The 126,481-nt window shown below is 40.8% G+C and overlaps 5 protein-coding genes across 6 annotated transcripts; 2 read left to right on the top strand and 3 right to left on the bottom strand.

Moving 5' to 3' along the window:
* Positions 1-31,385: 31,385 nt before the first annotated feature.
* Positions 31,386-34,178, bottom strand: TIMM8A (translocase of inner mitochondrial membrane 8A). The gene is made up of 2 exons (XM_081042274.1): positions 33,955-34,178; positions 31,386-32,400 (listed from the first exon to the last, which is right to left on the bottom strand). The coding sequence occupies exons 1-2, from the start codon at positions 34,084-34,086 to the stop codon at positions 32,239-32,241; spliced, it is 294 nt and encodes a 97-aa protein (XP_080898400.1). The 5' UTR covers positions 34,087-34,178; the 3' UTR covers positions 31,386-32,238.
* Positions 34,179-35,139: 961 nt separating this feature from the next.
* BTK (Bruton tyrosine kinase) lies at positions 35,140-68,514 on the bottom strand. The gene is made up of 19 exons (XM_081043164.1): positions 68,392-68,514; positions 57,027-57,197; positions 56,413-56,511; positions 53,647-53,715; positions 52,055-52,136; positions 45,395-45,523; positions 45,018-45,085; positions 43,915-44,099; positions 43,571-43,633; positions 42,921-42,975; positions 42,558-42,637; positions 42,258-42,385; positions 41,303-41,377; positions 40,641-40,812; positions 39,886-40,099; positions 38,786-38,850; positions 38,054-38,172; positions 37,371-37,528; positions 35,140-35,630 (listed from the first exon to the last, which is right to left on the bottom strand). The coding sequence occupies exons 2-19, from the start codon at positions 57,165-57,167 to the stop codon at positions 35,559-35,561; spliced, it is 1,974 nt and encodes a 657-aa protein (XP_080899290.1). The 5' UTR covers positions 57,168-57,197; positions 68,392-68,514; the 3' UTR covers positions 35,140-35,558.
* Positions 68,515-73,256: 4,742 nt separating this feature from the next.
* Positions 73,257-75,936, top strand: RPL36A (ribosomal protein L36a). The gene is made up of 5 exons (XM_081041818.1): positions 73,257-73,337; positions 73,736-73,841; positions 74,035-74,102; positions 75,396-75,518; positions 75,815-75,936. The coding sequence occupies exons 1-5, from the start codon at positions 73,335-73,337 to the stop codon at positions 75,833-75,835; spliced, it is 321 nt and encodes a 106-aa protein (XP_080897944.1). The 5' UTR covers positions 73,257-73,334; the 3' UTR covers positions 75,836-75,936.
* Positions 75,937-76,817: 881 nt separating this feature from the next.
* GLA (galactosidase alpha) lies at positions 76,818-85,206 on the bottom strand. Its single transcript, XM_081042204.1, has 7 exons — positions 84,973-85,206; positions 81,734-81,908; positions 80,529-80,706; positions 79,858-79,949; positions 77,997-78,158; positions 77,589-77,786; positions 76,818-77,229 (listed from the first exon to the last, which is right to left on the bottom strand). The coding sequence occupies exons 1-7, from the start codon at positions 85,179-85,181 to the stop codon at positions 76,960-76,962; spliced, it is 1,284 nt and encodes a 427-aa protein (XP_080898330.1). The 5' UTR covers positions 85,182-85,206; the 3' UTR covers positions 76,818-76,959.
* Positions 85,207-85,419: 213 nt separating this feature from the next.
* On the top strand, positions 85,420-91,200 carry HNRNPH2 (heterogeneous nuclear ribonucleoprotein H2). Of its 2 annotated transcripts, none has more exons than XM_081041815.1 (2): positions 85,420-85,580; positions 88,978-91,200. In XM_081041815.1, exon 2 carries the CDS (start codon positions 89,031-89,033, stop codon positions 90,378-90,380), a length of 1,350 nt encoding a protein of 449 aa, XP_080897941.1. In that variant the 5' UTR covers positions 85,420-85,580; positions 88,978-89,030; the 3' UTR covers positions 90,381-91,200. The 2 variants fall into 2 exon arrangements, with proteins under 2 accessions (XP_080897941.1, XP_080897942.1); XM_081041816.1 differs by having other exon boundaries at positions 85,475-85,568.
* The last annotated feature ends 35,281 nt before the right edge of the window (positions 91,201-126,481 follow it).

Here is a 126,481-nt window from a genome sequence, read left to right as displayed (position 1 = left end):
GGCTTTAAATATGAACAAAATTATTTTTAAAAAAGCAAAAGAATAAGGTTATATACAAACAAGACCTGGAATCTATAAGCTGATTCCAAAAATAAAATGAGTAGAAAATCTGGGGTAAAACCAGAACATTCCACCCCTGCTTTGGAGAAGGGCTATTATGCAACATTCAGTCAGCTGAAGATGGAATGGTAGAGAGGTGTCCATACATAAATTTCAACTCATTTTTGCTTGTGCAAAGTCATGGGATCCTCCCAAGACCGAATAGACAGTCCTGTGGCTTTCTTCCTTTTCCATATTCCCAACAAGGCGACATGATGTTCAACTCTGGATAATCCGCTTACAACAGCATTTCCCTATGAGCCAACGTGACAGGTGGGTCAGATTTCCCTGTAAGAAACAACTGGCCACCTCCAGCAAAATATAAAAACAGACAGTCCTTCTTACCTCTTCCTTTCGATTATGTACAATGTCTCCTTTCAAGACTATTATTTCCAACATACTAGATCCTTCAGTCTAAACCTTGAGGCAATATTAAGGAGACCAAAATCAAGAAAATAAAATTGAATTCAGAAATGAAGAAAACTGGAAGGGATACAATACACCCCCAGGAGTTATTTTTATCTTGTGTGATAAGTAACACTGAAAGCTGCTTCAAAACATTTTTTAAAGAGAATCAGAAATAAATATTAGATAAATAAAAATACTACTCTTACAGAAGTATCGCAGGGAGCATACTTACGAGTGCAGGAGGGGAGCATAATGAGAAACTGCTCACTTATAAATTTAGTCATCCGACAAATGTTAATTGAGAATTTAATGTGCCAGGCTTGATTTGAAATATTTATTAAATGATTAAAATATGGTAAGAGTTTCATGCAAGGAAGCAAAATTAACATGAAGGCATACACATGTGTAATTTTTCCTTTGTTGCCAGATTTCCAGCCCCTTCTTAAGGAAGAAGGGAATGAAAAATGAAAAAAAGGAAAGGGCACAAATTATGATTTATCTTGGTAGGGGAAAGCTGAACTCAGAAGTAGCATTGACATACAAATAAAAACTTGTCATATACATACTATCATGTTGTCAAATGCATACAGAACATATTTCTGTGTTCTGTTCTCTCATGTTACAGTCCTTCCAAGAAGTACTTCTGGACCCATGTCCTCCAAAGCCCTCCTCCCCCACCTCAACTAAGGCTTTAATCCATTTAATCATTATAGCAAATATGCAGTTGCATGTATTCCTTCAACAGAAATTTATTGAGTTATGTGCCAGGACCTGTACTATGGGTAATAATAGTTAAAATTTATTGAGAGCTTCTTAGGTGCTAAGCTCTTTGCTAAGTGCTTTATATGCGTTATCTCACTTACCCCTGACAATTGCACTGAGTTTGGTGTGACTATGATTCTGTTTTGTTTTTCCTCAGATGAGTAAACTGAGATTTTAAAAAGTTAATTCATTTGACCCATGTCACAAATCTAGTAAACAGCAGAACCAATACTTAATTTAAGCCCAGGTCCATTTGACTCTAACTGTGTCTATGTCTACATGCTCAGACTTCCTCTACACAATTAGATGTGCAGTTATTCCCCATTTCCCATGTCCGCCCAGTCCTTGGTAACTTCTACTCTACTTTCTGTCTCTATGAATTTGCCTATTCTAAGTACCTCATGTAAGTGAAATTATACAACATCTGTCCTTCTGTATCTGGCTTCTTTCACTTAGTTTAATGTTTTCAAAGTTAGTCCATATTGTAGTATACATCAGAATTTCATTCCTTTCAAATGCTGAATAATATTACATCATACGTATATACCACATTTGTTTATCAATCCATCTGTCGGGGGACATTTGGGACATTTCCACCTTTTACATAAACTTCATGGTAACCACACACACACACACACACACACACACACACACACACACCAAGAAAATCGAGAACTGAAATATATACTATAAACAAAGAAGAAACATAGGGGAAAATCATAGAATACCACCACACTGAAGTAATAGTCAGCAACAAAAAGGCAAAGAAACAATGGAGACACCATCCTATCAGAAAACCAAAGAGAATAATACGAAATCTTCATATATCCATAATCACCTTAAATGTAAATGGACTGAAATCTACAATAAAAAGGCACAGAGTAGCAGATTGGATTAAAAAAAACTAAATCCAACCATATATTGCCTCCAAAAGACACATTACAGCTACAAGAACAAACATGATTCAAAGTGAAAGGGTGGAAATTGACACTTGAAGCAAGTAGTATTCAAAGAAGATCAGGCATAGCTATACTGATACCAGATGACACAGATTTCAGGATAAAAAACGTAACAAGAGACAAAGATGGACATTTCATAATGATAAAGGGGACTATACAACAAGAAGACATAACAGTCATCAATATTTATGGCCCCACTCAGGGAGCACCGAAATATACAAAGCAACTACTAACAGAACTAAAGGGAGAAATTGACCAAAACACAATTATAGTGGGGGACCGAAACACATCATTGACAGCTATGGATAGATCACCCAAACAGAAAATAAGCAAAGAAATATCAGCCGTGAATGACACATTAGATGAAATGGACATAATTGACATATATAGAGCACTTCATCCTAAAACATCAGACTTTACATTTTTTTCTAGTGTACATGGAACATTCTCAAGGATAGACCATATGTTGGGACATAAAATCAGCCTCAGCAAATTTAAGAAGATTGATATCATACCAAGCACATTCTCTGATCACAAGGCTTTGAAATTGGATATCAACTGCAAAAAGAAAGCAGGAAAAAAACACAAATACATGGAGATTAAACAACATACTTTTAAAGAACGACTGGGTCAAAGGAAAAATAGAGGAGAGATCAAAATACATAGATACAAACAAAGATGAAAATGCATCCTACCAAATTTTGGGGATGCCACAAAAGCAGTTTTAAGAGGGAAATTTATGTCATTATAGGCCTATCAGAAGAAAGAAGAAAATCCCCAGGTAAATAACCTCACGTTACACCTTAAAGAACTAGAAAAAGAAGAACAAATGAAACTCAAAGTCAGCAGAAGGAAGGAAATAATAAAAATCAGAGCAGAGCTAAATGAAATAGAGAACAAGAAAACTATAGAAATAATAAATGTAACAAAGAGCTGGTTCTTTGAAAAGATTTAAAAAATTGACAAACCCTTGGCTAGGCTTACTAAGATAAAAAGAGAAAAGACACAAATAAACAAAATCAGAAACGAAAGAGGGGAAGTTACCATGGAGGTCACAGAGATACAAAGGATCATCCAAGAATACTATGAAGGACTATATGCTACCAAATTCAATAACCTAGAAGAAACGGACATGCTCTTAGAAACATATAGCCTTCCTAGGCTGAATCACTCAGAATTGGAAAGTCTAAATAGACCAATCAACCATGAGGAAATTGAATCAGTCATCCAAAATCTTCCCAAAAGCAAATGTCGGGGACCAAATGGCTTCAATAGTGAATTCTACCAAACCTTCAAAGAGGATCTAATACCTGTCTTACTCAAACTCTTCCAAAAAATTGAAGAAGAGACAATACTCCCTAACTCATTTTATGAGGCCAATATTACCCTGATACCAAAAACTTGTAAGGATAACACAAAAAAAGAAAATTACAGACCAATTTCTGTGATGAATAGATTCAAAAACCCTAAACAAATTTCTAGCAAATCGAATGCAACAATCCATTAAAAAGATTATACATCTTTTTTTTTTTTTTAGATTTAACCAATTGTGTTTATTGTTTTTACCCACATTTAATTAAAATAAAAAATTAAACTTGGTTTATTTCACCCCCCCCCCTTTTTTTGACATCTTTAATTCTTTCTTTCTTTTTTTTTTAAATTTATTTATTTATTTATTAGAAGATTATACATCTTGATCAAGTGGGGTTCATCCCAGAGACACAAGGATGAGTCAACATATGAAAATTGATCAATGTGATACACCACATAAACAAAATAAAGGACAAAAATCATATGATTACATTAGTAGATGCAGAAAAAGTGTTTGACAAGATACAACATCCATTTATGATTAAAACACTTGATAAAATGGGTATAGAAGGAAAGCACCTTAACATAATACAGGCCATATATGATAAAACCTCAGCTAATACCACAATTAATGGTGCAAAACTGAAGACCTTTATTGTACATTCAGGAACACGACAGGGCTGTCCTCTATCACCTCTGCTTTTCAACATAGTGTTGGAAGTCCTAGCCAGAGCAATCAGGCAAGTGAAAAAAATAAAAGGCATCCAAACTGAAAATGAAGAAGTTAAATTGTCACTTTTTGCAGATGACATGCTGCTATATATAGAAAACTCTAAAGACTCCACCGAACAGCTATTAGAAACAATGAAAGAAAACAGTAAAGTTGCCAGCTACAAAGTCAACATACGAAAGTCCATGGCATTCCTATATGCCAACAACGAAATCTCAGAAAAAGAAATTAAAGCAAACAAAAAAAATTCCTTTTGCAATTGCAACAGAAAGAATAAAATTCCTAAGAATAACCTTAACCAAGGATGTGAAAGACCTATATACAGAAAACCATATGGAATTTTTAAAGAAATTGAAGAAGTCACAAAAAAATTGAGAGACATCCTGTGTTCAGGGATTGGAAGAAACATAGTCAAACTGGCCATATTATCCAAAACAATGTACAGATTTAATGCTATCCCCATCAAAATCCCAATGGCATTTTTTAAAGAAATAGAACAAAACATCATCAGGTTTGTATGGAACCACAAAAGACCCCAAACAACCCAAGCAATCCTAAGAAAAAAGAACAATGCTGGAAGTATCACACTCCCTGACTTCAGTTGTACTACAGGGCAACAATAATCAAAACAGCATGGTATTGGCAGAAAATCAGACACACAGAACAATGGAATAGAATTGAGAACCCAGAAATAAACCCACATAAATATGGACAGATGATTTTCAAAAAAGAAGCCAAAAACATACAATGGAGAAAAGACAGCCTCTTCAATAAACGGTGGTGGCAGAATTGGAAAGCCACGTGCAAAAGAGTGAAACTAGACTGCTATCTGTCACCAGGTACCAAAATTAACTCAAAATGGACTGAAGACCTAAACATAAGACCTGAAACAATAAACTGCATAGAAGAAAACATAGGTACTAAAGTTATGGACCTTGGGTTCAATGAGGATTTTATGAATTTGAATTTAAAGGCCAGGGAAGTAAAAGCTAAAATTAATTGGACTATATCAAACTAAAAAGCTTCTGCACAGGAAAAGAAACCATCAACTAAATAAAGAGGCAACCAACTGAATGGGAGAAGATTTTTGCAAACAGTGCCTCCGATAAGGGGCTAATATCCTAAATATACAAGGAACCCATAGAACTCAGCAACAAAAAAACAGACAACCCAATTAAAGAATGGTCAGAGGACCTGAAGAGACTTTTCTCCGAAAAGGATGTAGAGTTGGCCGATAGACATATGAAAAAATGTTCAACATCATTAATCATCAGAGAAATGCAAATCAAAACCACAATGAGATATCACCTCACCCCAGTTAGAATGGCTATCATCAACAAGACAAATAGTAACAAGTGTTGGAGAGCCTGTGGAGCAAAAGGAACCATCATACACTGTTGGTGGGAATACAGATTGGCATAGCCACTATGGAAGGCAGTGTGGAGGTTCCTCAAAACATTAAGAATAGAATGACCAAATGACCTAGCATTCCCTCTCCTGGTGTCTATACAAAAAATCTGAAAACATTTATACATAAAGATATATGTGGCCAAAACATGGAAACAATCAAAATGTCCTTTGATAGATGATTGGATAAAGAATGTGTGGTATATATACAGAATGGAATACTATTCTGCCATAAGAAAAGATGAAACAGTGCCATTTGCGACAACATGGATGGATTTTGAGATTATAATGCTAAGTGAAATAAGTCAGACAGAAAACGTCATGAACCATATGGTTTCACTGATACGTGTTATATAAAACTGAAAACAACAAAAGAACAGGACAAACAAACGAAGAAACAGAAACTCATACACACAGACAACAGTTTAGTGGTTACCAGAGTGTAAGGGAGGAGAGGGGTGGCAGATGAGGGTAAAGGGGATCAAATACATGTAATGATGGAAAGAGAACTGACTCTGGGTGGTGAACACACAATGTGATATGTAGACAATGTATTACAGAATTGTACACCTGAAATCTATGTAACTTTACTACCAATTGTCACCTCAATAAACTTTAATTAAAAAAAAAATGAGGATAGTTTAAGAGACCTCCGGGACAACATCAAGCATAACAACATTTGCCTCAGGAGGTACCAGAAAGAGAAGAGAGAAAGCATGGAATTGAGAACCTATTTGAAGAAATAATCACTAAATCTTTCCTAACCTGGTGAAGGAAATAGACATAAAAGCCCAGGAAGTGCAGAGAGTCCCAAATAAGAAGAATCCAAACAGGCCCACTCCAAGAGACATTATAATTAAATAGCAAAGGTTAAAGACAAAGAGAGAATCTTTTTAAAAAAAATAATAAAATTTTTGTTCTTGCTTATGTTGTAGTTTTTTCAGTTTCCATTATTCTTTTTTCATTAATGTTTACTGGAGTGACAATTGTTAGTAAAGTTACATAGGTTTCAGGTGTACAATTGTATAATACATCATCTATATATCATGTGTGTTCACCACCCAGAGTCAGTTCTCCTTCCATCACCATATATTTGATCCCTATTACCCTCATCTACCACCCCTCTCACCTCTTACCCTCTGGTAACCACTAAACTGTTGTTTGTGTCTATGAGTTTTTGTTTCTTCATGTGTTTGTCTTGTTCCTTTGTTGTTTTCAATTTTATATCCCACATATTAGTGAAATCTTATGGTTCTCGGCTTTTTCTGTCTGACTTATTTCGCTTAGCATAATAATCTCAAGATCCATTTATGTGGTCACAAATGGCACTATTTCATCTTTTCTTACGGCAGAATACTATTCCGTTGTGTATGCATATACCACATCGTCTTTATGCAATCATCTATTGAAGGACAGTTTGGTTGTTTCTATGTCTTGGCCACCGTAAATAAATGTCCAATAAACATAGGAGAAAATCTTAAAAGCAGTAAGAGAAAGGCAACTAGTAACTTATAAGGGAGCTACCATATGACTGTCAGTTGATTTCTCAACCGAAACTTTTCAGTCCAGAAGGGATTGGCAGGAAATATTCAAAGTGATAAAAATTGAAGTTCAGATAAAGAGCTTCCCAGACAAGAAAAAATTAAAGGAGTTCATCACCACCAAACCAGTATTACAAGGAATGTTAGAGGGACTTCTTTTAGACAAAAAAAAAAAAAAAAAGATCAAAAATAGGAATAAAAAAAGGCAATAAGTGCATACCTATCAATAATTACTTTCAATGTAAATGGATTATATACTCCAATCAAAAACATAGGTGGCTGAACAGATACATAAGAAAACAGAACCCTTACATATGCTGCCTACAAGGGACTCACTTTGATTGAAAGAAAGTGAGTCACAGACTCAAAGTAGAGGGATGAAGAAAAGTTATTTCATGAAAATAGAAATGGAAAATAAAAGCTGGGGTAGCAGTACTTATTCCAGACACAATATACTTTGAAACAACACACAATGGGATTTATAGATGATGTAATACAGAATTGTACACCTGAAATCTATGTAATTTTACTAACAATTGTCACCCCAATAAATAAAAAAAATAAAATTAAAAAAAAAACTAAAAAAACCCACAAGAGACAAAGAAGGACCCAGTAATCCCACTTGTGGATATTTTTGCAAAGAAACCCAAAATGCCACTTCAATGTGCATGTTCATTGCAGCATTATTTACAATAGCTGAGATGTGGGGCAGCCTGGGTATCCATCGATGGATGAATGGATAAAGAGGATGTGGTACATATATACAATGGAATACAGCTCAGCTACAGAAGGGAATAGTTTCTTGTCATCCATGGTGGCAAGAACCCATTGTGTTGTGTGGGTATTGTGCTGTGTGGAGTATGCCAGACAGAGAAAAATATATGCAATGTGATCTCACTTATATGTGGAGTCCAAAGAACAAAGCAAATAAACAAACAAAACAGAAACACACTCATAAATAGAGAGAACATTTTGATGGTTTCCAGATGGGAGGGGAGCTGGGGTTGGGTGAAAAGGAGGAAGGGATTAAGAAGCACAGATTGGTTGTTACAAAGTACTCGTGGAGATGTAGGGTATAGCACAAGGAATATAATCAATAATATTGTAATAACTATTATGGTGTCAGTTGGGTACCAGATTTATCAGAGTGATAGATGGGAGGGAGTTTGGGGGAAAGGAGGAAAAAGGTGAAAGGATTAAGAAGTACAAATTTGTACTTATAAAATTTTCATGGGGATGTAAAGTAAAGCATAGGGTATATAGTCAATGATATAGTATTAGCATGAATACTGTCAGGTGAGTACTGGACTAGTCAGGGGGATCACTTCTTAAATTATACAAATGTCTAATTATGCTGTACACCTGAAATTAATACAAAATAATATTTAATGTCAACTGCAATTGTAAGATTAAAAAGGAGGGGGGAAGGTGAAGGGAAATAAGAAGTTCAAATTTCCAGGTATAAAACGGATATGTCATGGGGATGTAATATACAGCATTGGGAATATCATCAATAATATTGTGATAGCGTAGTATGTTGTAGGGTGATTATTTTTTAGCTATATAAATGTTGAACAACTATGGTGTACATTTAAACTGATGTAATGTATGTTTGCTATATTTTAAAATAAAAATCTTTAAAAATAAATGGAAATAAAAATATTTAAAAAAAAGGTTTCCCCTATGTTTTCTTCTAAGAGTTTTACAGTTTTAGGTCTTACATTTTTAGGTCTTTGATCCAGTTTGAATTAATTTTTATATATGGTGTAAGGTAAGGGTCCAACTCTATTCTTTTGCATGTGGATATTCTATCCAGTTTTCCCAAAGCCACTTGTTGAAGAAATTTTGCCTTCCCTTACTGAATGGTCTTGTCATCTTTGTGAAAAATCTACTGACCATGTATGCAAAGGTTTATTTCTGGCTTCTTTATTCCATTGGTCTACATGTCTGTCCTTATGCTAATACCACACTGTTTTGATTACTGTAGCTTTGCGATAAGTTTTGAAATCCAAAAGTGTGAATCCTCCAACTTTTTTCTCCTTTTTCTAGATTCTTTTGATTATTTAGGGATCCCTTGAGGTTCCATATGAATTTTAGGAGGGCTTTTTCTATTTCTCCAAAATTGCCATTGGGATTTTGATAGAGATTGCATTAAATCTGTAGACCATTTTGAGTAGTACCTTCATCTTTTTTTAACCTTTATAAAATTTATTGGGGGTGACATTGGTTAGTAAAATTATATCGGTTTCAAGAGTACATTTCTATAATACATCATCTGTATATTGCATTGTGTGCTCACCATCCAGAGTCAGTTCTCCTTTCATCACCATATATTTGACTCCCTTTTCCCTCTTCTACCACCCTCCACCTCCTTATCCTCTGGTAATCACTGAACTGTTGTCTGTGTCTATGAGTTTTGGTTTGTTTGTTTGTATGTTTCTCTTGTTCATCTGTTAAGTTCAGTACCTCCATTTTAACAATATTAAGTCCTCCAATCCAGTAACACAGGATGTCTTTTTATTTATTTCTGTCTTCTTTAATTTCTCTCACCAATGTTTGCACTTTTTAGTGTACAAGCCTTTTGCCTCCTTAGTTACATTTATTCATAAGTATTTTATTCTTTTTGATGGTATTGTAAATGGAAGTGTCTTCTAAATTTTCTTTTCATGTTGTTCATTGTTAGTGTATAGAAATGCCACTGGTTTTTCATGTTTCTTTCATGTCCCACAACATTGCTGAAATTGTTTATTAGCTCTAAGAGTTTTGTGTGTTTTTGTGTGGAATCTTTAGGGTCTTCTACGTCTAAGATCATGTCATCTGTGAACAGAGATAAGTTTATGCCTTCCTTTCCAATCTGGATGACTTTTTTCCCGTTACTTCACTGCTCTGGCTAGAACTTCTAATACCATGTTGAATAGAAGTGGTAAAAGTGAGGATAAGGGGGATCAAATACATGGTGAAGGAAGGAGAACTGACTCTGAGTGGTGAACACACAGTGGGATTTATAGATGATGTAATACAGAATTGTACATCTGAAATCTGTGTAATTTTACTAACAATTACTAACAATTTACTAACAATTACTAACAATTTACTAACAATTGTCACCCCAATAAATTTTTAAAAATGAAAATAAATAAATAAATAATAATAAAAATAAATAAATAAACAAATACAATTTAAAAAAAGAAGTGGTAAAAGAGGACATCCTTGTCTTATTCATGAACTTAGGGGAAAGTTTTCAGTCTTTTGACATTGAGTATGATGATAGGCATGGGGTTTTCATATGTGGACTTAGTCATGTTGAAGTTTCCTTCTATTCCTAGTTTGTAGAATGCTTTTTTTTTAGGAAAAGGTGTAGAATTTTGTCAAATGCTTTTTCTGCATTGCTTAAAATGATCATGTATTTTCCCCCTTCATTTTATTAACATGATGTATTGCACTGATTGATTTTTATATGTTGAAAAATTCTTGCATTCCAGGAATAAATCCCTCTTGGTCATAGTATATAATCCTTTTAATAGTTTGCTGAATTCTGTTTGCTAGTAATTTTTGAGGGTTTTTATATCAATGTTCATAATGGATATTGGTCTATAATTTTCCATTCTTATAGTGTCTTGTCTGTTTTTTGGTATCAGGGTAATTTTGGTCTCTTAAAATGAGTTAGGAAGTGTCTTGCCTTACAAAATTTGGAAGAGTTTGAGAAACATTGGAATTAATTCTTCTTTAAATGTTTGGTAGAATTTATCAGTGAGGCGATGCTTAAGAGCTTTTCTTTGTTGGGATGTTTTTGATATTGATTTATTCTCCTTATCAGTTATAAATCTGTTGAGATTTTCTGTTTCTTCATCATATAATTTTGGTAGTTCTGCGTTTGTAGGAACTTTTCCACTTCATCTAGGTTGTCCAATTTGCTCATGCACAGTTGTTAATAGTATTCTCTTATAATCCTTTTTATTTCTGTAAAATTGACAGTAATGTCACTGTTCTTTTTTCTGATTTTATTAATTTCTCTTCCTCTTTTTGTCTTAGTCTCACTAAAGGCTTCTCAATTTTGTTGATATTTTCAAAGAACTAACTTTTTATTTCAATAATTTTTTTCTGTTGTTTTTGTATTCTCTTTTAGTTATCTCCACTCTAATCTTTTCATAATTTATTTTTAATTATAGTTGACATACAATATTATTTTCAGGTGTACAGCATGGTGATTATACATTTATCTACCTTACAAAGGGATCACCACAATAAGTCTAGTAACGACCTACCATCATACACAATAATTACAATTTTATTGATTATGTTTCCTATGTTGCATTTTACATCTCCATGATGTAATAATTATTATTTCCCTCTTCTGTTAGCCTTGTGTATAATTTGTTCTTCTTTTTCTAGTTCCTTCAGGTGTAAAGTAAGACTGTTGATTGGAGATGTTTCTTTTTATTAAATTAAATGTATTGGGGTGACAATTGTTAGTAAATTTACATAGATTTCAGGTGTACAATTCTGTATTACATCATCTATAAATCCCATTGTGTGTTCACCAACGAGTCAGTTCTCCTTCCATCACCATATATTTGATCCTCCTTACCCTCATCTCCCACTCCCCCACCCCCCTTACCCTCTGGTAACCACTTAACTATTGTCTCTGTCTATGAGTTTTTGTTTCTCATTTGTTTGTCTTGTACTTTTGTTGTTTTTGGTTTATATACCACATATCAGTGAAATCATAGGGTTCTCTGCTTTTTCTGTCTGACTTATTTCACTTAGCATTATACTCTCAAGGTCCATCCATGTTGTCACAAATGTTCCTATATCATCTTTTCTTACTGCTGAATAGTATTCCATTGTGTCTATATACCACAACTTCTTTATCCATTCATCTATTGAAGTATATTTTGGTTGTTTCCATGTCTTGGCCACCGTAAACAAAGCTGCAATGAAAATTGGAGTACACGTGTCTTTATCTGTAAATGTTTTCGGATTTTTGGGGTAGATACCCAGGAGAGGGATTGCTGGGTCATATGGTAATTCTATTCGTAATTTTTTGAGGAACCTCCACACTGCCTTCCATAACGGCTGCACCAGTCAGCATTCCCACCAACAGTGTATGAGGGTTCCTTTTTCTCCACAGCCTCTCCAACACTTGTTACTATTTGTATTGTTGATGAAAGCCATTCTGACTGGGGTGAGGTGATATCTCATTGTGGTTTTCATTTGCATTTCTCTGATGATTAGTGATGTTGAGCATTTTTTCATATGTCTATTTGCCATTTGTATGTCATCTTTGGAGAAATGTCTCTTCAGGTCCTCTGCCCATTTTTCAATTGGTTTGTTTGTTTTTTTGTTGATGAGTTTCATGAGTTCCTTGTATATTTTGGATGTTAGCCCCTTATCGGAGGCACTGTTTGCAAAAATGTTCTCCCATTCAGTCGGTTGCCTCTTTCTTTTGTCGATGGTTTCTTTTGCTGTGCAGAAGCTTTTCAGTTTCATATCGTCCCATTTGTTTATTTTAGCTTTTACTTCCATTGCCTTTGGAGTCAAATTCATAAAATGCTCTTTGAACCCAAGGTCCATAAGTTTAGTACCTATGTTTTCTTCAATGCAGTTTATTGTGTCAGGTCTTATGCTTAAGTCTTTGATCTATTTTGAATTAATTTCGGTACATGGTGACAGATAACAGTACAGTTTCATTCTTTTGCACGTGGCTATCCAATTCTCCCAGCACCATTTATTGAAGAGGCTGTTTTTCCTCCATTGCATGTTTTTAGCTTCTTTGTCAAAAATTATCTGTCCATATTTATGTGGTTTTATTTCTGGGTTTTCAATTCTATTCCATTGGTCTATGTGCCTGTTTTTTTCCCAATACCATGCTGTTTTGATTATTGTAGCCCTGTAGTACAAGCTAAAGTCAGGCAGTGTGATACCTCCAGCATTGTTCTTTTTTCTTAAGATTGCTTTGGGATTCGAGGTCTTTTGTGGTTCCAAACAAATCTGATGATTTTTTGTTCTAGTTCTTTAAAAAATGCCATTGGGATTTTGATGGGGATTGCATTGAATCTGTATATTGCTTTGGGTAATATGGCCATTTTAACTATGTTGATTCTTCCAATCCATGAGCACAGAATGTCTTTCCATTTCTTTGTGTCTTCTTCAATTTCTTTCAAAAATGTCTTATAGTTTTCAGCATATAAATCTTTCACATCCTTGGTTAAGTTTATTCCTAGGTATTTTATTCCTTTTGCGGCAATTGCAAAGGGAATTGTTTTTTGTATTTCTTTTTCTGAGAATTCATTGTTAGTATATAGGAATGCAATGGACTTTTGTACGTTGATTTTGTAGCCAGCAACTTTACTGTATTCGTTGATTGTTTCTAACAGCTTTTTGGTGGAGTCTTTAGGGTTTTCTATATATAGCATCATGTCATCTGCAAAGAGTGATATTTTAACTTCTTCATTCCCAGTTTGGATGCCTTTCATTTCTCTCTCTTGGCTCTGGCAAGGACTTCCAAACTATGTTGAAAGCAGAGGTGATAGGGGACAGCCCTGTCGTGTTCCTGAACATAGAGCAAAGGGCTTCAGTTTTTCACCATTAATTATGACATTACCTGAGGGCTTGTCATAGATGGCCGTTATTATGTTAAGGTATTTTCCTTCCATACCTATTTTTATTAAGTGCATTAATCATAAATGGATGTTGCATCTTGTCAAATGCTTTTTCTGCATCAATTGATATAATCATATGATTTTTGTCCTTTATTTTGTTTATGTGATGTATCACATTGATGGATTAGCGGATGTTGAACCATTTTTGTGCCCCAGGGATGAACCCCACTTGGTCATGATGAATAATCTTTTCAATGCATTGTTGTATTCGATTTGCTAAAATTTTGTTTAGGATTTTTGCATCAGTATTCATCAGAGATATAGGTCTGTAGTTTTCTTTTTTAGTGTTGTCCTTACCAGGTTTTGGTATCAGGGTAATGTTGGCCTCATAAAACGAGTTATGGAGTACTGACTCTTCTCAATTATTTGGAAGAGTTTGAGCAGGATTGGTATTAGATCCTGTTTGAAGGTTTGGGAGAATTCACTAGTGAAGATATCTGGTCCCGGACTTTTGCTTTTGGGAAGTTTTAGATGACTGATTCAATTTCTTTACTGGTGATCGGCCTGTTTAGATTTTCTAGTTCTTCATGGTTCAGCCTTGGAAGGCTATAGGTTTCTAAGAACTTGTCCATTTCTTCTAGGTTATTGAATTTGGTGGCATATAGTCCTTCATAGTATTCTTGCATGATCCTCTGTATTTCTGTGGTGTCCGTGATAACTTCCCCTTTTTCATTTTTGATTTTGTTAATTAGTGTCTTCTCTCTTTTTATCTTAGTGAGTCTAGCCAAGGGTTTGTCGATTTTATTAATTTTTTCAAAGAACCATCTCTTTGTCACATTAATTTTTTCTATTGTCTTTTTGTTCTCTATTTCATTGAGCTCTGCTCTGATTTTTGTTATTTCCTTTCTTCTGCTGACCTTGGGTTTCACTTGTTCTTCTTTTTCTAGTTTTTTAAGGTGTAACATGAGGTTATTTATTTGGGATTTTTCTTGTTTCTTGAGATACGCCTGTAATGATATAAGTTTCCCTCTTAAAACTGCTTTCACTGCATCCCAAAAATTTTGGTAGGATGCATTTTCATTGTCATTTGTTTCTATGTATCTTTTGATCTCTCCTCTAATTTCTTCTTTGACCTGGTCTTTCTTTAAAAATATGTTGTTTAATCTCCATGTATTTCTGTTTTTTTCCTGCTTTCTTTTTGCAGTTGATATCCAGTTTCAAAGCCTTGTGATCAGAGAATATGCTTGGTATGATGTCAATCTTCTTAAATTTGCTGAGGTTGTTTTTATGTCCCAATATATGGTCTATCTTGAGAATGTTCCATGTACACAGGAAAAAAAATGTATAGTCTGATGTTTTAGGATGAAGTGCTCTATATATGTCAATTACATCCATTTCATCTAATGTGTCATTTAGGGCTGCTTTTTTGTTATTTATTTTCTGTTTGGATGATCTATCCATAGCTGTCAATGAGGTATTTAAGTCCCCAAGTATAATTGTGTTTTGGTCAATTTCTCCCTTTAGTTCTGTTAGTAGTTGCTTGGTATATTTCGGTGCTCCCTGATTGGGGGCATAAATATTGATGACTGCTATGTCTTCTTGTTGTATAATCCCCTTTACCATTGTGAAATGCCCGTCTTTGTCTCTTGTTACCTTTTTTACACTGAAGTCTGTTTCATCTGATATCATTATGGCTACAGCTGATTTTCTCTGGATACCATTTGTTTGGAGTGTGAATTTCCACCCTTTCATTTCGATTCTATGCTTGTCCTTGTAGCTGAGATGTGTCTCTTGGAGACAGCATATGGTTGGGTTTAGTTTTTTGATCCAATTTGCTACTCTGTGCCTTTTTATTGGTAAGTTCAGTCCATTTACATTTAGGGTGATTATTGATATGTGAGGATTTCCTATCATTCTATCTTTAGTTTTCTCGTAAGACTGTGTCTCCATTGTTTCTTTGCCTTTTTACTGTTTTCTATTATTTCTGTGTGGTGGTATTCTATGATGTTTCCCTTTGTTTCTTCTTTTATTACAGTATGCATTTTAGTTCTGGATTTTTTTTTTTGAGTGGTTACCCTTAGGTTTATGTAAAAGCAAGTTTCATATTTAGAGTACTCCATTTCCTTCAGCACGCTTACTTTCTCCATTCCCATATTCCGGTTCAGGCCTTACTCTCCCTCTTTTTATGTTTTGGTTACCATAAACTGTCCCTGTTGATGGTGGTCGAATAGCGTCCTTTAGTATTTCTTGTAGGGCAGGTCGTGTATTAGAAAATTTTCTAAGCTTTTGTATGTCTGGAAAGGTCTTTATTCCTCCTTCATATCTAAAGGATATCTTTGCTGGATATATTATTCTTGGCTCATAGTTTCTCTCTTTCAATAGTTTGAATATTTGGTTCTACTCCCTCCTGGCTTATAGAGTTTCTGCTGAAAAATCTGATGATAATCTAATGGGCTTTCCTTTGTAGGTTACCGTCTTCTTTTCCCTGGCTGCCTTGAAGATTCTTTATTTGTCGTTGATTTTAGGTAGCTTCAATACAATGTGGCTTGGATAAAGCCTGTTGGCGTTGAGGTAATTAGGTGTTCTATTTTTGTGGGGACAGAACCAGGAGTGCAGTTTCCAGGCTGTCGCCCTCACGTGGAAAGGTGCTCACTCAGGTAATAAATGGCCATCAATTGTGATTGGATGGCCATCAGCTGTGGCTAGTTGGCCGTCAGCTGTAACCAGTGAGCCATTGGCCACTAATATAACTGCTGTGGCTACACTAGCAGCAAATGGAGGCTAGCAAGAAGATGGTGGATGAGCCTGCAAGTGGAGCAGTGAGGATTGTGCCTGTGTCTCCAACCCAGCCACCAGCGAGAATATAGTGGTATGACTCCCCTACCTATGGCCTCGTGGGTGTTCCTTTTTGGCCTCACCATATCCTGTGTTCTGGTGCGGGGAACGGGACCAGAGACCCCACAGAACATCCTGCATGACAATTTGCTTCTTGGATTCGAGGATCCAGTTCTTTCCACAAGTTTGGAAAGTTCTCATCGACTGTTTGTTTGAATATACTCTCTGTTCCTTTCTCTCCTTCTTCTCCTACTGGTATGCCCATTATTCTTATATTGCTCTTTCTGATGGAGTCAGAAAGTTCTTGTAGAGTTCTTTCATTTCTTTTAAGTCTCAAGTCTCCTTCTTCTTCCATCCATGTCATTTCCAGGTTTCTATCTTCGATGTCACTGATTCTTTTCTCTATCTGGTCAACTCTACTTCCTAAGCTGTCTATTTCATTCTTAATTTCTTCTATTGAGTTCTTAATCTTCAGAAATTCTATTTGGTTGTTTTTAAAATTTTCAATCTCTTTGGTAAAATGCTCATGTTTTTCTTTGATTGTGTTTCTATGTTCATTAAACTGCCTTTCTGTATTTTCTTTCATCTCGTTGAGTTTTTTGAGAACTGCAATCTTGAATTCTGTCTTTTAAGTCACATATTTCCATATCTTTAACTTCATTTTCTGGAGACTTTTTACTTTCTTTCTGAGCTGTCTTGTTGCCTTGGTTATTCATGGCAATTACTGATTTATTATTTCTCTTCCTAGACATCTACTGGAGTGGCTTCTGCAACAGGTTGATAGGAAGAGGTCTTTCTTTTGTTTTCCAGTACTTGTTGGTAGAATGTTTTATTTTCTCTTCGACTGCAGCCTTTTTTCTACCCCATACTGTAGTGTTATGTTTTCTCTGCACTATTCCTGCTTCTCACGCAATGGGGCAATTCCCTGGAAGGCAGGCTTCTCCTCTGTTAACAGTTCTCCTCGGTCGTAGGGCACCGCATCGCTGTGGTTATGCGTAGAGCATTTGAAGTTCCAAAGCTCTTCCTGCACCAAATTCAGAGCCGATGAGTTTTAACATTTCTGTTTACTCCTGCAGGGATCCGCCCAGATATGTGGGGACGGGCAATTATCTTTTGAGTAAAGTGTTTAGAACAATCCTGGCACATAGAAAATGTTAAGTATTATCATTATGATAATTTGTTTTGATGTTCTGAAGATTCACCAAAATGTCTAAATGTGAATTTAGTTGTATTTATTCTCTCAGGCCTCATACTGTCTGATTCTAAGAAAATTCTTAGAATCATCTTTAATTCATCAGTTCTAGAACACTCTCAACCATTATTTCTTTGAATATTACCTTTTTTCCGTTTGTTCTCTAGTCTCTTTACCTTTTTTCATTTTTTTTTTATTTCTTTACCTCTCTGTGATATATTCTGTATAGCTGTATTCTAGTTTACCACTCTTTAGCTGTGCTCAATCTGTGGTTTAATCTGTCCATTGAGTTTTCGATCTTAAAACTTTTTTTCATTACTAGAATGTTCTTTCAGAAGTATTTGGTCTTTTTTTTTTAGTGATATCTTTTTCTTTTCTCATGTTTTCAATTATGTCTTTGATCATTTTTAAACAGTTATTTTATAGTGTATTAGATGATTCTACTACCTGAAGATTTGGAGTCTAATCCTGCTGTTGTGTCTTCAGATATTGATTTATGGTGTGGCATTTCTTCATATGTGTTGTAATTTTTAACTGTAAATCCTGTTCAGTGCAGCTATACTTTTGGGAATCTTGTAGAGAATTTTTTCCTCTAGAGATGTTTTATGTTGGATACCAACAACTAGAAGCCACTTCATGCGTATTTTTTTTTACCTGGAGGATTCCTGAATCTTGCAGGATGTATACATTTTGAATACCAACCCCATGTGAAAGCAAGGTTAAAGTTACAAATCCTCATAGGTAGATCCTTTATCTGCATTCCCAGATCCCAAGTTGTCTCCCTATTCTAGTGAATGGATTTTTGTCTAGTTCACCCTTATTAAAGGTGTAATCCTTTGAAAGTACCAACTTTCAACAAGTGCATCAGTTCCAACCCCCTGCCTTACTTAGGCCCAAGGCTCTGTCTCCTACCTCTACATGGCCACCAAAACCTACGCACCTTACTTAGTGGTAACCAAGCCACCCGCACCTCACCATCAGTGTGGGTAAAACTTACAACTTCCACTAAATGCTCTGGTTTTCCGTTTTTCACTTTCTGTTTGGACCCTTGGGAGTTTTCTTTACTTACTTGCTAACTCAGCTGTACATTTAAAGGATGTTATATTTTATTTCGGATTTGTAATTGTTTTGTAGTATGGGAGAACTTTCAGGTTATTTTAGCCACCATGTTACTGGAAATGAGCATCAAAGTTTATTTTTTTTTAAAGGTTATTTTTTAAAGGAATATAATCTTAGGATGACAGGCAGCATTGGCTTAGATATTAATTCTTTATTTAAAAGGCCATCCTCCTTTCTTTCACAGAAGAATGTGAATGGTTTTTTTTCCTGCCTGTTTCGTCATCTTAAATATTTTTGCCTGCCTAAGAAAGAAAATAAAACTGTCAACCTACCAGTTGTGTGTGTGTGTTTGTGTGTGTGTGTGTAATGGATAGATCATTTATGGTGAGCTCTGCTACAAAAACAAAAGGTGATTGGCACACTTCTTAGAAAGGAGGGAGAGTGATTTATTTCCTTTCACATATTTCAGGAACAAACATGTAATATAATCCAACACAAACAGACTAAATGGGTGAATCTTGGATGGCTGGTCATCCTCACACTTTCCCTCTTACTCCTCTTATTTAGTCATCAAAACCTAGCCTATCTACCTTGCAAGTATATTTCAACCTTAAAAATCTATCAGATCTCTAGTTCCTGTCTTGTCCTTTTTCAGTCCTTGACACTGGTGTGATTGTAGTCTTCCTAAACCACGTGCTTAAAATACTTTAGAGGTTACCCATCACTTTCAAAATAAAATTCAAACTCAAAGGACATGGCATAACTAAATAGTTCCATGTCTACCTTATGAGTCTCAACTACAGAGACTCTCCAATATCTCCTTTGCATTTAAGTTGCACCAGATTATTAGTACTTCCCTCAAATTCTACATATTCTCATTAGGTCTAAGAAAATATTTGATGAAAATATTATTGATTTTAATGAAGGTATTATTGAGGAGTTTGCTTCCATTAAAACCAGGATAGAAAAATTAATACATTCTGCTTTTGGAGTAGATAAAATATTTAAATTTAATGCTGTGAGTTTTAATCTATCTACTTTTCAATTTTTCAACATTTTTTTCAACTGCTTTAATTTTCTGGAAAAAATTAACCATTCAAGAATACATAAAAACATGTATTGGGGCTCCACATTGTTCTTTTTTGCCTCAGGCTCCAGTATGGATGAGTATGGCATTGTTCTCATTTAAAATTTTGATATTTTGTTTATCATGGATTTATGCATTAATTTTTATTTTAAAATATTGCATTAAAATAGAATTTATCTGGATTACTGAGTTTTTTGGCATCCTTAAATTTTGCACATGAGGTCAGTTCCTTACTCACCCCACCCTTATCCTAGTCTTGCTTAAGGTCCATAGGTACAAATGATCTATTTGAGACTAGTGAGTATCTGAAAGTGTTGTAGTTGAAATATAGGGCTTTTATTCCTGAAAGTGGTTTCCATCACAGCTCTCCACTTTTTAGTATGGAATGGAGTTCAGAGTTCTGAAGAAGCTATAAATTTTATTTTTAAAATAATATTTGTTTTTTGAATAGGTAATACATTCACATGATTCAAAAGGCATAGAGAAAAGATATATAATAAAAAGTCTCCCTTTTTCCCCTGAGAACCACATAGTTCCTCTCCCCAGAGGCAACCGATGCTAACAATATTCTTTAACAGATAATGTATACTTATTCAAGCAAATGTGTACATTTATTTTAATCCCCCCATATTATGTCTTGAATCTTGCTGTTTTAATTTAACAACATGTATTGGAGCTCATTACATATCAGTATATTAAAAGGTACCTCATTCTTTTTATTTATTTATTTATTTATTTATTTATTTATTTATTTTTAGCTTTATGGTATGTATCTCGTTGTAGGAACATTATTCAACCAATATCTGTCTTATTGAGAGACACTTAGGTTGTTTCCAGTTGTTGTTGTTGTTGTTGTTGTTTTACTACAAATGATGTTGCAATTAATAACCTTGTTTATATACCATTTTGCACATGTGAGTACATCTGTAGGATGAATTCCTAGAAGCCAGATTTTTGGAATAGAAGCTTTCTACATCTATAATTTGGTAGATATTGCTAAACTGCTGTCCCAGAGGTGGTACCAATTTATACTCCCACCAATAATGTAAGAATGCCTGTTTCCTTACACCCAGTGGTATGTTATCATAGTTTTGCTTTGCCAATCTAATATGTGAGAGATATCTCAGTGTAGGATTTTTTAAATTTCTATTAAATATAAACATCTTTTCACATGTTCAAGAGCCATTTGTATTCCCATTTCTGTGAACTGTCTCTCTATATCCTTTGCTCATTTTTTTATTAAACGGTCTTTTATTATTGATGTTTAGGGACCCTTTGTAATGAGGAAATTAGTCCTTGTAGAAAAGTTTCAGGAGTTCTGGTCAAGATGGTGGAGTAGGTAAATGTTGGAGTAGGTAAATGTTCTCTCTTGGCCAATTTTGAAATCAAAATTACAACTAAACTACAAAACAAGCATCATTGAGAATCACTTGAAATCTTGCTGAACTGAAGTCCTACATCTAAGGACGTGCAGAAGAAGCCACCTTGAGACTAGTAGGAGGGGCAGAGATGTGGAATGGGCTGGTCACACACCTGCATGTGACCATTAAAAATCGGGAGGAATATCTTGGCTGTGGATGTTCCTCACCCACTCCCTGAAAAGAAGGAAGGAGTCTCAGTGCCACACCAGGCTCTCCAGCCAGGGTTCCAGTGCCAGGGGAAGAACACCCCATAATTTCTGGCTGTGAAAACCAGTGGAGATTGTGGTTGAGTGAGATGGAGGGTGGCTGGAGTCCCAGGTGGTCCTTTTAAAGGGACTGCTCACAGACTTACTCACTGAGAAAATCACTGGCTCTGAGCTCTAGCACTGGGGCAGCTGCTGGAGAGGTGACAGGGACATGTGGGGGAGAACGGAGTTGTCTAGATTCAGAACAAGGGCTGGAGGGGCAGCTTTCTCCCAGATGGAGGAGCTGATGGAAGCCATTGTTTCTTTGTTGAGCCCTCCCTCTTCCTGGCATGCAGATGCAGGTGGCTGCCATATCTGAATCTCCATCAAGCTGGCTAATGCCATTCATTCAACAAGCCCTGCTGATTCTGAGACTCTGACCTATCCAACTTTTGAGCACACCCAAGCCACTTCCAGTGGCTTTTTCATACAAACTGCCTGCCTTGGCTCATGCTGCAGACTTTCCTATGGTCTCTCAAAGGTTTGCAGAACCCAGACAAGCAGCATCTGGCTTGAGCACACCCCATACCTCTGGCTGAGCAGCCCCAAGCCTGACACTAGCAGCAGCTGGCTTTGGTTCATGGCTTGGCCTCTCGAGGCACTTCTTAGCACGGTGCAAATGGCAGCCATCTGCAGATTGCTTTGTGACTCCTGCTGGGTGGCCCTGGGTGGGGCACAGGATGCGGCTGAACTTTACCTACAGCAAGTTCCCTTTCAGGTGGCCCTGGGGCTGGTGTGCCCAATGGCCAGCTTCAAAACAAGCCAGAGCATCGCCCAGCCACCCCTGAGGATGGAACACCCAAGGGGCAAATTGAGCAGGCACCAGAGCCCTGCTGAGGCAGATCCTGCTCTAGGGTCAGCCCCTGTACCACAACTCAACCACTGTAGTCACAGCTAGTCCTCACAACCAATGAATTTGAGGGTCAATCCCTCCCATTTACTTGCAAACAGCAACCAAGGCTCACCTACAGCATGAGGGCACATATGACCCACACAAGGGACACTCCCAGAGCACCCGTCTCAGGTGACCAGGAAGACTATGCCACTGAGCCCCACAGCACACCTACTACCTAAGGCCACTCTACTAAGACCGGGAGAAATAGCAGCCCTACCTAATACGTAGAAACAAACACAGGGTGGCAGCCAAATGGGGAGACAAAGAAACATGTCCCAAATAAAAATAAAAAAATAACAGAACAAAGCTCCAGAAAAAGAACTAAACAAAATGAAGACAAAGAATCTACCAGACACAGAATTCCAAACACTGGTTTTAAGGATGCTCAATGATCTCTGGGAGAACTTCAACAAAGAGACAGGAAATATAAACATGGAGATAGAAAACATAAAAAAAATAGTCAGTAATAAAGAATACAATAGCAGAAACGAAGAACACATTACAGGGAATCAATACTAGATTAGATGAAACAGAGGACTGAATCAATGATTTAGAAGATAAAGTAGCAGAAAACACCCAATCAGAAAAGCAAAAAGAAAAAAAATCCAAAAAAATATGAGGCTGTTTAAGGGGTTGGGCCAACCTCAAGTATATCAACATTCACATTACAGGGGTAATGTAAAGGAGAAGAGAGAGAGCAAGGTATTGAAAATCTATTTGAAGAAATAATGACAGGAAACTTCCCTAACTTGGTAAAGGAAAGAGATGTACAAGCCCAAGAAGTGCAGAGTCCCAAACAAGATGAATACAAAGAGACCAACACCAAGACGTATATGGGGACAGAGCCAGGAGTGCAGTTTCCAGGCTCTCAGCCTCACATGGAAAGGTGCTGGCTCAGGTAGTAAATGAGGTTGTAATTGGATGGCCATCAGCTATGGCTAGTTGGCTGTCAGCTGTAACCAGTGAGCCATTGGCCACAAATATAACTGCTGTGGCTACACAAGCAGAAAACGGGGGCTAGCAAGAAGATGGTGACTGGCAAGCGCAGAGTGTGGTGGTGTGGATTGTGGATTCTGTGGCTCCTGCTTCCTGTGTCTCCAACCCAGCCGCCAGTGAGAATATAGTGGTATGACTCCCCTACCTATGGCTCCGTGGGTGTTCCTTTTTGGCCTAGCCATATCCTGCGTTCTTATGTGGGGAGCAGAAGCTGAGACCCCACAGGCCACCCTGCACGACAACATATTATAATTAAAATGCCAAAGGTTAAAAACAAAGAGAGAATCTTAAAAGCAGCAAGAGAAAAGCAGTTGCTTACCAACAAGGAAGCTCCCATAATATTGTCAGCTGATTTCGCTGCAGAAACTTTGCAGGCCAGAAGGCATTGACAGGAAATATTCAAAGTAATGAAAAGCAAGGATCTACAACTAAGACTACTCTACCCAGCAAAGGTATCATTTAGAATTGAAGGCCAGATAAAAAGCTTCCCAGACAGAAAAGACTAAAGGAGTTCATCACCACCAAACCAGTATTACAAGAAATCTTAGAGGGACTTCTTTAAGACGAAAAAAATCATAATAATAAATGGCAATAACAACATACCTATCAATAATTACTTTCAATGTAAATGTATTAAATGCTCCAATTAAAAGATAGGTGGGTCTGAATGGATAAGAAAACAAGACACTTACATATGCTGCCTACAAAAGACTCACTTCAGTCAGTGGAAAAACACACACAGACTGAAAGTAAAGCGATGGGAAAAGATACTTCATGAAAATGTAAACAAAACAGGAAACAAAAATCTGGAGTAGCAATACTTATACAAGACAAAATAAACTTTAAAAACAAAGACTATAAAACAAGAGAAAAAGAAGGATCTAGTAATTCCACTTCTGGGTATTTATTTCAAGAAACCCAAAACGCTACTTCGAGGAGACATACTCATCCATTTGTTCATTGCAACATTATTTACAATAGCCAAGATATGAAGGCAACCTGGGTGTCCCTGAACGGATGAATGGATTAAAAAGAGATGGTACATATAAACAATGCAATATTACTCAGCCATAAAAAAGAATGAAATCTTGCCATCTGCATCAACATGGGTGAGCCTAGAGCAGGGGTGTCCAAACTGCGGCCGGCGGGCCAACTGCGTTCCGCAATCCATTTTTAATTGGCCCGCAGCAAATTCCAAAAATATATTTAGTTTACTTAAATAAACCAGGTGAGGCAATACATACTTCACCTCGAGTGAGTGGCCCGGCTGTTTGTGTATTTTACCGCATATGGCCCTTGGTAAAAAACGTTGAAAAAAGTTTGGACACCCCTGGCCCAGAGGGTATTGTGCTGAGTGTAGTAAGTCAGACAGTGAAAGATGAATGTCATATGATTTCACTTACAAGTAGAATCTAAAGAACAAAATAAATAAGCAAACAAAAGAGAAACAAACTCATAGATACAGAAAACATTTTGATGGTTGCCAGATGGGAGGGGCATTTGGGTGAGTGAAAAAGGGGAAGAGATTAAGAAGTACAATTGGAAGGGATTAAGAAGTACAACCACCGGTGGCTCAGGTGATTGGAGTGCCTTGCTCCTAATGCCGAGATCGCTGGTTCGATTCCCACATGGGCCAGTGAGCTGCTCCCTCTACAGCTAAGGTTGTGAACAACAGCTCTCCCTGGAGCTGAGCTACCATGAGCAGCCCGGGGTTGGCGTCAGCAGCTAGAGGTTGGCCTGAGCTAGGATGCCGTGTGCTGCCATGGATGGCCAGTGGCCAGTATGAGTGGCCAGCAGCCAGCCTGACTAGACTGAGAAACAATGGCTTGAACCAGAGTGGGGGGTGAGGAGGCGGAAGAAGGGGGAAATAAAAAAGAAGAACAAATTGGTTGGTTACACAGTAGTTATGGGGATGTAGGGTATAGCATAATGAATATAGTTGATAATATTGTAATAACTATGTATTTATGTATGGTGTCGATGGGTACTAGATAGATGTATCGGGGTGATGGGAGGGGTTTTGGGGGCAGGGTGAAATAGGTGAAGGGATAAAGAAATCCATATAGGGAATATAATCAATAATATGGTAATAACTATGTCCAGGTCGGTACTAGTCAGATCACTTCGTAAATTATATAAATATCTAACCGCTATGCTGTACGCCTGAAAAATAAATAATAAATATAATAAAAACTGGAAAAACAGTTTCAAATATACGTTCCCCATTTTTTTTCTTTAACTTTGCTTATGGAAGTTTTTGCTGTTTAGAATTTTTTTATGTGGACAAAATCAACAACCTTTTATTTTGTGGCTTCTGAGTTTTGCGTGAAGTGGGAAAGCTTGATGAAAGCCCAGTTAAGAATAAAGACCAAGGGAGATCTTGGTAATCACCGTATCAGTAAGGAAGGGAATGTCAATCAGAGTTGACTGCTAGAAATTTGTAAAATTTCATGACATTTGCAATTTCCCCCGTATTTATTCTGTGGGTTGTCCCATATCAATTTCCCCATAGTGATTCAAAGCAAAACCATTAACATGTTAAGGGCTTATGTGCTTGTCTTGAATAGGAAGAAAGGATGAATTAGGAGTAATAGTTAAACTGATGGGAAGAAGAACCCAAAGGTATTAGTAGCTTTAAGAAAAGAAGACAAGAACGCATCCTTGGGACCGACGGAAGGGGATAAAAAGAAAGTGCTTGAAAAATGAGGATCATCTCCTTTGACCTGGTGGTATATCCTGCCACACAATGATGCTGAAGGATAGCTGTTTAGAAAAAGAACTAGGTAGTGTTGATGAGGTTTCCTTTGTAGTAATAAGGTATACCTGGCAATATCGTGACCACATTAGATTTTTAATTGTGAACAATACTGGTTTAGTACACAGGTCAGTCATATTATGCAGCAAATGGTTTTAAGCCTTAAGAAATTAACTACAGGTCTGAAGTACAATTTAACAAATACTACTGCTGAGTCTCTGACTCCCCACTCTGTTCTTTTTTCCTTTTTGTCTTTCTACTCCTTCCTCCTTTCCTCATCAAAACACAGTGTTATAACTCAAGTGACATTTTATCTTTTTTCCCTTTTTGGCTCATTTCTAACTTTTCCTGATAAAAGCTTATAGAACACTGTATGTGTGAGTAATCTTTTAAGTATTTCTGACTTTGGGGGTATGCTTCTGTTCCTGAAATTGGAAGGTGACAATAAACAATTCCAGGGGTTACCCAGACTCTGGAGCTATGGAACTGGGGAGAGCAATTTGTGTATCTTCTTCTCTGTAGCCTGCTCAACGTGATCAGTGTTATCTTCCTCTCTTCCAGTCACGTTTGCTGCCCTTTGAAATCCAGGGCATCCTCTCATTGGCACATTATTCTATACGCTACCTCCTTTCCTACCATCTGTTTTACTCCCTTTCCACTTTACTCCATATTTCTCTCTCACAGCTCCCCCATATTCCTAATACGACCCCTCCTGTCCATATGCACTTCCACTGTCTGAACTAAATCCTCCACATTCTCTTGCCTGAATTAGTGAAATACTCTTAACTACCATTCTCTGCCTCAATCCAGCTACTATATAGCTGCTAAAGTGATCTTTCTAAATGCATATGTGAGAGTAAGGGGAGGACTTTCGTTTATTGTAAGCAATTCTATACGGTTTGAATGTTTTAAGACGTGTGTAATACTTTTGTAAAAAAGTGCAAATATTTTATTCCTCCACTATTTAAAATCCTCCTGCAGCTTCCACTGATTGCAATACAAAACTCAAAATTCTTATTATGTGCTCCATTAGCTGTGCCGTTTCATCCACTAGTTAGCTTCATTAAGTGACTTCTTGCACTTCTCTTGTTCTCACAGATAATGACTCTGCCAGGGTTGTCAAAGATGCTCAGCTCTCTTAATAATAATAAATAGGGGGCCCGCCCGGTGGCTCAGGCGATTGGAGCTCCACGCTCCTAACGCCGTAGGTTGCCGGTTCGATTCCCACACGGGCCAGTGGGCTCTCAACCACAGGTTGCCAGTTCGATTCCTCAACTCCCGCAAGGGATGGTGGGCTCCGCCCCCTGCAACTGGACCTGGAGCTGGACTGCGCCCTCCATAACTATGATTGAAAGGACAACTTGACTTGGAAAAAGTCCTGGAAGTGCACACTGTTCCTCAATAAAGTCCTGTTCCCCTTCCCCAATAAAATCTTTTTTAAAAAGTAGTAATAATAAATATCATCAGTTAAAGCATCTACAGTATGAGAAGCACTTTACATGTGATCTCATGTTTCAACCCTGTAAGGTAGGTATTATTACCCACTCAGTTTCATAAAGAAGCTGAAGATCGAAGAGGTAAAGTGACTTCCCTAAGGTCACATAGGTGTTGGCAGACTCAGGATTTTAACCCAGTTCTGCTAACTCTAAAAAACTTATGCTGTTTCCACTATACCATGCTATCTCTGGAATGAAATGTTCTGGTCATTTTGGCCCTGACTTTTAAAGAAACATTACTTCCTATTTTTAAATACACATTAAGAGGCAATTTAGTATAGTAGTTCAGACCATAAGCTCTGGAGTTGAACTGCCTGGGTTCAGATTCCACCTACAACTTATTATCTGTGTAACCTTGAATAAGTTTATTTCTCTGAGCCTCAGATTCCCCATCTGTAAAATGGGTATGATGATAATAGTTCCCCTCAGAGTTTGTGTAATTTTTTTAAAAGATGATGCATGCAAAATACTTAGTACAGTGTGTGGCAAACAGTACACATAACCCCCCGGTAAAGCATAACTATTATCATAATGCAGTTATAGCTTAAAATTCTGTTGGCCCTTTTGTTCTAGTGTTCCTGATTGGTATATCTGAATCATGGTTTGCTATATCCTATGCATTTCTGTGTAGCTGAAAGTACCATAATTATACTGTATTTGCCTTTTTGAGAGTGATCTTAGCAAAATGTAGCTTTAGATACACAAATTTCATTAGTTAATATATTAAATGACTAATTGTTTAAATGTTGGTCACTTGCTAAGGTGTTACAGAATGTAATAATTTCATTGCCAAATTGCTTTAGGGTTTCTTATATAAGTACTAAAACTACTAATTCAATTATTTTCTCTTATCACAGGATTCATCTTTTTTTGCCCCGTCTTCATAGTGTGACCTCATGATAGCCAGAGCAACCTCCTGGTGTATATTCTTATCTGCTTTTCTGCTGGTTCACTTTCCATGTCAGGTATCAAGTTTGGGCATTGCTTTGAAGAGGCTGTTTTAGGGAAGCATATCACAAAACCAGCCTTGGTCGGGATACTCTTGATTTGTCTTGTGATTTGTGTAAGCATTCAAACGAGTTATCTATCTGAACAAGGCCTTTGGTATTTTCAGTACCTGTGCGGTCATTCCCAGGTAGTATTTCCTTTTCCCTGCTGCTGTCACCATCTGCTCTGCTACTCATTTCAAAGAAAGGCAGCATAGGCCCTCAACAGCTTCAGTGGTACTGCCTGTGGTTTCCTTACCATAGTCCTTGGCCTTTTTTCCTCCGCACCTTTTGAAACGTCCCTTTTGGTTTGTACCTGTATCTGTTGTCCTTTGACTGGAGAGCAATAAATCTAAACAACATCCTCACTCTTCCATGGAATGAAACTGAAGATTACCAGAATTTTCTCCATCAGCCTCTTTTGAGTCCAGATGATGCCAACAATAATGAGGCTGAGTATGAAGCGATTTGAGAGGCACTATTGGGTGGTCTTTGGAATAAAATCTCCCTAGACCAAGATTTTTTATTAAGGTTTTGATTTGAGGGAAATTTTTAAAGGGCCATTGACTGCTTTCCTTATAAAGGCTATTTTGCAGGGGGTTTATTGACTTGTTACGTTTTGTAATTCAAACTCCTTATGGAGATTTGTTACCATAAATATGAAGTGCTTGATTTCCTTATATCTGTCATCCCTAATGCTCATTCATGGACTCATGGGCAGGGGCCTTAGGGATTGCCTGGTTCATTTGTACAGTATGCTTGGTAAAAGCCTAGAGGTCCTAAGACAGTGCCTTAGGCACCACAGGGTGAGAGCATGGGGGTTGGGGGGTCGGAAATGCGAGAAAAGTGGGCAGGCCTCCAGATTCCCCTGCCACAGCAGCTTTGCTTTGCTATTTTATAAATTAGGCAGGCTTCTAAGAAACATTTCATTTCAGGAAGAGTCTGATAATCCAATCCTCTTGTTTTACAGTTGAGTCCTGAGTGTCCTACCCTGAATATTTGAAATGAGGGCTTCGAATGTCATCAGGGCTGATAGTACCACCTTTCTGTCAAGTTTGTGAATGTAAATTTCTGAGACTGACAAAACAAACAGAAGCTCACATTGTTGCTCTGGTACTTAATCTCCTTGAGGATGAGGGCAAATGTTCTGCCTCTTCTTTCCCACTGTCTGGTGCCTAGTAGTGTCAAACATATCCTTGGTGCTCAAGCATATTGTATGCATCTGAGACCCTCTTTCTCATTACGTGTATGAGCTGAGAAAGCAATACTGTGAAACAGACGTGTCAGTTTGTGTCTAAATGTAATAACACTAGATGAAGGAAGAGTAAGGAGGAATAATGATCTAGTAATAAAATAAATAATATATAATATGAAGGAAGAACAAGTAAAACACCAAAGGAACTTTATGATTTGAGGTTTTACATGAACACACTAAATTCTGTAGGGGAAAAAAATAGGGGCATATAGATACAAGGTATATGCCAGATACCTACCCTAAAGCCTGATATCTACTGGACTTCAAAATAGCATTATTCTCACTGCTCTGGTGCTACTACTTCTTTTTTTACCATGCACGTGTTCTTCACACAGCAGCCCTCCTAAAAATTGTTGTATCACATCACTTGTCTGCTAAAAACCCTCCAATGGCTTCCCATCTCGCTGGATAAAAGCCATGTCCTTGCAATGGCCTACAAAGCCCTACATGAGCAGCACATGTCCCCACCCTCCCAGCCTGGATCTGTCTCAGGCATTTCTCTGACTTCATCATTCTCACTCGTTTCATTCCAGCCATACTGACCTTTTGACTGTTCTACCTTAACATCATAGCATGCAGCTCCCACCCTGGGGCCTTTGGACTTGCCATCACCTCTGCCTGAAATGTGGCTTGGTCACTTAATTCTTTCAGGTCTCTGCTGAAATACCACCATCCCAAGGAGGCCTTCTCTCACCATCTTATCGCAAATAACAACACCCCACAAACATTCCCTAACACTGCTTTTTCTCCATGGCACTTATTATATTGATACATTTACGTGTTTGTTGCCTGACTCCCCTCTCTAGAACATAAGCCACACATGGGCAGGGATTTGTTTTTGTGCACTGCTGAATCCCTGGCACCAAAAACAGTGTCTGGCAAAAAAAATAAGCATTGAAAATGTTTGTTGAATTGTCATCAGGATCTTTAAAAATGTCCTTGTTGTGCCTATATGGGGAAAAGTAAAAAGGACTTGAGGCTTCTAAAAATGTGTATTTCCCCAACTTTCATGGATCCGCACTAGAGGCACCCAACAAGCAATTCCACTCTAGGTCTATACTCCAGTCTACTAGGATCTAAAGAGGAAGGGAACCCAGTCAATATAACCTCTCCTACTACACTCAGAGAACTGACTGTCAGCACTGAATTCCTTCCCTCCATATCTCATCTAAAGGATCTCTTTTCTCACAAAAAGGTCAGATATCCCTGGAATACTGTGTTGTACCTGCACAGAGCAGGTACCCAGACTGACTACATTTCAGCTTTGGAACCAGCCCACACCGAAATCTCTCCAGGGTACTGGTGATAACCAGAATAGAAAGCCTTCTCAATCACAGAGTTGAATCTTGTAGAAGCTTTTATTTCAGTGATCAAAAGAATGCAGTAAATGGAATCTATACTGATTAACATTAGGCATGCACCTCTACCTGAAACTGCTGTTAGTTTTTGACAGGCCTAAATCTTTATAACTTATTTAGGCATATCTTTGAATTTCTTGGACCCTGATACACAGGGTAAGTTAACTTCTTCCTTGTGACAGTTTAGCAGTGAGAATTATGTTCACTGGCTAGATTCCTTTATGCCTAAAGGCCTCTGGACACTGAGGCTGCCTGTACTACCCTCAATCACAGTATAAGGAAGGGAGATAATTTAGAAAGCTGAATTGTATGAACATTCCATATTTTTTTTTCCCAGCACTGATGGTCAAAACACTAGATAAGGAGGTCTACAGTTAAGTACCAAGTTATTCTTCCCCCACTGCTGCCCTTTCTCAGAGGCACAAAGCTGTGCATCAATGTCCCCAGAAATGAGCACTGAATCCACACAAATGACAGATTATACCCATGTGGTCCCACTATCAAATTATAGAAAGCAGTTCCACTACCCAAATTATAGGAAGCAGTTAATGGGACTTTGAGAAAAACATAGTCCCACATACAGTAATATGCATCTAGTAAAGTTTTCCATTCATCTATCAATTGTTTTCACAAGATTAACATTTAAAAAAACCAAATACACATATGACCCTCAAATCCCAAACACACAAAAAATTGGTCTTTGGTCATTCTCAGATGACAGGGCGTCCCAAGAGTGACAAGAGTGGGAGCCAATACCCCATAGCCTTTTCTTCAATCACTCCATCAACCACTCTTCATTTCTTGAACTACCTTCCTTTTCCAAAAAGGTAATGCTAAAATCAGTCAGAAAGGCTTTCTGAGAAAACTGGCTTGGATTTCTGGGTCTGTTCCAGTCGATTCAAGATGAATTGGCTTGTATCAATGAAGCGCTCAACGCAGTTCACAAAACAGGCCTCAGCCCGACTGTCCAACTTTGGCCCAGGCTTGTCCATGCACTTCTCCTGTTCAGGACAAAATACAGAATCATGAAGGGAACTTCGGAAGACAGAGGGGGTAACTTCTTGCCTAAAGGAAATAAACTCCACTTAAAAACAGTATCTGATATGTTAATAATAGTTCACATTTGGCAGCAGCTTACTTTGTGGTGAGTAATTTTTTACAGCCTTACCTCAAATTTTTGTAACATCTCTATGGAATAGGTAATATTATTAATCTTCATTTTACAAAGAGGGAAGCTGTGGCACAGATATTTTGCCTAAAGTCATAGGGCCAGAAAATTGTGGAGCTGAGATAGTACTGAACAAGGAAAATGGCAAACTACAAGTGAATTAACCCTTTGCTGAATTTGGTTACAACTCCACAATGTCAAAAGCATGAAATGCCTTTAACTGCAGAATAAAAGGTTGAAAGGATAAATCACTGCAGCAAGACACCTTAAAACCTTCCAAAGGAACCTGGGAATCTGTAATTAAGTGACCTTGTCTACTCAAGCCAGAGGTTCTTGAATCCTCAAGATGAATGGGAAACTGTATGAATTTTCCAAATGCTTACCAATTCTTATAGAGGAGTCCTTAATCACACCCTACTCCTGGCCCAAATGTAATGAATCAGATTTTTAAAAAAGAATCAAAGCCCTCTGGTCCAAGAAAGAGTTAAGTAAGCATTTGTTAAGGATTGGAGTTCAGCAATACCGTAAGTTTATGGAAAAAGAACTATGAAAACTGACGAATGTATATAGTTCAAGTTGAGCAGTTCAAATGAATTTTGTTCATTATTCTCTGCTGTGTACACAAGCCTCAGACCCTCCACTTCCAAGAAAAATTACCCTTGGCCTCTGAATTCTGTGAATTGTGTGTGTCAGGGCAGTGCAGTCATGCTGTCCTTGGCAGCCAGGGAACACTATGATTCCAAGCTGTAAAAGTCTTCCGCCCTTTTGCCAAAGTCCCCTCACAGGGCATACTCAATTCCTCAACCTTCAGACCCAAAATGGCTTGACATTATACAACCATGCAACAAGAAGGCAAGTAAGTGTGTATGATACAGTTAGTGGCCTACACTAACTGTAACCCAGTAGTGTGTATGTTACAGTTAGTGGGCTACCGCCACTCATTTCTGCCAGGGGACGGTTAGAGCAACTGGGCAATGAAGGCAAACCCCAAGGAATCCCAAAACAGGCGAGTCACTCACTACCTAGGACTCGGGGTTCCAAAAATAAGAACCCAGTACTGGGGTGCTCTCATCAGTTTCGCTGAGCAGCACTAGACAGCTTCAACCTCAGGTCCTGAAAGTGCTGGTTGGGACAGCAGCACAATAGCCGGTGCTACGATCACCAGTCCTCTGCAGCAACAAAGGTGAAGTCCAGAAGTGACAGTCGCCTCAGAAGCGGAGTCACCCTTTCTCCCATCCTGCTCGGCCTGAGGAACCCAAGGGTATCAAGGGGTGCTGTCGGGTGCTCCCCCTCCCCGAATCCCGGACGTCATGGCGGGTCCCGCGGGTCAAGGACTGGGGAAAGGTAGGTACAGACAGTGCCCAGGTCGCGGCCCCAGGCTCCTCACCCAACAAAGTTCCGTCATCTGGTGCACCAGCTGCTGGAAGCGCTGTTTCTGAGTCTCCACCTCGATGAAATGCTGCAGCTGCGGGTCCACAGAGCCCAAACCCGCCGCGGAAGAAGACGAGGAGGAATCCATCCCAGCGCGGCCACGCGTGCCGAGATGAACTCCGCACCAACTCACCGACCTTCACGTGTCTCCGCCAAGGAACCGGAACTACAACCCGCTGCCTCGGGGACCGCCCCTTGAGCGCACTCCGCCTGCGCGAGCCCCACCCTTGAGCCCCACCCCGAACTCCCGCCCTGCACGCTTCCTGCTCGCTTACTTGCCTCGCTCCGGCTTGCGTCCCCAGCGCCGCCTCGGGCCCCCTCCCAGCCCCTCGCTGCCGTGGGTCCCCGTCCCGGCCGCCCCCGCGTCCCGCTCCGACCTGCGCCCCTAGCCCCGCCCCCTGCCTCCGCCCGTGCCCGGCGTTCCTTCGGGCCGCCGGCGCGCTCCAGTCCCGCTCGCGCCCCCGGCCCTGCTCCCACTCCCTGACCCCCACTCCGGGCGCTCTTCCCGGCGGCCCCCGCGTCCCGCTCCCACCTGCGCCCCCTTCCCTGCTTGGCGCTCCGCGTGGCAGCGCCGGGGCCTGCGCACTGAGGTCTCAGGGCTTGCATCCCATGGCCTGGGCGCTGTCCAGACGTCATTCCGAAAAGAAAAGAATTAAGTAAAAAGAAATGAAAAAGAAAGGAAATTGCTGCAGACCACGTGGCCAGTTACTGGCCGGCCCAACAACCCCGCAAATGCTGGCTTCTAAACTGGCCAGCGCTTTTCCAGCAGCCGTTTTGGTGCCCGGCAGAGACTCCTGGGCCAGTCTCTTAGCTGTCCTGGGCCCTTGTCTCCAGCTCTTTGATGATTTTCCTCTCCTGATGTGGGGAAACGAGGCTCCGGCGGCAGACTATGTCCCCAACTGTCAGCGTTATTCCGATAATACTGCATGCCTACCGTGTGCCAGGCAAGACACTGTGCTTTGGCTTATGAGTTAGTCTTTGATTCCAAGAGCCAGAAGGGTTAAATGCTAAAGATCCTGTCCAGTTCTCAAGGTAGGAATATGCCAAGCCAATGCCACACAACAGTTATCCGGAACACTGACACAGGCGCTTCAGGGAGGCTGGGGAGGCTGCATGATTAATCGACATAGCAAGAAATCTTCATGCTTTCCACTAATTTTATTTTATCAAAACACCCTCCCCTCTCATTTTTATTCTGGCCAAATTTGGCTTTCCTCCCCCCAGGCTCTAATGCCTACCCAAAGAGCTGTTAGACCCCTTGTGAGGCTATTTACATCCCTCCCTCCCCAAAACTGTTTCCATCCCAATTTCAGTCTGTCTTAATACTGTTGGGAAATTTCCTCTCTGGGTGACAGAACCAGGCACAACAATTCTTTGGCCTTTGCTCAGAAGGTACTATCCCAGGGAATCAAAAAAGAGAGGCAGTCCTAGATGTAGAGAAGGCCCTTTGTGTATTCAGTGAGAGCACAAAGGTCCAGGGCCGGTAGCCTGGGTTTTCCTCCTAGAAAGTGAAATTGGGGCTTGTGGAGGCGAGTAGAACTGGGAAGCTTATTGGCGGCCTCAGGATTCTTCATCCATGACATCTAGAATATTGCTCAGAAGAATTTTGAAAGTGGGACGTTCATCTGCTTTCTAAAACCAAAGAAAAAGTAAGAGTGTTTAGTGGGCTAGAATCCAGAATTTCAGGGAAATGCAATAAGTAAGCAGCAAGTGTTTAAGTATATACTGTATGCCCAGTAACATAACCTGTTGGTTACAAAAAAGGAAAAGAAATAGTAGTGCTCCATAAAATCCTTGTGCACTTTCCATCTTTAGTAACTCAGGTCATTAATGTGATGAGGACAATTTGCAAATTAAACTGACAAACATATTGATTTAAACGGGGCAAATTCATTACGTAATTGTACACCAATGCATTCTTATTTTGGCTCCTCAACTGAAAATGGCTACCAAAAAAGTTTAAGTGGTCGACAGAACTGAAACCCTATAAGCTGTGATAATTTTTAGTTTGGTTTCAAACACTGTTTCTATCATTCTCATAGCCAAAGTTAACAAAAGACAATATTTCAAGACCACCGGTGGCATCACTGGGCAGGGATCCTGAGTACCTGGGACTTTTCATTACCACTGTCTGGCCTCCAGACTCAGGCTCTTTATGAAAGCAATGGTCCATAAGCCCCTGAGGTATGTGGTGATTCAGGGCATATTCATGCCAGAAAGGTCTCAATCCATCAGAACCAAAAAGCCATCAATTTCTTATTCCTTTGAATCAGTGGTTCTCAAACCTATCTGAGTATCAGAATTTCCTGGGAAATTTAAGAAGACATTTCTGGGTCCCTCTCCAGATACACGTAATCAGACTCTCTGGGGATATGTCATCTGTAGTTTTAAGAGTTCCCCAGGGATTCTGATGTGCAGCCAGTTTCAAGACTGCTACTTTAAACAGGCCGTGGAGAAAGTGCCCATCTGAAAGAGATGACTAGCAGAGTGAGGGTACCCTAGTTTGGAGGGAGCATATCCAATCACCCTTACTCCTGAGGAGAGAGAAGGAAAATGGCTCCATGAGGTCCTCCCTTTCTCTACGCTTTCTTTGGTACCTCTGTCACTTGTTGAAGGGAAATGTGCCATGCTCTAATTCAGATCCCCAATTGTTCATGCCACCAAAAGGGCTCCAGATTCACATGTGCTTCTTGGACACTTCTCTTATTTCTAGAATGGCAGAACTAAGAGCTGAACATCTATTTCCTACGAGAGATTTAGGTTGCCAAATTAAGGTTGCCAAGTAGCTACTGAAAAATGGAGAAGGCACCTCTGGAAGAACCCAAGGTGAGAGCAGCAAAGCATTTTAGTAATAGTGGGACAGGCTCCTTATTTTCAAAATACCGCATGCCCCATATTTAAAAAAATAGATCACTACTTAGTTTCCTTTCAGATCATAGGGTTGTTTTTGTTTGTTTGTTTTTAAATCTCACTTAGGACCACAGCCAGAGAAGGTTGGCAGTTAGTAAAGTAGAAGAAAGGGTCAATGACTCCCAAAGGAATGAACACAAATTTTAATGACTTTTCTTTTTTAATGTCTATATATGTAGTTGTTTGAGTGCCTTTGGCTGCCTGGGTAGGCTAGGTGACATGGTCTCAGGACAACCCCTCTCCCTAAAGCTCAGTTGCTATTGGGGTCTGCTAATAATACTCTAATGAGAATGGAGTGGGCCTGGGAAAGCCTCTGGCTGTAAAAGGATCAGGGTGCAGGCAGAGGTCTGAGAACGTGTACAGCTCCATGCATCCAGGCAGAGTGGGGACTGGGGGCCTGACCGGCTAAATGGGAAAGGAGGTTCAAAGAAATAATTTAAGAGGTCCCAGTAAAACACTTACTTCATGCCAACAGCTGTACATGATGGTATATACCCGCTCTGAAGCTAGATGAGGCCTGTAGAGACGCAGGCCTTGGGCAATGTGTTCAGCTGTTTCACTGTTAGTAAATCTCTCATATGGCATCTTCCCCAGAGAGTAAATCTCCCACATCAAAACCCCTAGAAAATGGGGGAGAAAAGTATTAAGTCAGTTTGCAGTCTTTTTTGGTAGTAGAGATCTTAGTCTTCCTATATCAATCTCACAGATTAGACTCAGCTGATTCCCCCCTCTGTGCTTCTTGCATTTTGTCCAAACTTCTGCTATAGTACTGACCACACTGGAGGTACTAAGGGTTTGCATCGCATTGTTAGATCCTCCAGGAGAGAGACGGCATCTTATTTGTCTTTTTGGCTGTAGGGTCTGGCAGAGCCCCTGGTACATAATCATTATTCAGAAGCTGTCGAATACTGAACAGTTTGTTCCCCTCAATATACTGTCAGTTCTAAGAAGGCAGGGCTCATGTCTTGTTTACTGGTTTTATCCTCAGAAACCCTGTGGTGCCTGACATAGTAGGCATTCCCTAAGGCTTAGGTGAATTACAGCAAGAAAAAAATAATCTCTCTGTGCAGGTTACAAAGTGTCAATTTCCCCATTGTGTTCCTCCTCCTTTGAGCTACATAATCTGTTTAATCTTATCCACTCACCAAAAGCCCAAATGTCAGATTTGCTGCTGAACTTGCTGTACATAAGGACTTCTGGTGGAGACCACCGGACTGGAAATTTGGAGCCTACTGAGCTTGTGTATTCATCATCCAGAACATACCTACAAAGGATTCAGGACTTGTTATGGTTCGGATTTGAAGAGCTTGATATTTGCTTAAGTTTTCCTGGCACAGTCACAAGAGTTGTGCAAATACATACATGCCTACAGGCCACCCAGTGTCTTTCACAAATGTTATTTTTAATATATTCCTATTTTTATGTCTGATTTAGCTTTCCTCATTAACAATATGGTTACAGCAAGGATGGAGTGAAATAAGATGTAATAAGTACTCCCTTCCTCTTTGCTTTCCTTTCTCATTTTTTCTCTTCCCCTTCCTTCTATTCTGCAATTGCCAGTAGTACTTACACTGATTAGGGAAAAAGGAGGGATGGAGTAAAGTCAACAGGATTAACAGATCAGAATAAGGTATTGGGAAGATTCACTTAAAAAAAAGAGGGGTGGGGAAAAAGGAGAAGAAAAGGATATAACAATAAAACAAAAGGATGAAAGAAGTGACTTAAATCATTCAGAGAAAGAAAAGGTATAGAAAAATGTTGGGAAAAGACTAGAATGAGAAAAAAGAAAGGGAGAGGATTAAAAACTATAACGCCTCCTCGTGTTTGTACTGTGCTATTTGTACCTTTAGAGGGAAAGATGAAAAAAGCACACTCACCTGGACAGGCCGAAGTCAGATACTTTAACAACTCCTTGATCATTTACCAAACAGTTTCGAGCTGCCTGTAGTACAACGAATAGCAGTGAGACTCCTTCCCTGGCACATAGGTTAAAGGCACAAAGCTTCTGCCCACCAGGGAAGTGAAACCAGGACAGCCTCATCACCTTCAATTAGAGACACCTTCCCACCTAACAGGAGTCACATAATGCCACTGAGCAATGGTGATGCATTTCCACCACATGGAAAGCCATGTGCTGTGAAGTCATAAGACACTGAGGACGTGCACAATGATTTCATTCACATTGACAATTCCATGACACCCCTTCCTGCACTGAAATGCTGAGTGAATTAAGGGACAACAACAGAAGGCAAGTGTGTTTTCTTTTTCTGCCAGTGGGACGAGGGCCCTTTGAGCCTTGGCCTGGCTAAAATAAACAGGAGCAAAAAAGTCTGATGCCTCCAGAGGGCAGGCAGGCAGTGATAGAGTGAAGTGGGGTGGGTGGAGGTTGCGAGAAAGTGGGAGCATGCTGCAGGCGTAAGGGAGGCAGCTGCTCCTCAGCTCCAGCCCACTGTTAGATGGCCTATGAGATTGTGGATCCAGGGTTACAAGATAGTCTAGATTTTCAAGAGAAGCTGAACGTTCAGGGTTTTGTTTTTCTAATGTGAAATGTTTCTTTTCAAGTGTTTGCTACCTAATATATAACGTGTAAAATGTGCATCCACAGGTCCCCAGTTTGTGACTGTGATATAACCAAATGATGGCTCTCTGCCAGGAGCAGTCCTGGCAGACACAGGAACACGGGAGGCAGTGTTGCCCGTCTGCCCCTGAAAGACCCCCCCCCATTTCCTTGGTGTGGCAGGGGGCTGGGAGTAAGTGACTGCCACCATGGCAGAGCTCATGGTATTGAGGCTGGACATCCTTGACTGGCTGACCACTGGGGCAGAGGCTCACCTAACTATTAGTGTTTTGGTTTTTTTTTAGATAAAACTGAAATGATGGCTCCAGCAGCCTTCCTTAGCCACGTATGATATGTCTTCCTCTGCGACTTCCCATCCCCTGAGCCCTTGGTCTCAGGCTAATCCTACTGAGGACCCACCAGGTCTCGGTGAAGGAACTGCTTTGACTCCAGGTATTCCATGGCTTCACAGACATCCTTGCACATCTCCAGCAGCTGCTGAGTCTGGAAGCGGCGCATCTCCCTGAGGTAGTTCAGGAGGCAGCCATTGGCCATGTACTCAGTGATGATGAAGATTGGGCGCTGTTTGGTGCAGACGCCATACAACTGCACCAGCTTCGCGTGGGAAAGATTCCTACAGGAGAGGCAATGAACCAGTCCTCCCTTTCTGGCTCTGCATTCCAGTCAGAAAGGGACTGGGGTGAAAAGGGGTGAGCCTGGGCGTAGAGTGTCAGATAAAGGACCCCAGTAGCAAGCTGACTTTCCTCCTTCCCACCCTAAACGCCAAACATGCCTAATTTATGAGGGTGAGCAGGAAGCCATTAATAGATCAGAAACAACCCCAGAGCTGAATGAACACTAAGGCTAAATCAGAATCAGTCTTCCTTTTGAAATCTCATTTTTGAGATTTTTGAGATTTTTGAAAATCTCATTTTTCACAACTACCCCAAATGCTACTAAGATGGTAAACACCCATGATCAACACTAATCTCAACCAATATCTAAGGCAGATAAATGATTACCTTAGCAGTTAGGACTCCCACCTGTCAAAGGTTGAACTCAAGCCCTGGTCTCAAATCTCTCTCACTGAAAGTCACCTTAAACCACAGTGGGTTGTCCTAGTAATTCCTAGACTCCCTCAACTGGATTGAGAGTTGAGTTGGATTATAACTCACATCATGACTTTGGCTTCTTCAATGAACTCATCCTCAGACATGGAGCCTTCTTTGATCATCTTGATGGCCACGTCATACTGGCCTCTCCATTTCCCATACTTCACTACCCCAAATTGTCCGGTCCCCAGCTCCTTCAAGAAGGTCAGATCCTTTGGATCAATTTCCCATGATCCTATAACAACAGAGCCTTGGTGTGAGTCTTTGGGAGTCATGTATGTATAATTTCTACAATAGATGAGAACCCCTACTGGGTGTAGAAATAGACAAGCAGTAAAAGGGAAATTCTCAAGAATACTAATCCATCTTTGCTCAGGTAAATCCCAGGGACAAGGGATTACTTGTTGAAGTAATCTGGGAATTTTAGGTGCAAGTTAGCCATAAGGCAAGAAGATAGATTAGACCACCTCGTAAAACCCTTTATGATTATGTTTTCTTTACCACAGTTAAACCTTGATGAATCTATGTTCTTGCAGTCCCAGTAGGAGCCACCAGAGGGAGAAAATTATTAAATAACCTGTTGGGCTCTGTCTTAACCTTCCTGGAGGCAGCTAGTGCAGAAGAGTGTGCTGCAAGGACTCTGGTGAGGCAAATCTAATTGGATCTACCAAAGGTAGTCCTTGCAACTGGCCCGTCCACCCTACCCCAGAGAAATTATCAATTACCGTAGCCCAGGCCTGCGGTGGAAGGCGCATTCTTGTTTTGTTGAGACACTGGATATTTGAGCCTAGATATGAGTCCTGAAACATACAGAGAGGGTCACGCTGCTACTGCAGTGTAGGGTGTAGGCGGTGGGACACCTCACACACCCTCACTTAAAACCTCACACTTCCGATGTCCATCTTTCTAGTACATTTTGAATCCCAGAAGATTTCCACGAACCCAGTTTTTTTCTGGAAGTTTCTCCTCTCATAAGAGTTTTCAGGGACGAAAAAAGAAGAGAAAATGCTAATTGAAAAAGACTCCCCAACTAAATACATCCCCAGCTCCCAGCCCAAGCTTAACTCACATTCTACCTTCTCACTGAAGCTTTTCCCCTCACCAGTCTCCCAGTTTGTAGAATGTCTCCACTAAAGCAGGTCCTCAAATAACGTTGTTTTATTATGTTGATGAGATGCCCTAGGAACTTAACTCTTGTTTATATCAATTAGCCTATGGTAAAGTTGGTTTTATTATATGTCGTTTTACTTAAAGCCATTGAACCTATCAGCAACGTTAAGTGAGGACTTAACTATACTTGAAAACTGTCTTGTCTCGTCTGATGTTTTCTAACCTGTATATTCTTTGAGGGCAAGGATCTCGGTTAATAATTTTCCTCTAGTACCAAGGAAATTGCTGACTACACAGTAGTAACTCAGTGAATACTTGCTGATTGATTAATCACCAGTCTCTTCTATGTCTTTCCTTAGCACTGAACATCATTTATCAAAGTAAGAGATCAGTCCCTATGGGTATAAGGTTTGCCTTTGACCACCTGTGTAGTTGACCTCCAGGTTGACTTGCACAGCTACGGTAATTCTCACTGCCCTGCGAGGCTTATTCTTCCCCTCACCACCTTGTCCTGAATTGCTTCTCCTGGTGCTTGTTACACCCTTCTTCTCTGGTGCCATTGGTACTCACCTGCAGAGTTATGCTGATGGTAGTTAATGAGCTCTGGGATGGTGCTGAAAAGGTGCTTCTCAGCCAGGTAATACTGGTTCTGAGGTGTGGAACACACAACATAATGGCGTATCACCCCTTGAGGGTCCCTGAAGAAGTGGATTCTGAGTCAGCAACTTGGGAACAAGGGTCAGTAGAACCCAAGAAGTGAAGTGAGATAAGTTTAAGGGATAGAGGAAATAGGAGGGTCACACCATTAAGAAGCTGTTGGGTGGGCACCCCTGTCCTTTGTCCCCAGGGCCTTGGAACAGTAGCACTCACCCTGTAGATTTAGCGAACACAGACACAGTATATTTTCCAGCTTTGCTGGAGTCTCTGACAATGAAACCTCCTTCCTTCCCCTGAAACAATGAAAAATAAGCTGACTGTAAGGAAGCGGTGCTCACACTTGTGTCCTACCTAGTTGCCCAAACCTGGGAGAAAATAGAACCCCTGATTTCACTGCCAAATGCCAAGTTTCAGCTGTAGCCTCATTGCTTTTGATATTGAAAAGTGTAATTGGGACCCCGTAAAATGATGTTCTTGACACTGCCTTGCCCAATGGTGGTGGACAGCAGCAAGCCCTCAACTCAGGAGCCTCACTTGTGGAAGGAGAATGCTGTTTGCTTGTGGTCACACACTTACCTCTTGCTTTAGCAGTTCTTCAGCTTGACTCCGAGTCATGTGTTTGGAATACCACCTGTAAAGAGAGAGTGCTTGAGTGACTCCTAGGCCATAATGTAAGCGACTCCAAGATTAAAGTGCCCTCCAGGGCTCATCCATGCCAGTGAGTCAGTCAGTTCACTGAACCCCTATATACTGAGTTCTTGTCTTGTGGATAACACAACTGCTTCCCCTTCCCAAACCCCGGTTGGCACTGAAAATTCATGGAAATGGAGAGTGGAGGGCAAAGGTAAGTGGCAGAGGTTGCAGGGAAGGATTCAGGGACAGGGCACTCGACAATCCACTTCCATGATTAGGGAGAGAGGACAATGGCGGAAGTTTGACATAGTCACCCTTTCAAATGTTTCCTATTAGGTTGTCAACTCTTTCTTTGAGTGTGGTTCTTCTGGATTTGGGGGGCATGGCGATCTCTCCAGCTCTCATAAGCAGAGGTTGTTTGGGATGAGGGTAAGCTGTAGGTACTAACTTGGGGTGATGGCATCATTTGACCTAGTTGGCAGTGACTTTAATAAAGTATCTTGAAATCAAAATTTTGTTGAAACTACAAAAAAGTATACACTATATTTTATTTCTCCTGGAAGATCATGCGCTGGGAAAATAAGCATACTCACTCATACATTTCAATGGAGTCTTCTGCTTCAGTGACATAGTTATTAGGGATGTAGCCTTCCTGCCTGTAGAGGAGACATTGTGGTAGATCATCCAGCACTCCCCACCCTGGGGGAGAGACAGAATCATATGCCCGCCCCGTATCCCTGCACTCAGAACCAATCTCCAATGGAGGTACTTAAGCCACGCCCCTCCCTCGAAGAGGATCATCCCACTAACCCATTGCTAGGCCAGTGAAGTATGTAGCTTCTGCACGTGCAGCATTGATTACATGTGTACGACAACATGTGGGCCAGACCCTACAGGCTCAGCGAGGTGCCCAGGTGTAGGGCTGGTGTGGACTCACCCATTTTTATCTCGTGCTCGCCACCAGGGTAAGTTGCTCTCCTCCAGGATAAAATACTCATCGCCTTTCCGCAGCTGTAGATCATTTGCATTCATTGGCATGTAATCATAAAGGGCTACAACCTTTTTCAGTTCACTTGAGGTGGGCACGGCTGTTGGCTCGGGGGGCAGTGGCTTTTTCAAGATCTGTGTAGGTAGGAGAAAAAAGTAGGGTCGTTTGGCTAGACATCAAGTACTTGCTCCCAACTGGCTTCCTAGAGCTACCATTGTAACTCAAATCAGGCGTATTATCAGCATCCATTTGTTAAGCACTTACACAGGAGTTCTCAGCCTGGAGTGCACATCAGAATTGTGTAGAGAGCATTTAACAATCCTGACACCCGGGCAGTTTCCCAGACCAATTAAACCAGAATTGCTGGGGATGTCACCCAGATATCAGTATTTTCTTCCAGGATAAAAACCATCTACAGATATGATCGGGAAACCTATTTGGCACTAAACTGGTACATGGGTCTACTAAGTGGCTTTGAATCTCAGTTTCCTTATTTGTAAAATGAGCATAATAATTCCTGCCCTACTTTATTGCACTTTATAAATGTTGCATTTTTTTACGAATTGAAGGCAAGACCCTCCAGCAGCAAAAAAATTACAACTCGCTTTATTGCAGTGGTCTGGAAATGAACCTGCAGTATCCCTGAGCTATGTCTATATATGAGGAAGGGCTTTCTAGATCTCAAAAAGTAACCAAAAAATCAAGTTTTAAAGTAATGTATTAGTGGTAGGATCAAAGTATTGGGTATATGGGTGTTTACTATTAAATTCTTTCAACTTTATGTTTGAAAATATTTTTCATTTTAAAAAACTGGACTTCGTTTTGTTTTAAACAGGCGATTGGATTAAATGGTTGCCAAGAGCTTCCTAATAGCCCTCTCTCATTCCACTAAAGAGGAAGTCCTAATTAGAAGGACAAATCCCCTGTCTCAGCAAGAACACCAATTAACAGTGCCAAGTCCCAGGGGAATTCTAAGACTCTGGTGTGTTTTCTCTGGTGACTGTAAGTTTCTGTTTGAGCAGTAGTCGCACCCGACTTCCCTGTATACCTACCTGGTCCTCCTCAGGCGTAGGAGGAAGAGGCTTTTTCGTCTTCCTGTGAGAACTCCCAGGTTTTAAACCTGCAAATTAAGAAACCGGTGATGATACAGAATGTATCCTAGGAAAGGGCCTGGGAACAGGCTTGGTCAGGGACTTTGCTCTCATCCACAGTGCCTTTAGCAAGTTAGGAAAAGTCTGGGTGGATACAGTCCCATGCCAGGTCACACAGTTTGGAGAATCGGGCACTGGCTGAATTTTGGCCCCCACTGATTTCCTCTCCCAGGCCCCTCTGTGCAGTAGCCAAAATGTGCAAACCTGGGTTTGATAGACCCTTGTGAGTGGGTGACAGAGTCAAAGCAGGGAGAAATTATATTGATCAGATCTCTTACTTCCATTCCTGTTCTCCAAAATTTGACAGCCCATAGCATTTTTGGCTGTCTGAGAGCAGCAAAGATACTGCCCGTCGATCCAGAAGCAAGGGTGGTATTTCTGTACGAGATCACTGTTGTACCGGATTACTGTAACAGGAGAGAAGAGAAGAGAGGAAGATCACATCTGACGTGTGGGAGAATCACCATTTCCATTTTTTCCTCTTTGAGCTTAGTGGTGAGCTTCAAACAACTGCCCTGAAGAGAAGCAGACAACAGGGCCAGTTGGCTCACATGCGTGGCCCTGGAGAGTTCCTGTGCAGTTCTCTTCAGTGGTCAGTCATGATGACTATCTCCTGACCATCATGATAAGAATATCTGATGTCTCCAGAGCTCAAGAACAAAAATATGTTATCTATGTTTTCTCGGTAGCCATTACAATCTTCCTGTAAGGCAGTTGTTGATTGTGGTGTTCTTTTCCAGATAAGGGACACAATTTGCTCAAGCCAAACTCTCACTCCAGCTTTCAATATACCAATGTCCCAGCTCCCTGAGTGATCTTTTAGAGATATTTGCCTTAGTGAGAACTTCTGCATCAGGCTTTCTGTATTCATAGAATAGTCAACAGAGTGAGCTCAGGGGCAAATGAAGTGATTCTGCCTCTAGAATAAACATGGTTTCAATCTTAGGGCCATCAAGGTGGGTTGTGCTCATTGCGGGATAAACACAGCAGCTCCATTTCCCTCACAGGGTTGTGAGGCTCAGAAGTCAAAGTACTTTGAAAAGAATAGCGTGGTCTGTAGGAAGGAGGAATTGGTCTTACGGTTTTTAATACTGATGTGCTGGCATGTTAGGCATCTCAAGAACCTCAACATGAAATCAGACAAGTCATCCTGAGATGATGTTTTCAGGCAACAGAAGCAACGACAACTGAAATAATTGACAATAGCTAGCACTGGGGCAAAGACCTAGGCTGGTGTAAGAATAAGCACATTTTAGGACATACACATTTCAGCCTTTACTGATACGAAGAAGCCCTGCATAACTTTTGTAAAAAGATCGAAACAAAACAAAACAAAACCTTCCTCTATAGAGACCAACACCAGTTCTTAAGAGCTTGCTAGGTTTTGGGGGGAGGCCCAGAAGCTTCTGGTGGCCAGGTGCATTTTAAAAGCAAAAGAACAAAAGTGCTGTCCTTTTAAAAAATGCTATCTTCATGTTTTCTAAACATGGATTTTAAGATTTCTAACCACTCTACCTTGCCCACCCTCACCCCTCACTTTTTTAGCACTCCACCACTACACCAAGTGCAGCGTGGTGGGAGCTGTTCAGATGGGATGCAGGCTATAAGGGGCTGCATGGTCTATAGTGAATTTTAAAATAATAGTAAAACCAATCAAAATTCTGTCTGACTTTTGTTATTACCAGGCACTGGGAATTCTGAATAATATTCCATATACTCCTCCTAGCAAGGACTGACTGCTACCATCACTTCCACCCTCTTCCCCTCACCCCATAACACTACTCTTCTCCCAGGGTTTTGCAGACCCTCTGGTGCAGGCCTGGATACCAGTAGATATGCCAAGAATTCTTGGGCCAGCCCGGTGGCTCAGGCGATTAGAGCTCCATGCTCCTAACTCCGAAGGCTGCCAGTTCGATTCCCACATGGGCCACTGGGCTCTCAACCACAAGGCTGCCAGTTCAATTCCTCGAGTCCCACAAGGAATGGTGTGCTGCTCCCCCAGCAACTAAGATTGAACAGGGCACCTTGAGCTGAGCTGTCTCCTGGATGGCTCAGTTGGTTGGAGCGCATCCTCTCAACCATAAGATTGCCAGTTTGATTCCTTGACTCCCGCAAGGGATGGTGGGCTGCTCCCCCTACAACTAGCAATAGCAACTGAACCTGGAGCTGAGCTGCGCCTCCACAACTAAGATTGAAAGGACAACAACTTGACTTGGAAAAAAGTCCTGGAAGTACACACTGTTCCCCAATAAAGTCCTGTTCCCCTTCCCCAAATGAAAAAAAAAAAAAAAGAATTCTTGACAACTAACTACTCTGATGAACTAAGCTATGCTAATATGCTAATGAGGAGCCATAAGGCTTTCTGCCCTCCCCACCTCCAGCACACTCATTACCAAATAATGTGTGCCTCTTAAGAGTTCCCTTTAAAATAATAGTCCTTTTTTTATTGGCTAATCCAGAGCTGATATTTCCAGCTACTTAGGAGAGAATTGCAAAAGTGGAGTGTCTGTTATGGACTGAATGTGTCCCCTCAAAATTCACATTATGAAGCCCCCAAGGTGATGGTACTAGGAGATGGAGACTTTGGGAGGTAATTAGGTCATGAGAGTAGAGCCCTCATGATGGAATTAGTGCCCTTAAAACAAGAGACTCGAGATTCATTCCTCTCTCTCTCTCTCTCTCTCTCTCTCTCTCTCTCTCTCTCTCTCTCTGTCTCTCTCTCTTCCCCCCTCTCCCCCATGTGAGGACAAAGTGAGAAAGTGGCCAGTCTGCAAGCCAGGCAGAGAGTTCTCACCGAGAACCAAATCAGACAGCACCTTGATCTTGGATCCAGCTTCCAGAACTGTGAGAAATAAATGTTTGTTGTTTAAGCCACCCAGTCTATGGTGTTTTGATATGACAGTCCGAGCTGACTAGGACAGTATTTAAGTGGGGAGGCTAGGACAGACCGCTTACTTCACAGGCCAGCCCTGTATGGGAAGCATTAATGGTTGGTGCACGTTCTCCAAGTACTTGATGGGCTGGTGTCTCATACCCATATTTATTAGGATAATGTCTAAAATTCTGTTTCAGGAATGAATGAATTATTCCTCCCATACTGGTTGTTGGAGTTTTGCCAAGGCCACTCATTCATTTTGGTGAGGTCACATCATTTGCCTATTTTTGAAGTTGCAGTTAAAATAGGCTCAATTGGGCTTGACTAAACAAAGATTCTAGAGTAAATATGGCCAATTACTTCCTTGTATTGTAACATAGAAGTGTCCACTGCCATGTTCAAGGAAATGGAAGGAGAGAGCCCGTGGCTAAATCCTCAGGCATACAATCTTTGCATGGAAAGTGCCACTGGAAAAAGGTGGCAGCTGGATATGAGGTACCTGAGGCCCTACTTTTTAAATTGAGGTATAACTTACATATCATAAAGTTCCTATATCTAAGGTATACAGCTAGCCACATTTGTCTAGAACCGTTTAACCACCACCCAGATCCAGCACCTCAGAAGGCTCCCTCGTGCCCCTTGACAGCACAGGTAGCCAGGACACTGATGAGGTCCCCATTTCATGTTAGTGATTTTTAATTGGTGCATTTTACCCTAAAATGGGATAACATCAATACAATGGGGTTTTATGGCTCCTAGACTATCTCACTATTGACATTACTAGCACCTGGGGCTGTTAGAACTTGTACCTAAATCTCCCAGCAATGATGGTCTTTGTTGAAGGGCACCTACGTTTTGGCTCACGTTGTCAGCCCAAGCAGGTTCAACAAGACATACACCCAGGACTGGAACAACTGGAAAAAAATGCCTTCGGTAAAACATAAGGGAAGGGAAGGCAAAATTGCATCTACCCACACTAATGACCCAACTGAAGTGGTGGTGTTTTCTGTTTGTTTGTTTTTGCTTTATTTTTACTGCAATTTTACTTATCTAATGACCTTTAATAGCTGTGCATAATCAACATAGTAAGACTAACATCTGAGTCAATAAGCCAAGTTTACAAGCTGGATATTCTTATCCTCGGTCATTACTCATACCTTGAAGATAGTAGGCACTCAATAAATATTTGTTGTGCTAACCTATGACTGGTTTTAAAATTAGTATTTGAAGTGTAAAGGAGTTGCTAACTTGTACGTGCCACATTTTCTTCCTCTTTTGTTTCTCCCTCAGCTAGTATATGAGTATCTACCTTCCCCTATTTCCAAACTAAATCCTAGCTATCCATCAATGTGGAGCACAAGTTGGTGGTGATTGTGTAATCCCACAGAAAAATCAATTAACACAACTATTTATTGGTCCCTTTCTGTGTGCAAGGCACTTTATGAGGCACTGTGGAGAGAACCAAAGAAGTATAAATATATATGTCCTCTGGAGCGCCTATCTCAGCCTCTGTAAGTTTTTCCCTGGTTTGGAAACAGCCTGTTCATTCAGCGCATGGAGTTCAAAACCTGACCCTGCCACTGACTGACTGAGTGCCTTTGGGCCAGTTACTTAACCTCTCTGTGCCTCAGTTTTCTCATCTGTAAATGGGGATGATGAAAATAACTGCCTTATATGGTTAATATGAAGAAGAAATGAGTTAATACACGTAGAGAACTTAGAGGATCCTGGATCATAATAAGCACTACTGAAGCATTTGCTTGTTTTGTACCCCCAGAGCTAAAGAAGGCCTCTTATCTCAAAACATGCCAAGAACTGAACTGTGTGGTGCAAGATATCACCTACTCATAATACTCAGCATAGCCTTACTCTGGAAGACAGACTTACACTGCTTACCCATGGGGATATATTCTGAGAAATGCGTGATTTAATCGTTGTGCAAACATCACAGAGTGCACTTACAGAAACTTAGATGATAGAGCCTACTACACACCTAAGCTACATGGAATAACCTATCGCTCCTAGGCTACAAGACTGAACAGAATGTTAATGTACAAAACTACATGACATTTAAGCAAGTACAAGATAAAATGATGCAAGAGAGAAACGTGATAAGACGTATGAGGTTGCTTCTGGCATAACATGGCATACCGTTTTACAGCAAACTTCTTTTTATAAGTAGAGAAAGCATACTCTAAAAGAACAATATAAAGTGTAGTAAATACATAAACCAGTAACATAGCCATTTTATCATTATCAAGTATTATGTACTGTGCATAAGTGTATGTGCTTTACTTTTATATGACTGGTAGGCTGCTTTATAGCAGCATCACCACAAACATGTAGGTAATGCATTGTGCTACGATGCCATGGTGGCTACACTGCCAACAGGCAATAGGCATTTCTCAGCTCCATTGTAATCTTATGGGACCACCATCATATGTACGGTCCATCATTGACCAAAATATCTTTATGCAGCACATGACTGTATCTTGCAGCCAACTACAGGTGCAAATTCTGGGCTTGAGAACCGAGCAGCATAAAACTATGTAATAATCTTAGTCTCTGGAGTCATACAAACCTAGGGATGTGGTAAGAATCCAGGCTTCCCCACTCACAGGCTGTGAGCCCTGGAGCAAGTTACTTAACCTCTTTGAGCCTCAGTTCCTACCTCTGTAAATAGGTGAGTAATACATACTTCCTAAGCTTACTCAGGATTTAATGAGCTAGTACATTTGAAGCACTTGGCCCAGGCCCTGGTATATAGTAAGTGCTCATTAAGTGTTAGTTATTATCATTGCTGTTTGCTCAAGGTTGCCATGAGAATTAAATGAGATAAGGTATCTAGCTTGGTGTCTGGCACATAGCAAAAATTTAATAAATGACCCTTCTCTTCCCATTCCTTTCCTCTTTCAGCTTGAAACATTTGGTAATTTTTATTTCGGCCAATTGACTTGCATTCAAGGGACTGAGCAAAGCTGATATAGCCAGCCACCAAGTATCAGAATCTAAACGTTTATTAAGACAAAGGGCTGTCATGCAATAACCCAACCATGCTATTATCAGTCTGCCATCCTTCCTGTTTCTCTAGGCAGTCTTTCCTGATGTCAACTCAACCAGTTAATCTCTCAGTCACTTGACATGTGGCTATATATATACACAAATATGTGTGCGTGCATCCTGTGCTACAAGCACTTACAGTCAAGTTTATCTGAACACACTGTGTGGTCTATATGAAATGCTGGAACTAAGTTGAGGTTTAGGTCCTCAAAGCTAGGAACCTGAAATAGTTACTTGGACAATATGTATCCACCATGAAGATATGTACAGTGCTTTCTTGTGCAGTGCTTTACAGTCTTCCACATGCTTTCACATATATTACCTTATTTGATCCTTAGGACAACCTTGGAGGTAGGTACGTCAGGCATCGTTATTATTCCTATTTCAGTCGAAGAAACTGAGACTCAGAGAAACTTGATGGCCTACTTGCCACAGGTCATTCAGCTTATTAGTGGTAGAAGGGGGTTTGGAAGCAGGTTCTCTACTCTGGCTCTCATAGTTGTCTATTTAGTTTTTTGGAACTATGTATTGCATACTTAGGATTCAAAATATTGCAATAACCTTTGAATGCCATACCATACCACCCTTTTAATCAGTGTAAAGAATGGGACGTTTTTATAAATAGAGAAATGGAGGTACCTACGACTACAAAATTACACTACAGAGACAGTGGTAAAACTGGGTTGAAAGTCTAGCATATGATCTTTTATTCATGTGATGGAATATTAAACTCAACTGCATCACTAATATTAGAAAAGTTATTTCTTTCTGTCCCTCTCTCCCTCCCTTCTTTGGTCCCTCTCTCTCTTCTCTCTCTCCCTCCTTCCCTTCCACTTCTTTCTTCATTCTTTCACTTCCCTCCTTCCATCCATTTTTCTTTCCTCCCTCCCTTCCTTTCTCCTTTCCCCCCTCTTTCTTCCTTTTTTTAATTTCTCTCCCCTCCTTCCCTCCCTTCCCTTCTTTCTTTCTTTGGAAACATGCGTATTTTCCAAATAATTCTCACCATTTTTGAGCTGGTGAATCCAACGCTTCCTTAGTTCTTCAGTTGGGGAGAAGACATAGAGAGGCCCTTCATCATATACAACCTGGGACAATGGACACATAGACTTCAGCAGTTAGCATTCAAAAGAAAAAAAGAAAGAAAGACTTTGAAGGAACTAATCTTAAGCTACAACGTTTTATATTCATAGTGGAAAATAAAGAAAGGCAGAATCATCAGTCAGCAGCTGAGCCGGGGTCATGTGAACTATCTGAAGAATGCCTAAGCAAATCATGTCCAGGGATATACGACTTAGAAGGTCTTAGCTTATTGAATATTCCTAGGTTCTCTTGACTTATGTTTCAATTTGTGTGTAAACTTAGTTCATGTTTTCCTCATCCCATGGTGGAGAAAGGATTTTTGTTTATCCAACAAAAGGTATTTTATTATCTTAAACCTTGAGTTTGTATAGAGAAGAATTGAAATAATGATTTATATAACTTAAGTCTTGGTTAATACATATGGATTTTTCACTTGGATAATACGGAGCACAATTTTAATTCGTGGCTAATTTTCCCCTCATTGTCTAGTGGCTTCTCCTTGCCAATATTTGCCAAAATAAACCAAACTACTTTAAAAAGAGTAAAGTATATATTAAGCACTGTCATCAAATTAAACAGTCAATATTTTTTGAAAACCTCACATAAAACATATAATATGTTTCACAGACTTACTAAATATCACATAGTAGATTCTAAAGTCAAATGTAAATTAATTTTGAATTATCTACTGTTTAGCATCATCCACTAGCCCAGCCAAACAATGTCATCTTATTGAAACACAGTGGTAGCAAACGTATGTCTAAAACATCCTTCCTTCACAGGTTTTGTAAGCTTTGATACAGTCAAAGACATGAACAAGATCCTTTTATATTTTTCTTTTTGCTTGTTAGTCTTTCTGTGCTCATATATCCATGACAGAAAGCCCCCTCCCCTGAGACTTTCCACTTCCTTTTCTGGCTTTCACCGTTGCAGAGGCTGCTGTGTTCATGACATGTGGCCTACAGAGTTCTCAGGACATAAGCAAGCCAAACTGAAGATCAAATCTGAAGCTCCTGTTCTCTTTTATGGCTTACAATGCATCAACCAAACAGAAGTCTATGTGGCTCTTCAGTTATTCCAGACGACATTAGAATTTAGGTGTATGTGTGTAAGTTTAATAAGTCTTCCCCATACCAAACTTCCTAATACTACTCCTTTCCACCCCTTTTCTGACTTTTCAACCCACATGACCACCATTCGACAGATAGGCTGAACCAGAAGGAAGTGAAATGCTCACTCAACAAAGAGAGCATCTTTCTCAATGCAGTTACCATAGATAAGACATACCATAATAGAATTAGTGCCTTTATGGAGTCTCTTTGAGGTGTAGAGACTGAAAGAAGCTATGTTAGATTGGGAAAAGAGAAAAAACAAATGCTCTCAGCTCATGTCAGTCTCATTTCTCAGTCCAACCACCTTGTCCACCTCAGCTTCTGTTTTTTGGGACTTAGTATCCTTCCCTTTGTCCCACCCCATCACTAACAATTACGTTGCTGCGGAGAGAAAATACCTCACCTGGAAGGGGTAAGGGAACCTTTCAATGATTGAGATCTGCTCCATTTCACCGGACTCCTCACCCCTTCTCTGCAACAAAGAAGAAACAGTTATTGGTTGATACATTGTTCTTTCCTGGATTTTCTTAGGTATTGGGAGTTCTTTGCAGTAGCTCCAGAAGACTGTCCTGCACAGACAATAAAAATTCTTAGTCTCTGCTTCCTATAACCAAATAAGGACACATATCCATAGGATCCAGAACACACTCATTCAAAAAAACCACAGGCAGCTTGAGGAAAGGGAGGTTACTCAATATATGGTGCTGGAACATTTAACCACTAATATTGGAGGGGGCAGTTACGTAGCTATTTCACACCACACACCACAGTAAATTCTGGATGGATTCAAGAACTTAATATATGTTTAAAAAATGAAACTGAATGACTGAGAAAAAAACCTTTATTTTATATAATCTTGTGGGAGGCAAGGCCTTTCTAATGTAATACTGAAAGGTCAGAACCTTGAAGAAAAAGGTGTAGTTTGATGGTATAGATTTTAAAACCTAATATAGTACAAACACCATACACAAAATTCAGAGATAAATGAAAAACTGGAAAAATATTTTCAACATATTATTACAGTTAAAAGATTAATATATCAAGATCTCTTTAAAAGTACTAGGAATAGGGGCGACTGGATGGCTCAGTTGGTTACAGCGCGAGCTCTCAACAGCAAGGTTGCTGGTTCAATTCCTGCATGGGATGGTGGGCTGCACCCCCTGCAAATAAAGACTGAAAAACGGTGAGTGGACTTGGAGCTGAGCTGCGCCCTCCACAACTACATTGAAGGACAACGACTTGGAGCTGATGGGCCCTGGAGAAACACACTATTCCCCAATATATCCTAATAAAATTTATTTTTCAAAAATGCTAAGAATTGGGGCTGGCCCAGTGGCTCAGGTGGTTAGAGCTCCATGCTCCTAACTCCGAAGGCTGTCGGTTCGATTCCCACATGGGCCAGTGGGCTCTCAACACAAGATTTCCGGTTCAACTCCTTGAGTCCTGCAAGGGATGGTGGGCTCCGCCCCCTGCAACTAAGATTGAACAGGGCACCTTGAGCTGAGCTGCCTTCTGGATGGCTCAGTTTGTTGGAGCGTGTCCTCTCAACCACAAGGTTGCCAGTCCTTGACTCTCGCAAAGGATGGTGGGCTGCGCCCCCTGCAACTAGCAACAGCAACTGAACCTGGAGCTGAGCTGTGCCCTCCACAACTAAGACTGAAAGGACAACTTGACTTGAAAAAAAGTCCTGGAAGTACACACTGTTCCCCAATAAAGTCCTGTTCCCCTCCCCCAGTAAAATCTTTTTAAAAATGCTAAGAATTAAAAAAAAGTGCTAGAAATGCCCTGTAGGTCCATCCATGCTGTCGCAGATGGCAAGATTTTGTTCTTTTTTACGGCAGTGTACAATTCAGTGGCTTTTGGTAACTTAAAAAAAAAAGTACTAGGAACAAGGTAAATATGTCAATAAAAAACGGGCAAAAATTAACAGGCCATTCACAAATGGAAAAATATAAATGAGCTAGAGACATAATTGTTCAAACTTATGAGTAAAAAAAGTTCAAAATAAGGCAACAATGAAATAGCATTTTTCTTGGCTGCCAAATTAACAAATATTTAAAATATCTGGTATTGAAAAGAGTGTAGAGCAATAGAAACTGTTTGTAGGAGTATATGAAATTCAAATCCCACTTTTAGAAAACAAAATAGAATAAAAATATTTATAAAAACCCAAAGTGCACAGATTTCGTAAAGAGAAGACAAACTTTACTTCTAGGAAGTTATTATAAGAAAAAGAATAACAAAAGTATGTAAAGATGCATGCAAGGATGTTCCTCCAACATGGTTTATAATATCAAGTAATTAGAAACAACTTAAATGTGCAGTAATAGGAAATGGGTTAAACAAATTGCAATATAGTACACCCATGATAAGGAATACTATGCAATCACGACACTCAAGTTATTAAAGAGTATCTACTGTCACGGGGAAAAGTTTTCATATATTGTTAAATTGAAAACGTAGGTTGCAAAGCAAGATGCGTAGTATGATTTGTTTTAAGTATATAATATACATACTAGTGTGGTTGTATGTGTTGATAGTGGAGAAAAACATCTGTAAGTCCATACAACAACATGTTAATAGCTTTCTTAGCTGGATGACGGGATTATGCATGATTTTATCTTCTTTGTGCGCTTTTTTAAAAATATTTTCCAGAGTTTTTATAATAAATACTCATTACTCTTGTAATTAGGGGGAAAATAAACGATATTTCAAATAACCAAGTCAGAAGGCAGTATGCCCCAGAGAGGCTCTGGGACATGACAAGAGAATAAACAGTGAGCTATTTAAAAAATCTTATATGACTAAGAGTCCTAGGATTCTGGCTGTCAGACTAACTCAAGCATGTAAATCTGACCCTGGTAACCCAGGGAGTAAAACCAATCATCTCTGATCAGTTTGAAAACATGATATGATGTCATCTTTAAAATGGTGTTACCAAAAAAAAAATGGTGTTACAAATTTTCTAGGTTAAGTAAGTTGTTCTACATCTGGGGGAAAGATGCTGAGAATTGGTATAATCAATACACAGCAGAGTGAAGAATTTTATAAAGAAGCTTTTCTGTGTTCCACATTGCACAGCATCAGCAGTTTATTTACAGAGAATTGAAGTGTCCCAAGTTTCTTAACAGCTCCCCCACGCCCTCCTCTGACAATGGTCTCTTCTTACCGGAATCTGTCTTTCAGGGGGAGGATTTTTTTCAGGAACCACTGTTTCAACGCAGGTGATCTTCTCAACATCTATTGAACCCTTCTTACTGCCTCTTCTCTGAGAAAGAGAATGAGGAAGAAAATGGAGAAAGATTAAGAGCGATTAAGCAACCAGATGGTTAGATTTTGTTATCTAATCATTCTACATAGTGAGATGACACCCACATTCTATCATCAGGACCCGTCATTTTGAAAAATACAACTTCCAGATCTATTAATCTAACCTTTTTTGACTACCAGATGGAGGGCAAATACTACGGAAGAGTAGATGACTGTGTTTCTTTATCATAAAAAATAAGGAAGCAATTTCCAAGTCTTAAATTTCATTCTCAACAATCATTTAATGAGTGCTCACCAATGGCATTCTATGGTAAGATTTCCCCCATGGCTTCTTAGCACTTTTGAATTTTTCTTCCAGCATAGCTGTTCTAGGCTAGGAAACATTTTGCTGAGTTTGAAATGTGCTTAGGTCTCTTACACCTCTCTCCTCCAACCAAAAAGACTCTACTTCTTCCCCAACGAAGATCTGAGGCCAAGTCCTTGATACTCAGGTTTCAAAGCAGAGAAACTTACCCCACGTTCAAAGTCATACTCATAGTAGGAAAGTTTGTGCATGGTCAAGAGAAAGAGGCGCTTCTTGAAGTTTAAAGGTGATGTTTTCTTTTTCTGCTGGGATCGCTTCAAAAAGATGCTCTCCAGTATCACTGCAGCCATTGCTTCTTCTTTCTGGAGCTCACTTGTGTGCTGTTGATAATGAAAGTTCTTGACAACCCAGCACATTAATCCTCATCCCTCCTGGTTCCCCCTCAGGCTAGCCACCTAGTTTCAAATAGAACAGAAACATGCAAAGCTAACAAAAGACCTTCCTCCTACTTTGCTGTCCTCCTTCCACAGCCCCCATCTCTGTTAGTTTTCAGGTATAGTGGATACACATTGAGCTCTGTATTGTGAGCTCACGTAAACTGAGTTCTTGTGTAAGGCAATGGAATGCTCTGGAAGCCAAATGACATGTACCTGTGTGCTTGGTAATAATGTCTAGAGGCAAATACATACTAATCACCCTTTTATGATACATGAAGAATCTGTGAACAGCAGAAGTCTCTGTGTAGCTGTTGACCCTGATATCCCCAGATGGGATAATGCAGGTGCCAGAACTCCACTGAGGCAAATATTGGACTTTCAGTTCCCAGTTTCCTAGACAGTGAATGTAATTTTTCAAACTTTGTCCCACTGGGGTCTGTAACCAAGGGGTCTAATAAGGATATGAAGGCTGCACCTGCCGTTATGGACGTGTACTAACTGATGCCCAACCGATTTAGCCCATCACCCACTGGTTGAGCAACAAAGGATGGAAGCTTTGTTCTAAAATTGAAAAACAGTTTTTTGGGAGGGAGTTGTTTTCGTTTTTTGGCTTTCCCCCACCTTTTTGCTTAGATTAGTTCTTTTAAACAGCATCATGCAAAAGTGATGCAACTGTCTTACTCCTATGGGTGTCATCTCTGATCATTTATGAAAAGTAACTCGTTTGGCCTATCCAAACTTACAGTATCCCAGAAAGATTCAGTTTAGGTAACTGAAGTACAGAAAGGCAAAGAAAGTTGCAAAAAGTCACCATTGGTCTTTTTATTCACACAAAACAACACTTCATATCAACCGATCTTATTAATTCCAAACCTTCATTAGAAAGACAAAGTGAAAATATAAATATTGTCACAAAAAAAGGAGCGCTAAATAAATACTGGGGAAAAAAATCACCATTCCCCTTCAAGTTTTGTTTGGGGTAGGATTTGTCTTGGGGGGAGATTTATTTTTTTTAAACTAAACTAAACTTATGTTTTTTGGTGGCACCAAGGAAGCAGAATAAAGTCAGCAGGTTTTTTTCTACCTGTGAAGCACAGATTGTTGCTCACACCAGGAAAGCAAGGGAGTGGTTTTTATTGAAGCCTGAGGCTATCCACACTGTTATTTTGCTCTTTCCTGTGGTGTGAAAGGTTCTGGTATCATACTGGGGAGACAAAAATAGGTTAAAGGAACACCAGGGATGTTCAGAATGATCCGCTATGTGGATGCCTTTGTCTTGTGGTGGATGACTTCAGTGGTTTGAAAATGATCTTTTGAGAAAAATTGGGCAAAGGAACAAACCTTTTCCCAAACAGCTCTTTTCCCTGACTCCCTGATTTAAAAGGTCTCTCACAGGGGTGACAAACTGATAAGGATTTACAACCAAGGAGAGTCCTTTCTAACATTCAGATTCAACTCAAACCCCAAAGAGATTTCTCTGACCATTGAAATTATTCATTTACCCAGAAGCAGTGGTCACCAAATAATACTACTCTATTCTCAGCAGCTGCAAACTCATCAGGATCCTGTAATAATATTGCATTTGTTCCTATGGTGAATTCCAGTTAAGTACCTCTTCACAATCAGAGACTCAAATTATAGAAGACAAAATAAACCCTAAAGGAACTGAGTAGCATAACCAGTATATTGGATTGGAAGCTACCCACCAAACCACATCCAGTTGTGCTTCTTTTCACTGAGTAAAGCATATCCTGCATTTTGCCTTTAGTATTTTTTTTTTTTTCCGCGAACTCTTGGTGAATACACTCCTTGCTCAGACCCAACATCTGCTTCAGTCTTGGTCTCTGTTCTTATTTCCTATAATACAGGTCCTTCTGGAAACTGCCTTTGCTCATTTCATTTTTAGAACAAATCCAGTTTGTACAAGAGGAAGCCTTCCTCCCTTTCAAATGTCTGTGTTGGGGCAGGGCTTGGTGTTGGTCTAAGTATGAGGAAGTAAGCTTCTCACCAGCCATTGCCTCTGTGAGCAAGGGTTGAAATGGCCTCTACCTCTAGATCATTAAGCTGGAGGATTACTGGGATTTCCATGGCCTGGTCACCACTTCTTTGACTGCTTTCCTCCCATTCCTTGTGATCCAGTCCAGACACACACAGCCTGAAAATGTGGTAGTTCTTAGTCACCGCTGCTTCATCCAGCAATAGTGTGAAAAAAGAGGTATCTATCTTTACGTCTTCCTGAAGGTTGGTGTGTAAGGGACACACTGTGTTACAGGGCTGTTGCAGCTTCTTTGGGTCCTTATTGTAGCAGGTTCCGATTTTTTTTTCTAACAATTTCAGCAGCTTACAGAGATGATTTGACCACAAAAGATGCACTATGAGGACTGACCCTGCACCTCACTCGGGGTGGAAATGGAAGTGACATGAATGTCATACACACACACACACACACACACACACACACAGTTCGTATAGAAAAAGAAAAAGGAGGAAAAATAATAAAAAGACACAGAGCTCTTTGTTTAAACATAGAATTCCAGCATTATGACATTCTCTTTATTAAACTACAAATGCAAGGATTTTCATGTAGCCACCTTTTGCATCCTCCCAGCTCCCTATGGAGCAGAAGAATTCAGAAAGAGGATGTTTGCTAGTAAGAGTTCAGCCATCTTACAAACTGCACTATGCCAAGGAATTAGTCTAAACAGCACGTGCAGAATCAGTAAACTAAACCACCCTTGGTTCCTATCTTTACTCATGCTGAGATAAAACACTATTAGGGACAACACCAGAGGACAATTGAGAAAACTTTATAGCCTGACTATTATTGGGAAGAATCCAGATGTTAGTTAGAAATAACCAGTCAGTCATAGTACAAATAACAGCTTAACCAGAATATCCAAGAAGCAGTGTTTCTTTTTATTTCATTTTTTACAGCATTACTTAATTGCCCAGCACGAGTCTGGCCATTCCTTTTTCTCCCCAGGGAAATGGAAGGGAACTGTTTCTCTCAGTGCGGTCTACCTGTCAGGCATTTTATACACATTATTTCACTTATTTCTCACAACAAACAGATGAGGAAAGTGAGACTCGTGAACATTATGTGATTGCCCAACCTCATCCATCTGGACTCCCCAACCCTTGCTGTTTCTGTGATAGATACCTCATTGCCTTCCAGAGGGATTTTTTTTTTTTGGCCTTCAATGAGGTGTAATGCCATCCACCTCAGCATCCTGTCATTTCCCGTGGCTGCCATCAAACAGCAGTTGGGATAGACCTTCTTCATCTTCTAGGAACATTCAGCAAAAGAGGAAATGGTGGGTAAGTACAGGGGATAAGAGAGGGTCATGGAGCACTTTCCTCTGCAATATTTCTCCAGGCTGGAAAAAATGATTTGTCCTAGTTAACTGTCAACTGTACTTTTTCCCACATGAGGACTCTTCTCAGTCCCACCAGGTTTTCTTACATTTTCCTTTAAATCTTCCACAAGGAGATCCTAACTAGTGGATTCCTCTTTCCTTTTCAGGATTTTTCATTGTTGATGGGATAAAAGCTTGGGGTTTAGGTGGAGCACCTACTTTTTGTCCCTTGAATTGTTAATACTTACTGTTGATGTAAAACTTCGATTGAACACACTTTCTTTTATATTATGAAATATTATATTATGAAATATTGTGAATAGCCAAAAGTACAGAGTACAAAATACATTACACTCATGTATTCACCACTAAGCTCTGTAGAGTCCTAACATTGTGCCATAATTGCTTCTAGTATTTTTAGAAACACTATCCAGAGTCAAAACCTTCTTGTGTCCTTCTCCACAATCAGTCCCCTCCCTCCTTAGAAATTACCAGTATCTTGATTTTGGTCTTTGTCATTCTTGGCCATGTTTTTATATTATTATTATTACATAGGTAAGTATCCATAAAAGACATTCAGTATTGGTTTGTATTTTATATTTTTATGTTAGTGGTACATATTCTTCAGCAACTTCCTTTGCCCCCCCCCCCTCAATGTAATGTTTTAAGATATATTTTGGTAACTCTAGTTCATACATTTAATTCATTTTTATATGCATAAAGTATTTTATATATTGACTACATCACGCTTTAACCAATCTCCTATTGATGGATATTGAGGTTGTTTGTGTTCAATTATGAACAGTGCTGCCACGAATATTCTTTTTTTATTATTAGTTACAGGTGTACAAAGCAACATAATAGACATTTAAACCCCTCATAAAGTGATAACCCACCCCTCAAGCTACTACTCCTCTAACATCTTATATAACGGTTACAATACCATTGACTACCTTCCCCATGTTGTACTCCATATCGTATGACTATATATACCTATATATTTAGTTATAGTTGACATTCAATATTATTCTACTTCAGCTTCAGATGTATAGTGCATTGGTCAGATATCTGCACAGTCTGTAATGTGATCCCACTGATAAGTCCTGTACCCATCTGGCACCTTACATGATCTTTACAACATTGTTGATTATATTTTCCATACTGTATTAGCTACCAATTTGTAGTTCTTCATACCTTCACCTTTTTCACCCTGCCCCCAACCCCATTCCCATCTATCACCCTGATAGATCTAGTACCTATGTGGCATCATACCTGGTTATTACAATATTATTGACTATATTCCTTATGCTATACCTTACATCCCCATGACTACTGTATAATAACGAATTTGTACTTCTTAATCCCTTCCCCTTTCACCCATCCTTAACCCCCCTCCTATCTTAAAGAAGTTCCTCTAAGATTCCTTGCAATACTGGTTTGGTGGTGATGAACTCCTTCAGCTTTTTCTTGTCTGAGAAGCTCCTTATCTGTCCTTCAATTCTAAATGACAGCCTTGCTAGGTAGAGCAATCTTGATGGTATGTGATTGCTTTTCATCACTTGGAATATTTCCTGCCACTCCCTTCTTGCCTGCAAAGTTTCTGTTGGGAAATCAGCTGACAGTCGTATGAGGGCTGCCTTGTAGGGCTGCCTGCTTTTCTCTTGCTGCTTTTAAGATTCTCTCTTTGTATTTAACCTTTGGCATTTTAATTATGATGTGCCTCAGTATTGGCCTCTTTGGGTTCATCTTGTTTGGGACTTTATGTGCTCCCTGGGCTTGAATGTCTATTTCCTTCACCAGGCTAGGGAAGTTTTCTGTCATTATTTCTTCAAGTGAGTTTTCAATTCCTTGCTCTCTCTCTTCTCCTTCTGGTACCCCTATAATGCAAATATTGGTATGCTTGATATTGCCCCAGACGCCCCTTAAACTCCTCAATGTTTTTGGATTGTTTTTGCTTTTTTGCTTTTCTGGTTGGGTGTTTTCTACTACCCTATCTTCTACATGGCTTGTTTGATCCTCCGCTTCACTTAATGTACTGTTGATATGTACTGTTGATAATGTACTTGTAATATATTCATTTCCGCTACGGTAGCCTTTATTTCTGGCTCATTCTTTTTTTTTGGTTTTCATCTCCATTTTTCTGTTTCCTATCTCTCTGTTGAAGTTCTCCCTGAGATCACTGAACATTCTTATAGCCAGTGTTTGGAACTCTGCATCTGATAGATTGCTTATTTCTTTTCACTGAGTTCTTTTTCTGTACCTTTGTTCTGTTCTTTTATTTGGAACACGTTTCTTTGTCTCTCCATTTTGCCTGCCTTCCTGTGTTTGTTTTTATGTATTAGGTAGAGCTGCTATGTCTTCCGGTCTTAGTAGAAGGGCCTTATGTAGTAGGTGTGCTGTGAGGTTCAGTGACACAGTCTTTCTGGTCCCCTGAGCCACGCACTCTAGGTGTGTCCCTTGTGTGGGTTGTGTGTGCCCTCCTCTTGTATAATAGTTGAGCCTTGGTTGATAATTGCACATCAATGGGAGGGACTGACCCTTGGGCTCACTGGTTGTGAGGACTGATCTTGACTACAGTGGAAGAGTTGCTGTGCAGGGGCTGATCCTATGGAGCAGGATCTGCCTCAGCAGGACTCTGGTACCTGCCCAATCTGCCCGTTGGGTGTGTCGTTCTAGGAGGTGGCTGGGTGATGCTTCAGCTCGTTTTGAAGCTAGCCACCGGGGGCGCCAGCCCCAGGACCACCTTAGAGGGGGTCCGCTGTAGGTCAAGTTCAGCCACAGTCTGTGTCCCACCCAGGGCCACCCAGCAGGAACCACAAAGAAATCAGCAAGTGACTGCCATCCATGCTGTGCTTGGAAGCACTTTGAGAGCACAAGCTGCAAACCGTGGCTAGCTGCCGCTAATGCCGGCTTAGGGTTCCTCAGCCAGAGGCACAGGGCATGCCCAAGCCAGATAGTGCCTGGCTGGGCTCTGCAAAACTTTGAGAGTCTAGGAAAGTCTGCAGCTTGCTCCAAGGCAGGCAGCCTGCACAAGAAAGCCACTGAAAGCAGCCTGAGTGTGCCTGAAAGTTGGTCAGGGTCAGGTCTCGAATTGCCGGGATTTGGAAAACGAACTGGGAGACTTAGATATGGTGGTTGCTTGTGTTTGCACGCCGGGAAGGGGGAGGGTCAACAAAGAAACAATGGCTTCCACCAGCTCCCCCCGTACAGGAGAAAGACACCTCTCTAGACCCCGTCTCAAGCCAGAGAACTCAATTCCCCACCATCTGTCTCTGCTGCCCTTTCAGCTTCTGCCCCAGCGCTGGAGCTCAGAGTGAGTGATCCATTGGTGGGCTAGTGTCGCGCAGTCCCTTTAAGAAGAGCGCCTGTGAGTGCAGCCGCACTCTCACTCAGTCACAATCTCCACCAAACCAAAAATTATGGGGACTTCTCTCCCTGACACTGGGACCCTGGGCTGGAGTGGGGCTGGGATCTCTCGCCCTTCTAGGGGATGGGGAGGGACCCCCACAGCTGAAATAGCCTTCCCGATCTTGAATGGTCACACACGGGTGTGGGACCAGCCCGTTCCTCGTCTCTGACTTTCCTGCTTGTCTGCAGGTGGCTTCTTCTGCACATCCTTTATTGAAAGCCTTCAGTTCAGCTTGATTTTAGGCAATTCTCAATAATGGTTGTCTTATAAATTAGTTGTAATTTTGATGTGGCTGTGAAAGAAGGTAAACACAGTGTTTACCTACTACGCCATCTTGGTTGTCTCTCTGCCAAGAACATTCTTGTACATGTGATCATAGTTTTCCACTCTCAGAATGAATTCTCAGTTATTGAGACAAAGTGGCAAATCCACATCTGGCTTATCTGTTGGACTAGACACTTTGTGCTATCCCTTTTTCCCTCCTCAGTCCTTATCTTCCTGGTGCTTTACTAAGAAATCTGATAGAATTAACAACTGTCTCCAATTGGAGTATAACTGATGGGCTAAATTTGGCCTACCAAAAATCTCTTCTCAGCCATAAGAAGCATCTCTCAGGTTCTGATTGAGATTTTGATTGAGAATTTCCTGGCCCTGGAAGCAGAAGAGAAGTCTTCTTTAAATCATCATAACCATAGCAACAAAGAAACTTAGTTGTTCTTGTTGAGTTCCAAGAAGCTCTATTCAGCCTCCAGTGAGACATAATTATTTGATGATAATCTTCAGGGTCAGTGCTGCAGGTAAACCAATTTGTGGCGAAGACTTCCAGCCAAAATCACTTTTCTGGCTGCATGCTAACCAGAGAAATTCTCATCTGCTGTAGTCATTTCCAAGAGATCTGAGGGCTATGGTTCTTTTTCAGTATTTCATATTGTTAACATTTTTCATTTTCTTCTGTGATTCTGGAAACTTCTAGGTCTCTGGGATTCATCATCTCTTCTACCCTGTACTAGAGACAGCAGATTCTGACCAAGTGATGATGCATGGAGAGCCAGATAACCCATCCTCAAGTTTACACTCAGCATCAGATTGGTGGTAATACTTTCGGCATTGTCCCTCTGCCCTGAGGGTGACTGCTGGGGTGTATCTTTCACTCGGGACTTGTGTGCTTCATTGTCTTTTTCTTTTTTCAGTTTAGTTTTTTGTTTTCTCTGGTTTAAATATTTTTATTTATTTTTCCTTCGATATCAAAATAACATGTTCATTATAGAAAATGTTTTAATTACAGGAATATTAAAAAGAAAACACCAATTATAAGCTCATTATCCAGAGGCATTCATATTTGGCCACATTACCTTCCTTTTTTCTGTGCATTTTTCTTATATTTAAGATCATATTGCACATAGTACTATTTGTAGTTTGCTTATTTTTCTTTATATTACCTATCCATGCATCCATCGATGCATCCATCCATCCATCCATCCAGCACACTTTTCCCCCCAAATATCTAAAATTCTTATTTAACGTTACTTGTGATTATTTCCCCATGCTATTAGGATCTCTATATAGGCATCATTTACCAAGTGAAAAAGTATGTGCATTTTGCATTTTGAAACATATTGACAAAGTAGTTTCCAGAAATATTACAGCAACTTCACTCTAGACAGCCATTTTTGAGAGTTTGCTTTCCCCATACTTTTAACTCTTTCTGCTCCATTTCTAATCAATTTTTTACTGTTTTTATTACAGATGAATTTGTTTTCTCATTAAGCCAGTGATCTTGAACTCCAATATATTCCAACATCCACCTGGTCTAAAATTTAACTTCTCTTGACTCTAGAATTTTCTTCTTCTAAGGATGAGCTACAGTGTTTCCCCGAAAATAAGACCTAGCCAGACAATCAGCTCCAATGCATCTTTTGGAGCAAAAATTAATGTAGTAAAATAAGACCGGGTCTTATATCATATCATATCATATCATATCATATCATATCATATCATATCATATCATATCATACCATATCACATAATATAATACTGGGTCTTATATTAATTTTTGGTCCAAAAACGCATTAGAGCTGATTGTCCGGCTAGGTCTTATTTCCAAGGAAACACGGTAATAGACTATTGTTCATTTCTTTTTCAGGGAGGCAAGGCAGTGAGATGAGCTTCTCAAGGTTCTGTAGACCAAAATTAACCCTAAGGTCATCTGGGTGATGGCTCTCAGAGAGTGAGAAGGAAAGCCCGAGATTAAGGCTTTCATGTTTCCAGTGCTCTCTGAACACCCTCAGTCAGTGCACATGAACCTCTATAGAAACTGAAAGTCACATGTGGCCCATTTGTTTCAGGGTCCTCAGAGGACTTCTCTCTCCCCCTCCCCTGATGGCTTCATTTGCATAACCAAGCAACTTTAGAGTGAATTAGGTCAAGGTCTGTCTCTAGCTTCTTGCTGAGCACTACAGCACTGAAAATTCTAGCTCTCCCTGATTCCCAGCAGTTAACAGTCAGATCTTGGCATCACTGGATGAAAAATAGCAGGTATCTGATGACTCTGTGGAGAACACCCAAACTGGTTTTCAAAAGCCGTATCTTCTTATACCTAAGTCACTTCCTGGTATAGGTCTAGTCCACTGAAAGGAAACTCTATAGGAAATTTGCTCTAATGGAAATAGTCAATCAGAGTAATGATATTTTAAAATTACTAGAAGTGGATGGAAAGTTGTACTAGTTCTCACCACAAGGAGTTTACAAAGGATTCTAAACAAACACAGCACTGACCATAAGCAACAGGAATTTGCACTTTAACACAGCAGGTAGTTTAAGTAATCTGAATATAAAATGGGTCAGAATAGAGCAGATAGGGCTAGCCGAAAGGGATACTGTTTCAGTAAAATGCTTTAAGTTCCATGAGTATTTGCATTTTGTGGCTTATTTGGAGGGTGGCATTGTTTTATCAAATAACTGAGGCTCCAGAGAGGCTGTAGCACCTTTGGTTCAGAGACTTGGCATGCAAAATGAGAGAAGGAGCAGAGCTAGCACACAGCTAACAGCACAGAGGACAGCCCCTGCGCTGGTAGACGCCTGCCTGCCTCTGGGCTTTGCTGCTGCCCTGCCTCTGGAAATGCACAGCGTGGGATAGAGGCTTGGAGCTTGGAGAGCCAGATGGCTGGCAACCTGGACTGGGATTCTATTTGGAGGTCCAGCAGCACATCCAAGGATTTCTTGGTCAGAGCCAGAGATCCCTTTTGTTCTAAGTCCCACACCACTTGCTCTAGGCAGGCCCTCTGGGGACACTGGCAGGTCTCAGGCAGAGTAAAAATAATAGCAAACACTGAGATATTAGCACTTAACTATTGCCAGGCCCTGTTTTCACCGTTTTACATATATTAACACCCTTATTGCCCCCCAACAATCCTCTGGGGAAGGTAGTAGCACTAGGCAAGTAAGGAGAAGGAAAAGCAAAAAGAGCAGGGGAAGAAAGGGACAAGAAAAATGCAATGCAATGCAACAATTATTTATCAAGTGCTGCCCCTGTTTCAGGGAATGTGGTAAGGAACAAAATAAAGGAGGGAATAAAGAAAAAGGGGTACAGGCAGAGAAAGGAGGAGGAGGACAAGCGGGGATGTAGTGGAGGAAAGGAGAAATGATGAAGACGAGAGAAAAGCCGTGCACATGGCAGGCAGGCAATGGTAATAGGGAAAACCTCAGGGGTTGACCACACAGTCTGGGCTGAGGCTGAAGCTGCTTTCTTCTGCCCCAGTCTCTTACCCACTATTACCACGGACGCTGGTGCACACAATCCTTCCAACAAGACAGCTCAGATCCCGGTAACATGGGCCTGATGCAGTCCGAGGCAGGTTGCCTAAAGGCTGGTTTAGCAGATACCTTTCCCCCCGTTTTCAAAGGTCAACGGCCTATTGTGGTGTGTGAGCTTTCACCATTTTCTCAGACAATCTACCTCTTAGAATTTCTTCTTCCAAGGACCTCAATGACACAAGTACACATTTGGGGTCTTCAAGCAATATTTGAACAAAGGGCTTATTTTTATCCTATTGCCACCGACAATATTACTTTTCAGCAAACTTTTCCATAGGCGCCCCTTTCCAACATTTGTTACCTGTTCAGATGTTCACCTCATGTCACTTTTTGCTCTTCCAGTTTCCCCCACAACCGTCCTCAGAAAGAACCCTAACAGCCTGTTCTGATCATTGGAGGGGACTGCCAGGGGACCTTGTGCCGATGATACTCCCAGCCTCAGTGATCCTCCTCCATCAGCCGACTACATGGCAGCAGCCATGCCTTCTCTCTGGCCTTCAGGATTCCCACAAAAGATATTTGCTGCTGCTGCCCAGCCCCTGCCGTGCCGCAGACCCACCTTAGTCCTGACTTAGCGCAGGTAGCTTCCCAGATGCATTGAGATGCCAGGACTTTGAAGGTGGGACTCGATCTCAGAAGACACTGGCCCTGGAGACATATTCTTACAGTCCAGAGAGGAAGGACAGTCTGAGCAAACCCCACCCTTTCACAGCCACTCAGTTCCCTTTTTTCGTTTCCTGACTTAAACCAATGCCTTTTTTTTTTTCTTCTCAGCAGCATGGTATCTGGTTCCCTGCTGCTGTCCCTATTCTAACCACCCCCTCCCAGTTGTCCCCGCCCTTCATTTGCTTGGGACCTCTGACACTACTGTCTTGGGTCCTCTCTGAAAGAACCCTTCTCAACATTACTGGGGCCACTGAGGCTCTAGATGGGGCTGGGTTGAGCACATGGGTCATCAGGCAGACTTCCTCAAGGTAAAGGGACAACATGCTTAAAGGACTGTGGGAATGGTCAGCAGAGGTAGTGGAGACTTACCGGAAGGAGGAGAAATGCAGACCCCACAAAGACAAAACAAAGGGACTAAAGAGGAAGAGAGCCTTTAGAGTCTCATGTCCTCCAAGGCCGAAGAGACTCAGGATCACAGAGTTAAACTTGTCAGTGAAGGATGGAAAGTGCTTATGAAGGGACCCCAAAGTACGGAGCCTGACAGGAGAGACAAGACTTCCCCCTGCTGAGTCATTTTCAAAGAAAGCATTTTTTTCTACAGATAAAAATGTCCAAATGTAAGACCACAAAAAGACTCGTGACCTTCCCTATTTTCTGTGGATATTGATTTTCTCCATTAAAGATTCTGCTGCAGAGATTAACTCCTAATTTACACTTTTCACTTTAATCCTGTAAAGCAATAAACCAGACTAAACCAGACTACTTAAAGCCTGAATATTTCCTCAGCTATCTCTGCTATGTTCCAGCAGCAATCTTCCCTCTGAGGATTCTCCTAGGAAATTCAACCAGCACTGGCTGCAGACAGGATGGCAGCAGAGCCCCTGGTGCCCGATCTGCTTGCCCACCTTGACACATCTGGCACTGCCATATTTACTTGCCCCGGATGCTGTATCCTAATATAGAAACAGATCACAGAGCCCACTAGAAGTCCATAAGAATTTTTAAGGCAACAGGACTTTTAAAAAAAAGCTTTTGTAGAGTGGTTAATCCTCACATCAGCACAAGATAGACGGGTGGCAAGTGTTGCATGATCTTCCTATTTTATTGATAATTTATATCCTTTCAACTAGTCACCTCTTAACAGCGGCTCCAATCACCTGCCTGAGAGTTGGTCACAGACATTTGCCTTTACTCCCCTTTGCTTCAGATTCTACTTGTTGTCACATGCCCTATCCCTTCTCAAGGTGCATCTTGGGGTGGAGACGGGGAATTAATGGGCATAAAATGGAGAGGCTGGACAAGGGAGAGCAGGGCAAGGAAAATGGGAAAGTAAACCTAGGTGCTTCTTCACCTTATGCCCGTGAGTACTCCCTTAACACACTTGGCTAGATGGACAGAAGGACTGCACCCAAATAGTGCAAATAAATGGCCTAGTGTCACCTCAAGAAATTCCCAGTGTAATATAAGGTTCTGTGCTTGGTGCTATCTTGTTCAACATTTTGATTAATGACCTTGGAGGAAACTATAGAAAGTAGCCTAGCCAATCAGTGAACGGCACAAGGCTGTTGTGAGCTAGATAGTTATGACAGAACCAGAGCAAACAGTTTCCCAACAGATCTTGACCACTTGGTGTGACAAGCCAAAGTCACAAAATGTATTTTACCAGGGCTAAGGGCCATGTCCCATAATTGGGCACTGACATTGAACTTCAAATGACTCCAGGTGAAAGTGAGGTAGCAGTAGCATTTGTGGAAATGTTTCAGAGGTTACTGCTGATAGTAATCAAGAGAAATGTCATGTCAGTAATATGGCAGCCAGAAAATATAAAGTGATATTAGATTTCCTTGCAGAAGTGAAATATCTAGGCGTAGGAACGTGAACAGGCCACCTACTCTGCAGGACCAGGCTATTTATAGAGTCCTGTGTTCAGGTGTGAGTGCCTCACCCTAGGGGAAATTAATGGGCAGGAGCTTGTCCAAAACAGAGACCAGGATTGGTGAAGGGAATTGAAACCAAAGCCATGTCACATGAGATGTCATAGGAAGAACTAAGGTTGATTAGACTATGAGGGGCCATGTTCGCTGTCTTCATATTTCCATGTTACTAACATCTAAAACCTCTAGAAACTCCTCAAAGGCCAGTGTGAGTGAGACTGCCTGAGAGCCCGGAGAGAAGAAAATGCTGTGAGACTACAGGCTAGTTGTTTGGCAAAGAAAACTTTTAAGAAATGTAACAAGTAGTGGTAATGTTTTTATTATCTCATTCCCAGAAACCATCTAACAAAAAGGGGATAATCAGAGAGTCAGCTCAGGACCCATGGGTGCTCCTGGAGGGTTATGCAAGCAGGAGACCACAGGCTCTCATTGTTCCTTGGCCCTTAATCCACTGGCAGCTCCTCCTACACCTCTGCCCAATTCTCTCTCCTCATCCTTCTCCACCCTGCAAATGCCCTTGCTTCCTCGGTGTGATGTTGTGGTTAAGTGCAAGGCTGTGGTGTTAGACTACCTGGGATCAAATTCCAGCTCCACAAAATAACCATCTGTGTGACTTTGGGTAAGCAAATTAATGCCTCTTGTGCCTCTGCTTCTTAACCTGTTCAATACTAATAATGGTATGCGCTGCCTGGATTGTTAGGATTAAAAGAGGTACTATATAAGGTGGTTAGGAAAATGCCTGGTATATAATGAGTGTTCAATAATTGTTACCTATTATAGTTAACAGGCTACAATTGTCATGTTGTATAACGGTAAGAGAACCCAGGCTCTGGATTCAGATCACCTGTGTTTGTATATTGGCTCCACTAAATACTGTCAACATTGGGCAAATTTTTAAAATAGCTTGCAGCCTCAATGTCCTCATCTGTAAAATGGGAATAATAGTATCACTTACCTCCTGGAATTACTGTGAGAATTTTATGAGACAATCCATTTTAAGTACCCTGAAGTCTTTCTCTGCTGGACTCTTTTGAAACCTAGCACATGCCTTCTGCCAGCTGTCAATGAAAAAACATCCAAGCATATAGAAAAGTTCTTTTTTTAAAAATTAAAGTTTATTGGGGTGACAATTGTTAGTAAAGTTACATAGATTTCGGGTGTACAATTCTGTATTACATCATCTATATCTCACATTATGTGCTCACCACCCAGTCAGTTCTCCTTCCATCATCATATATTTGACCCCCCCCCCAGAAGTTTACCCTCTTCTAGGACCCCCCACCCCTTTAACCACTAAACTGTTGTCTATGTCTATGAGTTCCTGTTTCTTCATTTGTTTGTCTTGTTCTTTTGTTGTTTTCAGTTTTACATACCATATGTCAGTAACAGACTTTTTCTGTCTGACGTATTTCGTCTTATAAGAGTTTATTTGAGCCAAAATTTTAAGGACATGCCCAGAAACAAAAATCTCAAAAGACTGAGAAAATGCTCGGGAGAATGGCAGTTTTGCATTTCCCTGTTTTTTTAATTAAAGTTTATTGGGGTGACAATTTTTAGTAAAGTTACATAGATTTCAGGTGTACAATTCTGTGCATTTCCTTTTATGCATTTAGAATCAAAAGGGAAAAGGTAAGGGAGGCACATGAAATCCTTTGGTGGCAGATTAAAGAGGCGGGAGAAGGCAAAATGGGGAAATCTCTAGGATTGGATAAAAAGCAAAATGGAGAAACACATACTTCTTTTACATTGGTGGGTACAGGATAGTTAATTAACACTTACAGCACATAGAGGTGGTATGCAGGGAACAAGATAACAATGAAGGATTCTGTGCTCTCATGCTCTGGTGGTGGGTCTTGTGCTCTGGTGCCTGCTGTTGTGCCTTCGAGGAGTCTACAAGAGAAAATTACTCAGACATTTCAGAAGTATGTTATCCTAGATGCATAAGAATGATGGACAAGGCTCACTTAAGGTGAAGATTGACTTTTGCTGAGGAAGCTATAGGCCTGGGGAGAGACTACCCACCGTGACCTGCCCAGGTAGGAATTTTTATATTCAGACTTTTCTGTGTGGTTACTTTTGATCACCGAGTTTGTAAGGAGCTTGTCAGGTTTAGCATTTGGCTCCTTTTTTGTTCATACAGGTATCCAGGGAAGGGAAGCATAGCTGGATACTTCCTGTATCTTGACCTGATTGCAGCAGCTGAACAATTTCATCCTCATTTTTCAGAACCTAGGGCAGCCAACTAGTTCCCTCAACAAAAAGGGGCTGCTTTAATGCTGATCATTGTTCCTTTTTTACAAAGTACTTAGGCTGCAATTATACATTATGAACATGATTATTTGATTATTGTGCCCAACACAGAATAGGCATTCAATATGCATTTGCTGAGTGGACCAACTGGCTATGTGATAGATGGACTAGAGCACTGGCTCCCTCCAAGTCTTCAGTGAACCAGCAGTTCCTGCAAAAGATGTTCCCAGTGTCATTGAGGTGGAACAGGAATGGAACATGCAGGTGGTGGGCCCCTCCACTTGCCTCTAGTCCTGCCTTCCAGCGGGGACGGGGAGAGGGAGGCCAGAGCGTCTGCTAGAGCACTGCTTCCTTCACTTAATGCTGCACCGAATCAGCGTCTGCCAAAAGTGATGAAGTGAGGAAAAGTCGCAAAGCTAGGGGGAGGGAGGAAGTCCAAGAGAATGTGCTAGCCTCAGCAGAGCCCTGCCTTAAGAGTCGTCCCCAGCTCCGAATCGAGTCCTCTCAGCTGCCAGAGGGCGCTGCGCACAGAGGCTTAGACTCTATGGTTGCTCCCACTGACTCCCATGAATAAGGGCGACCAGGAACCGCCTACATACTTCCGTTTCCAGCCTGGCCTCTTTCTTTCCGCGCGGATAGCGCTCTCACAAACATGGTAGGTCTTGGGGTGGGGGTACGGTACCATCCAGTTTAATCCTTCCTCCCCGGTATCAGCGGTGCCATCCGGGATGCGTCTGGGCCCCCGTGCGTATTCGTTGTACCAAAGAAACCCAGAATTGATGGGATCGACCCCGAAGGGACCGGGCTTCGGGGCCAGGAATTGAAGTGGTTGGAACGAAGAGGTAGATTTAGCGGGTGGTGGTGTGGATATGCTCTCCTAACACTTTAGGGCTCGGACGCAGCTGTAGTTGAAGCACATAGCGCTGGACCACCTAGTCTGCGTTGTGTCTTAGTGAGGATTTTGAGAGTCAAGTTCTCGTGGACTGCCTTAGCGTCAGCTGGGTCGGAGTTGTGCCTTTGGCATCTGACCCCACGTTCTGAACTGTTTATTAGGTGAACGTTCCTAAAACCCGCCGGACTTTCTGTAAGAAGTGTGGCAAGCACCAGCCCCACAAAGTGACACAGTACAAGAAAGGCAAGGATTCTCTGTATGCGCAGGGTAAGTCTACGTGATTGGTTTTGAATGTGACATTTGTATATTGCATACGAGCTCAGACGCCCCCATCCCGCCTCTCGGGCATTGATATTTCTGCTGGAAACCTCAAGATAAAACTACTAAGAAGGATTTTTCACGTGGCTGTTGTAATTTATTATCTTCGGTATATCGTAACAAATAATTTTCATTATCCCAGGAAAGCGGCGTTATGACAGGAAGCAGAGCGGTTATGGTGGGCAGACTAAGCCAATTTTCCGCAAAAAGGTGAGTAGTAATTACTATTTGATGTGCTTCCCACTGACTGGTAAAGACCTTGCATTTGTTGCTAGCCCACACACTTCTATGATAAAGATACATGTTTTCATAGTTTCAGAGAAGTTATCTTCAGTCACCTGCAGTGACATACCTAGTAGGCAGTGGAGCTGGGAGTGCAACCCAGGTCTGACTGTAGTCTACAATACTGCCCCATCACAGTGTTTTATGTTTTTTGTCCTTTCCTTTTTGAAGAGGCAAACATGTCCCCAGCCTTTCTAAGGACTGAAGTTTGAGTATACCAGTAAGTCCTTTCCTTTGCCCTGTTCCTATCTCCTCATATCCTAGTGAATCCTCAGCTCTTGCTTGCAGTAAGAATTGTTCTTAGTTTGCTTCTCAGCTCAGCCTGAAGTCATAAAGCTCTTTAAAATTGCCATTTAGGCCTCCTACTGGCGGCCTGAACTCTTGTCATTCTCTGGCTGAATGTGTTTTTACCCCGGGCGGGCGATTTGGCTACTTCTTAAATTCAGTACACAGGTGCCGGGAACAGCACTCCCAGGACCCTAGAATTTCTTTAGGCACTTTTCTCTTCCGTTAGCCAGGTTCCAGACGGTACCAAGGAATGACTTTAGTGTTCATTTAGGTGCAATAAATGATTCGATCTCAAAGTGATAAAAGGAATGCTTGCTTGCCTTTTCACATTCAGTTAATCTGTTGGGGAGATGGGAAGCTTCTAGCTAGGTTTTGGATTTTTTGACAGCTGTAAACTAGCAGCGGTAGAATTCTGACTACAGGAGCAGGCTTAACAACTTGAGAATTCATGGGGCATCTACCTTGTGTTAAAATAATAATTTGAATACACACAAATTCTAGACGTAATTGTATATAGTCTCAGAACTGGTAGGTCTTAAGTAACAGTTGTTAACCCTATTGAATGAATTGCGAAAGTTGTGTTTATTTCATAGTTGCATAAACTTGAATGACCCACTTTTGGTTGTGGAATACTTAACTATGCAGAGCTGCTGAAGGCCACACAAGTTCAAGGTGGTGTGATGAGTGCCTACTTGATAAGCCCTCTAGGGTGTTTGTGAATGGAGAACTTGATAACAGATAACCTCACCTTTGCTATTCTCTCTTAAATCCACTGGTTTTCACATTAGTTTTCTCCCTATAGCCAAAGACAAATTGTCACAACTGTCATTTGCAAAGCTTTGCTTTAAGTAGTATTAACCCAACAGAGTCATGCTTTTTTTGAAAACAGCTTTTCTGCAGTGATTTACGAAGTTTGATTTATTTTTTTTCCAGGCTAAAACTACAAAGAAGATTGTCCTGAGGCTTGAATGTGTTGAGCCCAACTGCAGATCTAAGAGAATGCTGGCTATTAAGAGATGCAAACATTTTGAACTGGGAGGAGATAAGAAGAGAAAGGTACATAATTTCTGGTGGAAGGTGCAGTTTTTTCTATATAGCTTTATTTGGAGAGGAGAACATTTCTGCCCACTTATTTATTGTGGCATCAGGATCAGGGGCAAGGGTCAAAATAAACTGATCCATAGCTGAAGGTGTGAGGTTTTTGGTGTTGTGTTTGGCATGAAGAAGAAAGGGAGCATGAGAACTTACCTTAATAAAGGATGGTGATCCAGTTAGGAAGAGACAGTGTTCAAAATACAAAAAAAAAAAAAAAATACAGAAAAAAGTCATTTTTTTTTTCCTTTCTGTTACAGGGCCAAGTGATCCAGTTCTAAGCTTCATATTTTTATCGTGAAGACAATAAAATCTTGAGAATATGTTTGTTTCATGTGGTTGGTCTTTTGCGGAGGGAAATAAACTAGTGTCATTAATGAAATTTCCCTTGGAAAATTTATGCTTGATGGTTCTGGGTACTTGACTCATTTTGGACTGAATCTGGTTGAACTTACATCAGATGTTGTGATGGTCTCGTTTGACACTGATCACTTGGGGCTTCATGGGGTCCCTTTTGCTGTTACCAAGCAAGGGTTATTGGTTATCATGGGGTGTGAGCAGAGACCTGAAACTCTCTAACGGTGAGCTCAGTAGCAGTTATATCCATAGAGAATATTACATGGGGTGTAAGCAGAGACCTGAAACTCTCTAACGGTGAGCTCAGTAGCAGTTATATCCATAGAGAACATTACGAAGTTCACCAAGAGTGATTTTCTCGCCTTTGCCACTTCAGTCATTTAATGAAGAATTCTGGACCCGTTCTTTAGGCGCAGCATACTACATTATGTCTCCATTCTCATACCACCCAAGCATTTTGACATGCCCCCTCTCTAAGTTCAACATAAATTCTTTGCATGTTGAAATAACTGCAAAGGATATATTTTTATAGTGAATTAAAATCCCCAATGAAATTTAGCAGGGATATCTCCTTTTTAAAATGCCTAACAGTTTCAAATTTCACATGCCTTTCCTCTTTGTGTATTATTGTATACTTCATTCTTACTGATTTTAGCTCTTCATACTTGCGTGGCAAAATGATGGCAAAGCACATATGCTACACATTTTGGTAACTGGAAGTGCATCTCAATGGGGTGGAACAGTTTGCTTCCATGTTTGTATATCTGCGGGTGACTTAAGTCTGGGTTTACCAGTTTCATGTTCAATTTTTATCAACTGGCAATGATTAGTCTTCCAGTTTTATTGAAACTAATTGGTAATCACCCAATAGGCAAAGGAATTGTTACAACATATACTTTGTATTTTGAGTGAGCGTGTGCCCTGTTTATGTAGTAAAATTTTATTCAAGGCAATAAAAGGACAGCTGAAGTGGGAATGGAAGGAAAGGACAGAAGTGGGGTAGTCACTTTGGCAACAAAATACAAATTTTTAAGGAAGCTTTTTATTTTTATGTAGTCTGGCTTTCTAGCCGAAGCAAAACAGTGCCTGAGGGATTTATTCGAGTTTTTAAACATGAAGTCCATTCATAAAACCCCAGCTTTGTCTTCACAGGGAGGAGCTCGGTGATATGGCAGGCAGGATTACAGGCCACTCCTTGACCCAGGGAAGCAATGTTAATGGTAAAAGAACGAGGTCCACCGATCTCCTGCATGTTTACCATAGCCACAGCCCAGGCTAAGTTCGAGAGAGGGCGTTCCCATACTTCAATGTTGTCTTCCTGAAAAGTAAACCAAGAAAATAGGTGTGATAGCTTGGTAGCTAGCAATAAACTGCTTTGTGACAGTCTTATTAGAACTATCACTTCCAGGGAAAATTAAAATTATACTGTAGCATGTTTTGGAAGTGATTCTAGCAAAAAGCCTCATCATACCCAGATTTAAAAAATATTCTCAAAAGATCAGTGCATATCCTTAATATGTGACAGATTTAGGCTCAAGACAAACTTGGTACTTGGGTATAAAGCCACCTTAAAATACACACCCAAAATCAACATTTGGATGAGTTGTAGACTAGAAGGCAGGGGAACATGTTCCTGGCCAATTCCTATTTTCTCCCATAAAACATTATTTACTATACCTTTCTAAGTAGGTACCCCTGCTTCCCCAAGGGGTCCTGGTTGATTGCAATTACATCCTTATTCTGAAGGAGGGCTTTGGCTTGAGTGCTGATGTGTCGGAGGTCATTGGACATGAGTAATGGAGCTGCCATGATAGCCCAGAGGGCCATCTGAGTTACCTGCTGATCCCAGCTGAGGCCAAAGTTGCCAATCACTAACTGGGACAAAGGATGAAGTTAGAGTTCACATGAGAGAAGACAAAAAAACATTCTTAAAGTTGCCCAGACACAAGCCACTTTCCACGGCACCCTGCTCTAAGTACTCTATCACATATAGCCTACTCCCAAGAACTTTCCAATTTACCTTGAATGTCAAGTAGGAAACAGGCCCACTGCAGGGGTTTGAACAAGGCAGGCTTGGGTTCTTACCATATCTGGGTCATTCCAACCCCCTGGTCCTGCGACAGTAACAATTGTCTTCTGGTTGAAAGATACCCAGTTCAAGATACTCTTTACACTTTGCCAAGAATCATAAACGTCCCCAGTATTTCTCCAGTGATTGCAGTACTGTCGGATTTCTGTGTAATTGGGCTGTGAAAACAGAGATAACTTCTGTTTACTTTCTACTAACATTCTTGTGAGATGAAAATAGTCAAGTTTAAAGGAGGCACTTGTAGCCTTCTCTCTTTAGTTTACAGCTTGAAGGTCTCCATGAGGAGAGAGAAATCCTTATTATAATGGAATTTCATTGTAAGAAGTTTGCTTCAGAAGTAGGCAATTATAAATTAAAACCCTTACTTAAAATGGCTTTAACACTATGCTGGAAATTTACCAAACAGTAACTAGGTATTGGGATTATGGTGGATTAATTTTTTTGCACACTGTGCTGTATTTTCAAACTTCTAAAATGAACATATATTACTTTTATAATCAGAAATAACAACATGTAAAAATAATAGCTGCAAAATTACATAGAACTCATCAAACATATGATAAGGCAATCTGAATCCTACGCACATAATTTGTTAATGGAATGAATACCATGTTTCCACGAAAATAAGACATAGCCGGACTATCAGCTCTAATGTCTCTTGGAGTAAAAATATAAGACCCGGCCTAATTTTACTATAAGACCGGGTCTTATACAATATAATACATAAGAGCCGGTCTCATATAATGTTAAATAATATAAGATGGGGTCTTACATTAATTTTTGCTCCAAAAGACGCATTAGAGCTGATGGTCCGGCTAGGTCTTATTTTCGGGGAAACACAGTAAAAATCTGTAATTTTCCAAGGCTTAAGATGTTGAGAAAGAGGTGAAGAGTATTTTACAGAGATTAGAAGCAAATAACAAGGATTCATTCTATAAGTAATTATTCAACACTTACCAGATGTTAGGGATATAGTGATACAATCAGACAAGGTCCCTGCCCTCCTGGAGCTTACATTCTAGTGGGGGAGACAGACAATAAGCCAGTCAACACATAATTCCATATAGTGCTAAGGTCTTAAAAGGAAACTGAACAGGTGATAAAGAATGAATGGATAGAGAGCTATTTTAGAGTAGAGAAGTCCCATCTGAGTATGTGGCATTTGCTCTGAGACCTCACTGTTAAGGAGAAATCTTGGGGAAGAATGTACCGGGCATAAAAAAAGCAAGTATAAAGGCTCTGAGGCAGCAATAGGCTTGGAGTGTTTAAAAGACAGAAAGAACACCAGCGCAGTGAGGGAAAGAGGGATGCGAAATAAGGTTGGCGAGGCACGTCAGGGAGAGATCAGTGGAGTGATTCCAAGTACAATGGGAAACTAGTTAAGGGTTTTAAGCAGGGGAGTGATATGATTCCATTTCCATTTTAACAAGAATCTCTGGTGCTCCTTGGAAAATGGATGGGGGTAAGGGACAGTAGAAGCAGAGAGATCAGGCCTTTGGGAGAAGCCTGGGTGGGAAATGATGGTGGCTTGAAAGACCAGGGTGGACGCAACAGAGATGGAAAGAAATGGGCTGATTCAGGATATATTTTGTAGTTGGAACTAAAAGGATTGCTGGTGGATAGGTTGTGAAACGTGAGACAAAGGGAAGATTCAAAAATGATCGACTTCCCAAGTGGTGGTAGCTAAGACTCCAATAATAGCAGTGGGGATGGTGAGAAGTGGTTGGATTCCTGGGAGAAATGAGGATGAGACCGTTAAGTAAGGTTGGACTTTGAAGGAGACCTTTGTCTCCTTTGTTCTCAAGTCCTGAGAATTTATCAGCAAGGCTCTATTGGATTCCGGGCTCACTAGCTCACCTTACGGAAGGGCCACATATAAAGGGGCCATTCACAGGAGTACACAATGCTTCTGCCAGTCTTGTTCAGGGCCAAGGACATGTGTTTATAACCTGTATGAGAAAACAACGGGTAAAATAAGGGAAAGAAGGGAATTTCCAGCTGTGGTTGTATAGTTTAAAAAGAGGCTGCCTGGAAGGGCCATGTTTATATTTTAAACCAGCAGCAGAGACAGGTAGCTGCACTGTGTTGAAATTATGTCTAATACCTCCCAGAGGTATATTTTTTGCTGGGATTTTTCTGAGGATGTAGCGTGGGCTGGTGCATATATTAAGGAAAGACAGAAATGAAGATGCTCCTTTTTCTGACTGTTTCACATTCTGGATGCTTTCTCAAGTGATGTTATGGAGAGTTAGAATTACTATTTGTAATTAACTCAGAGTCTTCTTGAATTAAAAGTGTACTATATTAGCCGTGGTTAGGCAAGCATGGATTTAACATTGTAGGAATGAATGAGTGCATGGACAAACTGAAAGAAGAGAAGAGGTAGGATCTCTGGCACACTGAGAATGATTATTTCCAGTATTGTGACTTGGTACTAAAAATGGGAAGATTAGTTCTGTGGATGCTCAGTTACCTGGCCTCAAAGTTCTTCTCTTTGCTCATGGCTAAATCTCTTAAATAAAACATACCATTTGCCAACTGTTCCACACTGTCACAGTAACAACCATCAAATTTTAGCAGATCTACTCCCCACTCGGCAAAGATCTCGGCATCAATGTCATAGTATCCAAAACTCCCAGGGTAGCCTGCACAGGTTTTTTTCCCGACATCTGCATAAATTCCTAGCTTCAATCCTTTGCTATGGACCTGAAATGAGAGGAAAGAGTCACCACAATAGAAGGGCAGTCATGAAGTAGAAAGAGAGACCCACTCCAGGCTGTCGGCAGAAACATACTTTGCCAGGTATCAGGGGCTTTTCTTTTTCCACAAGTCCTCAAAATTATCCAGATGAGTTTGTTGGAAGACAAAGAGCAAATTCTACAATTCTGCTGAGTTCAAACTACATATGTAAGCTATGGCATAGAACTGAAGAGAAAGCCGTCAGCCACTCTAATCTTCCTCTGATGGGAACCTAAAAGTTACCTTTCCAGGGCAATTTGTCTGGACAGTGACTCTCTACTTGACTAAACCTAGGCTCCTCTGAGCCTTCTTCTCAAGTATAGGCCTCAATCTTGGCCTTCCGTGTTCAGTTTCAGCAAGAATCCTGCTAAGTCATCCCCCCACCCTTGATATGTGATCAAGTTCCTTATCTCCCACCCTGATGTCTAAGTCCTTGGCCTGCCTTTTGCAAGAACCCCCTTCCTCTTGATGTCTCCTCTTAGTAATTTTCCATTCACTGACACTTCCCAATCTGTTTGTCGGCTATAAATTCCCACTCATCTTCATTATATTCAGAATTGAGCTCGGCTCCTTCCTCTACTGCAATAGTGCTGAATAAAATCTGTCTTCATTGTCCTTAACTAATGCCTGACTCTATTACTCTTTTACAGCCTCCTGAATGTATTCCTCCTGTCTTCTAAAATTCTAGTTTATAGTACTACTACAATACTGCTCAAAGCTTATATGGAAATATATGTACACATATGTTAAGAATCAAGTTCCTTTTTCCTCCTAGAGAATTCAGCCACTTCAGCAAAAGGAGAACTCCAAGATGGACCTCAGAACTACTGCAAAACATGTATCTGCTGGTGGGATGAAAATTCCACCTGCTAAGTTTACAATTCAATGTTCAGATAATGGCAGCTATTTTACTTTCTAAGTGTTTCTGAACAAGTTTCCATACAGAAGTGCTTACAGTTTCCTGAATGAAAAAGAAAATTATCTATAAACTCACATAATTAGCTAGGTAGTGGATCCCGCTAGGAAAGCGTGTAGGGTCTGCCTGAAGTCTGCCTTTTGAATCTCTTTGGGGAGCCATCCAACAGTCATCAATGCAGAGGTACTCATACCCTACTTCCTTCCAGCCCTCTGAGTCCATGATATCTGCCATCTGCATGAAGAGATTCTCACTGAAAGAAAAATTCCAAGAATCATCACAATCCATTAAACAAATGCTTGGGTACCTCCTATTTGGTAGGCACCTTGGGGTTTCACAATTTGTTTCAACCCAGTAATAGTTAGGTAGTAAACACAACCAATGATTGTTGGTAAAATGGACTGGGCCCTTTTTCTTCTCCTTCCCCTCCCCTCTTAATATTTCTACCTTAAGAACCCTGAACAATTAAAATAGGAATGAGAAATACATGAAATTGAAAAGGCTATTAGAAAACTAAGAAGAAACTTGAGCGAACTCAGAAACTACAAAGTTAACATAATCAACAGCTTTCTTAGATATCAACAATAACCTAGTTGGAGAAAAAGATACCATCGACAAGAGCAATCAAAAAAGCAACAGGAAAATCTAAATTACCTAGACACAAATTTAAGATACATTTAGAGCCCATACGAATACTCCCAAATGATTTGAATAAATGAAGAGATACTATTTTGCTCTTGGATAAGAAAACTCAATATTAAAAAAAGCTACTTCTCCCTACACACCTTCTGCATTTAATAAAGCCCTGAACAAATACCAAAAGGCCTTTTTAAGGAACTTAGCAACATTATTTGAAAAGTTCACCTAAAAGATTAAATGTGATCATTCTGCAAAAGATAAATGAGGTTGGTGTAGTACCAGTAGCATGAGAATACACCAATCAATGGAATTAAAAGAGAAAAGTTCAGAAAGAGATCCTTCCAGCCAGTTGGTACCATGGAATTTAGTACATATTAAATGTGGCATTCCTTATTGGAGAATAAAGTCCAGATGGACTGAAGATTTAAATATTTAAAAAATCCATAAACATACTAGTAGAAAATGTAGGTGACTATATTATCTTCAGTTTGGAGAGGACTTTCTCAGTATAATGCCAGAGTCAGAAATCAGAAAGGGAAAAAACTGATGTTTGATATATAAATATAAAAACCAACATATAGCAAGGACCATCATATTCACAACATATGATAGACAAAAAAACGAAATACCACACACAAAAAGCAAGCCTCCCCACCCCAAACAAACAAGAAAACATTCCAATTGAAAAATAGGGAACCAACAGGCAATCCATAAAAGAAACCATGCAAAGAACCAATTTAACATATGAAAAGATGTTTAACCTTATTAGTACTCAAATAAATGAAAATAAAAACACCTATCATACTGGCAACATTTTACAAGAATGACAAAAATGCAGTGTTGGCCAGGGTGTGGAGAAACGGGCATTCTCATACACGGTTGTTGGGAATGTGGATTTGTAAAACTTTTGGGGGAGATAGTTTGGTATTTCAGAAAATAAGCAAACCCTTGGACCCAGTAATTAAGCCTCTAAGGAAAGAATCAGATGATATACAATGATGTACAGTTTTGTTCACAATAATGAAAAAATGGAAGAGCCTGAATAGCTATCAGCAGGAATTTGCTTAAAATAATGGCATATACATACAATTTGCATTTATGAAGCTATTATTCTGTGCCAGGCACTCTACTTACATTTAGGAAGGGTAATGAATTTGCCCAAGGTCACACGGCTAAGTAAGGATGAGCCAGAATTTGAACGCAGCCAGGCAAAGTTCAGAGTCTTGTTAACAACTCACAACAAAAACATGATCTCATTTGTATGAAACATAATGAAAAAATTCTGTGTGGTGAACACACAATGCAATATATAGATGTATTACAGAAATGTACACTGGAAAGCTATATAATTTTACTAACCAATGTCATCCCAATAAATGTAGTAAATAAAAAAATAATGAAAAAAAGAAATCTGTTATTTACTAGAAAACTATTCTAAGGTTGTGCATTAACATTTTAACTATGATTATTTCTGGCTGGTGGAATAAGGGGAATCTTTCTTTTCATTATACTCTTCTTACACCACTTAGAGAAAAATGTGAAGACAAAAACCCCAATAAACTTAATATTAAAATAAGAAACTGACATGAAAGATGGGTACTAGACTTATCCAGGTGATCACTTCTTAAGTTATATACATGTCTAATGTTGTACAACTGAAGCTAATATAATATTCTATGTCAACTGTAATTGAAAAAAATTAAAGAACTATTTCATAGATCCTTCTGAGTCAGCTCTCTGAGGTAAGAGTTGTTATTCCCAATTTACAGACAAGGAATGTGTGGATCAGATAGGTTCAATACCTGTCTTATCCAGCCTTGTTGGGGAAGGTCAGCGAGAAGACGGTGACCCTCCAGTGGGACCTGGCAATGGGAAGTTCCTCACCCGTTCCCCTGTCCTTGGACTGTGCGTTTTGCTTGCCTTCCCCGATCCCAGAAGCTGTGCCAAGGAGGTAGCCTTGAGTTAGAAATGTGTTGATACTATCTGGAAGATACCCAGGCATGCCTTGCTTTGCTGCGCTTCACAGGTGTTGCGTTTTTTACAAATTGAAGGCAAGACCCTCCACCAGCAAAAAGATTGACTCGCTTTACTGCGGTTGTAGTTTGGAGCGGGGAGGGGGGGGGAGCGGAGAACCCGCGATATCTGCGGATACCAACTGCGAGCACAGCTGCGGTGAGTAGGAGAGACAGATGACTTTCCTTCTCCTTTTCTGGGTCACTGGGTCCCTTTGCTGTAACTTGAGGGATTTTAGAGACACCATGGAGTCTCTGCGATCTCCCCACCCTCTCGCCCTTGAATGTGGCGTCTAGCTGAAAGGCTGACCTGGAGGAACTTTATACAGGCACATCTCACTTTATTGCTCTTTGCTTTATTGTGCAGCAGAGGCAGAGCAGCGGCTCACAAAAAGGGTCTAAACGGAACTGTATGGTAAATGGAAAAAATCCCTAGTTGGGTAATCTGGCAGAGATGGAGAAGCCGGGGCCGCTGGCCGGGCTCCCATCCTAGGACTCCTCACACGGACAAAGTTTGGGGCTTTCCCCATCCGGAGCAGTTTGCTGGGAATAAAAAAGCAGCAGCAGTAGGGAAGCTCTCCCTCGGGATCAAACGTTCCCGCTGAGAACTTCCATTCGTCAAACACGGAAAGGCGAGGGAAAGAGGGTACCCAATATCTCTGATACCTGATACAGGAATCCGGTTCTTCTTCGCAGTCAGTGTTGCACATGAAGCGCTCCCAGTGCAGCCAGCCCATGGTAGGGGTCGTGGCCAAGCCATTGTCCAGGGCCCAGGCCGCAGGGACGTCCCAGAGAACCAGGGCCAGGAAGCGAAGCGCCAGCATGCAACCCAGCGGCTGGACTCCGCGGGCCAGCCTCATCGTTACTGTAATCATGCATAACAGGTTTCCGCGCTAAACTGGGGGGTTAAGTCTAACCTTACGGGCGGGCCAATCACTGGGGAGTTATTAAGTAATGACGTTATTGTTTCTCCAGCAACTGGGACGGTTATCCCCAGAGGCGGACCAATGATCAGTCACGTAAGACGCACCGCAACCAATCACACTCTTTCTTCCTTGACATTGGCCCGCCCTATAGAAATACCAGAAGGAAGTGCGGCACTTTAGTGATCCCGAGTTTAAGCCGAGAGTTGCTCACGTGACCGAGATCTCACATGACGTAGGTGCTCACGTGATCAATCGCTTACGTGAGCAGAAGTAGTTCTGGTCGTCGTCTACCGTCTTGCTATAGCCGTTTGAGGGAAGAAGGAGGAAAATTATCCGGTATCCTTAGAGGTTGGTGTGTGGGTGGGAACTGGGGACGAAAGGGTGGTGATGATGGAGACGAAAGCGGGGTCCGCGGGCCGCCTCCGCCTTTTTCGCTCCCTGCTTTCCCCTCCCCCGCTCCCCTCCTCCCCCATCTCAGTGCCGGGAAGCCGCCTTTGCTGCGCCTGGTGGGGAAATGGTGGACGTTCGTGACTGTGTATGTGTTTTTGTATATCTGTCTGTCTGTGCGCGTCTCAGGGGGCCCTTAAGAGAAACCTGAAGGTGAAAAACGTTTGTAAACTACGTCCCTGGTTTAGGAAAAACATATTGAGACCAGTGGTCTGAGTGCTGGTCCATCGTCAAGCACTCAGTCGCCACTGACTGATAATCTTGTCTGTCTGTGGGGGGAGGCATCAAGTCAGTTTTACCTCTAAAATCACATGTAGGCAAAAGTTAACATGCCTGACAGAGGCGCCCAATAAATTTTTACTGAGTTGAATATTTAACGTTTATTTTTCTGCTTATAACAATTTACTTGTTCAATTTTGAACATTCGAAAAATAACAGTATACTATAAATTTTAAAAATACACATAATTCATCACCCAGAGATAACTCCTCAGCATTATGGTGTATAAAAAGTATGTGTATAACACACATATAAATACACTAATTCTTAACTCACAAATGGATTCCTGGTTCCTACTTCAGGCAACAGTCCTGGTGGCCTTCCCTGGAGACACACACAGTAATGAAGCAGAACGTCCTTGCCACTACAGAGGGGATATTAAGGCCTAGAGTGCAAGGACATTAAATGGGATGGGTCATCCAAGAGCTAAGGCAGGCGAAAAACCAGCCTGTAAATCTGTTGCTCAGACCAAAAGGTGGTTTATAGGAGGACTATAACCACTGCAGAGGAGTGTGCCAGACACATAATAGGCAATTAGTAAATGTTCGTTGAATTGAATCCTCAGTGTAGTTTTATGGCAGTTATTACACTTTGTACTTTCTTTCCTAGAGGCCCACTGTTCCGAGACCATGTCACATAAACCATCCACATACCAAATTAGAAACTTACATAAAATTTGCAATACCAAATCCCAGAAAAGCAAACATTTTAATTTGTTTTATGCTTTCTTTTTGCTGAAATAAAAGTAATCACTCTAGAAAATTAAGAATGCACACAAAAAATTAAAATAAAATTGAAAAAGCCATAAACCTGTCACTCAGAGAAACCATTGTTATATTTGATATATTCCCCATGCATATATTTTTCCTAACATTGTTTCACTTCAATTACAGTGATTTTTAGAAACAAAGTATATAATAGTATGTAGGGTGAAAAAAATCCACTTCACTCTTCCTACCTTCCAGTTCTTTCCTCAAAAAACAAGTTTGTATTATATGCTTCCAGATCTTCTGTTCATTTGCAAACGTGTACATGCATGCTAACATTTTAAAATAAATGGGATCATACTGTGCATATTCTTTAATTCGATGTATTTTGGAAATCATCCTCAGTCAGGGCAGATCTTTTTTTAACAGCTTCATAACATTCTATTTTAAGGATAAAGTATAATTCATTCAGTCATCCCCCTATTGATGGATAGTTAGATTTCTAATTTTCTGCTATTACTAACAGTGCTGCAGTGAACATTTGTGAGTATTTCTGTTGATTGGGTCCTGCAGTTAATTCTAGCAAGGTTGAAGGATATATGTTTTTTACATGGTTGAGATTATAAAGTAGCTGTGATCTTGGGTCACTTAGGATTATACCATAAGTAATTTCTCATGTTATTAAATATTTTTATAATTTTTAAATATGTAATATTCTGTCCTTAATAAAATGCCTTTCAAAGAATATATAGCTCCATAAATATGTCTGAATTTCAGATCATCTCCTTAGGGCACATAACCTGACGTGGATTTACTGTATGAAAAGAAATACATATTTCCAAATTGCTTTCCAGAAATACTGTATAAACTTTCACTTCTGGGAGTGTTATTAGTTTGTGAACCCTGAGTATCAGCATTAATTTATCCTCAGTGTTTAGTTTTCACTATCTTGATGGGTGAAAAATGGCAATTCTGGTTTTAACGCGCATTACTTGATGATTGATGAGGTTTAAACATTTCCCAGACTCCTGTATCCTGGTATCTCTGTTTCTCTACATTTAATCTGTTATCAAGTTCTGCAGAGTTCACTGTTTTGAATGATCACATCTTTCCTCACTTTTTAAAAACTGCTGTTGCCTTAGGTGAATCCTTACCATGTCTCTAGGAGCAGGGTTCTAACTGATCATGCCAGTGTCACCCCAACCCCCTCTGTTTGAGTGCCACACTGTTGTCATGGTGATCTTTCTGAAAGACATCACTTCCCTCACTCCCTCCCTCTCCTCACTCCCTTCCCTTCCCATCACCCCTCACTCCCTTCTTTCTACTCCCTCTTTCAAGCCCCTTAGTGATTGTCTTATGAAATGCCTTTGGGATCTGAGCTCTACCTTGCCAGCCTTATCTCCTGTCTTGCCTCTTCCTATTTTTTGCTCCATCATAATTTTTAAAAACTATTTGTGGATCCCTGAACCAGTTAGTCTGTTTCATCTAACCATTCTGTGGCAACTGATAGAATTGACCAACCAAGTCCTGCTTTTTACCGCCCTTTCACCCTGCACAGAATTTTGTCATAGTAGAGATAATGTTTATTTGCCCTTCTGTTTTTAGTAAAGACAGTGCCCCTGTAGGACCATAAGTCCTTTCTGGACTTACTGATCCTTGTATGCCAGAGCCAAGTACAGGACCTGACAGCTGGAAAATGTAAAATGAAAGCGTGAATTCCCTATAATATCTTTTTCCCATTTGTCTCTTAGGCCTTAATATTTCCCTGATTTTATTAATTTATGTGAGTTCTTTATATAATAAAGATATTAGTCTACTTGTTGCAGATATCTTCTCAAGTGTATTGTTTGTCTTTTAATTCTGTTTAATCTTACTTTTGATGCGATGAAGTTTTTAATTTTTATGTAATCATATATAGCAATTTTTTTATTTGTTCATGTCTTCCACTGATTTTGTTGATGTTAATTTTTTACACCTTTTTATTTTGACTATGATGTTAATATATGGTCAATGTAGACAACGTAGAACATACAGAAATTTCCAAAGAAAACTTTATTCCCTGAAACAAAAAGCTCCCATAATCCCACCACCCACAAATAACCACCATTAATGGTATCAGACACATACTAGGTAGTGAAAAAATAATTTTTGAATGAATGAATTAGAAATGTGATGCAGTCTTTTTATTTATATGAATGTCTTACCAAAAAAGCTGTCAGTGTATTTGAGTTTTGCATTAGTAGTTTGCTTTTTTCTCTTACTATATTGTGAACATTTTTCCATGATAATAGTGTTCTAATTTTTTTTTTCAGCTACACTGAAATTGCATTGAGCCAAGCTTGCCACCAAGAGCCTACCAGTCATCATGATGCTGAGCACGGAAGGCAGGGAGGGGTTCGTGGTGAAGGTCAGGGGCCTACCCTGGTCCTGCTCAGCCGAGGAAGTGATGCGCTTCTTCTCTGATTGCAAAATCCAAAATGGTACATCAGGTATTCGTTTCATCTACACCAGAGAAGGCAGACCAAGCGGTGAAGCATTTGTCGAACTTGAATCGGAAGATGAAGTGAAATTGGCTTTGAAGAAGGACAGAGAAACCATGGGACACAGATATGTTGAAGTATTCAAGTCCAACAGTGTTGAAATGGATTGGGTGTTGAAGCATACAGGTCCGAATAGTCCTGATACTGCCAATGATGGCTTCGTCCGGCTTAGAGGACTCCCATTTGGCTGTAGCAAGGAGGAGATTGTTCAGTTTTTTTCAGGGTTGGAAATTGTGCCAAATGGGATGACATTGCCGGTGGACTTTCAGGGGCGGAGCACAGGGGAAGCCTTTGTGCAGTTTGCTTCACAGGAGATAGCGGAAAAGGCCTTAAAGAAACACAAGGAAAGAATAGGGCACAGGTACATTGAAATCTTTAAGAGCAGCCGAGCTGAAGTCCGAACCCACTATGACCCCCCTCGAAAGCTCATGGCTATGCAGCGGCCAGGTCCCTATGATAGGCCAGGGGCTGGAAGAGGGTATAATAGCATTGGCAGAGGGGCTGGGTTCGAAAGGATGAGGCGGGGTGCCTATGGTGGAGGGTATGGAGGCTATGATGACTATGGTGGCTATAATGATGGGTACGGCTTTGGGTCTGATAGATTTGGAAGAGACCTCAATTACTGTTTTTCAGGAATGTCTGATCATAGATATGGAGATGGTGGGTCCAGTTTCCAGAGCACCACAGGGCATTGTGTACACATGAGGGGATTACCTTACAGAGCCACTGAGAATGATATTTACAATTTTTTCTCACCTCTTAACCCCATGAGAGTACACATTGAAATTGGACCAGATGGTAGAGTCACTGGTGAGGCAGATGTTGAATTTGCTACTCATGAAGATGCTGTGGCAGCTATGGCAAAAGACAAAGCCAACATGCAACATAGATATGTGGAGCTCTTCTTGAATTCTACTGCAGGAACAAGTGGGGGGGCTTATGATCACAGCTATGTGGAACTGTTTTTGAATTCTACAGCAGGGGCAAGTGGTGGAGCTTATGGTAGCCAAATGATGGGAGGCATGGGCTTATCCAACCAGTCTAGTTATGGGGGTCCTGCTAGCCAGCAGCTGAGTGGTGGTTACGGAGGTGGTTATGGTGGTCAGAGCAGTATGAGTGGGTATGACCAAGTTCTTCAGGAAAACTCCAGTGACTATCAGTCAAACCTTGCATAGGTAGGGAAGGAGCACTAAACAGCTACTACAGAAAAAAAAGCTGTGCATTTATGGGAGTTGAATAGAATGGGAGGGATGTCTAGCATATCCAGTATGATTGGTAAAATGGGAAATACTGATTCTGATCACTCTTGGTCAGCTTTCCTTTTTTCTTTTTCTTTCTTCCTCTTTTTTTTTTCCTTTTTTTTTTAAGAAAGCAAAGATTAAGTTTAACACTGCATTACAGGCTTGTGATTTATGCTTACTGTAAAATGGAAGTCAAGATTGTTTTCAGACTTCAGGCTCAGTAATTTTGAACACTGAGACATTCATCTAGGATATAATAACAGTTCAGTATTCACCATAACTGTTAAAACAATTTTCAGCTTTCCTCAAGTTAGTTTTGTTGTAGGAGTGTACCTAAGCAGTAAGCGTATTTAGGTTAAAGCAGTTTCACTTATGTTAAATGTTGCTCTTATACCACAATACATTGAAAAGTTTGGATGCATGTTGAGAAACATGCTTTTTTGTAAAACTCAAATATAGGAGCTCTGTCTATGACTCAAAGTGAAAACATTTGGCATGTTTGTTAATTCTAGCTTTTTGGTTTATTATCCAGTAAGGCACGTAAGCGTACACTTTTCCTTTTTTTTTTTTTTTAAGATCTGGATCTGGGACAATTTTGAGATGTAATACCAATACTTCAGGAGTTTGGTCATGTCATTTGTATGAAATCCTGGAGCTTTGATTTAAATCTTCCTTGTATTGTGATTTCCATTAGATGTATTGTACTAAGTGAAACTTGTTAAATAAATCTTCCTTTTAAAAACTGGAAAAATAATTTTGTAACGCTTGATTTTTATTACGTCATATGAATCATTTTTTTTACACAATTCCCTGCTGTTGAAGTTTAAGTTGTTTTCAATTTTTTCATTATAAACATATTAACATCTTTATACCTACATTGTTGCATATATCATTATTTCTAAGCTATATTCCTAGCAGTGGAATTGCTGAATCAAAGGTACACACATTTTAAAGGCTTGATTTGTATTACCAGAAAGATCGTGGTACTTTGTGTTTCTACCAGGAGTGTGTGTGTGTTTTGTTTTAATTTTTCCCCCATAATCTCGATGCACTTTCTTGATCATGGCCAATTTGTTAGTTGGAAAATGGCATCCCATTGCTATTTTAGTTTGTATTTCTTTGATTAATATTGAGGTGGAGCAATTTTCTGTTTGTTTCTAAACTTATCACCATGTCCCCAGGACTGTTGGGGTTACTCTGGAGACTGTCTAAAGATAGCATTCTCCAAAATTCAAAGAAAAAGCAAATGCACAATCTTTCATTTAACTGTAAATGAGAAGATTTAAAGCACTTTTGTATGTTTCGAAAAAGAAGTAGGCCTGTGTTAGAAATAATTCAGTCTCCTCCATGAATTCATTAGTAGTCTTGAAACACCCTTTATAGTTTTCCAGGGCATATAAACCAATGGTTCTCAAACTTACGCATGCACTATTATCCTCTCTAGGGCTTGTTAAATCATTGATTACTGGTCCTCACTCCTAGAGTTTCTGAAATTCAGTAGTTCTGGGGTGGTGCTTGAGAATCTGCCGATGGTGCTGGTTTCACAACTACCGTGTTTCCCCGAAAATAAGACCTAGCCGGACAATCAGCTCTAATGCGTCTTTTGGAGCAAAATTTAATATAGGACTCAGTCTTATTTTACTATAAGACTAGGTCTTTATAATGTAATACTGGGTCTTAATTTTTACTCCAAAAGACGCATTAGAGCTGATTGTCCGGCTAGGTCTTATTTTCGGGGAAACACGGTAAGTTTTGTGACCCATCACAGCTCTAATGGCTAAAGGCCTGCCTAAACCCTAAAACAGCAACTTTAAAAAGCAGCTTCCTTCATGATCCCTGATTGCCTCCCCTTGTTCTGGTAACAAGCAGTTTAAACTTTCTATTAAAAGTACAAATTGCATATGCTTATTTACAATATCTTGCATCTCCCTTTAGGACTTTGAACGCCTGTGACATTAAGGTTATCTTACATTTCTGCCCCTGTAATGGTCAATAAAAATTAACACCTCTCAATGATCTTCAGGCCTGGATGCCCTCAGGTCGGTACCAGCTGCATCTGAACATATACAGATCTCTTTATAGTTTGGACTAGACTGGAAATGAATTGTTATCCATGGTATATTTAGAGCTTGGGGCCCAGAGAAACACTGAGATGGGAAGCAAATACCAAATTGGTATTACCTCAAGTACACTTTATTGACCACGATTTCTAGAAAATCATTTACACTGAGGATACAGTGGGAAGTGATTTAAAGTTATTTGATGAAGTCTCATTTCTGATACAGCTGCAAGAGCAAGAAATCCATTTTGACTGATGTCGCATTGAGTCAGTCATTTTCAGCTCTTCAGGATACCTTTCTCAGAAGGTTCACAAGTACCAGTTTTTGCTTTCCATGCTGCTCAGTTAATTTTCTCTATGAGCAAAGATTCTCCAGTTAGCCACTAGATGTCACCAAAACCCAGGAAAAGATAGGCTGGGCTCTGAGCTCGAAGGAAGTTTGCTTCCTTTTTTCGCTGGATAAAAAACTCAGAAGGGCCCGAGACAGCAAGCGGTTCTGGAAATCAGCACTAGAAGTGTGGAAAGGGACAGAAGTACCTGTCGGGACCGCAGCACAGATGCACGCGCTGAGGGACGCTCACGTGCACACCCTACCCTCCCTCCTCACCACTTCTAACAGTAGAATTTCCTGGGAGGTAAAGTGGGCAACCCACCCATATCTTCCAATCATCAAGGCAGGGGATTCATTTTAGACTGCATCTATGAGCTACTTGGCAGCATCAGCCATAAAAAGGTTCCAGCCAAAACACTCATGGCCTAAAGGGGTCTCTACTGATGAATTACTCCAGTGGATCTCAGAGTGGGGATCCTGGACCAGCAGCATCAGCATGACCTGGGAACTTGCTGGAAATGCAAAGTCTCAGGCCCCATCTCAAGCCGACTGAATCAGAAACCCTGGGGATAGGGCCCAACAATCTGTGTTTTAACAAGCCCCCCAGGTGATTCTGATATCAGAACCACTGGCTTCTGCGTAGATTTAATTATCCACCCATTCATTTATTCCTGCATTCGTTCATCCAACCATAAAGGAGGTTCCTAAACCACACACCATCTTATCTGTAAGCATGGCACATCCTCTGTACCTCCCCACTCCCAGCAAATTGATACAAAAATGCATTGCAAATTCTTTCACAAATTAAGGTCCTTTTCCATTAGGGAGAATTCCTAAGCTGTCAGCAAAAAGGAAGATTTCTCCAAGATGGGCCTCTAGGACTATTGCAAAAGAGATAGCCGCTGATGGCATGAAATTTCACTCGCTGTGCCTGATACCAAGTTGGGAGAGTCACAAGGGCCATTTCACAACCTGCTCCCTCACCTGACTGAATTTCAGTCTTGTGAATGTAAAGCGGACATGTCCCAGGGGTCACCGGGTTAGCGTGCAGGACCCCACTCGGGAGGGGAGGGGTTAGTGATGTAGTTGATGTTGGATCTGTCGACAGTTTCTAGGTGTGGGCCGGGATCGTGTCTCGTGAAGCCAAAGAATGGAAACACGGACCAGGGAGAGGCAAAAAGTTTTAAAAAGAGGATGGTTTATTAGAGGCAGGAGAAGAGTTTGCAGCTCCCGAGCAGGAGGGGGTCCCGAATGGGGGGTGCCCCATGACTGAGGCAAAAGCTCCTACTTTTATACCTCCCCTTGCCTGCTTGGGGAAGGGGAGCTGTTTGAAGAAGAGAACTTGTTTGAAGAAGGGAACTGGCGCCTTCTAATGAAATCCGTCTACCAGATTTGTTCTGCTTGCCCATCCTAAAGGAATTAGCAAAGTAACCCACTCTTTATCTATCAGATCTGCTCCATCTGTCAGGCCAAAATGAATTTTATGATTAACCTCAAGGCCTTGTTACATTGTCCTGGAGCAAAGGAGTGATTTCAAAACCTGAAAGTTTAGGATATGGCTGTCTTTGTTTACTCCACCAGGGACCTCCCTGTCTACCTAGGGGCATGCTGACTCTCCTCTATCATTAGGGTGTGCCTGGAGCCTGGGTGTGGAAGCCCCGCCTCCCAGCAGTGGTCTGCACAGGCAGATAGCATGGCACACGCTACCTGCCAGCCGCCAGCCCTTCAGTGCTAGGCTTCTGAAAGAAGAGATGGGTACTGAGACACAACATCTGAGAATCACTGTAATTTATTCCGTAATTATTTCTGAACCGTTTTCCTATTCCAGTGCCATGTCGGACCAATACACTAATTAGGACATTTACCTGCATATTGTGAGGACTCTTTTTCACGGTCCTTTTTCTTCTTATTCCCTCTCTCCCTCCCTCTTCTTGTCCCCTCCCTCCTTTGCACTTTGCTTCTTTCTCATATATGCGATTTCATTACGTGTCAACGCTATCCCCACTTTAGAGAAGAGGCAACAGTCTCAGGGAGGGTGAAGGATCAACTCTGTCTTTGGGAACGAAGCGGGATGCCCGAGGGGAGGAGGAAATGGTCTGGCGAGAGAAAGAGAAAGTCATGGCTCAGACCCGCATATGACGAGGTAAGGGTAGCAAGCCGTGGGACCTGTGTGGTGAGGGTAGCGGTGACCAGCGCTCGGTCCAGCTTCCTCCCGCCTCCCCACCTCCAGCCCAAAGTCACGTTTCCGTACGGAGAGCCCTCTGATAATCAGGAGAAAAGGTCAGGTAGTGGGGGCCTCAGGAGGGCGGAGACAGTTTGATAAGAATCACCCTTCCCTCAATCCGCCCATCCTCGCCCTTAGTACATTTGGTTTCCGGGGATGGAGGCGGAAGAGGCCTCCTGGGCAAAGGCGGCGGGCGGCTCTGGGCTGGTGCGGGCGGCTGGAGAGGGGGCGTGGTCAGCGTGGCGAATGGCGGATCTTGTCGAGGGGAAGAATGGGGAGTAGGATGTCAGCGGAGTTCTGAGAGTGGAGACCGCCACTTTAACCGCCGGGGCCTGATAACTTTGGTCCGGGAACGTCACCTGTCCTCCCAGGCCCCTCTCACTCCTTTCGATTCAGCTGGGATCCGGGAGCGGGACAAACCAGGCCACACCCGGCTACAGGGCAGGAAAGAAAGGGCCCTGGAACCTCTTTGGCGTCCCCTCCCTGGGCTTTCTCGAGATTCTCGAGATTAGCTCTCCCTCTCCCCAGGGCAGCCGGGAGAGCAGGAGGGAAGGGGAGCTGCTTTCCCCTGCGCACAGTAGGCACTCAGTACGTGTTTTTTTTTTTCAGTTGAGTGTTGATTCAACTTTTCTGGCTTGTGATTAATCATTTTTCTTCTGTTATCAAAACTCTCATTCCCTACTGGATCAAGGACAAACAGCTTCTTAACTGTCAAAATACCATATTGGAACTTTAAAAAGTTCAGAAAACATGTGGGTTCTTTTGTTTGAATATTTCTCAACTCATTTTATTCTTTTGCATTTCTTTTTTTCTCTACAACAAAGCCCTAAAATGTTCTACCTCTTCCTTGAAACTGCTTCCCACTTCTCAGTTCACACTGATTTGTCTTCTAAATCTTTTTGAGCAATAATCAGACTGCACAATTATTACTTGGTTTTCAAATTATTTCACGTGTGATAATTATGATTTTTGTGTGTCTGGCTAGGTTGTATGTTTTATCCTAAGGCAAATATGAGGAGCTTCAAAAGTGCCTATAGGGTGGCACAAAAGTGCCTATAGGGTGCCCCTATAAGGGCAAGAGGAGTGACTGGAAATAGACATGAATATTTTTTTCCTTTTTTTAGAGATAATGAAAATGTCCTACACTTACACTGTGGTGATAGTTTGCACAACTCTGTAAATTTGCTAAAAACCATTGAATTGTAAATGGGTGAAATTTATGAATATAAACTTTTACCTTAAAGAAGCACTTACAAATCCTATGGACTAATAAGTAAAGAATAGTGGACGTATAATATATATTATGGAGACTAGCAGGGTAAATAAAAATACAACTTAAGGAAATGACAGTGTGGGGACAGAGTCAGGAGTGCAGTTTCCAGGCTCTCGGCCTCACGTGGAAAGGTGCTGGCTCAGGTAGTAAATGGCCATCCACTGTGAGTGGATGGCCATCAGCTGTGGCTAGTTGGCCGTCAGCTATAACCAGTGAGCCATTGGCCACTAATATAACTGCCATGGCTTCGCTAACAGAAAATGGGGGCTAGGAAGAAGATGGTGGCTGAGCCAGCAAGCGGCGGAGTGAGGGTTGCGGATCGTGTGGCTCTTGTTTCCTATGTTTCCAACCCAGCCACCAGTGAGACTATAGTGGTGTGACTCCCCTATCTATGGCTCCATGGGTGTTCCTTTTTGGCCTCACCATGTCCTGCGTTCTTATGTGGGGAGCAGGAGCTGAGACCCCGCCTGACACCCTGCACGACAGACAGACTCTCTCTCCTTCACCAAACTTTAGACAGTCTCTTCTAAGTCCTCTTTTCAGTTAGGCTTCATCCTTGGGCCCTGTTCTCGGATCCTGTCCTACACATGCCTAGTCCAGTTTTAGCAATAACCTTTCTCCTGCCCTTGATACCTGATCACCTTGGCCTGCTTTTACCAAGAATCTTGTTAAGTTGGTTTAGCAAGAATTCCCCTCCTCTGTTACTGGACAGTGGGCTCTTCTTGGTGCGGTGTCCAGGTTCTTGGCGTCTCCAGCAAAGAATTGAAGGAGACACAGAAATAAAGTGGTGAAGGAGTAGTTTATTAGAAAAGATAGTACACTGCAAAGAAATAGGAGTGGACCCAAACAGCAGAGAATGGCTCAAGGGTTCATTATTAAAAGAAAAAGGGCACTCCAAAGGGTTTGGAGCAAGCCCCTGAGCAAAAGCAAGGCTCAAAAGGCTCAAAGGGCGTGGACTGGTGAGCACTTAGAGTTTTTATCCTTTTTTCTCTAGAATGGGTTGTTCCTTTCGGGGAGTGGGACCACTTGATTGACACCTGTGATTAACAAGAGGCTATTACCTCATCTTTTTAGACTGCCCATGTTCCTTCCCAGAATTCAGTCTGTTATAATGATATTAATGAACTTCCGTGCATAAGTATGATATTATAGTCATTGGTATAATGAGGCACAGGTGAAATGAAGGTCGTTGTGGCCTTTACTGCACAGGTGCAAGTGACTGGTCTAATCTAGTTGGGTATTTTGCACCCGTTTGTTTCTTCATAGAGGTAGATAATTACAATGAAAAGGGGAAGTTTTGGGCAAAGAGGGGAGGTCTTTTGGGTGGTCACATTCTGTGGGTGATGCAGGAATGCAGAGATCTGATGCCTATCTCTAATTGCCTGCCTTGTTTTTCCCTTGGGAGACATGATCCCCATAAAATCTCTATGGGAATTTGAGGGACAGGAAGCCTTTTCTTCTGCATCTGCTTCATGCTGAGCAGGGGTGGAGAGCTGTCCCTACCCATTGGGGGATTCGAGGAACTCCCGCCCTATCTGATTTTAGATGAGAGGGGGGGGATCTCAAGATCTGCCTGGAGATCTGTTGGCTTCTTTGGTTTTCTAGATCTGTTGGTTTCTTTGGTTGTGACTGACAATCTTGCTGGGTATTTTCTGTATCCGCAAGGCCCCTAAATGAATAAAAATAGATTTTAATTAATAAATCCGTTAGCTCTATAGAACCTGTAGCCATTCAACCAGTCATTCAGTTGTTGTTAATTGCCCAGGAGTTAGACCCAGTAGGGAGAGAGAACATTAGGCTTCAATGATTACAATCAACAAGTATGAATCACAAGTTTTAGGGTAATTATCTAAAGCAGGAGTAGGAGCTAAAAAACTGGGGAAAGGAAACTTAAAATTTCTACAGGAAAGAAAACTTAAAGTTTTTCAGTGGAGGGGCTACTCGTTGGTCCGTATCACCTCCATGATGTCTCAGTAATTTTCCATCCACTGACTCCCTCACTCCGTTCCTTGGTACAAATCCCTACTTGTCTTTGTTGTATTCAGAATTGAACCCAGATCTATACTGAAGTCTCTTTTTCCCCTATTGCAATAATACTTAAAATCTGTCTTTAACAGCTTTTAACTAGTATCTGTGTGTTTCTCTTTGACAGAGGCACTTTGAGACAGTGCTTCTGGTAGTATATATCAGGCTGGCCTTCTGGGGGGGGTCAATTCTTTTTTAACAGACTACTGAAAAGCACCTACTCATTCATTCCTTCATTCACTCACAAAATACTTATTGATGGCCTACTTATTATCAGGAACTGTGCTGGGTGCTGAGGAAACAGATGTGAGCAAAAAACATCTACGAGGAGCTCTTCATGGAGCTCATAGTCTAGTGAGGGAACCAAATAGTAAGCAAATAGCCATACAAGTGTGTACTTGCAATAAGGACAAGTACTAGGAAGAAGGGGTCCACGGTGCTATAAGAACCTATAAAATAGGAGGATTTGACTAGTCAAGGTGGTCAGGAATTCTGCTCTGAGAATGTGATTATTGAGCTGAGAGGTAAAGGAAAAATAGGGGATTATTAGATTGGAGATGGGGGTTGGGGAAAAGGCTTAAGGCTATATATTAAGAGATAGCATAGTGAGTAAAAGGGGCTGGAAGAATGTCAGTACTGCTGGAGTTCAAGAGGCAGTGCAAGAGCAGTGTGGTGGGAGTTGAGGATGTGCTGGTATATAGGGGCCAGGACATGTGAACTGTCATGACTGGACTGTCAACACAAGCCAGCCTAAGCCATTTTGTCTATATCCTAAGAACCATTGACAGTCCTGTGTGTGTGTGTGTGTGTGTGTGTGTGTGTGTGTGTGGTGGTGGTAGTAATGGATTGAATTTGTCTTTTGAAAATATCACCCTGGCTACAATGTGGACAAAGGAATGGGAAGGGATCAGAATGTATTGGGGAGTCTTATTAGGAATCATTGCAACAATCTAGGGTAGAAGTGATGGTAGATTGGACTGGGGTAGTCGTGGTTTAGATGGAGGGAATTGGTATATTTTAGAGTTACATAGGAAGTAAAATCCACAGGAATTAGCAATGGATTGGAGTTGGGAGTGAGGGAGAGTAAGAGGTCAAAGCTTGTACCACTGGATATTTGGGCGTGCTGGTCAGAGACACTGAATACCAAGTTCAAGGATGAAAATCGTGAGATTGGTCTTTGACACGTGTTGGAGATGCCTTTTGATGTTGGATCTGCTGGCAGTTTCTGAGTGTGGGACGGGATTGTGTCTCGTGAAGCTGAAGAACGGAAACACGGACCAGGGAGAAGCAAAAAGTTTTAAAAAGAGGATAGTTTATTAGAGGCAGGAGAAGAGGTTGCAGCTCCAGAGCGGGAGGGGGTCCAGAATGGAGATGACCGTGACTGAGGCAAAAGCTCCTACTTTTATACCTTCCCTTTGCCTGTTTGGAGAAGGGAACTATTTGAAGAAGGGAACTTGGCACGCACCTTCTCATGAAATTTGTCCACCAGGTTTGTTCTGCTTGCCCATCCTAAAGGAATTAGTAAAATAACCTACTCTTATCTATCAGATCTTCTCTGTTTGTCAGGCCAGAAGGAATTTTATGATTAATCTTAGGGCCCCGTTACAATATGTCCTGGAGCGAAGGAGTGATTTCAAAACCTGAAGTTTTAGGTATGGCTGTCTTTTGTTTATTTCACCAGGGACCTCCCTGTCTACCTAGAGACATGCTAACTCTCCTGTATCACTTTGAGAACACCAAGGGAGCCATATAGATAATTCAGTGGCTGGATCTGTAGCTTGGAAGAGGAATCTAGCCTGGAGATATAAATTGCGAGCTCTATGCACATAGATGGTAATTGAAGCCATATGTGGGGATAACATTGTCAAAGTCAAGCAAGTATCAGAGGGAGAATGTAAAAGAACATAGGAAGGAGCCTTGAGAAACTCCAGGATTTATTGTGGAGTAGAGGAGGATCAGCCTACAAAGGAGACAGGGAAAGAGCAGCCAGGGAGTTTTAAAAGAATGTTGGAAGGAGACACCACAGAAATACAAAAAAATTTAAGAAATTACTATGAGCAACTCTATGCCAACAAATTTGACAATCTGGAAGAAATGGACAATTTTCTAGAGGCATACAACCTTCCAAGGCTAACTCAAGAAGAAACAGAAAGCCTGAACAGTCTGATTACCACCAGGGAAATTGAATCAGTAATCAATAATCTCCCAACAAACAAAAGCCCTGGACCAGATGGCTTTACAGGTGAATTTTTCAAAACGTTCAAAAAAGAATTATCACCTATTCTCCTCAAGCTCTTCCAAAAAATCCAGAAGGAAGGAGGACTCCCAAACACTTTTTATGAAGCCACTATCACCCTGATCCCAAAAGCAGACAAAGACACCACAAAAAAAGAAAACTACAGGCCGATATCTCTAATGAACATAGATGCAAAAATTCTCAACAAAATATTAGCGAACAGAATTCAGCAATACATTAAAAAGATCATACACCATGATCAAGTGGGATTCATCCCTGGTATGCAAGGGTGGTTCACATCCAAAAATCAATTAATGTGATACACCACATTAACAAAATGAAAAATAAAAATCACATGATCATATCAATAGATGCAGAAAAGCATTTGACAAAATACAGCAACCTTTTATGATAAAAACCCTTAAGAAAGTGGGAATAGAGGGATCATATCTTAACATAATAAAGGCCATATATGACAAACCCACAGCTAACATCATACTCAATGGGGAAAAGCTAAAACCATTCCCCCTAAGATCAGGAACAAGACAAGGTTGCCCACTTTCTCCACTTCTATTCAACATAGTGCTGGAAGTTCTAGCCACAGCAATCAGACAAGAGAAAGAAATAAAAGACATCCAAATTGGTAACGAGGAAGTAAAATTATCACTATATGCGGATGATAAGATACTATATAGAGAGAACCCTAAAGACTCCACCAAGAAACTATTAGAACTGATAGATGAATTTAGTAAAGTAGCAGGATATAAAATTAATATTTGGAAATCAGTTGCACTTGTATATACCAATGATAAAATATCAGAAGGAGAAATTAAAAAAAACAATTCCATTTACAATTGCTCCAAAGACTATAAAATATCTGGGAATAAATCTAACCAAAGATGTAAAAGATCTGTACTCAGAAAATTATATGACACTGAAGAAAGAAATGAAAGAAGACATAAATAGATGGAAACACATTCCATGTTCATGGATAGGAAGAATTAATATAGTTAAAATGTCCATACTGCCTAAGACAATATACATATTCAACGCAATTCCTATCAAACTACCAATGACGTTTTTCACAGAAATAGAACATATAATCCTAAAATTTATATGGGACCATAAAAGACCCCGGATAGCCTCAGCAATCTTGAGAAATAAGAACAAAGTGGGAGGTATAACGATACCTGATTTCAAACTATACTACAAGGCTACAGTAATCAAAACAGCATGGTCCTGGCATAAAAATAGACACATAGATCAATGGAACAGAATAGAGACTCCAGAAGTAAATCCATGCCTATATGCCCATCTAATCTACAACAATGGAAGCAAGAATGTACGATGGGGTAAAGACAGTCTGTTCAATAAGTGCTGTTGGGAAACCTGGACAGACACATGCAAGAAAATGAAGCTGGACCACCTCCTTACACCACATACAAAAATAAATTCAAAATGGCTTAAAGACTTAAATGTAAGATCTGAAACCATAAAATATCTAGAAGAAAATATAGGAAGAAACTTCATGGACATTACCCGGAGTAAGATTTTCACTGATATATCCCCTCGCGCAAGGGAAGTAAGAGAAAAAATAAACATGTGGGATTACATCAAACTAAAAAGTTTTTTCACAGCAAAGGAAACCATCAATAAAACAAAAAGGGATCCTACTGAATGGGAAAAGATATTTGCCAATGATATATCTGATAAGGTGTTAATATCACAAATTTTTAAAAAAACTCACTCAACTCAACTCCAAAAAAACAAACAACCCAATTAAAAAATAGGCAGAGAATATGAAGAGACATTTTTCTAAAAAGGACATACAGAAGGCAAGAAGACATATGAAGAAATGCTCAACCTCACTAACCATCAGAGAAATGCAAATAAAAACCACAATGAGATACCACCTCACTCCAGTCAAAATGGCTATCATCAATAAATCAACAAACAACAAATGCTGGCGTGGATGTGGAGAAAAGGGAACGCTAGTGCACTGTTGGTGGGATTGCAGATTGGTGCAGCCTCTATGGAAAACAGTATGGAGGTATCTCAGGAATCTGAAAATGGAACTACCCTATGATCCAGTAATTCCACTCCTAGGCATCTACCCGGAGAAATCCAAAACTCCAATTCAAAAATCAGTATGCACTCCTGTTTATTGCAGCACTTTACACAATAGCCAAGATATGGAAACAACCGAAATGCCCATCGGTAGATGACTGGATTAAGAAACAGTGGTACATTTATACAATGGAGTATTATGCAGCCATAAAGAAGAAAGAAATCTTATCATTTGCAACAACACGGATGGATCTAGAGAACATTATGTTAAGTGAAATAAGTCAGAAAGAGAAAGACAAGTACCATATGATCTCACTTATATGCGGAATCTAAAGAAAAGAATAAGTGAATGAACTAATCAGAAACAGTTTTGGGGACACGAAGAAAAAACCGAGAGTTGTTAGATGGGCGGGGGGGGGAGGGGTTGGGGATAAGGGGAAAGGTGAAGGGATTAGGAAGCAGCTGGTAACCACAAGATGGCCTCAGGGTTTTTTGAAAATTAATTTGGGGAACGTATTCAATAATGTTGTAAAGATTTTGTTGGGTATCCGATGGACATGCGTCCTATTTGGGAGACCACCTCAGAGATAATGTGGATGCCTGATCATGGCATTGTACACCAGAAGCTAAACATTAATGAATGCCAACTATAATTTTATATATATAATGTGATGGCTCGGTGTGAGGTCGGAGGGATAGTGGATGGGGGGAGGGGGGTTCACAGTGTGAGGGATATAAATGATGAACGCCTAAATATTACCTTGTCTTGTACACCTGAAACTAATAAATTAAGAAAAATAAAAATAAAAAAATAAAATAAAATAAAAACTATGAAATTGAAAAAAAAAGAATGTTAGAAGGGATTCATGTCATTGAAGGAAAAGAAAGAGAGTGTTTCAAGAAGTAGGGAGTGAACTATCAATGGTGTCTCTTGGTGCTGAGGGGTCAAATAAAACATGGACTGGAAAAAATGTGTTGCATTTAGGAATATAGAGGTCATCGGCAACTTTAGCCAGATCAATTTTCATGGAGTGACAATGCCAGAATCTGTATTGGAGTGGATTGGAGTGTGGTTAGCTGAGAGGGGAAGTCAAGGTGGTGGAAACAAAGAATATAGGCGACTATTTGAAACAGTTTGACTAAGAAGGGCACAAAAATGCCAGAGTTGTAGCAGGAGTGGGATTAAGAGTGCAGAGAGACCTTTAAGAAAAACAGAAATAAATTTTGTGGAACTGTAAAGTTTACAATAAAGGGTCTGTTGGGAGTGAGTGGTTCAAATACAGTAGAGAGAAGGGATAAATTATATAGTGTACATTTGCTGGGAAAGAGGAGGGCCTGGGACTCAAAGCACAGGTGGAGGACATCATGTTGAGTGGGAGAGAGCATCTGTCTAACAGCTTGTATACTGGGGTCAGCAAGTTAATGTTTGGTGTTGGAAAGATGAGGAAGTTTCCATCTGAAGGCTCCCCCCACTTTTCTTTCGTAAAGGGGAGTGTGGTCATTTCTACTTGTAGAAAGAATGAGGAAGAGTTTAATTAGTTGTAACAGTGAGAGTGTGTTGACCAGAGGAAAATAGGACTGTGGAGTAATGTTGATGGGCCATTTGAGGTTGTTGATGGTTAATTTATCATCAACCAAGCTTTACTTGTTCTGAGTGCTTTTCTAAGTATCCCAGATTTTTATCTCATTTAATCCTCAAAGCAGTCTCACAGGTAGGTATTATTATAACTCCCTTTTCACAGGTGATAAAATGGGGAGACAGCAAAACAATGTCACTTGCTTAAGATCAAAGAGCTTAGGTTGGAGCCAGGTATTAAGCCCAGACAGACTGTCTCCAAAGCCCATGATCTTAACCACTACATTACAATACTTCCCCAAAACAGGTCCTGATCACACTTTACCATTGCTACATATAGATCTACCTAAATATATTTAATGGCGCACTATATTGTATGGATGTGGTACATGTTAGGATGAAATCTAAGTATTTTATTTTATAGGCACAAGTCAGTTGCCAGGACAGGAAAACACTGCATTGTATGTTCCTTTGCCCTCTTGTGCTGTCTTGTAAGAAAGCTCAGGAAGGCTGGCGGAGAACATGGAGTTGTTTGCCTTTCTGGGCCTGACTAGAGGCTCTGTCCAAACTAAGCCTCACAGTGTACTGGGCCCTGACTCTTTCATAGACAGAGTCTCCATGGCTTTGTAAATTGGTTTTATGCTTGACGGTCTGCTCAGTTAATTTTCTAGAAACTCTCTAGCTGTGGTTCTGCATTCTCAAGTCAGCCACTAGACAACACCTAGTTCCAGAAAGGAGAGAGCTTATTTGAGGCTGGGTTACATTTAGGAAAATCGGAGTCATTGATGTAATTTATCTTTCTCTTTTGCTGTATTTTCCAATTTTCTATAGAGAGTTTATGTACCTTCCATTTTGTGGAGGAAAATGAAGTTACCTTTTCTATATAAAAAGCCAGGATAGGCAAAGGGCAGAGATCTAAGATACAATGCTTTTGAATCTACTATAGCTAAAGATGTACTTACTCTATGATCCAACAATTCCATCTCTAGGTATATGCCCAAGAGAAATGAAAGTGCATATGTATATACAAAGACTTGTACATGAATGTTCACAACAAGTCTACTCATAGTTGCCCCAAATTGGAAACAACCTTAATGTGCATAAACAAATGAGTAGATAAGCAAACTGTGATACATCCATACATTGGAATACTACTTAGCCACAAAAAAAGTCTCAAAATAATTATGGTGACTGAAAGAAGCCATACCAAAAAAAAAAAAAGTATACACTGTATTTCTTCATTTATATAACACCCTAGGAAATACAAATTAAGGTATATTTACAGTAATCAGATTAGTAGATTAGTGGGTCAACTCTGGGGGGTGGGAATTAACGGGGAAGGTGCCTGAAGGAAACATGAGGTGATAAAGATGTTCTATATCTTTTTTTTTTTTAATTGACCATTTTGACCATTTTTTTTTTAAAGATTTTATTGGGGAAGGGGAACAGGACTTTATTGGGGAACAATGTGTACTTCCAGGCCTTTTTTCCAAGTCAAGTTGTTGTCCTTTCAATCTTAGTTGTGGAGGGTGCAGCTCAGCTCCAGGTCCAGTTGCAGTTGCTAGTTGCAGGGGGCACAGCCCACCATCCCTTGCAGGAGTCGAACCGGCAACCTTGTGGTTGAGAGGACACGCTCCAACCAACTGAGCCATCTGGGAGCTCAGCGGCAGCTCAGCTCAAGGTGCTGTGTTCAATTTTAGTTGCCGGGGGCTTTGCCCACCATCCCTTGCGGGACTCGAGGAGTTGAACTGGCAACCTTGTGGTTGAGAGCCCACTGGCCCATGTGGGAATGAAACCGGCAGCCTTCGGAGTTAGGAGCATGGAGCTCTAACCAAACTAAATTGAACACAGCAACTAAAATTGAACACAGCACCTTGAGCCTGAGCCACCCAGACGGCCCCGAGATGTTCTATATCTTGATCCAGTTACACAGGTGGATATATACAAGGTGTGATCAAAAGATGTGGTGAATGTTTAAATAAAATAAATGTATTACAATAAAAGACACATTGCCCCTAATCCCCCTCAAAATACTCCCATTCGCTTCAAACACTCTTATCCCATCGTTCCTGCCACTTTCTGAAGCAGTTCTTGAAGTCTTCTTTCGTATCTTTACTTCATCCTCCATCATGATAATGCTCTGTGTCACACATCACTTCTGGCATGGAAATTTCTGTCAAATAGAAACATTACAGTGTGTCCTCATCCACCTTATTCACCAGATCTGGCACCGTGCGACTTCTGGCTCTTCCCCAAAGTCAAAATGACCATGAAAGGTAAACATTTTGAATCGATTCAGGACATGAAGGAAGCCACGACAGTGTTAAAGACACTGATGAAAGAGGACTTCCAGAACTGCTTCAGAAAGTGGCAAGAGTGTTGGGAAAAGTGTGTTTGAAGAGAGAGGGAGTATTTTGAAGGGGATTAAAGTCAATGTGTCTTTTACTGTAATAATTTTTTAAAACTTAAACATTCACTGTATTTTTTTATCACACCGCATATGTAAAGTTCATTGAGCTATACATTCAACGTCTGTGCACTTTACTGTGTGAATGCTGTACTCAATAAAAAAGTTAAAAGAAGATGCAACTGCTTTAGTCAGTCTCTTTCTTCCTTCCTTCAACCCTTTCTTATCTTTCTCCTTCTCTCCACTCCTTTCCCTTTATTGCTTGTGTCCTTTTGGGAGAGAGTTGATGGCACATCCAGGCCCGGAAGCTGATTCTACCCCCAGTTTTGCCAGTCAAATGTTCACATTCCCTTCAAATGGAAAATGCAGAGGACAATTTATTCAGGAAGTAGAATCAAAGAAGTCTGTGGTTAAAGGATGTCTCTGGGAGTGAACATTTTTTCCTGTTCTTTTGCAGTTGGATTAGATATGTATAATATCTTTGGGCTCTCACTTCTGTTGTGGTTATTTCTCTAAAAGCTGGTATCTTTGGAGTCAGACAGATTTGCCTTCGAATCTCTGCTGCACCACTTACTAGCTATTTGACCCTAGGGAAATGACTTAACTTCTGTGGTTCACAGTTCTCTCATTCAGAACATGGGTGTATAACCCCCACTTCCTAGGCTTGTTTTAAGAATTCAGTGAGAGAATACAGGTACAGCACTTTGCCTGCCACAGAGAAAGTATTTAATTTTGGATGACTCTCTTATTTCCCTATAGGGTTGCAAACCTGCAACCTTTGAATCTCAAGTAACATTCTGTCCCTGATCCATTGGATGTTAAATGACCCTTCCTATCATTACTACTACAACTAACAGGACGATTTATATTTGCAGTGTCACTCTTAGACCCATCCTTGGATTCACACAGCCTTTCTTACCAAATAAGAATGGAGAGGGCTTTTTCACTGGCTTCCACAACATTCCTGGATGGTCTATTTGAGAGAGATAGTTGTTGTTCTCCTGTTGTAGAAGTGAAGACAAGAGAGGCATCTTGACTGGCAAGATCCTATAGTTAGTGATAGGTCTAGTACTGACAAATATTCTGTATCTTGCCTTGTGGGGGCATAATAAGACATTGCAGATACCTACGTAAATAAAAATAGGATTATGATTTTCCTTCCTACCTGAGACTCCACCAGACAACTCATTCCTACAATGGGGAAATGACCATGAAAGCCAACCATAACACATATGCCTTTATTCCCACTACACATGCCTATTTATCTTCCTGTTTGCTGACCCATTTTTGGAGAGATTTTTTTTTCTTTTTTTTTTTAATTGATACAAGTGCACAAGACAAAGTAATACTTAGACGTTTACCATTTATATCCCTCACACTGTGTCAAACCCCCTCCCCCCATCCACTATCCTTCTGACATCGCACAGAGCACATTTCTACTGTCTCTATTCCTAACGCTGTACTCCGCTTCTTGTAAGTATATATATATGTGTGTGTGTGTGTGTGTGTGTGTGTGTGTGTGTGTGTGTGTATGTAAAATTATAGTTGGCATTCATTATTGTTCAGCTTCAGGTGTACAGAGCAGTGATCATGCATCTACAAGATCCCGGAGGTCGTCTCCCAAGTGGAACACGTGTTCATCGGATACCCTACAAAATCTTTACAACATTATTGATTACATCCCCAAAATTAATTTTCAAAACCCCTGGCCATCTTGTGGTTACCAGCTGCTTCCTAATCCCTTCACCTTTCCCCTTATCCCCACCCCCCCCAGCCCATCTAGCAACCCTCAGTTTTTCCTCTTTGTCTCCAAAACTGTTTCTGATTAGTTCATTCACTTATTCTTTTCTTTAGATTCCACATATAAGTGAGGTCATATGGTATTTGTCTTTCTCTGTGTGACTTATTTCACTTAACATAATGTTCTCTAGATCCATCCATGTTGTTGCAAATGGTAAGATTTCTTTCTTCTTTATGGCTGTGTAATACTCCATTGTATAAATCTACCACAGTTTCTTAATCCAGTCATCTACCGATGGGCATTTCAGTTGTTTCCATGTCTTGGCTATTGTGTATAGTGCTGCAATAAGCATAGGAGTGCATATAGATTTTTGAATTGAAGTTTTGGATTTCTCCTGACAGATACCTAGGAGTGGAATTGCTGGATCATAAGGTAGTTCCATTTTCAGATTTTTGAGATACTTCCGTACTGTTTTCCATAGTGGCTGCACCAATCTGCAATCCCACCAACAGTGCACAAGCGTTCCCTTTTCTCCACATCAGCTCCAGTACTTGTTGTTTGTTGATTTCTTTTTTTTTTATTAAATTTATTGGGGTGACAATTGTTAGTAAATTCACATAGATTTCAGGTGTACAATTCTGTATTACATCGTCTATAAATCCCATTGTGTGTTCACCACCCAGAGTCAGTTCTCCTTCCATCACCATATATTTGATCCCCTTTACCCTCATCACCCACCCCCCACCCCCTGCGCGCTCGGTCGAAGAGGACAACCTTCCCCGATAGAGGAGAGGACCGTCTTCTCGGTCAAGGGTATACGAGTAGCTGCGCTCCCCTGCTAGAACCTCCAAACAAGCTCTCTACCCATTTTTTAATTGGGTTGTTTGTTTTTTTGGAGTTGAGTTGAGTAAGTTTTTTATAGATTTGTGATATTAATCCCTTATCAGATATATCATTGGCAAATATCTTTTCCCATTCAGTAGGATCCCTTTTTGTTTTATTGATGGTTTCCTTTGCTGTGAAAAAACTTTTTAGTTTGATGCAATCCCACATGTTTATTTTTTCTCTTACTTCCCTTGCGCGAGGGGATATATCAGTGAAAATCTTACTCCGGGTAATGTCCATGAAGTTTCTTCCTATATTTTCTTCTAGATATTTTATGGTTTCAGATCTTACATTTAAGTCTTTAAGCCATTTTGAATTTATTTTTGTATGTGGTGTAAGGAGGTGGTCCAGCTTCATTTTCTTGCATGTGTCTGTCCAGGTTTCCCAACAGCACTTATTGAACAGACTGTCTTTACCCCATCGTACATTCTTGCTTCCATTGTCGTAGATTAGATGGGCATATAGGCATGGATTTACTTCTGGAGTCTCTATTCTGTTCCATTGATCTATGTGTCTATTTTTATGCCAGTACCATGCTGTTTTGATTACTGTAGCCTTGTAGTATAGTTTGAAATCAGGTATCGTTATACCTCCCACTTTGTTCTTATTTCTCAAGATTGCTGAGGCTATCCGGGGTCTTTTATGGTCCCATATAAATTTTAGGATTATATGTTCTATTTCTGTGAAAAACGTCCTTGGTAGTTTGATAGGAATTGCGTTGAATATGTATATTGCCTTAGGCAGTATGGACATTTTGACAATATTAATTCTTTCTATCCATGAGCATAATATATATATTTCCATCTATTTGTATCTTTTTTAATTTCTCTCTTCAGTGTCTTATAATTTTCTGAGTAGAGATCTTTTACTTTTTTGGTTAAATTTATTCCCAGGTATTTTATAGTCTTTGAAGCAATTGTAAATGGGATTGTTTTCTTATTTCTCATTCTGATATTTTATTATTGATGTATACAAATGCAACTGACTTCTGAATATTAATTTTGTATCCTGATACTTTACTAAATTCATCTATCAGCTCTAATAGTTTCTTGGTGGAGTCTTTAGGGTTCTCTCTATATAGTATCATATCATCTGCATATAATGACAATTTTACTTCCTCCTTACCAATTTGGATGCCTTTTATTTCTTTTTCTTGTCTGATTGCTGTGGCTAGAACTTCCATCACTATATTGAATAGAAGTGTAGAAAATTGGCAACCTTGCCTTGTTCCTGATCTTAAAGGGAATGGTTTTTGCTTTTCCCCATTGAGTATGATGTTAGCTGTGGGTTTATCATATATGGCCTTTATTATGTTGAGATATGGTCCCTCTATTCACACTTTCTTAAGAGTTTTTATCATAAATGGCTGCTGGATTTTGTCAAATGCTTTTTCTGGGTCTGTCGATATGATCATATGACTTTTATTTTTTATTTTGTTAATGTGCTGTATCACATTATTTGATTTGCAGATGTTGAACCACCCTTGCATACCAGGGATGAATCCCACTTGATCATGGTGTATGATCTTTTTAATGTATTGCTGAATTCTGTTCACTAATATTTTGTTGAGGATTTTTGCATGTATGTTCATTAGGGATATTGGGCTGTAGTTTTCTTTTTTTGTAATGTCTTTGTCTGATTTGTGGGTCAGGTTGATAATGGCATTGTGAAAAGTGCTTGGGAGGGCTTCCCTCCTTCTGGATTTTTTTGGAATGGTTTGAGGAGAACAGGTGATAATTCTTTTTTGAATGTTTTGTAAAATTCACCCGTAGAACTATCTGATTCAGTGCTTTTGTTTGTTGGGAGCTTGTTGATTACTGATTCAATGTCCCTGGTGGTAATCATTCTATTCAGATTTCCCACTTCTTCTTGAGTCAGCCTTGGAAGATTGTATACTTCTAGAAAATTGTCCATTTCTTCCAGATTGTCTAATTTGTTGGCATATAGTCATTGATAGTAATTTCTTAACATTTTTTGTATTTCTGTGGTGTCTGTTGTCACTTCTCTTTCATTTCTGATTTTATTAGTTTGGTTCCTCGCTCTCTCTCTCTCTTTTTTTTTTTTTTTTGATTAGTCTAGCTAAAGTTTTGTAGACTTTGTTTATCTTCTCTAAAACCAGCTCTTGTATTCATTTATATATATTTTGGTTCTCTATTTCATTTATTTCCACTCTGATCATTATTATCTCCTTCTTTGTACTCCCTTTGCGCTCATTTTGCTGTTCTTTTTCCAGATCACTGAAGTGTGAAGATAAACTGTTCATTATTGATTTTTCTGGTTTCTTTAGGTAGGCCTGCATTGCTATGAATTTCCCTCTTAAGACTGCTTTTGCTGCATCCCATAGAGTTTTGGGTCATCGTGTTTTCATTTTTGTTTGTCTCAATATATCTTTTGATTTCTTCCTTGATCTCCTGGTTGTCCCATTCATTATTTAGTAACGTGTTATTCAGCCTCCATGTATTTGTGTGTCTTCCAGTTCTTTTTTTCCTTTAGTTGATTTCTAATTTCATAGCACTGTGGTCAGAGAAGACAATTGGTATGATTTCAATATTCTTAAGTTTACCAAGACTTGTTTTGTGGCCTAACATGTGGTCTATCTTGGAAAATGTTCCATGTGCGCTTGAGAAGAGCATGTATTCTCCAGCTTTGGGGTGAAATGCTGTGAAAATATCGATTAAATCCAAGTGGTCCAATGTGTCATTGAAGGCCATTGTTTCCATATTGATTTTCTGTGTGGAAGACCTGTCCCTTGTTGTCAGAGGTATGTTGAAGTCCCCTACTCTGATAGTGTTACTGTTGATCTCTGTCTTTATGTCAGTCAATATCTGTTCTATATATTTAGGTTCTCCTATGTTGGGTGCATAGATGTTTACTAGGGTTATGTCCTGTTGTCCGATCGATCCTTTTATTATTATGTAGTGCCTGTCTTTGCCTTTTACCATATTCTTCATTTTAAAGTCTATTTTGTCAGATATAAGGATTGCAACTCCAGCTTTTTTCTCATTTCTATTTGCATGAAATATCTTACTCCAACCCTTCACTTTCAGTCTGTGTGTGTCTTTTGATCTGAGGTGAGTCTCTTGTATACAGCACATACAAGGGTCTTGCTTTCTTATCCACTCAGCCACCCTATGTCTTCTGATTGGAGCATTTAATCCATTTACATTTAAAGTGGTGTTTCATAGATACATAGTTATTGCCGTTTTTTAAATTTGTGGTTAGATTGTTTTCATCTTTCTTCTGTTTACAGAAGCCCTTTTAATATTACCTGCAATGCTGGCTTGGTGGTAATAAATTTCTTTAGTGTATTCTTTTCTGGGAAGATCTTTATCTCTCCTTCAATTTTAAATCATAGCCTTGCTAGATAAAGCAATCTAAGTTGTAGGCCTTTTTATTTCAGCACTTTGAGTATCTCCTGTCACTCCCTCCTGGCCTTCAAATTTTCTGTAGAAAAGTTAATTGTCTTATAGGAGTTCCCTTGTATGTAACCCGCTGTCTTTCTCTTGCTACTTTTAGGATTCTCACTTTGTCTTTAACCTTTGCCATTTTCATTATAATGTGTCTTGGTGTGGACCTGTTTGGGTTTATCCTGGTTGGAACTCTCTGCACTTCTTGGGCTTGTATGTTGGTTTTCTTCATCAGGTTAGGGAAGTTTTCGGACATTATTACTTCAAATATGTTCTCAATCCCTTGCTTCCTCTCTTCACCTTCTTGTATTCCTATGATGTGCATGTTGCTGCTCTTTATGTTATCCCAGAAGTCTCTTAAACCATCTTTATTGTTTTTTATTCTTTTTTTCTTTTTGTTGTTCCATTTGTGTGATCTCTGCTAAGTTGTCTTCTAAATAACTGATTCAATCCTCTGTCTCATCTAACCTGCTGGTAATTCCTTCAAGTGTGTTCTTTATTTCAGTTATTGTATTCTTTAGTTCTAACTGGTTGTTCATTATGATTTCTCTATCCTTCTTTGTGTCATCACTAAGCTCCTTAGCCATTCTTAACATCAGTGTTCTGAACTCTGTCTCTGATAGGTTGGTTACCTCTATTTCATTTGGTTCCAATTCTGGAGGTTTATTCTGTTGTTTTATTTGGGACATTTTTCTTTGTTTACCCATTCTAGCTGACTCTCTGTGTTTGCATTGATGTATTAGGTAGATCCCCTAGGCTTCTTGGTTTTTGCTGGGTTATCTTACGTAGTATGTGTCCTTTATATTTGACTTGCACCACTTCCCTATTCTCCTGTGCGTGTGCTCCAAAGATGTCCCTTGTGTTGTGTATATTGTCTTGTGAAAGCTGAAATTTAATTGCTTTTGGCTTGTCAGTAGTTGGGATTGACTCCTAGGTTGACTAGTTGTGAGTCTTGGCTCTGCCTACAGTGGATGATCTGCTGCGTGAGGGTGGATCGCTCACATGAGGCTTGGCCCCTATGGGCTCTTTTGCCTGTAGAGAATTCCCTCTGGATGTGTCACTTGTAAGTCAAACACAGTAATACTCTGGTTTGGTCTGGAGTTGGCCTCTGGGTGTATTGAACCATGTGCCTCTTGTGCTGGGCTCTGGTGTATGGCAATTTCAGAACAAAGCACAACAACAACAACAACAAAGAAAAAACCAAATACACTCACATGTAAAAACAACAGATAACCCACACTCAACACAGTCAAAAATATCAAAAATGCAAAACCAAAACGAAACAAAAAAGTAGCGCCAGTCTTGGCTTACTCCCACCAAGTAATCTGTAGGTTGTCCTCTGCTGTACAAGAGTCCTCTGCATCTTGTGCAGGGAGAGCCAGTTACCTGGTGCCCAGAGTGACCCTGGGACTGCAGTTCTAGATGAGTTGGACTATGGGGACTGGATGGCAGTTTTTACAAAGTCAGTGAAGTTTCTGGTCTTGCCTGCATGTATGCTCACTGAGAGTAACACAGTCAGCCTTGTGCCCAGATCTCCTGAGTCTTAGGGCTGTTCTTCTATGTGTGTGTGTGTGTGTGTGTGTGTGTGTGTGTGTGTGTGTGTGTAGGGCACGAGATTTCTGAGCTGCTGAAAGCACCGAGCTGCCTCTGCCACCTGCTGCTGACCCCTGGGAGTGTCTGCAGTTGTAATTGCCCTGCCCTAGGCAGGCCAGAAAGGGTGGGGCTTGGGATGGAGGAGTATTCTCTCTCCTAGCCTAGCAGTGTCACACTCTTCCCAGGCTCTTCCCTGGGTCAGAGCTGCAAGCCGGGTCCTCCCAGATCCTGAGCACTACTGTTCCTCTGTAATCTGACACTACTTCTCAGTTCAGGGGCCAGCTTGCATCTCTGGAAGGGTAGGGGTAGGATTGGAAGAGTGGTGGGAGGGGCCCAGGTAAGGTGTTTATGTCCTTTGTCTGACCTAGGGCCCAGTTGGAGATCTCAGCTGAGGATACTGCCTCCAATGATGGCAACGCTGCTCTCTGGGCAGGAGATCAGATGAGGGACACAGGGAAAGAGCCCACCTCCTGGCTCTTGTGGTCTCTGTTCTGTCCTGGAACCCCCTGCGTCTCCACTGGGCTCCCTTCCGTCTTCCCCGGCTCACCCAGTTTGCCCACCTTCAAGTAATCCTCGTAGTAGTCTCTTATTTGTTCTGTGTGATGAGCAGAGAGTCCTTTGATGGGTTAAAGATGTTCAATTTGTGGTACGTTCTGGAGGAGAACTCAAGAAGACCGCCTCGCTGCCGCCATTCCTATGATGTCACCTGCGTTTTTTTTGTTTTTATTTTTGTTTTTGTTTTAGGAAGGCACCGTGGCCCATGTGGGGAATGAACTGGCAACCTTGGTGCTATCAGCACCATGCTCTAACCAACTGAGTGAACTGGCTATCCTGTATGTATTTTTTATAATAGCTATTCTTATTGGTGTGAGGTGATATCTCATTGTGATTTTGATTTCTGTATCCTTGCTGGTATAATGATGTTTAGCATCTTTTCATGGACCTGTTGGCAATTTGTATATCCTCTTTGGGGAACTGTCTATGCAGTTTTGCCACCCATTTTTAATCAGGTTGGTAGTTTATTTTTTGCTATTAAGTTGTATGAATTATTTATGTATTTTGAATATCAACCCCTTATCAGATATATGATTTACAAATATTTTCTCCCATTTTGTAGGTTGCCTTTTCATTTTGTTGATGGTTCATTTTGCTGTACAGAAGCTTTGCAGTTTGATGTAGTCATATTTATTTATTTTTGCTTTTTTTGCTTATGCTTTTGCTGTCAGTTCCAGGAAAATGCTGTTGAGACAAATGTCAAGGAATATTACTCCTATGTTTTTTTCTAAAAGTTTTACATTTCACATCTCAAATTAAAATATTTAATCCATTTCAAGTTCACTTGTGTGAGTGGTGTAAGATAGGGGTTGTGGTGGTGATTCAATGAAAAAAAATGCCTACAAACCAACTCCAGTGTTTGAGATATAGAATGTGTTCCATAAATGTAAGCTATTATTGTTATTGCCTGAAAAACAAATTCATATGGGGAAGTATAGATTGTGTGGAGAAAATAAGGCAGAACCTAGAAGCAGTGATTAATCATGATACCAAAAAACTTATTTTCCTGCAAAATTCACTAGCTTTATGCATGTTGGACTATTATGACAAAGACCAGGGTAGGTCTGAGACCCTTGATGCCATCTCAAAGAACATTAGGGTCTTCTCTTTAGAAAACATCAAATGAGGACAGTGAAGCAGACGGTAGGAAGGGAACTAATGTTTTATAAATGCCTACTATGTGCCCGACACTGTTGAGAGCTTTCCTGATGGTTTCTCATTTAATGTTCTCAACACTATTGTGAAGTAAGAGTCATAATCCTAATTTTACTGCAAATGAAGCTGAGCCTCAGAGCAGACCCCAAATTTTAGAAGTTCATATGACTAGGAAGCAGGCAACCTGCCATTTCCTTCACCTTGGAATATCCCTGATTTCAAGAAAGGCAAAAGAGAAACTCAGGAAAAAGTTAACACTAGAGGTGTGGAAAGGGACAGCAGTACCAGTCAGAGTAATAGCAAAGATGCTCACATCACCACCACCACCACCACCTCTAAGTCTCTCAAATCTAACACTCTAACAGTACCCAGTAGAGTTTCCTGGGAGGTAAAGTGGGCAACCCACCCATATCTTCCAATCATCAAGGCAGGGGATTCATTTTAGACTGCACCCATGAGCTACTTGGGAGCATCAGCCAAAAAAGGTTCTAGCCACAATACTCTTGGCCTAAAGGGGTCTCTACTGATGAATTACTCCAGTGGATCTCAGAGTGGGGATCCTGGACCAGCAGCATCAGCATGATCTTGGAACTTGCTGGAAATGCAAAGTCTCAGGCCCCATCTCAGGCCGACTGAATCAGAAACCCTGGGGATAGTGCCCAACAATCTGTGTTTTAACAAGCCCCCCAGGCGATTCTGATACTTAGAACCACTGGCTTCTGCGTGGATTTAATTATCCACCCATTCATTTATTCCTGCATTCATTCATCCAACCATAAAGGAGGTTCCTAAACCGCACACCATCTTATCTGTAAGCATGGCACATCCTCTGTACCTCCCCGCTCCCAGCAAATTGATACAAAAATGCATTGCAAATTCTTTCACAAATTAAGGTCCTTTTCCATTAGGGAGAATTCCTAAGCTGTCAGCAAAAAGGAAGATTTCTCCAAGATGGGCCTCTAGGACTATTGCAAAAGAGATAGCCGCTGATGGCATGAAATTTCACTCGCTGTGCGTGATACCAAGTTGGGAGAGTCACATTTCACAACCTGCTCCCTCACTTGACTGAATTTCAGTCTTGTGAATGTAAAGCGGACATGTCCCAGGGGTCACCAGGTTAGCGCAGTGCAGGACCCCACTCAGGAGGGGAGGGGTTAGGGTGTGCCTGGAGCCTGGGTGTGGAAGCCCCGCCTCCCAGCAGTGGTCTGCACAGGCAGATAGCATGGCACACGCTACCTGCCAGCCGCCAGCCCTTCAGTGCTAGGCTTCTGAAAGAAGAGATGGGTACTGAGACACAACATCTGAGAATCACTGTAATTTATTCAGTAATTATTTCTAAACCATTTTTCTGTACTAGACCATAAGGTATTAGAACAGACACCAAGAAGTGTCCTAGTTTCAGTGATGCCACTAGAATAGCTATATTCCCCTAATGACAAAGCTCTGTTCTCCCTCAGATGAGGTTTTTTTTTTTTTTTTTTTTTTTTTTGCAGCAGACCTCTCCATCCCCATTATGACCTGAAATAGTCTTGTGCCAGGCCTCCCCACCAGTTCTCCAGAGGTGCCTTGTCTCAAGCAGTAGACACAGCTTGGATCCTTTCCTGGAGGCTCCTGAGCCTCTACTGCAGAGATGTCCAAACTGCGGCCCACGTGCCAACTGCAGCCCATGATCCTTTGCTAATTGGCCCGCTGCAAATTCCAAAAATATATTTAGTTTACTTAAATAAACGAGGTGAGGCAATATGTACTTCACCTCGAGTGAGTGGCCCGGCTGTTTGTGTATTTTACAACATATGGCCCTTGGTGAAAAATGTTGAAAATAGTTTGAACACCCCTGCTCTACTGAGTAGACTTCCTTTAGGTCCACTTCATCAGTTACTCCAGGGATATCTGACCACCAACTGCTTCCTAGGCTCCCCCCAAATATATGATCCATGAACACCTTCCAAGGAGGCTCCACAGACTACACACAAGTGAACTTATATAAGTCCTTCTACACAGTCTTCCAAATCTACCCAGTCCCAGTAGGTTTCCAAGTATGGGTATATGGGTCAGCCCCTGAAGGAGGACAGATCCATGCTACAAGGCAGCTCTCTGACCTCCACCATACTGAAGACTCTTGGTAAATTCAGCAAATGATTGACTCCAGGTGACAGACGGTCAATCTTCCCCAGGCCATGCCCCCTCTTTTCTTGTGTCCCTTCTTCACCCTTGGGCACACCCCACCTATCCTGCTTGGTCCTGAGTGTAGGGGACCTGTGTAAAGTTCCTGAAACTCAAGAATAGGAGAATGGCTACATTCTAAGAATGCACAGAGTTTGTCTCAACCCTGACCAAAAGGCAGGTCCCAGAAAGGTTTGTCTGAGGCACACGAAAGACAAAAGAGAGCCAAGTTAAGCTAACTGGACAAAAACAGGTGTGTGTCCACAGCAATTGAAGGGGACAGGGAGTAGATCATGTGTGCTGCACAGGCAAGGAATATGCTAGTGTGAAAATTCACATGCATGTGTGTGGGAGGTGGGGGTGGGGCAGAGCTCTAGCTGCTTCTTTATCCTGGGATTCACTATTGGGAATTATTTGGTTCTGAAATTTAGACTTCAGGGGCCAGTACAGGTTACATAGGTGTTATTAGTGGAGGCCCTGGGGAGTGGAACGATGGCTATTGCAATCTGTTAGACCAGAATTCTAATGAAGGAAGTAATTAGTACTTAGCAGTCAGACAGCAGTAGGTTAGCATCTTTCAATCTTTTATTAGCTCTGTGACTTTGGACATGAAAACCTGTCTGAGCCTGTTTCCTCATCTGTTACATGGAGATAGTGATGATGCTGTTACATAATGTTGTGGCAGTTTGTGATTTGATACATGTAGCAAGCTGGAACAGTACCTGTTACACATTTAATAAATACCAAACTCACTTAGTAGCATTCATCAACTTGCAATAGATCCATTTGCCAGGCAGCAATCATCTTTGTCAATTCTGTTGTTCCCAGAATTGCTAGGCATCAGTGCAGATGCAGTTCTTACATCCTGTAAACCTTTGAACTTAAACCTGAATTTAGAGAGATAAGAAAGAGACCAGGAGGGAAGGGCAGGCATGACCTTGCAGAGAGAAAGAAGAGAAACAACATAAGGCAGGGACAAGACAAGGACACCCTCAGAGGCCACCGAAGCCCAGACTCCCTTCCTGATAGGAGGGAGAGGTGGTTTGGAGGCCAATTGGACATTGACTACAGTCTAGCTGAGCCCATCTCCAGGTGTGCACAGCTGCACTACATTAGAGTGCCTGGGTTTCCCTTTATAACAGCAAAGAACCTCTGAGGTTCAAAGCTATCATAGCCACACAGAAGCAGCAGTGGAGGAATGTTCTGGAGATCACACCACCTTCCCAAAATTTTAATATCTGTACTATTACCAATAAAGGCTGATCATGCCTTATGTGTGAGGGCATTTTTATGATCAAGTTCCTATTTCACCCAGCAGAAATCAGTGATTTTCAGCAAAAACGGGATTACTCCAAGATGGGCCTGCTAAATCTCCCACCCCACAAAGAGAGACCAGTGAGAGCTCTGCATTCTGACTATTTTTGTCAGATTCTTGAGGGCCATTTCCCAAAGTCCTCAGCACAGAGAGACCCCCCCATTAAGTGGCGAGGATGGAAGGCATGGTTGTATTTGGACTCCCCTAGGGGGCGTGGCTCTGGGTTTACAGGGAAGAAGGGTTGAGGACTCCTGAAGATGCTGCCGTTTAACTCAGCAGCAGATGGCACCCAGCCTCCATGGATCAGAGGTACTCAGACCCTAGTTCCTTGCAGGCCCCTGTACAAGGATATGGTTACTCACCCAGAGACCGAGCCCAGTAGTTACCTCCATTCATTCATGACCACGTAGTGAGTGGCTTGTGTGTGCCAGGTAGGAAGACAATGCTGGTGATAGCCCTGAGGTTCAACTAGTTTCCATTGCTCTGCCTGACATTAGTTTCCTGAGGCTGCTGTAACAAATGGCTACCAACTTGGTGGTTTAGAACAGAAATTTATTCTCACACAATTCTGGGGGCCAGACATTCAACATCAGTTTCTCTGAGCCAAAATCAACTCATGGGCTGCACCCATTCTGGAGGCGCTAGGGGGGAATCTGTTCTAGGGGGGAATCTGTTCCTTGCCTCTCCTCAGCTTCTGGTGGCTGTCAGCATTCCTTGACTTCATGGGTACATTGTCTCCTCCTTCTGTGTGTCAAATCCCTCTCTGCCTCCTTCTTATGAAATCATTTGTAATGGCATTTAGGCCCCACCCAGAAAATCCAGGGTAATCTCCCCCATCTCAAAATCCTTAATTTAATTACATCTCCAGAGACTCATTTTCCAAATAAGGTTACATTCAAAGATTCTAGGGATTAGGTTGTGGACATATCTTTGGGAGCCATTATCAGACTACCACACTGACCAATGATGCCCCATGACTAGACACCTAGAGGTCATTGAGAGGACATTCTCCCAAATGACCTGTTTCTCTCCCTTCCTTCATCAAGGGACCTGTTAACACATAGGAAAAGCCTGTCAGAGAGAGCAACCCCCATCCATGCCTCCAGTACTTCACATCTGTAAAGGCTTTCCAGACTTTCCCTCACCTCTGTTATCCTCTCTCCAGGCTACTGTGCCCTGGCAAAGACATTCTACTTGACCAAACTTTTGTCAGGCTCCTCTGAGCCCCCTTCTCATATAGACCAGGACCTTGACCTGCTGCCCTTGGCCTGCCTTTAGTAAGTAAGAGTCCTGCTGAGTCAGATTAGTGACAATCCCCTCACTTTTGATATTTGATCACCCTCGATATTTGAAGAAGTTCTTGGTGTCTAAGTCATTGATCTGCCTTCAGCAAGAATTCTCCCACCTGTTGATATCTCTGCTTAGTACAGTAATTTCCCACCCACTAACCCCCTCACTCTACTCACTGGCTGTAAATCCTCAGCTGTCTTTGGTGTATTTGGAGTTGAGTTCAATTTCTCTCCCCTACTGCAATAGTCTTGAATAAAGTCTTCCTTACCATTTTATCAAGTGTCAGAATAATTTCTCTAATAGCTCACAGCTGCCCAGATCAGTTTCCCTGAAGATGGCTGTCATCTCATCACCCAGACACTCTCAGAGGCATCTTACTGCCTATCAACAGAAGGACATACTGCTTTCCCTGGTTGTCATCTCTCTCCATCTCCCAAGGTCTTGAAATAACATTGCTGCCTAAAAGTTGTGAGTAAAACGCAAGTGTTTTGTATGTACACAGCTTTATATAACATTAAATTTAGCAGTTATGATTCTAGAAAACAAGACATGATGTATATTAACCACAATAAATACTATCTTGAAATAAGTGGAAGGAGACGAAAAATAACATTTGTATGTCATTATCACTTGAATCATTATTATTATAATTATTATTAAGATTCTTATGTAGAAGTATCCCCACTCCTGCCCCAGCCAAAAGTATATTGGCCAGGCTGGATTTTACAACATTATTTGTAGAGTCCTGGGCTGGCCCACCATCCCATGGACCTAGACTACATTTCTAGTCCTCTTTCCCAAGCCCTCTGTGCTCTTGGAGAACTGCACCATTGTCTGTTCCTTCAAAAAACTCCACATTTTCCACACTCTTTTAACATGTTAGGGTTCAATTTTCACAGGGGTCAGCCCTCACACACATGATGTCATCACATCCTCAGATCAACCCCTTGAGAGAGCACTGTTACCCTCATTCTAGCGAAGAAGAAACCAAATCTCCAGAAGGGAGAATCAGCCTTATCTTTGGTAAAGAAGGAAGTTGTTGGAAATTAGAGAAGAGTAGAGGAAATAAAATTGTTTTGCATTAAATGACAAGATGACTATATATCTTTAGTTTAAATTCAGGTTATCTAAATTATGTTTATTATTATAAAGTCCTATTTGTGGCAGAAATTTGCCCCTTCCCTTCCAGCTCTATTTCCAGATTCCTTGCCCCTTCTCTTGACTATTTTCTGGAGGAAGGGTGTCAAGGAGGGAGAAGAAGAGGAGTGGGCCTGGGGTGCCTACCCTGGGGAGGAGGGGTCTGCACTTGGTCCTGAGCTATGGAGTAGGGATAGTTAAGATAAGCCACATTTTCCCAAGCAGAGCCTTTACCTGGCACATAGTAGGTGCTCAGTACATGTTTATTTCCAATTGACAGTTCGCTTTATTGTTTATGGATTCCGACGACATACTTTCCTTCTGTTCTAGCAGCTCTCACTGCTGACTGGATCAAGGACAAACAGTTCACCAACCGTTACAGCATTATCTTCAAATTGACAGAAGTTTATGTGAGCTAGATAGGAAAATTTCTACATGTATGTTGGCTCTTCCATTTGTTTCTGTTGTCACACAGCAGCCTAACCATTTGTCCCTTCGTGTCTATCCCTAAAGAAAGAAGAGTCTGTGAGACTGTTCCTTTCAGGGACTTTGCTTCACCTTTGTGAAGCACCTTTGTGCTTATACCTCATGTCTCTTTGTTTGGCACCCAAAAGATAGCTGGTCAGTCAATGATTGTTGCGTCCTGCACAACACAAGCCGTGGGAAGGCGAGGGAGGCGGCGAGGGTTAAACTCTCATAAAGAGACAGAGATTCAAATATAGTTAAATCACAGAGGACAAAGGGACTCACAGCCTCAAGGGACTGGAGCCCCGAATCGGGTGTGGGTATTTATTGATTTTCACAATAGAGATCACATGATTAGGGGCGGGGTCTGTGAAACTCTTACACCATACAATAATCATTTATTTCAAATCCCATAATCGTCCCAAAGCAACCGATGCATACCATCCCCCAAATGACCAAGGTGTGGTACATACAATCCCTGGGGGAACAAGTCTCACAAGATAAGATTATCCCATGAGCCAAACAGGAGGGGCGAGATGCTATTGTTCTAATGGGTCCATTACACCTGAGGGTAAAGGACAACAGTTGAGGCATGCGTCAGCAGCTTCTTAGAAGGAGGGGCACAGCTACCTCCTAACTTTACATTAGCTCATGGGGGTCCTAGGGGGGTCCCGTCTGGCTTAGGTTGTTTCTCCCCTGAGAAATCTTACCCGTCTTTGACTGCAGACCCTGCTTACAAGGACCAAACATGGAGACTTAGAGTAGCATAAACTCAACCCCAATGAGGGACAATCCCGCAGGGTCACCTTTCCCTAAGGAAACATTGGAGGGGACAGACTGCTAGGTTGCTGTGTGACTACAAATGATGGGTAAGATTCCTCACGGAAAGAAAAACCCAAGCCAGGCACAGCTGCATGGGGACCACCAGAAGAATTCACGGGGTCGACAGAGGTGGCCACAGTCCCCCTGGCTAAGGAGAGCTTCTGCCTTTGTGGCTGAATTCCTTCCCACAACCTGCTTGGGAAGTGAGTCAATGATGTGATAACATCATTTCTCCTTCCACTCTTATCAATAAGTTTCAGTATAAAGAATTTGTCCCTGGGGAGGCACATACCATAATTGTTAAGACATCATGGGTCTTTTGATTCCGGCTGTTTGCAGGCAAGGGTGATTTGTTTGAATCAGTTTTCTGGTATGATGTATGAGACTCACAGACCATGGAGAAAACAATGCTACTTCCTTGTGTGTACATCAATAAAAGCCACAAGGTGGCCCGACTCAGGGCTCTCAGTCCTTCAAGGCTGGGAGACCCTTGGCCCTCTGTTTCATAACTTTCTTGTTTTGTTTCTTTTTTAACCCTTCGCTGCCCCTTCTCGTTCTCTCACTGCCCGTGTTGCACTGGACGTGACAGTTTCCAATTTGGTATTTCTTAATTGATATTAGTTTACTTTTTGTCGGTTAGAAAAACAATTTTATTCTCTGCAAAATACACTGAAAATGTTTTACCTCCTCTTTGAAACCATTTTTTTTTCACTTCTCTAGCTACTCTGATTTTTCATCTCTTGGCTCTTTTTCAGTCCCCCTTGGTAGGTTTCCTAGTTTCAACTGTGCTCATTTTGCTCATCCAGTTTCACCCCTAAAAAAATGCTATGGCTTCCATCAAAGCTGATTGAGTAATACATGAAGAAGAGCAGATATGTGATATCTCCTATGGAGAGAATTGTTGAACAATAACAAGGGACATAGAATGGCTGCTTCACATATTGCTTCTAGTAGTATACATAAATATGTCTTTTGAGTGGAGCAAATTATTTGAAAAATCCCTTATTAGCTATCTATTGCTGCATAACTATTTATCCAGATTTAGCAGCTTAAAATAAGAAACTTGTTTCTCACATATTTCTGAGAGTCAGGAATCAGGGAATGGCTAAGTTGTGTGATTCTGGCTCCAGGTCTCTCATGAGGTTGCAGTTAAGATGTGCACCGGGACTGCAGTCATTTGAAGGTTTGACTGGAGTTAAAAGATCCACTTCCAAGATGGCTCACAGAGCTGTTTGCAAGATGCCTCAGTTCCTTATCATGTAGATCTCTTCACAGGTCTGGTTGAGTGTCCTCAGGTCACAGCTACTGGCTTCATTCAGAGTGAAAGATCTGAGAGAGATAAGGCAGGAAGTTGTGAGGCCTTTTGTGATCTAATCATACATGGTAGCTTATACCATGTTCTTTTAGTTGGAAGTGAGTCACCAAGTCCAACCCATATTTAAGGGGAGGGGAAACTGCTGTTGTCATTGTAGGTGTTTCCTCACAGCAGAAGCAGCAACAACAAAACTCTGACAAAGTTACTCCTGGTATTTATAGAGCAGGGTGGAAAGTGGGGTTGGGGGTGTCAGAGAACAATCAGATGAGGAAACAAATGTAAAGAAAAGCTGTAATGGTGGTGCCCCTGGATTGGGAAAGGCTGTCTAGGAGCTGCATTGTCCACTGGGTACTCAGTATTTACTCCTTTTTGTTTGTCTGTGCTTTGTGTCTGTATTTTGATAAAGACAGCAGGCCAAAATCTGCTTCCCAGAGAGCATGGATGAATGCAATATGCATCTCTAATAGTAACCTGCATAGTCCAGAAACTGAAAGGAAATCTCACAAATTAATTTAAAAAGAACATAATGGTTTTTCTTTCAACCCTAGTTCCATTAGACAAATTCAACTGTACTACACAGAAATGGTATTGAACTTATCACATCATTTACAATATAGTGCTTATTTTCCTTTTTGCACTTAAATTTCCAAAGGCTTTCTGTGGCATGGTTGGGCTGTTTGTTTTATTCCATATTAATTTCTTTTCAGAAAGGAGGTAGCAGGAAGGGAGGAAACATATTTAATGAGCAACTACCACATGACAGACACTTTATATAGGTTTTCTCATTTAATTCTCACCACCACTCTGAAAATAAAGTACTATTATCATCATTTTACAGATAAAGAAACAGATATTTAGAAATGTTAAGTAGTTCTTTAAGGATTACTCAACCAGTGAGTGGAAAAAGAAAGACTCAAATCCAGGCTTTATTTAACTCCCAAGCCTGTGGTATTTATGAAGATGCTTCCTATTTCAGATGGTGAGATTTCAAGCTTCAAGGTCAGGTTGATTTTAATTGGCTAAGTTGTAGAGTTGTTTTTTGATTCAATGACAAAATGAATGTAAATATTTTCATGATACATAAATAGTATTTATCATTATGAAGTGCCTTTAGCATTAACAACCCGTACTCCATGGCTTTAAGGGCCTGTTTGAGAAGATTCTATAGACCAGTGCTTCTCAAACTTAAATGTGTATATAGATCACTTGGGGAATATGTTTGAAATGCTGACTCTAATCCAGTAGGTCTAGAGTGGGACCTAAAATTCTGAATTTCTAACAAGCTCTCAGGTGATTCTGATGCCACTTGATCTTGGATCATAATTTGAGTAGGAAGATTATGGAGTATTCCTCTATAAATATTCTTGAAATCCCCAGGGATGCTTCTAGCTATCCAAGTATTTGTAGTCGTAGATCAAGGATAGCTAGCTGAGTTGGAACTCAGAAGCTGTTTTAAAGAGGTTCTCCTCTACACCAGAACTCTGCTTATGGTACCATTTCTATCTTCTCTTTATGAATGGGTTGGGAAATCATCTATGTCAGGTATTATTGGATCTGCATGCTATTGCAAGCCATTGATGTTAACCATAAGTGGTGGCTAATGAACAATGGCAGCCAAGAAGAGAGTGAATCCAAGAGACAAACACTACAGCCTTTTCTGCTGCTTGATAGGGAGGAGAGGGATGGAGCTCTGTACCATGGATATCATGGTCCATTCTTCAGAGCAGACCTATACCTGTGGTGTAGGTGATATATTTGCATCAAGTCACAGCTTGATGGCTCAGGCCATGGAGAGTATCCAACTCACTCTCCTTGCTCTCATTCCATGCTTTTCATGCAAATAGGTGATCAATGCAGATGGCAGCCAGGAACTGTCTTCTCTGATAATATTTCTCCCAGTGTTGGGAAGTGTTTAATAAGCATGCATTATTGTCATTCATTCATATAACCACTCTGTCAAAGAATACTAGCTCTAATTAGTACCTTCTGTGACC

The sequence above is a fragment of the Rhinolophus hipposideros genome, assembly GCF_964194185.1.
Source record: "Rhinolophus hipposideros genome assembly, chromosome: X".
In the NCBI taxonomy this organism is placed as follows: domain Eukaryota; kingdom Metazoa; phylum Chordata; class Mammalia; order Chiroptera; family Rhinolophidae; genus Rhinolophus; species Rhinolophus hipposideros.
Note: the sequence above shows the minus strand (reverse complement) of the source record. Positions and strands in the feature narration are given on the sequence as shown.

What these genes read in the sequence shown, in the direction of transcription:
- TIMM8A (XM_081042274.1), bottom strand. Translation starts at nt 34,086, where the DNA reads ATGGATTCCTCCTCGTCTTCTTCCGCGGCGGGTTTGGGCTCTGTGGAC. An exon ending in AGATGACGGAACTTTGTTGG is followed by an intron (nt 32,401 to 33,954) that starts GTGAGGAGCCTG and finishes TGTCCTGAACAG; the next exon opens with GAGAAGTGCATGGACAAGCC.
- BTK (XM_081043164.1), bottom strand. Translation starts at nt 57,167, where the DNA reads ATGGCTGCAGTGATACTGGAGAGCATCTTTTTGAAGCGATCCCAGCAG. An exon ending in AGTATGACTTTGAACGTGGG is followed by an intron (nt 56,512 to 57,026) that starts GTAAGTTTCTCT and finishes TCTCTTTCTCAG; the next exon opens with AGAAGAGGCAGTAAGAAGGG. An exon ending in TGTACAGCTGTTGGCATGAA is followed by an intron (nt 35,631 to 37,370) that starts GTAAGTGTTTTA and finishes CTTTGGTTTTAG; the next exon opens with AAAGCAGATGAACGTCCCAC.
- RPL36A (XM_081041818.1), top strand. An exon ending in GGATTCTCTGTATGCGCAGG is followed by an intron (nt 73,842 to 74,034) that starts GTAAGTCTACGT and finishes TCATTATCCCAG; the next exon opens with GAAAGCGGCGTTATGACAGG. An exon ending in AGCCAATTTTCCGCAAAAAG is followed by an intron (nt 74,103 to 75,395) that starts GTGAGTAGTAAT and finishes TTTTTTTTCCAG; the next exon opens with GCTAAAACTACAAAGAAGAT.
- GLA (XM_081042204.1), bottom strand. Translation starts at nt 85,181, where the DNA reads ATGATTACAGTAACGATGAGGCTGGCCCGCGGAGTCCAGCCGCTGGGT. An exon ending in TCCACTACCTAGCTAATTAT is followed by an intron (nt 80,707 to 81,733) that starts GTGAGTTTATAG and finishes CTCTCATTTCAG; the next exon opens with GTCCATAGCAAAGGATTGAA. An exon ending in GTTGGAATGACCCAGATATG is followed by an intron (nt 77,787 to 77,996) that starts GTAAGAACCCAA and finishes CCTTTGTCCCAG; the next exon opens with TTAGTGATTGGCAACTTTGG.
- HNRNPH2 (XM_081041815.1), top strand. Translation starts at nt 89,031, where the DNA reads ATGATGCTGAGCACGGAAGGCAGGGAGGGGTTCGTGGTGAAGGTCAGG.